Source organism: Palaemon carinicauda, unplaced genomic scaffold (assembly GCF_036898095.1).
Source record: "Palaemon carinicauda isolate YSFRI2023 unplaced genomic scaffold, ASM3689809v2 scaffold33, whole genome shotgun sequence".
Taxonomy (NCBI): Eukaryota; Metazoa; Arthropoda; class Malacostraca; order Decapoda; family Palaemonidae; genus Palaemon; species Palaemon carinicauda.
The window spans coordinates 345,398-489,576 of NW_027170977.1; the positions used below are offsets into that span (position 1 = coordinate 345,398).

At 38.7% G+C, this 144,179-nt stretch overlaps 1 protein-coding gene and 1 long non-coding RNA gene across 5 annotated transcripts; both read left to right on the top strand.

Moving 5' to 3' along the window:
* The first annotated feature begins 3,185 nt into the window (after positions 1-3,185).
* LOC137636566 (uncharacterized) lies at positions 3,186-42,713 on the top strand. Of its 4 annotated transcripts, XM_068368963.1 has the most exons (10): positions 3,186-3,293; positions 7,417-7,832; positions 15,993-16,088; positions 20,238-20,340; positions 24,444-24,550; positions 25,352-25,472; positions 32,646-32,776; positions 34,527-34,634; positions 36,938-37,067; positions 40,942-42,713. In XM_068368963.1, the coding sequence occupies exons 3-7, from the start codon at positions 16,083-16,085 to the stop codon at positions 32,705-32,707; spliced, it is 399 nt and encodes a 132-aa protein (XP_068225064.1). In that variant the 5' UTR covers positions 3,186-3,293; positions 7,417-7,832; positions 15,993-16,082; the 3' UTR covers positions 32,708-32,776; positions 34,527-34,634; positions 36,938-37,067; positions 40,942-42,713. The 4 variants fall into 4 exon arrangements, with proteins under 4 accessions (XP_068225064.1, XP_068225066.1, XP_068225065.1 ...); XM_068368965.1 differs by lacking the exon at positions 32,646-32,776 and having other exon boundaries at positions 40,942-42,712; XM_068368964.1 differs by lacking the exons at positions 34,527-34,634; positions 36,938-37,067.
* Positions 42,714-51,439: 8,726 nt separating this feature from the next.
* On the top strand, positions 51,440-85,907 carry LOC137636568 (uncharacterized). Its single transcript, XR_011043152.1, has 5 exons — positions 51,440-51,519; positions 60,265-60,472; positions 63,115-63,507; positions 81,574-81,842; positions 85,318-85,907. It is a non-coding gene; the product is annotated as an uncharacterized lncRNA (long non-coding RNA).
* The last annotated feature ends 58,272 nt before the right edge of the window (positions 85,908-144,179 follow it).

The following is a 144,179-nucleotide window of genomic DNA, read 5'->3' on the forward strand; positions in this document are numbered from 1 at the left end:
AAATCGGCTTTGACTAGACCAATTCTATATGCTTTCCAAATTGATCTGTCCAACGACATCTTTAACAAACTGCCGAAAGCATGTGCTCGCCTACGCCCAGCACCCCCTCCGAAACCGATCTCCTGGTCACTAGACAAGGTGCTCCATTTCGCCTCCAACTTGGACAACGATTCATGCCCCCTCAAGGATCTGACTCAGAAAGTTATATTTTTATTTGCTCTCGCCTCGGGAGCTCGAGTCAGCGAAATAGTGGCATTATCAAGAGAAGAGGGACACATCCTGTTTGCTGATTCAGGAGAAGTGACCCTCTCCCCTGATCCGACGTTTCTCGCCAAAAATGAATTACCCACCAAAAGATGGGGCCCTTGGAGAATATGCCCCCTGAAGGAGGATGTCTCTCTATGTCCAGTAGAGAGCCTCAAGGTCTATCTTCGCAGAACTTCAAACTTTGGTGGAGGCCAACTCTTCAAAGGAGAAACATCGGGCAGCGACCTGTCACTGAAACAATTAAGAGCGAAAATCACCTACTTCATTCGCAGAGCGGATCCGAACAGTACACCCGCTGGTCATGATCCTAGAAAAGTGGCATCTTCTCTGAACTTCTTTCAGAGCATGGACTTTGAGAGCCTTAAAAACTTTACGGGCTGGAAGTCCTCGCGAGTTTTCTTTAAACATTATGCGAAACAAGTGCACGAAATCAAACATTTTGTGGTAGCCGCAGGTAGTGTTATGAAACCTGCACCTAACTCTGCGTAGAACAGTGAGTTATTTGGGACTCTAACTCTTCGGGTGCCTATGTTGACCCTCGAGTGATTCATAGTGATGTCTAAAAACACTTAGTGCTTTTATAACTGTTCTTATCCCAGGTGAAATGTCATAGTGTTACACAAGTGCCGCATGCCTTGAGCATGATGTGTTATTTAAAGACTTGCGTTCCTCGAGAACGAGTACCTACTAATCCTGAAATTCCCTTTCAGATTCAAGAGCAAGCCTTTATTTCTATGTACATTATTATTACTGTAAATGAACTTTACTTTTGCTGTAAATTATTTAATTTCTGCATTGTGAAATAAAATTTCTATTTTATTACTTATGCGTCTCTTTCAGCTCCTACTTACTATGAAATACATACTGTCATAGTTTTATTTATTCCTCCTTTCTTATGGTCATGAAGAATTTAAGATGTCTATCCTTAAATTATATTCACCTTGTCTCAGTAAGGTTCCTACTCGAATACTTACTTCTGATAATCAGGAGATGAATCCTACACACAGTGCCCAACCACCACTGACCTACTCAGAATGTTCCTATACAAATATCAAACATTCTGCTTCATCTCTAAGCTCTTAAAGAGCTCTTCTGTCAAGATGAATAGTCCTTCAATACCACTTTGACGTCGGCATAGCCCATGGGAACTTCCTACCAATGGGGGGCAGGATACTTCGTTCCTATGGTTCTTATCTAAGATTACTTTGCTATTTTGTCAATGCCTAGGCACTTAACTCTGGGGGGAAAATCTACCACGATACATTGATTCTCTGGTACTCTTCCATCAGGACGCCATGGCTTGAGCCCAAAAAACGGATTTTGAGCGAAGCGAAAAATCTATTTTTGGGTGAGATAGCCATGGCGTCCTGATGGACCCTCCCTACTACTTCGTCAGTTTGTTCCCACCCTACACAATTGTATCATGGTGATGGGCAGCAACTGGCGCCAGGATAAAGACGCTCGTGACGTCATTAGAGCAATGGCGTCCGTTTGTTTACGTCTCGAGTATCAGTAGTAGCCACGAGTGAGATTAGCTGTGGAACGGCTCCCAGCTATTCTCAGCCCTTACACACCGAAGCGTTAACTCTGTTCGGGGTGGAGATAGCTATGTGGCACGACCAGACATGCGTGTCCCCTGTTGTTTTACGATGTCTTAAAGGGAAACCTTTGAGATACTCGCTCCAGAAGTTAGAATTCTGTGATAACCTGTGGTTAAATTCTCTGGGAATATCTTAGTAGTCTTATACCCAAGGAAGCTACCAAACAGGAACCTTCCATCAGGACGCCATGGCTATCTCACCCAAAAATAGATTTTTCGCTTCGCTCAAAATCCGTTAATTTATTTAAGGCATAGATAATATAAACTTAATAACAATAATAAGAAGAAGCTTTGCACCTATCTATAAAGGGAGTGAGCAATAAGGAACTAGGAAGAAGTTTCTATGACGTCATGGGTATAGCTTTAATCCAGGTAAAGTATCTTAATTAAATCTTCAAATTCAACTAATATCCAGAATAAATTCTACTAAAACGTATTTTAGTATAATAAGATTTAAGAATAGGATTTATATTTCATCTATTTATATTATTTAAAGTAATAAAATAAGATAAAACATTTTAAAGATGTATAGTTTATTTGTTTTGGTACGACGTCACCAAGAAGCCATCTTTAATTTATGACGTCATTACCCACAAGCAAATCAAAGAGATTCAAATATGTGACGTCATGAATTGAATATTTTGTAATATCAAATACACGAAAAATAGTAATTTTTAAACTATTTTTGTTTAATAGAAAGACATTTAATTAAACTATTCTTACATTTATGATGTATACACCCTTCTCTTTTCTGTATTTAAGTAAATAAAGTGAATGTTTTGTATAATGACGTCATTATCCAAAAACCAATAACAGTTGCTATAGGTAATGACGTCATTGTTCAAGAACCAATAACGAGCTTGAAAGGTAATGACGTCATTATCAAAGCAACCAATCACAGCACATAAAATAATGCCAGTCAGAAATATAAAAATGGTAGTGTCCTTTATATGTGAATACTATAAAATAGCATAAATTTATTAAAACATTATAATAAAGTAATAATTGTAATAAAATGTTATATTTATTGTATCAAAATGACTAGTTATATTATATTATGATTGATAAAGTAATGATAATATACTGTGGGCTGAAGTACAATACACAAAATGGCCTTTGTTCAATTGGCCCAAATACTACCAGCATATGTATTAATATTTCATATTCCCTATTGTATTTTAATATAACGAAGCATAAAATAAATTAAAATAGATTGAAAATTTAAATATAAATCTTTTAAAAAGTATGGAAACTCTTGTAAAGTATATATAAGTATTTAAAAAACTAAATATAAATTTATAAATTGGAACCATTTTTACTTTTCTTCCCGGTATTGGATCCCAGCCAGGATGAATGTAAACAAAAATACAAAATTTCGTTTTTAGTGTATTTCTATGACTGTGCGCCCAATATATATGGGAATTTGGTAAGTAAGAGTGGTGTAAATATTTGTAAAACTTTATAAATGTAATTAATTTAATATATATTGAGATTATTGACTTAAATTCGTTGAATTATAGATGAAATTTGCTCCTCCAAAATCCCGTCCATCTCTCAAACTTTTGAGCCCAAAAAGGTGTTAATTTATTAATTATTAACATAATTTCTTGTGATTATAACAGTTTAATCTTATTTATATTAATATATAATTAATATTGAATGTTTAATCTTACTGTAGCAAAGCCACTAGTTCAGGCTTGATTGAAAATAGTCATAGGGTGGTGGGCTGGTTCTCAAATGTAGTTTACGCCATTTAATACTTATTTGCAGAAGTTAATAGGTAAATATTCTTTTCATATATCATATTTCGCTTTAATTATAGTTATATGCAAGTAAATGACCAACCTAGTTTAACAAAGGAACAGGCACAAGCATTATTTTCATGTTACTGGCTTATATTTACCCTTGCACCGGTAACCCAATCTAGGAAGGTAGCTATACTTTGGTACCCCCAATGACTTATTATCAGTTTGGTGACTCTGTTTCTACTCACCACACCATGAAGTGTCTTGGAACAATGCACTGATAAGGGGTGTATGTATGAGAACGGCCACCTGTATGTTTGAGGATGGCTTGCTAAGAATACGGCAGTGTAAGGGAGTCGCAGGGGCCGTTAACCCCCCCATTAGTTAAGTAGGTAAGGACACAGCCTGTAGGATAGGTTACGGTGGGGGAGTTTAGGTTAGCTGGCGTCCAATTACTATGTACTCTGGAGGAACTGGCCGCTGATATACAAAGTCCCCTATGGTATAGTTAAGCTGAAGGATTTTCAGGGTAAAGTACTGAGGCACAAATTAATGTGTGGTTTACTATGTAGAATGTTGGGGCAGTCCCTTTAAAATGTTGCATTTTTTCGTGGTTTTTGCAATATTGACATACGTTAATGGCGAACCTGGTTGTTGTTGTTCCGGGTTATTACAACAGGTTTGATGGCCAAATACACAAAATACAATTATTGTGGGGTTTTGTGTGTACAATGATGGGACACCCACATACAAAATGTGCGTTTTCCTGTGTTTTTCCGATATTTTTTGCTGCATTTGCTTGAGTATTGTGTATTTTTAAATGGTTTTGTAGGAAAACATCAGTTTTGGGGGGTTTTCTGTGTACAACGATGGGACAGTCATGTACAAAATGTGCATTTTCCTCTGTTTTTCTGATATTAGATGCTGTTTAAGTTGAATTTTGTGTTTTTGGAGCAGTCTGAGTGGTGACCACCACAACTCATTTCGCCAGCTTTCGTCATTAGAAATGTATGAAGCACCTAAGTTTGAACTTTAAAAGTTCAAACTTGTAGAAAATGTTTTTATGTTGAACAGGCTGACATGAGTCTTTTTATAATTTATGTATATAATATCTGTTTTAATGTTTTTAAGATATTTTATTTTAATTGTTCATTACTTATGTTTATTTATTTCCTTATTTCCTTTCCTCACTGGGCTATTTTTTCCCTGTTGGAGCCCTTGGGCATATAGTATCTTGCTTTTCCAACTAGGGTTGTAGCCTAGCTAGTAATAAGAATAATAGGCCAGTGAGGAAAGGAAATGAGGAAACAAATAAACGATATAAGAAGTAATGAACAATTAAAGTAAAATATTTTAGAAACAATAACAACATTAAAAAAGATATTTCAAATATAAACTATAAAAAGACTCATGTCAGCCTGTTCGACATAAAAACATTTGCTGCAAGTTTTAACTATAATTTTGGCGTATTCATGTCAATTCTGTGAAAGAAGTGTTTTTAAAACATGGGACATTTTTTTCGCTCAAACCCACCAATAATAAATTGACTTTCTCTACGACGGCTCAACAGCTACTCCAACTTAACACGATTTTAAAGGGACAGAAGTCAGCATTGTTCATTCTTCTTTTTTTCTTTAATCACAAAGGGGTTGCTTCTTGTCTTGTTTTGATCTCCATTGTTAATGAAGCTTTCAGGTCAATCTTGTGGAAAATTTTTTGAAAGCTTGAATTCACAGTGGCCGAATGCAAATTTTTTTCCTTACGCTGATACAACCCCTCCTCTCGATACGAAAGAATCGGCTTACGAAATTTTCCCTCTGCGAAACGAGATGCGAAGAATTTTACGACTCGCATCACGAAAAATGTTTCGGACAACGAAAGGAAGTACAGTGCTAGATCCCGACCGTGTCCGAGACGGATTTTAAAATTCGCTCGCTGCCAGCCTGTAAATTCGCTACTATCATCCTTCGTTCCCATTGGTTATCTCCCCACTCTTATGCTAGTTACCACCATGAGATCCTGCTCTCCTATTGGTCAGCATCTACTGTACTGTATCTTATTGTGCATCTACGCAATGGCGTTCCTATGTCTTTTGGTTTCGGCAGCGGTATCGTGCCCATTGACTTAGTGTTTGTGATTTCGCTCTTGATAATTGTACAGTACTGTATCGTGTGTGATATTACATCGCATCATTAGCCATGGGTCCCAAGAAAGTTGCTGATGTCAAAGGAAAGAAGAGGGTGATGCTTTCCATGGAGGTGAAGATGGAAATAATCAAGAAATACTAGGCTGGCATGTCGTTAAGTGTGCTCGCAAAGGAATCCGTTTACGATAAGAACGATCCCTAATTTGTTATTAAATGATCAAAATACAGTACTTTTCATACATTTAGTACTGTTTAGTGGTGTGTATCCTTTTTATAGTCATATGATGTGGTGTTTTTTGTAGGGTCTGGAACAAATTAGGCTATTTACATGTAAAAGGTAACTCGCAACACAATAAAATCACTTTACGAAAGCCCTTACGGAACCAATTATTTTTGTGTTGTGAAGCATTACCGTATCTGTTTTGAACCCAAAGTCATCAACGAGGAGTCTGAAATTGCTGTTGCTTCAACAATATGTTCAATATGGATGGAAATTTCTTCTTTCGAACAGTGGATAAAGGAAAGAACCAAAATAACATGGAACATAGAAAAAATAAATTTGCCGTCTATATAGAATTTTCCTTCCTGAATCATTCCTCTTTACGCAAACAAAGCTTTTACCGGGTTTTGTCTGCCTGGAGAACAGTCCGGGTTTGCAACAAGCTCACATTTCGATAGTTCCGAGTAGTGACCACAACTTTACTTTCTTACAAATCTGAGGAAAAATTTTTTTTGTGGAGAGATAAGGTCATCAGAACAAATTTCGGTGCTATTATAGTATACTATCTACCTTCGAATTTCTACTATAGTATGGTATCTACCACAAAGTATGTTATCTACCGTCAATGTTAATCCTCCTGTTTGATGAGGATTATCAAACTGATTACTTAACACCAGTATGTTATCCTCATTGGACTTTAATGATAGTTTAATAATATTTATTGGAAGGACAACATGGATGCATAATTATAAGCAGTTTGTAGGTTGGGTTAGGTCAGGTTAGATTAGGACATGGGTGCATAATTTTAAGCAGTTTGTAAGTTAGGTTAGGTTGGGTTAGGTTAAGTTGGGTTGAGTTAGGTAATGATAGGTTAGGTTATCAAGTCGGTATTGATCCTCCTTATTAGAGGCGGATTAGCAAGTAGACCGTATCCTTAGGGACTGATGGTGGGTATTATACTATAATCAGAGAGGGGTGGTAGATAGCAAAATCGGCGGTAGATAGCATACTATAATAGCACCCAAATTTCCTTGTCTTCCCTAGTCTTACCATGGGTGAAGTGTCATGGTCTGTGATCAAGGTTGCAGGATATGTATAATTAGGACATTACTATTGCAGTGATATTTCCGTTATCGCTGTTTCCCATGTTCCAATTTTGGCAGCACGGATGTCAAAAGCATTTAAATATGTATTGTAATGCAATTATCTTGACATTTATTTTTTTCCTAATAATAAGTGTTTATGTGTGAACTAGAGCAAAGTATATGGAATAAGATTTCCTTTTATTCTAATGTTTACAATCTTTTTTTTTATTCTAATGTATTTACAAATTACCATCAACATTTAATCAGGAATATGATTTCTTAAGCTGTATGTGTCTGTTTTCTTCTGTGGCAACATTCTTATAACACATTTTAAACCATATTTTTCTTTGCAGGCCAATAAAAGCGAGAAAAATGCAACGCACCACAAAGATGATTTCCCGGGAGGAACCAAAAATGTGGACGTTGTGGTGGCCATCAGTGGAAAGTAACAGGGGTACTGGTGGCCTCCTTGCAGCATTGCAGTGGAAAGTAACAGGGGTACTGGTGGCCTCCTTGCAGCATTGCAGTGGAAAGTAACAGGGGTACTGGTGGCCTCCTTGCAGCATTGCAGTGGAAAGTAACAGGGGTACTGGTGGCCTCCTTGCAGCATTGCAGTGGAAAGTAACAGGGGTACTGGTGGCCTCCTTGCAGCATTGCAGTGGAAAGTAACAGGGGTACTGGTGGCCTCCTTGCAGCATTGCAGTGGAAAGTAACAGGGGTACTGGTGGCCTCCTTGCAGCATTGCATCTCAGCTCTCATTGCTCATTAGGTAAGTATATTATTATTATTATTATTATTATTATTATTATCATTATTACTTGCCAAGCTGCAACCCTAGCTGGAAAAGCAAGATGCTATAAGCCCAAGGGGCCCCAACAGGAAAAATAGCCCTGAGGAAAGGAAACAAGGAAAATTGAATTTTTCAATATTAATCTTACCCGATGATCATGTAGCTGTCAACTCCGTTGCCCGACAGAAATCTACGGACGGGATACGCCAGCGATCGCTATACAAGAGGGGGGTGTACTCACCAGCGCCATCTGTGGTCAGGTACTCCAGTACTTCTTGTCAACACCACCTCAATTTTTCCTCTGTCGTGCCGCCGGCAAGACCTACATGGATACGCTGTTGATTTTGGAGTCTTTGTTCACGGTTTTGGTGAAGTATTTGCTCTAAAATTTAGCCTTCGCTGTACAGGAAGCTTTTCCCTTAGCTTAGATAGCTTTTGGAATTAATTTGATTTATTGGTTAACGATCTTTGCTTTACTTTGGAATTCCCCCTTGACTGTTCTCTAAATTCAAGATGTCCGACCACTCTCAAGCTCCTAAAATTAGGCGATGTAGTGTTAGGACTTGTAATAGGCGTCTTCCGAAGGCCTCTGTTGATCCTCACACCGTTTGTTCCGACTGTAGGGGAAAATCCTGTCAGTTGGAAGATCGATGTGGGGAATGTGCTGGGCTTTCGGAATTCGATTTTAATGAATTCCTCAAGTATACGACTAGGTTAGAGAGGGAGAGAGTTAGGAGGAGTTCTTCTCGCTCTTTGGTTTATTCCTCCCCCCATGACCCTCAACCTTTTCCTTCCCCTGTGGTGGTGACCCCCGAACCTGCTACGAGTGCTCAGCCTGATATGACGGATATGTTGCGTGCCATTCAGGCTCTTGGTGATAAGGTGGAGTCTTTAGTTAGTGACCACAATCTTCTCTTGGCAGATGTCAAGGAACTTAAAGTGAAAAGTGCAGTGGGAAGTGTTAGTGCCAGTGCTGTGCCTAGTGTCAGTGTCAGTGTTGCGCATGAGGATACTTCTGTGCGTGCCAGTCGTCCTCCCAGTCCGGGACCTCTTGCAAGCTCCCAAGCCCAGGGGAGAAGCAAAGTCGAAGGGCAAAAGGGTTCGGCAGGCCTTGATCGGCGCACAGTTGTATCCTCAGTGGTTGCGGGCGTATCTGATAGAGATCGTCACTTCCACTCCCAGACGATTGAGCCCTTAAATTCCTCGTCTGCGGAAGAAGTTTCCAGGAGGAAACGGTGGACCCAGGTCTCTAGGCCTCTCAAACGTAAGGTCCCGTCCGAGCTAGTCCAACGGCCCAGGTGTAGCCACTGGGCCAGTTCGGACTCGCCGCAGTCATCTGATGACTGCACACCTCCTAAGAGAGGTAAAGCGGTGCCTCAACAGGCCTCTGATCCAACTTCTGTGGACCCCAAGTTGTCTGTGCTGCAGACTATGCAGTCTCAGCTTGCGGCTTTGATGCAGGAGTATCAGGCAGAGAAGGTTAGCACACCTCCTCCTGCGAGCGCTCCTCCACCTCTGCGCAGTCCTCCCTGCCAGACGTATGTTCTTGAGGCTCCTCCTGCTTCCATGCGTGAGCTGCCGCATTGGGAGTTGCCAGGTTCCAGCGCTATGCAGCAACCTCCTCTACCCTTGAGGCAGGAACCTCTTGCTATGAGGCAACCTCCTCAACCCTTGAGGCAGGAGCCTCATGCTATGCGGCAACCTCCTCTACCCATGAGGCAGGAGCCTCATGCTATGCGGCAACCTCCTCTACCCATGAGGCAGCAGCCTCATGCTATGCGGCAACCTCCTCAACCCTTGAGGCAGGAGCCTCACTCTGCGCAGCAACCTCCTCAACCCTTGAGGCAGGCGCAACCCTTGAGGCAGGAGCCTCATGCTATGAGGCAGCCTCCTCAACGCATGCAGCACGAGCCTCTTACCATTCAGCAGCCGCATTCTTCGCAGCATGAGCCTCTTCCCATACAGCATGAGCCGCATACCATGCAGCATGAGCCTCATGCCTTACAGCATTCGCTTCTGACCACGCTTGCTCCTCAGACCACCGCAGAACCTCCCTCACACCAGCCTCATGACTTTGTCATTGCCAGCCCTCAGTCTCTTCAGCAGAGGCATGATGATGGATCCGCAAGTGCGCATGCACCCGTTCTGCAGGATTCAGCCATTCAGCATACCGCTCTACCGTTACCTCTTGCTACTCAACTCTCAGGCGATGAGGTTTCTGAGGATGAAGCTGCTCACCTGGATGATCCTACTTCTGATGTGGAGGGACACAAGCCTTCGCCGCCTTCCTTAGACTTTCGTAAGGTCCTGGCTCTGTTCAGAGAGTTATACCCTGAACACTTCGTTTCTGCAACCCCTCGTTCTCCTCCATCCGAGTTTTCTCTAGGCATGCAGCCTATTACGTCTGCCTACACCAAGCTTGTCCTCGCCAGATCATCAAGGAGAGCTTTGAGGATTTTAGGGGATTGGTTGCAGTCCAAGCAGCAACTGGGAAGGACCTCTTTTGTGTTTCCTCCTCCTAAGCTGGCTTCTAAGTCGGGCGTCTGGTATGCCACGGGAGAGGAACCTGGCTTGGGGGTTCCTGCCTCTGCCCAGGCCGACTTCTCAAGTTTGGTTGACTCTCCCCGCAGGTCGGCTATGAGGCGCTCGAAGGTCTGCTGGACTTTTTCTGATCTGGACTACTTGATGAAGGGAGTCTTTCACGCCTTTGAAATTTTTAACTTCCTCGATTGGTGCCTGGGGGCCCTAAGCAGGAAGACTGCCCCTTCTGACAAAGACTCGGCCATGCTGATCATGTCCTGTATGGACAAAGCAATTCGCGATGGTTCTGGCGAACTTGCGTCTGTTTTTGTCTCAGGAGTCCTCAAGAAAAGGGAACTTCTATGCTCCTTCTTATCGACTGGTATCACCCCTTGCCAGAGGTCACAGTTGCTGTTTGCTCCTCTCTCCAAGTTCCTGTTTCCGGAGGAGTTAATCAAGGAGATGGCTGCGGCTCTTATCCAGAAAGATACGCATGACCTCATGGCCTCTTCAGCACGTAAGGCTAAAACCTTACCTTCCGTGCCGAGATCTTACCGCACCCCTGTGGCTGATACACCTGCTACCAGATTCATTCCGCCCTTTCGTGGCAGAGCCCCCAGTAGAGGAAGTACCCGGGGAGACAGTCACCGGGGCAAGTCCAAGAAAGGTGCCAAGTCCACGAAAAGCAAGCTTTGACTTCCTTCCTCTCCAGACAGCTGTAGGAGCCAGACTCAAGACCTTCTGGCAAGCCTGGGAGAGCAGAGGTGCAGACGCTCAGTCTGTCAAGTGGCTAAGGGAGGGTTACAGAATTCCGTTCTGCCGCAATCCCCCTCTGACCACATCTCCCATCAACCTCTCTCCCAACTACAAGGAGAAGGACAAGAGGCTAGCGTTACATCAAGAGGTGTCGCTCCTGTTACAGAAGGAGGCAGTGGTGATAGTCCGGGACCATCAATCCCCGGGCTTTTACAACCGTCTCTTCCTGGTGGCCAAGAAGACAGGAGGTTGGAGACCGGTGCTGGACGTCAGTGCGCTCAATGCTTATGTCACCAAGCAGACGTTCACAATGGAGACGACGAAGTCGGTCCTAGCAGCGGTCAGGCAGGAGGACTGGATGGTCTCGTTAGATCTGAAAGACGCCTACTTTCACGTTCCCATCCATCCAGACTCCCAACCTTTTCTGAGATTCGTCTTTGGAGAGGTTGTGTACCAGTTCCAAGCCCTGTGCTTTGGCCTGACCACGGCACCTCTTGTGTTTACGCGACTGATGAGGAATATTGCGAAATTCCTTCACTTGGCAGACATCAGAGCCTCCCTTTATTTAGACGACTGGCTTTTAAGAGCTCCCACAAGTCGTCGCTGTCTGGAGAGTCTCAGATGGACTTTGGATTTGACCAAGGAACTGGGCCTCTTGGTCAATTTAGAGAAGTCCCAGCTCGTTCCTTCCCAAACCATCGTTTACCTGGGGATGGAGATTCAGAGTCGAGCTTTTCGGGCTTTTCCGTCGGCCCCAAGAATCAACCAAGCCCTGGAGTGCATCCTGAGCATGCTGAGGAGGAACCGATGCTCGGTGAGGCAGTGGATGAGTCTAACAGGGACTCTTTCATCGCTAGCCCTGTTCATCGAGTTAGGGAGACTCCACCTCCGCCCCCTTCAGTACCATCTGGCAGCTCACTGGAACAAGGATATGACGCTCGAGACGGTCTCTATTCCTGTTTCCAAAGAGATGAGGGCTACTCTAACGTGGTGGAAGAACAGCATTCTTCTCAAGGAGGGTCTCTCGTTAGCTGTTCAGACCCCCGACCTTCATCTCTACTCGGACGCATCAGACTCGGGCTGGGGCGCGACATTGGACGGACAGGAATGCTCGGGGACATGGAACAAGGAACAGGAAACGCTTCACATCAATTGCAAGGAGTTGTTGGCAGTTCATCTGGCCTTAATGAACTTCAAGTCCCTCCTGCTAAACAAGGTGGTGGAGGTGAACTCCGACAACACCACAGCCTTGGCGTACATCTCCAAGCAGGGAGGGACTCATTCGAGGAAGCTGTTCGAGATCGCAAGGGACCTCCTCATTTGGTCAAAAAGTCGAAAGCTCACGCTAGTAACGAGGTTCATTCAGGGCGATATGAATGTTACGGCAGATCGCCTCAGCCGGAAGGGTCAAGTCATCCCCACAGAGTGGACCCTTCACAAGAACGTGTGCAACAGACTTTGGACCCTGTGGGGTCAGCCAACTATAGATCTGTTCGCTACCTCGATGACCAAGAGGCTCCCATTGTACTGTTCCCCGATTCCAGACCCGGCAGCAGTTCACGTGGATGCCTTTCTGCTGGACTGGTCCCACCTCGACCTGTATGCATTCCCGCCGTTCAAGATCATCAACAGGGTTCTTCAGAAGTTCGTCTCTCACGAAGGGACACGACTGACGTTGGTTGCTCCCCTTTGGCCTGCAAGAGAATGGTTCACAGAGGTACTGCAATGGCTGGTCGACGTTCCCAGGACTCTCCCTCTAAGAGTGGACCTTCTGCGTCAACCTCACGTAAAGAAGGTACACCCAAGCCTCCACGCTCTTCATCTGACTGCCTTCAGACTATCGAAAGACTCTCAAGAGCTAGAGGCTTTTCGAAGGAGGCAGCCAGAGCGATTGCCAGAGCAAGGAGGATATCCACTCGCAGAGTCTATCAATCTAAGTGGGAAGTCTTCCGAAGCTGGTGCAGAGCCAATGCAGTTTCCTCTACCAGTACCACTGTAACCCAAGTTGCTGACTTCCTGTTGCATCTTAGGAATGTTAGATCTCTATCAGCTCCTACGATCAAGGGGTACAGAAGTATGTTGGCAGCGGTTTTCCGCCACAGAGGCTTGGATCTTTCCACCAACAAAGATCTTCAGGACATCCTTAGGTCTTTTGAGACCTCTAAAGAACGTCGGTTGTCCACTCCAGGCTGGAATCTAGACGTAGTCCTAAGGTTCCTTATGTCATCAAGATTTGAACCTCTCCAGTCAGCCTCTTTCAAGGACCTCACTCTAAAAACTCTTTTCCTCGTCTGCCTTGCAACAGCCAAAAGAGTAAGTGAGATTCACGCCTTCAGCAGGAACATAGGTTTCACATCTGAAACGGCTACATGTTCCTTACAGCTCGGTTTTTTGGCTAAAAACGAGCTTCCTTCACGTCCTTGGCCTAAATCGTTCGAAATACCTAGCCTTTCCAACATGGTGGGTAACGAACAGGAGAGAGTACTTTGCCCTGTCAGAGCTCTTAAGTACTATCTTAAAAGGTCAAAACCCTTGCGAGGACAATCGGAGGCCTTATGGTGTGCTATTAAGAAACCTTCACTGCCTATGTCTAAGAACGCAGTTTCTTACTACATAAGGCTTCTGATTAGAGAAGCTCATTCTCATATGAGGGAAGAAGACCTTGCTTTGCTGAAGGTAAGGACACATGAAGTGAGAGCTGTGGCTACTTCAGTGGCCTTCAAACAGAACCGTTCTCTGCAGAGTGTTATGGATGCAACCTATTGGAGGAGCAAGTCAGTGTTTGCATCATTCTATCTCAAAGATGTCCAGTCTCTTTACGAGAACTGCTACACCCTGGGACCATTCGTAGCAGCGAGTGCAGTAGTAGGTGAGGGCTCAGCCACTACATTCCCATAATCCCATAACCTTTTTAACCTTTCTCTTGAATGCTTTTATTGTTGTTTTGGGTTGTACGGTAGGCTAAGAAGCCTTCCGCATCCTAGTTGATTTGGCGGGTGGTCAATTCTTTCTTGAGAAGCGCCTAGGTTAGAGGTTGTGATGAGGTCCTTTAGTATGGGTTGCAGCCCTTTATACTTCAGCACCTAAGAGTCGTTCAGCCTCCTAAGAGGACCGCTGCGCTCAGTAAGGAAGACGTACTTATTAAAGGCAGAGTAATGGTTCAAGTCGACTTCCTTACCAGGTACTTATCGTTTTATTTGTTATTTTGAATAACTGATAAAAATGAAATACGGGATACTTAGCTTCTTGATTAACATGTATACTGGTTTTCACCCACCTCCCTGGGTGTGAATCAGCTACATGATCATCGGGTAAGATTAATATTGAAAAATGTTATTTTCATTAGTAAAATAAATTTTTGAATATACTTACCCGATGATCATGATTTAATTGACCCACCCTTCCTCCCCATAGAGAACCAGTGGACCGAGGGAAAAATTGAGGTGGTGTTGACAAGAAGTACTGGAGTACCTGACCACAGATGGCGCTGGTGAGTACACCCCCCTCTTGTATAGCGATCGCTGGCGTATCCCGTCCGTAGATTTCTGTCGGGCAACGGAGTTGACAGCTACATGATCATCGGGTAAGTATATTCAAAAATTTATTTTACTAATGAAAATAACATATTTTAAGAACAGTAACATTAAGATAAATATTTTTTATATAAACTTTAAAAACTTAACAAAACAAGGGGAAGAAAAATAAGATAGAATAGTATGCCTGAATGTACCCTGAAGCAAGTGAACTCTACCCCAAGACAGTGGAAGACCATGGCTATGGCACTATCCAAGACTAGAGAACAATGGTTTGATTTTGGAGTGTCCTTCTCCTAGAAGAGCTGCTTACCGTAGCTAAAGAGTCTCTTCTACCCTTACCAAGAGGATAGTAGCCACTGAACAGAGTAGTTCTGGAAATTGGTGGTTCTTTGCTTTATGGTTTAGATGCGTTTGTTTCTTCTGTTCGTTCTTTTCTCTCGGTTAAAATCCTTTGTCTTCCAAGAGATGCGTCTTGATGTTCTTGAGTTATAAGCTTTAGTCTTGTTTTCTGTTGTCTCTATCTCTCTTCCATTTTGGCTCTGTTTGACGAGATCTTTCAGTTGCCTGTTCCGTTTACGCACGCGCACTACTAGGTATGCAGTTAGTTCTAACAGTCATGCCTTTGCCATCATAAGACTCAATACTACACGATACATTATTCTATAAGTTTTATTCCAGCTTTGACCAAATTGTGGAATGATCTTCCTAATCGGTCATTTGAATCGTTGGTACTTGAGAAGTTCAAAGTTGCAGCGAATGTTTTTATATTGAAGAGGCTGACATAAGTTTCTCTTCATAGTTTATATATAGCAGATTTATTATAACGTTCCTGATCTCAAGATGATATATATTCAATATATCTTACTTCTCATGTTTATTTTTTCCATATGTCTCCTCCTCACTGAGCTATTTTTTCCCTGTTGGAGTCCTTGGGTTTATAGCATTCTGCTTTTCCAACTGGGATTGTAGCTTAGATGTTGATGATGATAATAATAATGATAGTAATAATAATAATAATAATACAGTAATAGTAATAATAATAATACAGGTTGATCAAGTGCTGTATTCAAGTTACTGTACTTCAGTTAATTGCCAATTTTAGTCCTTTCTTTCTACAGTATGTCTGTTTTCCTTGATTCAAGGAACAAGGAAGCAGACAAGGAATTTAAAAGCTTTGCCAATTTATTAGAAGGAAGGAGGGTTACTAATTCCCTTAGTAAACAAATGAAGTGGTGGTCTATTTGTGGCATGTTTTCACTATCAAATGTTCTGTGTCTGTTGCCAGTCTGTATTAGGATTCATTTTCTATGGATTGTCTTATTTTCAGGTACTTTTAGAAGACTAAGAAATTCTCAGACAAGATAATAGAAGACTGGAGCAGTAATTGCTCTTCCCCCTTTCTGCTGTATTCTCAACAATGCAGGTAAGTTGATTAAAAAAGTGCATTGGCCAAAAAAAAAGTGAAATAACAGCAACTATGGTTATGGAAATATGTAATAAAAGGTCACTTTATGGTACTATGTATATATACAGTATATACTGTATTGATAATTGATGTTTATTCGTATGTGAGTACAAACCCTCGTCATTTATGTGGTTAGCTCTGTGAAGAATTGTTGTGGGTCTGGTAACAATAAATGGTTGCATCGTGTTCCCACCCGCCCTTGGTGCGTCTGAGCGAGCGGCTTTGTTTGCCTTCTCTTTTCAGTGATTGAATGCTAATCAAGCATTCATGAGAGCCTTACTTGGCCTTAAAGGTCACCTTTGTGGTACCTTTCTGTGACAGGTGGAGGTAAATCCTTATCCTGTGTGTCCTAGATGCAGAGGAAAGAGATGCAAAATGGACTCCACTTGTGATTTTTGCAGGGAGTGGCCGCCCTCCCGGTCGTAGAGGTACAGTGGTCGGGATTTTTGCAGGGAGGGGCCGCCCTCCCGGTCGTAGAGGTACAGTGGTCGGGATTTTTGCAGGGAGGGGCCGCCCTCCCGGTCGTAGAGGTACAGTGGTCGGGATTTTTGCAGGGAGGGGCCGCCCTCCCGTCGTAGAGGTACAGTGGTCGGGATTTTTGCAGGGAGGGGCCGCCCTCCCGGTCGTAGAGGTACAGTGGTCGGGATTTTTGCAGGGAGGGGCCGCCCTCCCGGTCGTAGAGGTACAGTGGTCGGGATTTTTGCAGGGAGGGGCCGCCCTCCCGGTCGTAGAGGTACAGTGGTCGGGATTTTTGCAGGGAGGGGCCGCCCTCCCAGTCGTAGAGGTACAGTGGTCGGGATTTTTGCAGGGAGGGGCCGCCCTCCCAGTCGTAGAGGTACAGTGGTCGGGATTTTTGCAGGGAGGGGCCGCCCTCCCAGTCGTAGAGGTACAGTGGTCGGGATTTTTGCAGGGAGGGGCCGCCCTCCCAGTCGTAGAGGTACAGTGGTCGGGATTTTTGCAGGGAGGGGCCGCCCTCCCAGTCGTAGAGGTACAGTGGTCGGGATTTTTGCAGGGAGGGGCCGCCCTCCCAGTCGTAGAGGTACAGTGGTCGGGATTTTTGCAGGGAGGGGCCGCCCTCCCAGTCGTAGAGGTACAGTGGTCGGGATTTTTGCAGGGAGGGCCCGCCCTCCCAGTCGTAGAGGTACAGTGGTCGGGATTTTTGCAGGGAGGGCCCGCCCTCCCAGTCGTAGAGGTACAGTGGTCGGGATTTTTGCAGGGAGGGCCCGCCCTCCCAGTCGTAGAGGTACAGTGGTCGGGATTTTTGCAGGGAGGGCCCGCCCTCCCAGTCGTAGAGGTACAGTGGTCGGGATTTTTGCAGGGAGGGCCCGCCCTCCCAGTCGTAGAGGTACAGTGGTCGGGATTTTTGCAGGGAGGGCCCGCCCTCCCAGTCGTAGAGGTACAGTGGTCGGGATTTTTGCAGGGAGGGGCCGCCCTCCCAGTCGTAGAGGTACAGTGGTCGGGATTTTTGCAGGGAGGGGCCGCCCTCCCAGTCGTAGAGGTACAGTGGTCGGGATTTTTGCAGGGAGGGGCCGCCCTCCCAGTCGTAGAGGTACAGTGGTCGGGATTTTTGCAGGGAGGGGCCGCCCTCCCAGTCGGGATTTTTGCAGGGAGGGGCCGCCCTCCCAGTCGTAGAGGTACAGTGGTCGGGATTTTTGCAGGGAGGGGCCGCCCTCCCAGTCGTAGAGGTACAGTGGTCGGGATTTTTGCAGGGAGGGGCCGCCCTCCCAGTCGTAGAGGTACAGTGGTCGGGATTTTTGCAGGGAGGGGCCGCCCTCCCAGTCGTAGAGGTACAGTGGTCGGGATTTTTGCAGGGAGGGGCCGCCCTCCCAGTCGTAGAGGTACAGTGGTCGGGATTTTTGCAGGGAGGGGCCGCCCTCCCAGTCGTAGAGGTACAGTGGTCGGGATTTTTGCAGGGAGGGGCCGCCCTCCCAGTCGTAGAGGTACAGTGGTCGGGATTTTTGCAGGGAGGGGCCGCCCTCCCAGTCGTAGAGGTACAGTGGTCGGGATTTTTGCAGGGAGGGGCCGCCCTCCCAGTCGTAGAGGTACAGTGGTCGGGATTTTTGCAGGGAGTGGCCGCCCTCCCAGTCATAGAGGTACAATGGTCGTGATTTTTGCATGGAGTGGTCGCCAGTCCCAATGGAAGAAGTACAAAAGGGATCGCTCCCTGTCTGTTTCTTCCTCAAAGGAGAGCAAGGAGCAGAAACCTTTTTCTAGTCCTAAACTTTCTTTATCTGATCCTTCGTTATTGGAGTTCCCAGAGACAGACACCAGTAACGAAGAATGTCGACCATCTATTCCAACATGAGTTTGTAGTAATATCTCCAATACTTTTCAGTGAAGTTTAAAACATCACTAGTGGTCACGACCCTTTAGAATTGGTACTTAACAGGCAGAGAATAATACTACAATACAGGTCCCACTTATTTCACCAGAGTTTGAGATTCCTAATAGATCTCCGTCTCCCCCAACAAGTGGGTTGAGCTAGTGTGACCAGCTTTTTATTTCAGATTTAGGTAATCAAGGAGATTTATCTGTGGTCTAAGGAGTAACTCCTATTAAATCCTTACAAGTGTCTCTACAGCGTACTACGACTGTATGCCATTCACCTCCTTGTACTCCTCCCAGGATTCAGGAGGAATCATATTATTTGCCATCTAGACCACATAGTGAATCAGGCCTTCCTGTTATTCCATGGGGCTCTACAGGTAAGTTCTCCCCTTAGAGGGAAAGAGTTACGCATTATTCTCCAAGAAAATCTTCTCCTAAGATAGAAGCAGTGTTTTGTAGGTCCCTTAAGAAGACATTTGTTCAAAAGGAGCAAGAAGACTGGTCTTACCAACCAAGTGCTAGTCTTAAATTATCGCTGCGTTTGCAGTTCCACTAACAATCCCCAAGTAAGCTTTCCAACAAAGGAAAGGTGAAGCATTTGCCAGTAGATCCACAGGAACGGGCCACGCACCCCATTGTTTGCTCGCCATGGAACGCACTGCCATCACTAAACGTCCTCCTATTGGTGCACCATTAGAACGTGCCGCCACCAATTAATGTTTTTTGTTGGCGCTCCATCGGAACGGGCCTCCAACAATACGTGTCCTCAAGTTAAACATGTATTTTTCCTAACAGTACTTACCTCGAAATACTTTCGGGTTATTGCCCACCCATCCTGCCCCGAGTGCCTTACAGGAGTTCGAAGTAGTACTTAAACATATGCTTACTGGCGACACAGACCTAATAGCGCACTCTCGCGCGCTGGCCCCGGGTTGCCTCAGGGCACGTATCCATTTGCCACGGAGATAACCGACAAGGGAAAACGGAGATAGGGGGAATTAGGGAGGAGATCCTAGATACTCCTAAGAAAGTAGTTCGAGGTAAGTACTGTTAGGAAAAATACAAATTACTTAAAATTTGTGATTTTCTGCCTCATCCACCCCTTAAGTCCTAGTTGAAGGTAAAAGTGGCTAACATGTGAGCTGACAGCGGGTGGGAAGGGGCACTGACACCTCATTATGAATTTTAGTAGCCGAGTTTTCAGCATCACTGAAATCCTATGCCTATAAAAGGACTTCGGTTTGTACAGTTAGGAAAAATACAAATTAGTGTAGTGTACAGTACCTGCAGTTTAGAACGATCCGTTTTTTTATTCTTCTCTTACAGAAGTACATTAGAAATTCTTATATTGACTTGAAGTGGCCCTTATGTAAGACAGAAAACGAAAAATTGTGTATAGTCCATTCCTTTTAGCGAGTCATATTTGCACCGACTCGCAACGGTGCCCTTTTAGCTCGGAAAAGTTTCCTGGTCGCTGATTGGTTAGAGTTATCTCGTCCAACCAATCAGCGATCAGGAAACTTTTCCGAGCTAAAAGGGCACCGCTGCGAGTCGGTGCAAATATAACTCGCTAAAAGAAATGGCCATTAGTGAATAGTCATTTGTTATAAAAATATTTAGTTACTGTATATTGTGCATGAAAATATTTTGTGTATAAACGTTTAGTAGAAAGGAAATATTTTGTTTTAACTTTTTCTTCTTTAGATTCTGTAAAACTCTTTTTAAAATTTATTTTGTGCCCATCTGTTTAACTTAATATCTTCCATCTTCATTTTACAGACTAGCTGGAATATCAAAGCTTCGGTCACGGGACAAAACAGCAGAAAAGTTGGAGCTCTTGTTGACGCTTACTCAAACCGTCAATATGTCCAAATATTCTCAGGTAATTACCATATGTTATAAAGTATTTGTGTTGAAATATTGCCAAATGCATTCTAAATAAGATAGATTTTTTTTGTGTGTACGTATCCTCAAATTCAAAAGGAAAGGAAATGAGCAAAATTAAATTAGTTCTAATCAAGATAGTACAATGAGAAAGATGCAAGGGAAACAGGTCTTGTTATGAGACTATAGTATAGGGAATTACAGGTATAAGGAATTCCTATACAGTATTTCAAAGTAGCAGTTAAAGAAAGATAAGAAAATATTTATAAAAAAAAAAATGGTTGATTTGGATGGGGGACACTTTTGATCCTTTATTCAGTATACCCTTTCCCCAATCTGGTTTACAGAAAAATCTCTTGTCTTTACAGCTGTATTCAGTTTCCAACCATGCCCTTTTTTTGGTTTTTACCGATCTTAGTTTATTACCTCTGGTTTTAAATTCACAAAATGTCTTGGATAGAAAGTCTCTTTAGATACCCAAATGACAGTAGCCATCCTTTCTAAAATAGAATTCTAATATCCTTACTCTGGGAAAAAGTGTATAAAGACCAAAGACTTGATAAAGAGTTCATGCAGAGAAAGCAATGGACAAAAAGGTATAGAGACCTCATTTCACAAGTAAAACCACTGATAGAAATACTTTATGATAGTTTTTTAATGACATGTTGTACTGTTACCCAGGTCGTGTCATTGGAAGAAGAAATAGGTCATCAAGCTGAGGCAGTTGGTAGAGGTGATGCCCAGAGGGAGCAAGAACTTGAGGCCGAAGTTTCAAGACTTAAAACAATGGTTGCTAATGCAGTCACGAGCTATGACTGAAGACGGAAACATTGCATGCCAATGCACAGTCACGAGCTATGACTGAAGACGGAAACATTGCACATGTAGGAATTACTTTACTTCAGTATTTTTTATGCCAAAGTTTTCAGTAATCTCTAAAACAGATTGAAGTCATTAAATTTTTTATAGTTAATTTCATTGCTTTAATTACTGAAGCTGTGACTTTTCAAAACAACTGAAGGCCTTTATTATATAGTGTTTTCATTGCTTTACAGTAGTTAGTAATTAAGGAAGTGGTGGTAAATATGCACTAAGTATTATGACAGTTGAGTATCAAGTGGGTATCGATATATTCTTCTATTCATATTTTACTGTTATTTTGAAGTTATTTTGTTCCTAAAGCAGCCAATTTTTATGAAAGTATGATATCAGAATACTGCCTAAGAAGAATGGGAGCCTTTGTAGGTTGACGGCCAGATCCGTTTTCATTCATAGAAAATGGGAATATTATAAAGTGGGGTGAACTGTGGCCCTCATTCTAAAATCGAGTTCGTAGAAAACTGGAATATTCTGAACTGTGGCCGTCGTTTTAAAAACGATTTTGGCAGGAGAAGCTAACTTAAAAAACCCACCTAACCTATGCTAAAAGCCGTATCCTTACCAAGGGGGGCTTCGCCCCCCCCCCCCCCCCCCCCCCCCGGACACCCCCCCCTTACCTACTACGGGAGCGAGAAGATTCGTGGCCGGAGTAAGAACTCAAGCCACATAAATTTTCAGGTAATTTAGGGTTTTCCGCAAAAAACATAAAAGTGTGCGTTTAAGCACACATTTAAGATCCGTAGACCATTTCCAAACGTTTTTATTCCATACAAGATAACAGTTGGAGCGATAATAAGCAAATTAGGACGCTTGGCCGTAGCGCTACAAACTACCCGAAGAATGTTTTACGGCATTAACGTAATTATTCTGAAAACAGAATTGTGAGAGCGAACGTTTAGACCTCCGCAGGGGAATTCCAGGAATGGTTGTCAGAAGCATGGCGGGATATCAATAGCATAACTTCTGATTACCTGAGGACTAAGGAATCCCAAGGTTAGTGCTGTAGAATTTGTTTGCAAAATGTTAAAGGAAATGGATAAATATTTTGCTAGTTTTAATATAGATGTAACATGGTTTATGAGTTTAATTTGTTCTAGGAGAGAGCTCATAAATTAATATAAATTTTCCCAATTTATTGGGCCTGTCTGATCAAAGATATTGGAGTAATTTTAGCCCTCTGGAAGCATAGTAAACTTTATAGATGCTGTCTGAGCCAAAGATCTGAAGAAATAAAGGAAATTATCTTAGTGTGTTCCTCATGTCCATAAGTACACATACTGTACAGTGAACATTTCTTTTGTGAACAGCTTCTTAAAGTTTGAGATCAATTCCTGGTCCATGGATTGGATTTTGTAGTGGTGTTGGATGGAAGGAATTTGATGTCCTCCGTTATGTCGTCTTTAATGGAGGAAGGATGGTCAGTAGCATTTTCCATTAGTAACAAGGCTTGGAGTGGGAGGTTCTTCTCCATAAGGTACTTTTTGACCTCATAGACCCATTGCTCTAAGAAAATAAGTCACCCAAGCCTTGTTATTTGACCCCCAAATAACGTTAAATTGCATCTTTGCACCTCGTACTTCTCAGAGGCCAATGGATTCTAGTTATACACTAGGAGAGGGTTGATTTTGCGGTCTCCGTTAGCATTTGCTCAGAACAGAAGGATTAGGGGGTCCTTCGGGAGTTTGTGACAAGGAATTGCCTCTTCTGTTGTAATGTAGATCCTCCTGGTCATCTTCCAAAAAAGATTGGTTTCCTTTTCAGAAGGTCAGCATACATTACTTTTGATTTTTCACAAATAGTGTTTACAGTAATCAAATCTCATCTTAACTGCATTTCATTAATGCTGATAAGCAGCAACTTTTCACTGATATAAAAAATATATGGCTGTTGTTTTGTCAATGACAGCCCCCCTTGCACAACACTTAATTGATTTGATCTCTTCCCTTTTTTTTTTCTTCAGAATTGTACAAATCATGGGTTTTATATGATTGTATATTTTTTGGCTTCTCTGCCCCACACACACTTTACTCAAGTGCCTCTATAAATAGTTTTTCACTTTTATAGTATTCGTCTCCTTACCGTCTAAATTGATCATCTTGGAGACCATTGTCATGAAATTGTACTGTTAACGTGACAATGTGAGCTAATGTCCAAGAAAATAACCTAGAAATTACATGAGCAATGGTTTCTTCTCTTTACATGCTAGTCTCATTAATAATTTTCACAAAGAAGTTTCTGCTTGCAGATTTATATAGTCCTCATAATCTAATTTTAATTTTTGTGCTCAAATCCCCTTTTGCTCGTACAGTGTTCAAAATTACTGCTAAAGCAAGGTACTATACAGTCCTACCGATGATCCAACACAGCTGATTAGATTTCACTAAATCAATATAAGCTTCAAGGTGTAATTCACAAAATAATTTTTTTAATCCATTGGAAGATGCTTTAGGTTTAGAGAACTGCAGCATATCCAAAATCCTTAACCCTTTTACCCCCAACGCTATTTGGAACTTTCCATACCTTAACCCCCAAGCTTTTTTTTTTTTTCAAGCACATTTTGCAATATATTTTTTTTTTAATTGCTCTAACAGCCTTAATTTTTGTCATAGAGAGGTTAGGTTGGTCTCATTCTTTTGGAAAATGCCTGAAGTTTCTCATAAAGTTATCAAAAATATGCAAAATAATGTAAATAGCAGTTTTTTTGCAAGGACGTACCGGTACATCCATGGGGGTAAAGGTATGAGTTTTGTGAAATGTACCAGTACGTCCTTTGGGGGTAAAAGGGTTAATGCCCAGTTTGATTATAGTGCTGTCTTGTTACCTTCTCTAACTTTTTGGGAAGGTTATATTTTGATAGACGTGTATTTGTTTGTATGTCTGTTTGTGTGTTTGTGATTCGCATAACTCAAAAACTATTTTACCGAATCTCATAAAATTTGGTGAGGTGATTGACCTTAATCCAGGGGCAATTTGATTAGAATTTGGAAGAGATTGGACCAAAAGTCAAGGTTAAGATCATGAATTATAAAACAACATCTTTTTGCTATATCGTGGTCAATTTTTATCTGGTTTGCATGAAACTAGTGCCGAAATGTGCATGATTCAGTTGCCTATCTTGTGATATACAATATGAAATAGGCAAAAGTATGCACTCTACTGGGTTTCTATTCTAGTTTATTTTTTATTTTGGTAAGCAAAATAAGCGTTTTATTTTCTTGACAGAAAGCCTTGATGGTTTGAAGACCCATACTGAAGAATTGACAGCTAGTAAATCTCACATACAGAAGAAATATGATGCTGCTGTCGATGCTAAAGTCAATCAGCTAAAAGTAAGTTCTTTTGTACTTGCAAGATTTTATTGTCTAGTTTTGAAAGCACTTCATATTTTAAATGGTACTGTATCTGTATTTTCATATATTTTGTTATATTTTCTTGAGGTTATTGTGGATTTGATCATTATATTTCTGTTATTAAATTTCCAAAATTTTTCAAAGAAAAAACAAACACAATTGTCAGTTTTTACGAGTTATTTTGAAAAATTTTGGGGTTTAGTAAAATAAGGTAGATTACGGCATTTGCATTAACAGAGCTGAAAAAGATTGAAGTAATTTTTTGGGTATTTCCTAGAGATGAAAAATAAAGGCCCATAAGCATTTGATATTCCATGTTTGTGTTTAACCCTTTTACCCCCAGGCTCTTTGGAAATTTCCAACCCTTAACCCCCAGGGGGTTATTTTTTTCCCAGCACATTTTTCAGTATATATTTTTTAAATTGCTCTAAAAGCCTTAATTTTTGTCATAGAGAGGTCAGGTTGGTCTCATTCTCTTGGAAAATGCCTGAAATTTTTCAAATGATTATGAAAAATATGAAAAAAAAAAGAAAATTTATAGCATTTTTTTGCAAGGACGTACCAGTACGTCCATGGGGGTAAAGGGATGGGTTTTGTGAAACGTACCAGTACGTCCTTTGGGGGTAAAAGGGTCAAGGGATTTTTAGAAATAATATGTACTGTTGAATGACATAAGGTATAGTTTCTCTCATATATAGATACCTATTGTTAACCGAGAAAAAGTGAAATAGAGAAGGAAATCATATTTGATTCAGTTTACCATTAATGAGAGCTCTCCAGGTTGCTGTGACCCAGCGAGAAGCAGAGTTGCAGCGGTTAAGACAACAGCTTCATCGGAGGTCTTGCAATGCCAGCAGCTGTACAACCAGTTCAGGGGGATCTCTCTCAGGTTATAGAACAGGTACAATACAATTTTTAATAGGAATGCATTTTTCCAATTAGGTATTGCTAGTTATCCATTTATCCTTCTAATTTCAGTGTGGCTAGATGTAAGGCATTGTATTCGATTATATGTAGACTGCATGAGGTGATAACACAGGTGAAAAATTGAAAGTTGTTTAAATTTATTAATTCATCCGTAAAAGCTCCAGAGGTGAATGAAAAATAAACAATTTAGGGGATAATATTTTACATAACTGAATCTGTCACATTGTTGACAAAGGATTGATCGGGTAAGTGATTGCCAAAGAGGTTAACCCTTTTACCCCCAAAGGACGTACTGGTACGTTTGACAAAACTCGTCTCTTTACCCCCATGGACATACCGGTACGTCCTTGCAAATAACGGCTAATTACTTTTTTTTGCATATTTTTGATAACTTTGTGAGAAACTTCAGGCATTTTCCAAAATAATGAGACCAACCTGACCTCCCTATGACGAAAATTAAGGCTGTCAGCGCAATCTAAAAAAGAAAATATTGCAAAACATGCTTGAAAAAGAAAAACGCCTTGGGGGTTAAGGGTTGGAAAGTTCCAAATAGCTTAGGGGTAAAAGGGTTAATGCAGTTATTAACTAGAGTGACACAGCCTTGTTTATTTTAAGTTGGTAAGCAACGTCTTTCTGGGAAACTTTGGATTGATGGAATCCAATCATCTGTATGGCAATTGTGGTTGGTGCTGAGGTGTTTTCTTGCCTATGTTCCATCATTTGAAAGTTCATACCGATCAGCTGGTAATGTCTCTCAGTCGTCGGTCCTCTTCCTCATTTTATAAGGCCATGTCCATCAGCTTATTTTGAAGGCTGCTTACAATTGTTTGCTGATCTTTTTAGGAGTTTTTAAGCCACTGAACAACAGTTACTTTCAAGGATTATTGTTTATGGTACAGTAAGTGTGCAGAGAGGAGAGGTCCCCTTTTTCGTTTCATTTGTTTGATGTCGGCTACTCCCCAAAATTGAGGAAATGCCTTTGTATATGTATGTATATGTGCAGCTTGGTCCCCCTAACAGATCATATGGGTATAATTGGCTTTATTTTAAATCAATTACCGTCACACAGGCCTTTAGTGAGGTTGCCTAGGCAAGAGCTACGGTAACCGGTAGGTGCCATAACTGTCTAGTCCCTCTGTAGATGGAACCACCTCCCATAGTTGAAAGAAGATTAAGACACACAGTGGAACCACTGTAGCTTTTGTTCAGGCAGATTTAGGTACCGCATGTTGTTAAGACCCAAAATCCATTAATGACAACCAGTTTAACTGCTTTTCTATTTCATCAATCAAGGAAGTAACTGATGATTGAGATGGTTTGTTATTAAGTCCTGTAACGGCAGTCTGTCTTTCCTCAAAGAAGACTGCACCCTTTTGTCCAGGCATCCCTAACTTGTTTTTATGCACAGGTCAAAACAAGAAGGGAATAACTAAGAATACTATCTTATTCTGGCTCTGAGAAACAATAATGATATCCGTGGTATTGCTGCAACCTTGGCATTCTGTAAGAACCACTTGGAAACAGGGACTCAGCTCAGGTATATGAAAAGGTAGGCCACCTTCACTGCGTATCACTTGAAAGATTGTTCGCACAGGTCTCTAGACACCTGCTTAGGTTCTGTTATAGCCACCGAACAGTTTATATAAAGACCCGTGCTCCTGCAGGACAGCTAGCATTTTGTTGCATCATCGATTACTTCATTTTAATTATGGTATGAGAGTAGAATGAATGGTTTCCTCTTTATTCTCCTGGGAATACCTACATTGATGACTACGTATGCAGGTAAGCTACCCACTTTGGGCAGATATATTGTCCAATAAATTTGATGACGCTCTTACTTAAGGCCAAACTTGTTGGGTTGTGACTCCATCACTTACCTCTATTTCAAATGAGGCTGTGTGTCCTGCTCTTCAGTTCTCTCATGAGCCAAGCATGAATGGATACTTTGGGTTAAGGGTCAGACAGACGCTCTAAATTTTATAGCTGAGGACTTTCTAAGGAAGATTCCCATATAAGTGACAAGCTTTTGTATTTGAGTAGGAACAATCTACTGTACTAATTTCAAAAGTACAGTAATTAGTAATTTTCCTAGCTATGCAAACTTGAATCATTACCTCTGCCAACAAATTTGGAAGGAGGTTATGTTTTATCCCGGTTTGTTTGTGAACAGATTTCTGGCCATAATTTTAATCGTAGATTAATGAAACTTACAGGGATTAAACTGCTATGTAAAAAGCTGCAAATGATTAAATTTTGGAAGGTTACGGTCAAGGAAAATGTCCAATTCATGTAATCAGCCACAATTTCGTACATCGTTGTCACAGAGACTTCAAACTTGGTTTATGATTGAGTGTATGAAAATCAACGCACATTAATACATGTCATGGTCAAAGGTCAAGGTTCTCTAAGTGCAAGCAAATAGTCGAGAATAAGCTGTTGTGACGGAGGACTACACTCTACTGAATTCCCCTCTAGTTTATTTATATTTCCCAACTCATTCACGCTACAAGTCCTGACCAAGAACTGAGTGATAACAAAGGAGCTAGCTCCGACACCCTGAGCCAGGTGGGAATAATCTGCAACCATACAATGTTGCTAGCCCCTCGATATTTCATCAATTTTGTTGTAACAAAACAATAACAGAGGTAACCCTTATAAAGATCTCAGGTTTGTGTAGCTAAGAAAAATACAACTTATTTTTAAAATTTGTAGTATTTTAGTCGTAAATATTCTTGGCTTTTGATCATATATGTTCTGACATGAAAACAAATCGTTTGTTCTTAAAACAGGAGAAACTTCATTACAAATGATATTCATTGATTTGTCTATTTCTACGTATATCAATTCTACTGCCATTTCCTCCTCATGCTGCTTATTCTGTCCATATTCTAAATGTTGAAATGCTACCGCTAGAGTTATTGGGTCCTTTAACAATGCAGCTAATGCTACACTGTATGCCTCTGTGGTTACGGCTCATTTTTCCTTTCCCAACACATACACCGAATAGTCTGGCCTTTTCTTTCCCATTCTCCTCCGTCTTCATTCACCTGACAACACTATCACCAAACAATTCTTTTTTGCTTAAGGGGTTAACTACTGCACTGTATTTGTTCCGTATCTACTTTCTACATGGTAACGGTAGAAGAGACTCTTTAGCTATGGTAAGCAACTCTTTTAGGAGAAGGATACTCCAAAATCAAACCATTGTTTTCTAGTCATGGGTAGTGCCATAACTGTCTTGGGTTAGAGTTCCCTTGCTTGAAGGTACACTCAGTCACACATCTTTTTCCTTAATTTCTTTCCTCATCAGACTATTTTCCTTGTTGGAGCCCTTTGGGCTTATAGCATCCTGCATTTTCAGTAAGGGTTGTAGCTTAGCTAGTAATAATAATAATAATAATAATAATAATAATAATATTTATATGTAATTTTAACAGGTATGGAAATTTTCATAACCCTAAAATGACGTTCAGAGATTTTATTCTTGTGCCTCTGATATTTGTTAATACTTCTATTAGTAAAGAGTCTTTTCTTATGTACTTGTTTACACTTGATAACAATGTTCAATCAATCTTGGTAAATCTGAATGATCCATATTCTTTCAGGATGCCCGAGAAACTAAGTGCCTCGACTGAGGTGGATTAGATGCCGTCTTGCACGGTCTGCTCGTTAATCCTGTTGCTAGGACACTTTTCAAACACAGAGCTTTTCCAGGTATGGTAATATACTCTTCCATGTAGTTAATTGGTTTCCAAGAGACCCGATGTAAGTTGATTTTCACTCTATAAAGGGCTCTTAACTTACAAACATCCAGATATACAAACATATTTCCAACTGAAATTTTATATTTCAGATATTGCATAAAAAGTTCATAATGAAATACTGTAATTGGACAAAAGTATTTAATTTAATAAAGTAAGCAAGACGGCAATTACAATATGAAATTGGACTATTTGTTGTCTTTTGCAGCGGAAAATTGTAGGCCTGTGAGTTAGGTTAGGTCTACCCTAGGACAAAATGTAGCAAAATTAGACTTACAGACGGCTTCTTGGAATCTATTAAGTTTTTTTAAGTTAACTTTCATTACTTATCTGCTATCATTTCATATAATCCATATACAGTATTAGGCTTCTGTGTGAAGTACAGTACTGTAAAGTACACTTATAAAACTACTTAACTAAGATTTTATTTTTGTAGACTGACCTAAAGTTGGAACTGACATGCCAAGAGGGAGTATTAACCCTTTTACCCCCAAGCTATTTGGAACTTTCCAACCCTTAACCCCTAGGCATTTTCTTTTTCAAGCACATTTTGCAATATATTTCTTTTAAATTTCACTGACAGCCTTAATTTTCGTCATAGAGAGGTCAGGTTGGTCTCATTCTTTTGGAAAATGCCTGAAGTTTCTCATAAAGTTATCAAAAATATGTAAAATAATGTAGATAGCAGTTTTTTGCAAGGGCTTACCAGTACGTCCATGGGGGTAATGGGATGAGTTTTGTGAAACGTACCAGTACGTCCATTGTTGGTAAAGAGATGAGTTTTGTGAAACGTACCAGTACGTCCATTGTGGATAAAGGGATGAGTTTTGTGAAACGTACCAGTACATCCATTGTGGGTAAAGAGATGAGTTTTGTGAAACGTACCAATACATCCATTGTGGATAAAGGGATGAGTTTTGTGAAACGTACCAGTACGTCCATTGGGGGTAAAGGGATGAGTTTTGTGAAACGTACCACTACGTCCATTGGGGGTAAAAGGGTTACTGTAATGTCAAAAGGGCTTATCAGTATAAAGGTCACTTTCTATCCATTTATTGTTATTTAATAATGATTTTCTTTCAGGAAATGTTTAGAATATACTTTTTTCATACTGTATATTGCTAAAATTTATATTTGACTTCTGGGGTAAAAATCCACATCATTATTTAGTAAAATTTGGGATAATTTTCATGTACTATCACCAGACAGACAAATGCTCTCTAATTTCCTTTGAGTACAGTGTGTCCTTTTGAAAAGGAATGGTGCACTAGTTAAAACTTAGAGGAACTTGTAGTAATAATAGCATTGCTTTTTAGGTATTTTTATACATACCTGGATTTATATATTCTTTTAGATATTAGAAATTAATTTAGGATTGAAGCAAAGTGTCTTTTGAAAGGATTGGTGCACTAGTTAAAATTTGGAGGGATTTGTCGCATTAATAGTTTTGGATTTTAGGCATTTTTATACAACCCTGGAATTATTTCACATTTAAAAGTATATTAGAAATATTTTAAAAAGATGTAAATACCACTATAAGAATTTCATACTCTCGAAAGCCTAAAATTGTCAAGTTATAAGTTCATTTAAAAAAAACATAAGGACAAGGGTAGTTGAAAAGAGGCCAATAATGTAAAAAAAGGAAAAATTTATAATTGCATTTAGCAAAATGGTCAGCTTGGTTGATGCTGAAGATATACACTGGTTTAGAGACTGAAAGATTCATTTCTATTTTCTTAATGCATTTTCTTAGTGCAAGGTTGAATGTCATGTTGAATGGAGAGTTACTTGAGGAGGTGGATCAGTTTAAGTACTTGGGGTCTGTTGTTGCAGCAAATGGTGGAGTGGAAGCAGATGTGCGTCAGAGAGTGAATGAAGGTTGCAAAGTGTTGGGGGCAGTTAAGGGAGTAGTAAAAAATAGAGGGTTGGGCATGAATGTAAAGAGAGTTCTATATGAGAAAGTGATTGTACCAACTGTGATGTATGGATCGGAGTTGTGGGGAATGAAAGTGATGGAGAGACAGAAATTGAATGTGTTTGAGATGAAGTGTCTGAGGAGTATGGCTGGTGTATCTCGAGTAGATAGGGTCAGGAACGAGGTGGTGAGGGTGAGAACGGGTGTAAGAAATGAGTTAGCGGCTAGAGTGGATATGAATGTGTTGAGGTGGTTTGGCCATGTTGAGAGAATGGAGAATGGCTGTCTGCTAAAGAAGGTGATGAATGCAAGAGTTGATGGGAGAAGTACAAGAGGAAGGCCAAGGTTTGGGTGGATGGATGGTGTGAAGAAAGCTCTGGGTGATAGGAGGATAGATGTGAGAGAGGCAAGAGAGCGTGCTAGAAATAGGAATGAATGGCGGGCGATTGTGACGCAGTTCCGGTAGGCCCTGCTGCTTCCTCCGGTGCCTTAGATGACCGCGGAGGTAGCAGCAGTAGGGGACTCAGCAGTATGAAGCTTCATCTGTGGTGGAAATGTGGGAGGTTGGGCTGTGGCACCCTAGCAGTACCAGCTGAACTCGGCTGAGTCCCTGGTTAGGCTGGAGGAACATAGAGAGTAGAGGTCCCCTTTTTTGTTTGTTCTTGTTGATGTCGGCTACCCCCCAAAATTGGGGGAAGTGCCTTTGGTATATGTATGTATGTATGTAATGCATTTTTATCTGTTTCACTAACATATTCAGTATAAATACTCTCTTTATAATTGGATTTTTAGGAATGAACTAAAATTTATTTAGAATGATGTACTGTAGTACATTTTTTGTGTACTTTATTTGACAACTCACCCTGTAACTTTATAACCAAAGTTTGAAACGATAGGTTGGTTTTGTAATATATTCATAAGCCGAAGGAATATTTGAGTTTTCAACACTTCCAGTTTAACCCTTTAACCCCCAGGCTATTTGGAAATTTCCAACCCTTAACCCCCAGGCGGTTATTTTTTTCCCAGCACATTTTGCAGTATATATTTTTTAAATTGCTCTAACAGCCTTAATTTTTGTCATAGAGAGGTCAGGTTGGTCTCATTCTCTTGGAAAAATGCCTGAATTTTCTCAAAAAATTATCAAAAATATGAAGAAAAAAAAATTTATAGCATTTTTTTGAAAGGACGTACCGGTACGTCCATGGGGGTAAAGGGATGGCTTTTGTGAAACGTACCAGTACGTCCTTTGGGGGTAAGAGGGTTAATATATATAGTCATCCCCTGCTTATCGAGGATTCGCATATGAAACCTGACTATTTGTTGACTTTTCTACCTGCAAATCAAAGTTATGGGTTCCAGGTTAGGCTTACCCTAAGTCAAAATCTAACTAAATTGGACTTACAAACAGCTTTTTGTAACCTATTATATATGTTTAAGGACCTTCTGTATTGTTTATTTCTTCGTTTTGCAGATCTTGTGGAAGATGGGCTTCTCACGGCACCCCAGATGTGTGTCCAGCAGTTTCCAGTCTAATTGCAGCCTTGGGGCCACATCTTGGTCCCCTCGTCACCAGAGAAAGATTCTGTCCTTTGTTTTTAGCTGGTAGGTAAAATGGAAATGACCTGGGGAAGTGATCTATTGCCTTGACTTCTCTTTTCAATATGAAGTACTTATTTCTAACATTTAATGTCTGTCGTATAGATTCTGTTAACTTTTTTCTTGCTTACACTCGATACATTTGTCCCTTTCACATATTATTTATGAAAAGGTGAGTGGTATTCATAATGTAGATCAAGTAAGTGGTGTTCTTAATTACCCTGAATTAGTTTAGATGGGTTGTGTCCTTACAGTCGAATATTATGATTATTATTATTACTACCTAAGCTATAACCCTACTAGGGAAAGCAGGATACTATAAGCCCAATAGCTCTAACAGGGAAAATAGCATAATGAAGAAAGGAAATAAGGAAACATAGAATAGTGTGCCCGAGTGTACCCTCAAACAAGAGAACTGTAAACTCTAACCCGAGACAGTGGAAGACCATGATACAGAGGCTGTGGCACTACCCAAAAGAATAATAGTTTGATTTTGGAATGTCTATCTCCTAGAAGACACTGGACACAACAACATCAGCCAAGCTGATCATTCTGGTAGATGCAATTTTCATTTTCTTTCTTCACTTATGGTATTGATCTCTTGTTAACTAAAATCTTTTTTAAATTTAGACTTCATTAGTGAGCATCGAGAATCGCACAGTTTACAAAACTAGATAGTTACGACAAAGAAAAAACTACATTCTACACTTGGATCCTTCTCTTTGGTTACGGTTCTTTCTCTTTGCCTACACATACGCCGAATAGTCTGGCCTATTCTTAACAGATTCTCCTCTGTCCTCACACACCTGACAACACTGAGGTTACTAAACAATTCTTCTTCGCTCAAGGGGTTAACTACTGCACTGTATTTGTTCTGTGGCTACTTTCCTCTTAGTAATGGTAGAAGAGACTCTTTAGCTATGGTAAGCAGCTCTTCTAGGAGAAGGACACTCCAAAATCAAACCATTGTTCTCTAGTCTTGGGTAGTGCCATAGCCTCTGTACCATGGTCTTCCACTGTCTTGGGTTAGAGTTCTCTTGCTTGAGGGTACAATCAGGCACCCTATTCTATTTAATTTCTCTTCCTCTTGTTTTGTTAAAGTTTTCATAGTTTATATAGGAAATATTTATTTTAATGTTACTCTTCTTAAAATATTTTATTTTTCCTTCTTTCCTTTCCTTACTGGGCTATTTTCCCTGTTGGGGCCCCTGGGCTTATAGCATTTTGCTTTTCCAGCTAGGTTTGTAGCTTAGCAAATAATAATAATAATAATAATAATAATTATGAAAAAAATGTAATTTTAATTGGAAATTCTCCATAGAAATATACTGTTCTCAGCCGTATTTCATTAAAATACAGGCAACCGTAATTTCTACCCTACTTTGTTATTATCTTTTACAGGTTGGTAACTTTAATATCACATCTTTTAACTCTATATATATATATATATATATATATATATATATATATATATATATATATATATACACATGTTTTTAAAACGGTAAAAGCCTGGCATTTTCAATAAAGGTTGTAGCTTAGCTAGTAATAATAATAATGATGATATTTATATGTAATTTTAACAGGTATAGACATTTTCATAACCCTAAAATTGATGTTCAGAGATTTCATTCTTGCGCCTCTGATATTTTGTTAGTAATTTTATTAGTAAAGATTCTCTTCTTATGTACTTGTTTACACTTGATAACAATCTTCAATCAATCTTGGTAAATCTGAATGATCCATCTTCTTTCAGGATGCCCGAGAAACTAATCGGCTCAATTGATGGGATTTAGATGACGTCTTGCACGGACTGCTCGTTAATCCCGTTGCTCCGGACACTTCAAACACAGAGCTTTTCCAGGTATGGTAATATACTCTTCCATGTAGTTAATTGGTTTCCAAGAGACCCGATGTAAGTTGATTTTCACTCTATAAAGGGCTCTTGACTTACAAACATCCAGATATACAAACATATTTCCAACTGAAATTCTAAATGTCAGATATTTTATAAAAAGTTCATGATGAAATACTGTAATTGGACAAAATTATTTAATTTAACCCTTTTACCCCCAAAGGACGTACTGGTACGTTTCACAAAACTCATCCCTTTACCCCCATGGATGTACCGGTACGTCCTTGCAAAAAACTGCCATTTAAATTTTTTTTTTCATATTTTTGATAATTTTTTGAGAAACTTCAGGCAGTTTCCAAGAGAATGAGACCAACCTGACCTCTCTATGACAAAGATTAATGCTGTTAGAACAATTTAAAAAAAAATATACTGCAAAATGTGCTTGAAAACAAAATAACCCTTGGGGGTTAAGGGTTGGAAATTTCCAAATAGCCTGGGGGTAAAAGGGTTAATGCAGTAAGCAAGACAGCAATTACAATATGAAATTGGACTATATGTTGAGTTTTGCAGTGGAAAATCGTAGGCCTGTGAGTTAGGTTAGGCCTACCCTAGGACAAAGTGTAGAAAAATTAGACTTACAGACGGCTTCTTGGAATCTATAAAGTTTTTAAGTTAACTTTCATTACTTATCTGCTATCATTTTATATATTCCTTATACAGTATTAAGCTTCTGTGTGAAGTACAGTACTGTAAAGTACACTTATAAAACTACGTAACTAAGATTTATTTTTGTAGACTGACCTAAAGTTGGAACTGACATGCCAAGAGGGAGTATTAACCCTTTTACCCCCAAGCTATTTGGAAATTTCCAACCCTTAACCCCTAGGCATTTTCTTTTTCAAGCACATTTTGCAATATACATTTTTTAAATTGCTCTAACAGCCTTAATTTTCGTCATAGAGAGGTTAGGTTGGTCTCATTCTTTTGGAAAATGCTTGAAGTTTCTCATAAAGTTATCAAAAATATGCAAAAAAAAATGTAAATAGCAGTTTTTTGCAAGGACGTACCACTACGTCCATGGGGGTAAAGGGATGAGTTTTGTGAAACATACCAGTACGTCCATTGGGGGTAAAAGGGTTACTGTAGTCAAAAGGGCTTATCAGTGTAAATGCCATTTTCTATCCATTTATTGTTATTTCATAATGATTTTCTTTCAGGAAATTTTTAGAATATACTTTTTTTTTCATACTGTATATTGCTAGAATTTATTTTTGATATCTGGAGTAAAGAACTACATCATTATTTAGTAAAATTCAAGATGATTTTTATGTGCTTTCATCAGACAGACAAATGCTCTCCAGTTTCCATTTAGTACAGTGTGCCCTTTTGAAAAGGATTGGTGCACTAGTTAAAACTTAGAGGAACTTGTAGTAATAATAGCTTTGCTTTTTAGGTATTTTTATACATACCTGGATTTATATATTCTTTTAGATATTAGAAATTACTCTAGGATTGGAGTAAAGTGTCTTTTTAAAAGGATTGGTGCACTGGTTAAAATTTAGAGGGATTTTTAGCATTAATAGTTTTGGTTTTTAGGCATTTTTATACAGCCCTGGAATTATTTCATGTTTAAAAGTATATTAGAAATATTTTACGTAAATGACACTATAAGAATTTCATACTCTCAAAAGCCTAGAATTGTCGAGAAAATAAAGTCATTTAAAAAAAAACATAAGGTAAAGGGTAGTTGGAAAGAGGCCAATACCATAAGAAAAAAAATAAATCAAAATAGCATTTAGCAGAATGATCAGCTTGGTTGATGCTGAAGATATGCACTGGTTTAGAGACTGAAAGATTTATTTTTTTATTTTCTTAATGCATTTTTTCTGTTTCACGAACATCTTCAGTATAAGTACTCTCTTTATAATTGGATTTTTAGTAATGAAGCAAAATTAATTGTGAATGATGTACTGTAGTGCATTTTTTATACACTTTATTTCACAACTCACTCTGTAACTTTATAACCAAAGTTTGAAACGATAGGTTGGTTTTGTAATATATTCATAAGCCGAAAGAATGTTTGAGTTTTCAACACTTCCAGTTTAATGTATATAGTCATCGCCTGTTTATCGAGGATTCGCATATGAAACCTGACTATTTGTTGACTTTTCTAATTGGAAATCAAAGTCATGGGTTCCAGGCTAGGCTTACCCTAAGTCAAAATCTAACTAAATTTGACTTACAAACAGCTTCTTGTAACCTATTATATATGTTTAAGGACCTTCTGTACTGTTTATTTCTTCGTTTTGCAGATCTTGCGGAAGAAGGGCTTCTCACGGCACCCCAGATGTTTGTCCAGCAGTTTCCAGTCTAATCGGAGCCTTGGGGCCACTTCTTGGTCCCCTCGGGACTAGAGAAAGATGCTGCTTAGTTTGAGAGCTGGTAAGTAAAATGGAAATGACCTGGGGTTTTTCTAGAGATTTTACCCAAAAATCTATTGCCTTGACTTCTCTACTCAATATAAAGTACTTATTTCTAACATTTAATGTCTGTCGTATAGATTCTGTTAACTTTTTTCTTGCTTACACTCTATACATATGTCCCTTTCACATATTATTTATGAAAAGGTGAGTGGTATCCATATTTTAGATCAAGTAAGTGGTGTTCTTAATTACCCTGAATTAGTTTAGATGGGTTGTGTCCTTACAGCCGAATATTATGATTATTATTATTACTAGCTAAATATAACCCTACTAGGGAAAGTAGGATACTATAAGCCTAATAGCTCTAACAGGGAAAATAGCATAATGAGGAAATGAAACAAGGAAACATAGAATAGTGTGCCTGAGTGTACCCTCAAGCAATAAAACTCTAAACTCTAACCCAAGACAGTGGAAGACCATGATACAGAGGCTGTGGCACTACCCAAAAGAATAATAGTTTGATTTTGGAGTGTCTATCTCCTAGAAGACACTGGACACAACATCAGCTAAGCTGATCATTCTGGTAGATGCAATTTTCATTTTCTTCACTTATGGTATTGATCTCTTGTTTACTAAAATCTTTTTTAAATTTAGACTTCATTAGTGAGCATCGACAATCGCACAGTTTACAAAACTAGAAAGTTACGACAAAGAAAAAACTACATTCTGCACTTATGAAAGAAATTTAATTTTAATCGGAAATTCTCCGTAGAAATATACTATTCTCAGCCGTATGTCATTAAAATACAAGCGACTGTAATTTCTACCCTACTTTTTTATTATCTTTTACAGGTTAGTGACTGTATTATCACTCCTTTACATCTATATATATGTTTTTAAAACGGTAAATGCCTGGCAACATTTATTCCAAGTTTTTTTTTTACTGTATTTTTACAGCAAATTTTTAACAGTAGTATATAAATAATTGAATCATTAGAACTTCAAAAGTTCAAAGTTGGAGCAAATGTTTTTATGTTGACCAGGCTGACATGAGTCTTTTTATAGTTTATATATAACATATCTGTTTTGGACGTTGTTAATAGTTTATATAGGACATATCTATTTTGACGTTGTTACTGTTTTTAGAATGATTTATTGTTAATTTGTTCAAATCATTTATTTATTTCCTTATTTCCTTTCCTCATTGGGGTATTTTTCCCTAGCATCTTGCTTTTCCAACCAGGGTTGTAGCTTGGCTAGTAAAAATAATATTAGTGTCTGTAACTGATAAAACACTCTTGCCACTTTTATTTCTCCTCAATGAGTGGCAATACCACCAACTTGTGAGAAGATCTATTAATAACTGTCACTATGTCTCTTAATATTTTTCTGGTCTTTGTATTTTGTATCCAATTCTCACATCTCTCACCTTACTATTTCTGCCTGTTTCTGTATCTACAACCTATCTCATTTGCCATTACCCTCGTGCAATATTTTTTATTAGAACAATACCACTGAGTTGTATGTTTCTCTTTTCCAAGTGCCACCATTGCCTTGCAATATGTATAAGGAAATAATCACTTTGGCACTTGCACCAAAAAGTGTTTACATTTTGTATAAAGTTTAAGCAGTAGGGGATTCAGCATTATGAAGCTTCATCTGTGATGGATAATGTGGGAGGGTGGGCTGTACCACCCTAGCATTACCAGCTGAACTCGGTTGAGTCCCTTGTCAGGCTGGGAGGAACATAGAGAAGAGACGTCCCCTTTTTTGTTTCATTTGTTTGATGTTGGCTACCCCCCAAAATTGGGTTAAGTGCCTTGGTATATATATGTATGTATGTATGTTAAACACTTCTTGGTTTTACCTGAAGTAAGTCATGAACAAGATGGTACTCTTATTGCTGTACCCAAAAGTAAATAGTTTGGACATACAATGTTCCTAATTCCACATCCATACCAGGTTTCAATCCCATAGGCCTTCCATCCACCAAGTCTGGTATTTCAAAAGAAGTTCTGTAAATCACTAAATATTAAATTAGTAGCTCCTATAAGCCTTAACCCTTTTTTACCCCCAGGCTCTTTGGAAATTTCCAACCCTTAACCCCCAAGGGGTTATTTTTTCCCCAGCACATTTTGCAGTATATTTTTTTTAAATTGCTCTAACAGCCTTAATTTTTGTCATAAAGAGGTCAGGTTGGTCTCATTCTCTTGGAAAATGCCTGAATTTTTTCAAAAAATTATCAAAAATATGAAAAAAAAAATTTTATAGCATTTTTTTGCAAGGACGTACCGGTACGTCCATGGGGGTAAAGGGATGAGTTTTGTGAAACGTACCAGTACATCCTTTGGGGGTAAAAGGGTTAATAAAAACCTTTATTAGTTAACTAATGCCTCACACCGTTTGGCCATACAGCATTTGCAGAATGAATAAATTTTCATTTCAAGCCTTCTTTTGCTTCAAATTCAGTGACCTCATGCATTTCCCATTGTTGTTAATGGCTTTCTTCAGGTCTTTATTTGCCAATACTATTTGTGAGCTTCAATCAGTGCACAGTAGCAGGATAGCTGTGAACAGTTGGGATCCCTGGGCTTATAGCATCCTGCTTTTCTAACTAGGGTTGTAGCTTAGCATTTAATAATAATAATAATAATAAGAGAAGGCAAGTGTGCACTGGAAGTTGCATATTTAGGAAAAGGTAATTAGAAAATGATAATTTTTGTAGATTCAAAGCTCTGAGACTGAAATAGCAATCTGGGGGGAGCAAGATATATCTAGGCCACTATGGAATCCTAACCTAAGAGCCCAGCTTCACTCTGAGATCCTCGTAATTGTGTCACGAACGGGGAATTTGCCACAGTATTCGTTGCGAGATTGATAAAACACAAGATAACCAGTTGTAAAAAATACATGGTTCATATATTGTTAACCCTTTTACCCCCAACGCTATTTGGAACTTTCCAACCCTTAACCCCCAGGCATTTTTTTTTTTCAAGCACATTTTGCAATATATATTTTTTAAATTGCTCGAACAGCCTTAATTTTTGTCATAGAGAGGTCAGGTTGGTCTCATTTTGGAAAATGCCTGAAGTTTCTCATAAAGTTACCAAAAATATGCACAAAAATGTAAAGAACAGTTTTTTGCGAGGACGTACCGGTACGTCCTTGGGGGTAAACGGATGAGTTTTGTGAAACGTACCAGTACGTTCATTGGGGGTAAAAGGGTTAATGATGGTGATAGTAATAATGTTATTTTGGACCAAACAAATATGACCAGCACATTGTAAAGCCCCTCTTTGTAGTATAAAGTACTTGCATTTGAAGAGGGTGATTCAAGAGAAAAGAAATCAGTAAAGTACAGTACTGTGCGGTAAAAATTAAAGGCTCATACGAACAGCAGCTTGGAAATAAGTCCTCTGAATTATGGTGTAGAAACCTCACTCTACGAGTTAGCATAGTAATATGTTGTAGATGTAAGAATGAAATTGTCTATTTCTTTAGGAAGATCATTCCACAATCAGGTTTTACAGTAACTGTATTTCAGATAATCTTTATTTTTCCATTTTGTTTTACAATAGATTTCAATCAATCATGACTTCTACTGGATGAAACCAACTCATGTTTAATTTGTCTTGAAGGCACATCTTAAATCTCCTCACTTATTAAAACTACTATACAGTGTTTGGCTTAATTTCTCGTATTGTACAAATGAATTTAAAACAACCTTTTCTTGTGTTTCTTAAACAGCCCTCTTTCTCCGGCTAGCCTTGCAGCTGCTAAGCAATCTTCTATTATAGTCATCCAATATATTCTTTGTGTTATTAGGACCTGTTCAACAGTTTTTGAAATGTCTATGTCTTGACGAATTATAAGTGCTCTAAATTTTCTTTCAGGTGCTGCTGACGTCAATAGAAGAACGTGACGAGGCCGTACGGTTGAAAGCAACGCAAGAAGGCGATACTAAACATGACTTGCCGTCACCACCCAAGAAATGCAACTGACATGAGAGAGGAAGAGAACGGATGGATCGTCACGGATTTTATTTCTTACAACGTTTCTCCAAAACTAAACTATTCTTGATAGTCCCTTAATTATGTAAAGGGTTGCTGAAACTTGCAACTGTTGCAGGCCTCAGCAGCTCAGAATGAGAGTGAGAGACGGGTCCTCTCTTAGTTTGTAAATCATCAAGATTATATAAAGTACTGATTTTCATTCATGGTCCTCTTAACCCTTTGACCCCCAGGCTATTTGGAAATTTCCAACCCTTAACCCCCAGGGGGTTATTTTCTTTCCAGCACATTTTGCAGTATATTTTCTTTTTTAATTGCTCTAACATGTTTAATTTTTGTCATAGAGAGGTCAGGTTGGTCTCATTCTCTTGGAAAATGCCTGAATTTTCTCAAAAAATTATCAAAAATATAAAAAATAAAAAATGTATAGCATTTTTTTGTAAGGACATACCGGTACGTCCATGAGGGTAAAGGGATGGCTTTTGTGAAACGTACCAGTACGTCCTTTGAGGGTAAAAGGGTTAAATTGCTTTAAAATGTAAAATGTTTTGGGAACTTTTATGTGAGTCATATGCATATGCCAGGTAGCTAATTGATAGGTTTCTAAACTGTGCTCCAAGTTGTCTTTCATTTAGTGTTGGAATGCTTAGGGCAGTGGCGGCTCATTACTTAACCTAAATTGTTACTGTTTAAGCTTGATCCATTTATTTGAAAATTAAATTCATTTTTTTTATTTTAATTTGAATGAAAAGATCAATTATTTTCTTGATCTCTGGATGACAACAGGAATTTTTTCTCCATGGAAAATGTTGCAAGTGCATTTATTCTATCCGAATTTATAGTACTTAGAAAAGTTTTTATGGTTTCCTTGTTGAAAAACAGCATTCTGCCTCTGTTGTAGTCATGTGAATTGTCAAGTATTGAAAGAAAAAATGAATCAAATAGACTATCTGGAAGTAGGATAATAATTTAAGAATATGGTAAACAATTGTCTAAACATTTGGTGTTTGTGTTCTATTATCTAATGATCTTGTGTATCTCTGTACATTGGAAGATAGTTCCTCCTATGATAATTCAATTCAAACCATTATTTAAAATGCAATGGTCCATAGATATACATGTATTTGCAGTTAAAAGAGTATACAGTTATAGAATGAAGAAATATTACTGAAAAATATATCTGTAGTTGTTGGTAAATTACCCATTGTCATATACAGTATATAAACTGTTATGCCAGTGTCTCCACAGTGTTATAAGGAGTTACAAGGATTTTGGATGTCTCAGACTTTTTAGTCCATCCGCGTAGACTTCATTTGCTCTTTGGTCGAGCGATTTAGTTTAAGCATTTAGAGTTCTTATGATCTTGTATAACTTTATCCTGAACTTGTTTATTGTGTTACTGTTCACTACATCCACTGGAAGTCTATTCCAAGTATTTGCTATTTTTTACATTAGGCTACCCCCCAAAATTGGGGGAAGTGCCTGGGTATATGTATGTATGTATAAAGAAATTGCCACATTGAGGGGTGTTGCATTTTTTCAAACAATTCAGTTTGGGGATGTGAATCGTGTATTGCTAATGGTAGGATTAACCAATATTTTATGATATGATTTTCTGACCTTTGGTAAGTGCAAATGAGGCTAATCTATTCTCTCTACCAATTGCTGTAGCAAATGCTTGAATTTCTGAACCCACTTTGGCACTTAGATCACCTGTAACTATGATGTCGTGTTTTTTGCATTTGATAAATGATACCTTACAGTTCATCATAAAATGTAACCTTTTCATTATCAGGGGAATCTTATGTCGGTGCATGTAGACCAATTGTTAAATTAACGGATTTTGAAGCAAAGCGAAAAATCTATTTTTGGGTGAGATGGCCATGTCGTCCTGATAGAAGCTTCCTATAGACAGCTTTCTAAGGGATATTTGGCTACAGTGATACTCCCAGAGAATTGACCATAGGTCTCCAGAATTCTAACTCCTGGCGCAAGTATCCTTAAAATTTTTCTTAAGCATATCGCATAATATCAGGGGATGTATATCTTTATACGACACACGGCAATCTTCACCCCGAATAGAGTTTTCGCTCTGAGGGGGAAGAGTGGCCAAATTGAAGAGGAGCCGTTATCAAGGTTACCCTTCCTCCCCTACTATTACAGGGCTCCAAGATGGCGCTCATTTCTATTTCAGTAGGGCTTTCGCACGGTCCTTCTCCCTGCTTATCTAGTGCTCTAGATTGCTATTTTTGAGGATTTATTATGCATTCTCCAGCATCTTCTGCCTCTGGAAAGGAGGAGCAGAAAATGAAGTGCGGTGTGATGTACTGTAACTGCAAGAGTTAGCTTAGCTTAGCTTATTGCTGCCCTTCGAATCGAAGACGACTTCTGCTTCGGTGTGATGGGGATGAAGTTAGATCTGTTGTCGTTGGTGCCATCTTGCATGGCTGTGAAGACTAATTCTGGATCCACACACTCTGCCACACAACTGACAAGTCAGGTCTGGGTTGACCGGGGGTATCCGATCTCGACGGTTTTGTCTTCTCTCCCTGCGCTGTTGTCTTGCCTGGTTCCGGGTGTCTTCAAGTTGATTGACTCCAGCTTTACAGAGTGAGCGCCATAGTGGCCTGTCAGTGGCGTTCATTTCTAGTTGCTCAGGTTGTATGTTGCACTTCTTGAGCGTAGCTTTGATGTTGTCCTTTTACCTCTTTCTGACCCCTGGATTACGCCGAGCTTCAGGGAGCTGACTGTAGAGGACCTGGCGATGTTCTGGCATACGGATGACGTGGCCGATCCACCTGAGTTGCTTTTCTGCCAATGTGGATTCTATACTCAGCAGGTTTGAACGGTTGAGAATTTCAGAATGAGGTACTTTGTCTTGCCATGTGAGGCCTAATATACGCTGAAGACATCGAATATGGAATGCCTCAAGTTGTTAACCGCAAGAGTAGGAACTTTTGCGGTCACGCCATGTGCAGGTCTCGTGCCGCCTGCGTTGTTACCACAGAAACCTTGCGGTGTTTGGACCCCAAGGACTGCAACGTCAGCTCTGCCTTGGTGGCCGAGGGTTTCGGTGACTTCATCGAATGCCTTGAAATCTATCATAGATATTCTCACTTTTGCTGATATACATATTGCCACTCCTTGTTGATGGAGATTGTCTGTCCTTCCAATATACAATATATAATGGAATATCAATAATGGATTCTCCATATTCTGTCCTTCTTGTTTCTTGCAGGATACCAAAATCAATTTTGTTAATATCGAAATATTTATCAATAATGAATTGTCAATATCCTGCCCATCTTGTCTCTTGCAGGATACCTAAATCCATTTTGTGATTTTTTTAATTCCTGAAAAATAGTTTTACCGTACAAGTTTTTGACATTCCACCCTGCAAGTTTTATAGGAATTTTTTAGGGTGTTTGTCCAATTCCTTACGGGTTGTCATCAGATCCATCCAGTATACGTCTTTCTTGAGTTTCAGTAGCAATAGATTTTTTCCCAGAAAGGGGTATTAACCCTTCACTTGACCCTCCCTATTTATCCAGGCTTAGGACCGGCTTGTATCATGAAACCATTGGTGTCATGACAAGAATTATTGCAATGGGGAACCAACTGATTGACCAGCCCAAACTGTCTGATCAGGCATCGGGTACTTCTTTATAGTAAGCGGCTTATCCTTTGAAGGCAGATATGTATTGCATCAAGCACAATAACCCAGAAAATTCTCATCCCTTTGACAAAACTGAAATTCATTTGGGTTTTAGAGTTACAATATCGAAACCTCCCCAAGGGGTTAAGAAAGTCTGAAGCTTTCGACTTTCTTTTTCCAACTAATGGATGGAATCCTTGATAGTAGAGGGTCTTCAACTTACAAACACGAATCCAACGGAAATCTTAACTGTGGCATAGCCGATTCCTCATCCCCCTTGATGCTTGCCTCGTTCAACTGTCTTTGCTTCCCTTTTTTGTATGGGATATCTACATTCCTGTGCTGCCTCCTTGAATCTCTCATTTTGTCAAGATTGCATTAACTCAGTTGTATTTCTTAGAGGTTTCTGAAGTATTCGCTTGTAGCTTTTGATTCAGTATGCCAATGCGTATTCACATAAATTCTCTCTAGGCTGAAGGAACATAGAGAGTAGAGGTCCCCTTTTTGTTTTGTTTCATTGTTGGTGTCGGCTACCCCCCAAAATTGGGGGAAGTGCCTTGGTATATAGATAGATAGACATTTCTAGTCATGCAAAAGCACACTTGAGAGCTTCCCGCTGTCACCTGTAGATTTATTTCTTGGCTATTTCTCCTGTCTGACATCCTGTGAAGAAAATATACCATACAACCACTATGTTTGCTGTCTTTGGAGAAATGTTCATCGGGCATCAAAGCCATCCTCTACCCTCAAACCATTCCAAGTGGCTGAAGAGAATTTAGTGTCTATGCTCTTTGTCATTTGTCTTTCCAGAGTAGGCTGATATTCATTACTGCCTCGTCACAGAGGAACTTGCTGATTTTTATCCAATGCATAGATTGCTTACAGCATCTGAAATTACATTCGACTGTGAATGTGATGCATAGTTTTCCTAAAGTTTGATAACTATAATGAAAGTAAAACTTGTATATAGTAAGTGAATGTATCTTTATGTGTGTAAAAGGGATTTTGACGTAGGAAAATCTATTTTTGGGCTCGAGCCATGTCGTCCAGATGGAAGTTCCTTCTGGAAACTTCTACAGTATAGTATTTCTGCGATTGATACTACAAGAGAATTACCGTCAGGTATCACGGGGTTCCAACCCCCGGAAACGACTATCCGAAGGTATCGTGTATAATCAGGGATGTATCCTAAGAAAACCATAGATATCTGCACCCCAAACAAACCTTACCCAGTCTAATCCACTAAAGGGAAGGATAAGTAAGGAGCCGCTACACCTATCACCTTCGAGTGCCCTTATACCTTCCTGCTCCCCATTCCTTCAAACGCAGCTGATGGCTACACTAAAGTTGATTTTTGGGAGTGCTTTTTTCGCAAACTTTGATGATTAGTTTTGTGAATTGGCTTCCTCTTTTTCGCAAACGTTGAGTATCCTTCATATAACTACTTTGCAAGAGTTTCGCTTGGCTTTGTAGGTCCTATTGCCTGGCTATTTAGCCCTAATTTCTTGAATCCATCTTTAGCATCAACAATTTTAGTCTTCTGTTATACCCTTTTTTTGCACATTATTCCTTCCCTGTTGTTCAAATCTCAAGTTTTATTATCATTATTAGCATCGTTACTAGCTAAGCTATAACCCTAGTTGGAAAAGCAGGATGCTTTATGCCCAAGGGCTCCAAAAACAAAAAATAGCTCAATGAGGAAATGAAGTAAATAAACTACAAGAGAAGTACGGAACTATTAAAATACCATTTTAAGAACAGTAGCAGCATTAAAAAAGATCTTTCGTAAATAAACTATAAAAAGACACTTGTGTCAGCCTGTTCTACGTAAAACATTTGCTGCAAGTTTGAACTTTTGAAGTTGCACCTGATTAGGAAGATCATTCCACAACTTTGTCACAGCTGGAATGAAAACCTCCAGATTACTGTGTAGTATTGAGACCTGATGGAGAAGGTCTGACTGAGAAATTCAATGAAATCAAAATGATTAGAGGTACAATCCTTATCTGCAGAACACAAGTACTCTGGACTGATCAGGATAATTGTATTGTAGATTGTATTTTATGGTTAAGAGTTAACGCTTGGATAGTCTAGACTAATACCATCACAAACCGAAGAAAGGTCAATGTTGCAGTGCTTTTGTTACCAAATTATAATCGTTTCAATATTATTATTACTTGCTAAGCTACAACCCTAGTTGGAAAAGCAGGTTACTATGAGCCCAAGGGCTCCAACAGAGAAAATATCTCAGTGAGGAAAGTAAAAAAGGAAAATTTAATATTTTAAGAGTAACAACATTAAAATAAATAAATATCTCCTATATATACTATAAACGCTTCAACCAAACGAGAAAGAGAAGATAAAATGGTGTGCCTGAGTCTACCCTCAAGCAAGAGAACTGTAACTCGAGACAGTGTAAGACCATAGTACGCAGGCTATGGCACTACCCAAGACTAGAGAACAATGGTTTGATTTTGGAGTGTCCTTCTATAAGAGCTGCTCATCATAGCTAAAGAGTCTCTTCTACCCTTACCCAGAGGAAAGTCACCACTGAACAATTACAGTGCAGGAACCCCTTGAGTGAAGAAGAATTGTTTGGTAATCTGTGTTGTCAGGTGTATGAGGAAAGAGAAGAATGTGTAAAGAATAGGCAAGAATGTTCAGTGTGTGTGTATGTAGGCAAAGGGTAAGTGAACCGTTAACAGAGAAGGATCCAATGTAGGACTGTGGCCAGTCAAAGGACCCCGTAACTCTCTAGCAGTAGTATCTCAACTGGCTTTAATCTACAATGTGGATACCATCACTACTGCTACTGACAGTATTGAAGACCTATTTTAAAATCATTACTAGTATGGAGGTAAGTACTCTTCATGTTGTGTACTATATGCATGACTTTTAAGTTTCTTTTCTTCCTTTTTGTTGTCCAACATTTTTACTTCATAAGTAAAAATGTTCTTTGAGCCCATAGGGAGGCCAAGTGTCCCAAAATCCATACATCCTTGCCAATCAAATTTCACAAAAACTTGGAAAACCAAGATGCTGTAAGCCCAAGGGCTCCAACAGGGAAAAATAGCCTAGTGAGGAAAGGAAGGAAACAAACTACAATAAAAGTAATGAACAATTGAAATAAAATATTTTAATAATAGTAAAAACATAAAATAAAACGTATGAATTGAAATAAGATAAAGTATGGCGTCCAATTGTACCTTCAAGCAAGAGCACTCTAACCCAAGACAGTGGAAAACCAAGGTAGGTTACATTGTATAATTATCATGAACTTAATCAAATCTTGAATTGCTGGACTTTTCAGCAACAAATCAAAAGATATTTGCAGATGAAACTTATGTTCATAGGATTTTTGTGTTTATAACTTGATATTTAGATAGTGACAGAGGCAAGGGAAAGGGACAATGCCCTAGAGACTGATTATATATACATATGATCAGCACTCAAGCCCCTCCACCCATGCTAGGACCAGAGAGGGCCAGACAATGGCTGCTAATGAGACGGCAGGTAGACCCATAGATTACCCCAAAGTACCCCATCCATAGCTTGCAACTTAAACAGCTCGTTGGGCCAGATGTTTTAGTATATATGAGACATTAATCTCTACAAGGTTTAGAGTTCCTGATAAAGAAATCCAGCTACCTTGAACTCCTAAATTTCAGAGTTTCTGGTAGTTATTAGAAAATACTATCACTATTAATTCACTTTAATTTAATGGTAGGCCTATAGTTTATTTAATTATCAAATTATACTAATTTACTTAGAATATCACTACATCAGCTGAGGCAAATTTCAGATCATAAGATTCAACAACGTTTTTCATCATCTGTTCAATGTTTGCTTAAACTGTATGCTACAGCTTCACACACACACACACACACACACACACACACACACACACACACACACACACACACACACACACACACACATCGTAACCAAAACAGTCATTTATTCCTTTAAATAATCAAATTATACTTGAAATTCTACAAAATAAGAATTAAATTTAGATAGTTCCTTCACTATCTAATCTCTTTATGATAATAGCATCTATTGAATATTCAATATTGGCGTTTTTCAACACCTCAAACCAGAAAACAGAATTATTCAGTTATTTAAGCAATCTTTAAAATGCGTTCTACTATTGATGACGTCATTAAAACATATTATGGCCTTTAATAAGAGCCTTTATTTGTTTAATTAAAGAAGTATTCACTTTTATAACGTTAATTTTGTAAAATATAATTGTCCAAGTCCTAATTCATCTGATATACGTATATGTATTCCCCTCCACCTATGTAGTAATTTCATTCATAAAAATACAATTGTATGACGTCACAGGCAACCACCAATCACAGCAGAGGACGAATCCGTCAATGAGACAACAGATATTTCCCGATGAATATACATAAGGCGAGACTGTTCCTCTGGTTAATGGGCTGTTGTTGGAAAGCAAATGAATACTGGTAAAGCTTTTGAGCTTTTAAATGTGATAAGTAACTGGTTTCTACAACAACAGCTCATAGATCGCGGGAACTCCCTCATGGAGGGATATTCCAGCCCTCTGATTGGCTGTTTATTCTCAGCTGTGATTGGTTGTCACCTTTGTTTACAAACTCACACCTCATGTCTAACATAGTAGCCAAATCCTAGTTAATTATTTCTTTGAAAAAGACTTATTTATTCAGTTTAAGTATTAAAACAAGATTTATTATCTATTTAATTACAAAATCAATTCTATCATAAGTTTGTTTTTATGACAAATATAATTTATAAAACCTAATTCATCTGTAATATGTATAGTTATTTCACTCTTATCGAGTCGAATTCATTCATAAAATACTATTGCATGACGTCACATACTACAACCAATCACAGCAGAGGACGTCTCAGCCAATGAGAGGACAGATTTTTCATCCTACTCATTTTTATATACAACAATAATGATATTTACAGATATATTTCATTACGAAATTATTGTTTTCGAGTTTGTTTAATAAAAGATGTAATTTTAAACCATAATTTATCTGAAATAAGTATATTGCTGGCATTTAATCCTTACAGACGTATTTTCCAATCAAGGTTATGATATGGTAATTGATCGGTTTAATTTAATTATATAATATGTTTAAATGTATTTAACTCAATATATAATACCCCATGTGTTAAGCACTTTAAAAATTTGGAAATTTGGGCATGATTCTTAAGTGGTAGACTCCTGGCTACTTATTGCCTTCGTGTACTACGGTTTCACACACAAACGAACACACATAACATCGTAGCCAAAAGCACAGTCAATTATTCCTTTAAATATTTGCATATGACTTATTTATTTAACTTACGGCCTTTAATAAGATTTCTTATTTATTTCGCTTGGATATTAATAGTATTACTAAGATAATTTTCTTTAAAAAATTAATTTTCAAGCCCTAAATAATCTAAAATACGTATAGGTTTTTCCACACCCATTTATAAACCCGGATCTCTGACGTCACATCACACATCTTAAGAAAATAAAAATTGGGTTTTAAACTATATGCTAATAATACTCTGTTCTCCCTTTCACCCCCAAAGGACTGTTAATTACATATTTTTACATTTTTTTTGATAAATTTACGAGAAACTTCAGGCATTTTCCAAAAGAATGAGACCAACCTGACCTTTCTAGGACAAAAATTAAGCTTGTTAGAGCAATTTTAAAAATTTATTTAGCAAAATGTGCTCGAAATTTAACCTTATGGTGGGGGTAAAAGGGTTCTACCTTTCATTTTCAACAATACAAGATACAAAGAAGGAAATTGATGAGATAATGACTGAAATAAAAACGTAGATGCAGAGGATAAAAGCTTAAATTAAATGATGATTAAATAGAATGTATACAGAGCAAAATATAAACTGGAAAGAAATTATTTTCATACATCAAGGTTTGCCTGAACAGACTCTGAGTGACTGAGGGCGAGAAATAAAGTTATAATCTCCTAATTTGCCCTAAAAGTATGTCTGAACAGACTCTTAGTGTCTGACAGTCTGATTGAGGCCGAGAAATAAAGTTAAAAAGCGAGAAATAAAGTTATAATCTCCTAATTTGCCCTAAAAGTAAAAGAAATTGCCGAGAAATAAAGTTAAAAAGCGAGAAATAAAGTTATAATCTCCTAATTTGCCCTAAAAGTAAAAGAAATTGCCGAGAAATAAAGTTAAAAAGCGAGAAATAAAGTTATAATCTCCTAATTTGCCCTAAAAGTAAAAGAAATTGCCGAGAAATAAAGTTAAAAAGCGAGAAATAAAGTTATAATCTCCTAATTTGCCCTAAAAGTAAAAGAAATTGCCGAGAAATAAAGTTAAAAAGCGAGAAATAAAGTTATAATCTCCTAATTTGCCCTAAAAGTAAAAGAAATTGCCGAGAAATAAAAGAAATTGCCGAGAAATAAAAGAAATTGCCGAGAAATAAAGTTATAAATCCCTAAAAAGTAAAAGTAAATACCACATGAAATGAGAACAAATTATTGTAGTGTCTCTTATATCTACTTAATATAAAACATACATTTGATAATATATACGTATAAGGTGTTAATTTTCGTTATAAAACTAATTAAATATAATAATAATACATAGTTTTATCATATTAAAGTTGTTATAAATGAGAAAAATTACTTTAAACTGAGATGCAATATACAAAAAATGAGGCCCTGGATGCCAGGATCGGTGGAACGGAATATATGTAAACAAACTTGTGGCTTCAATGGCGTGTTAAATTAGTGCACCAAAAAACGTGAAAAAACCTATTTCAACTGTATTTAACGGTAAGATTAAAGTAAATTATTACATTTATTTATGAATTTTATTCATATTATTCATATTTTAATATATAGATATAGATATCATAGCCTAAATCATTAGTATATACAATTAAATAGCCCAAAATGATGTCTTGCTTAGGAGCTATTCATTCGGCCCAAGAACGTGTTAATTTGGTGTTAATTTTACCATTTAAAATAATACCCAAAGGAGTCATTGCTATTTTGGTGTAAGTTTAACCCCATAGGTGACCTGGTAAAATTATATTTCACTTAGTTATTTATTTGCCGTGAAAAGAAGTGTAATTTGTGAAGAAAACAGACGTTTTTCTCTGAGAAATATGTGTTTTAGTAGATAAGTTTGTCCCGTCTGTAACTATAATATAACCAAGACCCTAGAGGAACGGACTTTGTCAGTAATGAAAATGTAGGTAAGTATTTACTGTAGCACAATGTTCCTAACTGGTTATGCAACCTGTCAAAAATGACTGCTTAATATTTAAGGGGGTGTATGTATGATAGCGGCCACCTGTGTGCATTATTATGTCTAACTTAGAATACGGTAGTGTAAGGAGGGTTGCAGGGGGCATTAGGCCCCCGTTAGGTAAGAACAGGGCTTTTAGGTTAGGTTAGGGGAAAGTTTAGGTTAGTTGATGTCCATTTTTAATGAAAATGTGAGGAACTGGCCACTGATGTACAAAGGCTCCCAGAGAGAGATTAGCGCCACTGGTATATATATATATATATATATATATATATATATATATATATATATATATATATATATATATATATATAAGAGAGGCACCCATCTTTTTTCTTGTCAGGAACTGGTCTTGGGGTGTATGTACGATAGTGGCCACCTGTATGTATTATTATGTCTAACTTAGAATACAGCAGTGTGAGGGGGGTTGCAGAGGGGGCGTTAACCCCCCCGTTAGGTAAGTAAATAAGGACACAGCTTGTGGGTTAGGTTAGGGGGGAAAGTTGTGGAATGATCTTCCTAATCGGGTAGTTGAATCAGTAGAACTTCAAAAGTTCAAAGTTGGAGCAAATGTTTTTATGTTGACCAGGCTGACATGAGTCTTTTTATTGTTTATATATGATATATCTGTTCTTGACATTGTTAATAGTTTATGTATAACATATCTGTTTTGACGTTGTTACTGTTTTTAGAATGATTTATTGTTAAATTGTTCTCATTATTTATTTATTTCCATATTTCCTTTCCTCGCTGGTCTATTTTTTCCAATTGGAGCCCTTGGGCTTATAGCATCTTGCTTTTCCAAGTAGGGTTGTAGCTTGGCTAGTAATAATAATAATAATAATGTCCGTTTTTAATCCACACGGGAGGAACTGGCTGCTGATATACAAAGGCTCCCTTGTCTCCTGACTTGGGGAGTACATATAAAAAAAATTAACTGTGTGAATCAATATATAGTTTAGGGAATGAAATTTACATATAGCAACGGAATACTGTATTTTCCATAATGAATTACAGATATAAAACTTTTTGGTGTTGACAAGATGTTTACGAGTGTTTGGTACTTGAATTGAGGTCCCTAAAATGATGAGGAATTGCCAGAAATAGGCATAATTGAGTCTTTTTTAGTAAACCAGGCATTGATCCAAGTTATCTGTGTTTGTTCCTTAACATAATGCAAACTTTTTACTGTTGATGATAGTATGAGCAAAGCTTCAATGTCTGCTTAAGCTTTAAGTGAGGTAGTTGTAGAACCCTCCCACCCACCAAGTAGCGTAACTTTCACTTTGTTTCTGTCCGTTGTATCAAAAATCCACAATGAAATATTATAATTAAGAAATATATAATTTGTTCTCCGGTCTTGGGTAGTGCCATGGCCTCTGTACCATGGTCTTCCACTGTCTTGGATTAAAGGTCTCTTGCTTGAGGGTACACTCATGCACACTATTCTATCGTATTTCTCTTCCTCTTGTTTTGTTAAAGTTTTTTTAGTTTATATAGGAAATTTTTATGGTGGTACTTTTCTTTAAATATTCTACTTTTCCTTGTATCCTTTCCTCACTGGGTTACTTTCCCTGTTGGAGCCCCTGGGCTTATAGCATATCCTGCTTTTCCAACTAGGGTTGTAGCTTAGCAAGTAATAATGATAATAATGATTTAATGCAGTAAGTAATACGACGTCTGTAATATGAAGAGGGACTATTTGTCGAATTTTCCAACTGAAAATTGTTGGCATATGAGTTAGGTTAGGTCCACCCTAGGCCAAAATTGAACAGAATTTGACGTGCAAACCATTGAGCTTCGAATAGCTTCTTGGAACCTATTAAGTGTATAAGTTGAGGACTTTTCTTATCTCGCTATTTTGATCTTGCAGTGACTAAAACACAGGACTTGATGGCCTGGGTACTGGGTAGAGATTGTCCTTTATTCATACCCTACATGGGACTACATGATACCACATCCCCCTTATCACATATAAAGAGTTAATTATACATAATAACTAATCTGGCATATAAGTACAAAGAGATAAACGATGAAAGTTCCATATTCAAACATTTTTTGCATTGTTTTCATCCCTTCACAATAAACATGCATACTACAATTTGTGATTGTGGATAGTAATTCAGTGATACCTCTGGATACGAAAGTTTCTGCTTACGAAAAATTCAGGATACGAAAAGCGATACAAAGTTTTTTATGCCCCAGTATACGAAAAAATTTTCATGATACAAAAAGCTTACGAGATCCCAACTCGACGCCGAGACTACAGTACCTTTTTTTTCAGGGTATCAACCCTTAATTTAGGTGTACAGGTAACAATACACCTTCACTGATCCAAATGCTTTTACATACAGTACCGTAACTTTTATACAGTAGTAAAGAAAATGGACCGTTTTCTTAGGGCTTGGAGGGGATAACTAGGCTATAACTACATTACTGAATAATCTCATAGTGGTTTCTGGAATCGATTAGGCTTTTTTTAACAGTTGGGTTAATTATTGAATGATAGAAATGGCTGCATTGCATGTTTATTACTACAGTTTAGCGTGTTTATGAAAGAAAAGGTGACTTTTTGTAAGGCTTGGAACGGATTAGGCTATTTACATGTAAAACGCGACTCAGGATCCGAAAAAATCAGGATACGAAACCGTATCCTGAACGGATTACTTTCGTATCCTGAGGCATCACTGTATAAGCATAATAGCTATAAGCTTTGCAGACTTTGGTCTGAATAGTGTTGGTTACAGCAGGGCAGTCATAAATATGAAAATAAATGGCAATTTTTTAATTTTTTTTTTTTTTGGATGCAAAAAACAACAACACTAAAATATAGTAAAATAAAATGAAAACCTGATACACATGTAACGACAGTGTTCGAAATGGAGCCTGTTCTCCAGTCCGAGACTCGTAACTTTTTAAATAAAATTCATTATTCTGAATCACATCAGTTCTGAGACTGATAACTTTTCTTGTTGAGTTTCAAACTCTGGTAACGACCTCTCAGCATTTTCGGTCGTGAAACGAGGGGGGCCGTTTATTATTATTCAACTTAACACTTTATGGGAACTTACGGTATGTGACCACGTTACTTTCAATATATCTGGATGGGGTTTTCCCCAGCTGGCCTGACTTGGTATACACCGCTGTCGGATCTGCAGTGCTATCACTAGTTGCGGGTCTTTGGTGGGTTCTTTCGGTCTCACTAGGTGGCGGCAGTGATATATCGGTGAGTCGTGGTGGAGGCTGTGGTGATGATGTTGGAGCCTGCTGCCGGGTGTTGGACGGTTCTGTGTTTGTCACGAGCGGTGTCGGACGGATGTGGGACCGGTTCCTCCTGAGGCACGCTCCGTTTTGGGCTTCCACAATGTATGATTGGGGTTCTTCTGACTGGTTGTTCGGGTCGGAGGTCTGTGAAGTGCCGTTGTGTCCGATTTGGTCCTAGGCGGTCCTGGAATTGGTTGCGGGTCGTATTGTGTGCGAGATGTGGTTCATATCGGCCTGGTAGGTCAGTGGTCACATTGCGACCAAACATGAGTTCTGCGGGGCTGGTTGTCTCATTGTCGATCGGGGTGGCCCGTAAGTGCAGTAATGCAGTATGCATAGACTGCCTGTCTCAAGTCATTTTTGGATGATCGCCTTGCATGTTCCGACTGCGCGCTCTGCGAGGCTATTGGACTGAGGGTAATGTGGGCTTGATGTGATGTGCTCAATACCCCGGGCTTTTGTGAATTCCCTCATTGCTGCTCCCGTGTATTGAGGTCCGTTGTCTGAGACCAGGGTTTTGGGGCATCTGAACAGCGAACACAGGAATTTGAGGTAGGTTGGCCACACTTTCAGATAACAGGTTTCTTAGTTCGGTGACTCGGGAATTTTGTGAAATAATCAGTCGTGATCAGATATGTCTTTTGGCCAATTTGGAAGATGTCCGAGGTGACTTTGAACCTGGGCATTGGGGGAATGTCATGATGCGTGGTTACACTAGAACTTTGCTGGGGCTGGTACTTCTGGCATATGTCACATGCCCTGACCTTGTCCTCTATATTCTTTGCGATGTTGGGCCAGAATACACACTCCCGTGCCAGGGCTTGTGTTTTTGTGATCCCTTGTGGGACCGGTGGAGCTGGTCCAGTATCCGGCCTCTGACCTCTTTTGGGATGATAACTTGTCGCCCTTTGAATATGACTCCGTCTTCCACGGCAAGGCTTTCTCTGTATGAGAAAAACTGGCGGATATTGGAGTGAAAGCCTTTTACTGAAGTAGGCCAACCCTCGATGATAGTATGCTTGAGAGTGCGCAGCACTGGGTCGGTGTCCGACCTATGGCGGACCTCTTCCAAAATCTTGGGACCAAATTTTATGAGTGCGACTGATATCACATCGATGTTATCTAGTTCTAGTCCGTCCACTCGTGTGTCGAAGGGGATTTCCTTGTCATTTTGTGGGTTAGGAAGGCATGATAGGGCGTCGGAGAGTACAATGGTTCGTCCTTCCTTGTACTTGACCCTCATGTTATACCCCTGTAGTTTCAAGAAAAGACGTTGTAGTCTAGGTGGGGCACTGGCCAGATGTTAACGAGGGGTTTGTGGTCAGTGACGGCTTTGAAGTCTCTTCCGTATAGGTAGGTATGGAATCGTTGTACGCCCTGTACTAGTCCAAGGGCCTCTCGCTCGATATTGCTGTAATTTGCCTGCGTTGATGTTAGGGCTTTACTGGCAAAGGCTATTACCTTCCCGTCTTGAATGAGGGCCGCTCCGAGGCATTTTTGCGATGCATCGACTTCAAGAGCCACGGGTCGAGTTGGGTAATAGTAAGATAGCGTGCTTGATGGCGCTATTTGGCGTTTCAGGTGTTGATAGGTGGATTCATGGTCTTTTTCCCATTGGAAGGGCACATCTTCCTTGACCAGGTCTCGAAGTCTTTGTGACTGAGCTGAGTAATGTGGTACATAGGGGCTGAGGTAAGTCATTACTCCCAGGAATCTCTGTAGTTCCTCTTTGTTGGAGGGCGACGACATGTTATGCAGGTCATGTACCTTTGACGGGTCTAGCATCATGCCCTTGCTGGTATAGCGTGTTCTGAAAAACTCGAATTCTGGTTTCGAAATGGATTTTTCTTCGAGTTTAGGCTGAACCCTCGTTGGGCTGCACGCTGCATGAACCCCATCAGGGTTTTGTCGTGTTCCGAGTGGTCTTTCCCACATATTGCCACGTCATCGGCAATGCCAACAACACCTGGGATATTCTCGATGTTAGAGTCCATCCTGGCTTGAAGTATGTCCTGGCTTACATTTAGCCCGAATGGTAGTCTTGTCCAACAATACCAGCCGTGTGGTGTTCGGAACGTTGTCAGTAGTTGCGAGTCCTTGTGTAGCGGTACAGTATACTCCAGTAGCCTGCTTTGGCGTCTAGCTTGGAGAACACCTTCGCTTTGGAGAATACCGGGTTGATCTCTTCTAGAGTGGGAATCTTGTGGGGACATCTTTTGAGGTTTTGGTTGAGCCGCTTGGGGTCAAGGCAGATCCGTAGGCTTCCATCGGGTTTTATGACATACACGAGGCTGCGGCACCAGTCTGTGCGTTCCGTTACGCGTCTGATAACCCCCTCTTTCTTCATAGTGTCAAGCTCAGACTTGATGCGGGGCTTCAGATGGACACTCGCCTTACGGGGCGGATCACAGAAAGGTATCGCGTCATCCTTGAGGAGGAGCATCGCGGGCTCTTTCAATTTGGCGATACAGTCAAACTGTGCTGGGAATTGCGCTTTTAGTTGCTCGACTGATCTAATAGGGCCTTGTTGGCTTGGTTGCTCAGGTACTCCAAGTTTTTGGCACGAGGGAAGGTCAAGTATGGCTGGGCCAGACACATCGACCATGAAGAACTTTTCTTCCGAGAATGCTGGGTTGCTGAGTTTGGGGACGCGGAGCATTAGTGACCCCAGGCAGGGAATATTGTTGCCACTGTATGATGTTAGTCTTACTGATGGTTCTGGGGGTAGTACGAGGTTGGTGGGTGCATCACCAAACATTTGCTTGTATGTCCTCAAGGGGAGCGTATTGCCTCTGGAACCCTTGTCGATTTTGAGTTTCAAGGGCCCATAGGCTGGGGTGGTTTTCATGCTTGACCATGACCTTTGAGAATGCTTCTCGTTTCGTTGCCACTCCTATGTCGGATATCGTTATTATGTTGAAGTTTGGCATATAATCTGTTTGCTCATCAAGATTGGGGTTTTCGTTAACCATAACTTCGTGTTGCCTGTGGCTAGGAGCCCAATTTGGACGTCGGTAGGAGCGCCCTCTTGTCTTGCTCTGGCGTTGTGTCTGCTGTGTGTTGTCTCCTGGCACTATTCTGCGTCCGACAGTTTTGCGGCACATCTTTTTCCAGTGCCCCTTGATGCCACAACCACTGCATCTATCATTGTAAGCGGGGCATGATCTTATGGGATGGCTAAGCCCGCACTTCCCGCAGGGGTTGTCCGGGGTTTGTGGTTTGTTCCGTTGCTCGATGCTTTCCCTTCGGATTCCATCCACGTTGGTATGGCCTGTACTTGCGTTCTCAGAGCTCATATGTATGGAGCGTAATGATGCCGTGGAGGCCGCAATGGCCTCGTATTCCCGACCTTTTGATTTAGTTAAGAGTTCTTTTCAAAATTCCTCGAATTGTGTTCGTAGTATGGTCATTTCGATAAGTCGTTCGTTGAGTTCTCTGTCTTCAAACTCGCACTTTGTCGCTTTTTCACGGAGTCTGGCCAGGAATTGACTGATTGTTTCGGCAGGTTTCTGTTTGGTATTTGCGAATTCGAGGCGGTGAACTCGGAAATTTATTTTGACCGTTGCATCGACCTCACTTTCAATAAGCCTCCATATGTTCTGCGGCACGTGTTGCTCCTGTTCAGTGAGGCCGCTCGCCAACATACGCCTCATGCCCTCATCGCCGAGTGCGACTTTAATTTTAGTTGCTTGCTTGCTTGGGTCTGTGACTTCCTGGTCTTTGAGGTACAAGTTCATGCGCGCTTTGAATGCACGAAACGACTTAGCCAGGGGCTGGTGAGCCCAGTCCATACTTGGGCATTTAGGCTGGGCCATTATTGGATTTGGTTTCGAGAGGGTGTTACACAATGGATGGATAGTGGTTGAATCAATAACACGGTTTACGGTTCACAAAGAGACACATGTAATAAGGGTATGGAAATCACTACATCATTTGACTGGCAAGCTTAGGGCATCGGGATTCAACTGGTCTACTGTTACGTGTGTGAGTGCAACATCTTGGAAGTCTTAGTAACTTAGATTATAGTACAATCTACTGAATTTACAATGGGCAAAACAACGTGGATTGTCAGGTGTGCCTTGTTACATGATTATAACAGTACATGGCCCTTTTTCCTCTTTTCTTTCCCTTCACTTGGAGTGTGGCGGTCTTGCTGTTACTTGCCGGATAGGACTTTGATGGAGGTAAACCTCTCAATGGAGCAACGTACGTGTGGGAGAGTATGGATAGAGATATATGCAAATCCATTTCCTACTGTATCCATGCATTAACAGACACCATATTTGTATCAATAGAAGTTTTTTCATAACCTTTTGTCAAGTTTTGGCAGGAACCTGGCTTATCACCCGGGACATCTTTTTCTCAGGTTGTTATAAGGGCGGCAGAGGTCAAACTTTGGCTCCTTTTACCTGTGTGAACACTTTGACATCCCAGGAATTGAACCAACCAGTTTGGTTATAGGGACTTCCTGTCTCCTCGTTATAAGTCTCCGGTTAAAGGACAAATATTTGTATTTGTGAAGGAATGAATCACTCTTCCCAAATAGACAAACCTGAGTCCTTTTAACTTTCTTCCTCAACTGCCCTTCAAGTCCTAGGTTAAGGTCAAAGTGGCTTCTCTGTAGCCTGTCTGGTGGACAGAGCTTACTCGCCTCCTTGCAGTGACTACCCACGACATTTTATAAATATTGAGAGTCAAGTTCCAGCTCATATTAAAGGACTCAAGTTTGTATAGTTAGGAAAAATACAAATTACTAAAAGAATATCTTGATTTTGAATTTGTTTCTGATGTTATAATGGCAAACATTGATCAATTAATATTAACTGAAAGTTGAGTCTTGAATAATGAATAATTACTCAGAATATTAATCTTTGATAAAAATTAGGTACAGTATTTGCCTCAGAGCACTGCTTAGTATGCATGCAAGATACTTTTAATGCTAATATCTCAGCATTATTAGTAGTACTAAATTACGTGTTATATTTTTTTTTGTCTCATTTCAGGTCTCGACAGAAATGATGCTTTGCGTATGCAGTATGCCGCGGAAGTGTCAAAAAAGAAAGAGGAAAGGACATGTACAGGAGAGAAGAGTACCCGAGTCTTGATTTTTATTTTTGATGAAGATAAGGAAAAGGTAGAGATGGCAAGAATATTGGTTGCCACTAATGCAGTTGTCTCATGAAAACACCACTCTACATCTCTGTAGTAAAGGTAAGAAGGATTTGAATTCTTACTTTTACATAAAGGATTTATTTCTAAACCGCCAAGTTTCTTAAAAGTGATTGTAATGATAAATTCTGTTAGGTCTATTAGAGTATTTTGTAGAGTAGTTTATGCAGGAAAGCTGCATTTACAAACATAGTAGGCCAGCATATCTGTTAAACTGCGGCACAGCAGTATCTAGAATGGTAAACGTGTTGCCTTAGTTCAACGAACAGTTATTTGCTGGCTGGATTTGCTCTCCTCAGATGTTGTTAGTGATATTAAGTAATGTGAAAACCTTTTTGGGAATGAATTGAATCTTGTTAAATAATATTTAAAACTATTTGTTCTTACATGAATACAAAGCATTGTCCCTTAATAGAAAGAATGATTTCAGCTGGAAAACATCTGGTAAAACTTTTGATAAGGTGATAGTTGTCTCTGGCAGGCGGAAGGTGAGCCCCTCCCTTATTAAAGGCAACTGAGCTTTGGTATCGGTTTGTACCGCACGTGTATTACACACGCTCGTACACTGGAAAGGTATTTTCTGTTTTTTGTATATTGTCGTTATCGCTTTCCCCTTGCACTGATAACCTGTTCATGCCTGTGTTTTTTAATCATTGTGTTTGAATTTTTATGTCATTCTTGACTGGAACTGGTTGTATGTATACTCTTGATTTGTACAAAAAAGTTACTGTAGTTGCATTTGACTCATCTCTTAGTCACCTCCTAATGGCTTGCTTACACATTGGTGACCAGCGGAGTGACCTGTCCCTCCTGCCTGCCCTTCCCCCCCCCCTACTGCTATGCCTTACTGTTTTAAGATGCTGCCCACCTAACCTGCCTTTTTGGCACATGCTGCCCCAATGAAACTACCGCCCTTCACTAGCAGAAAAGTGTTCGCCTGGTTCCAGCATGCCGAAGTCCAGTTTTGTATCAAGGGCGTCATGCACCAAAGCTTATTACATTGTCGCGGCGATCCCCAGGATAATTTAATCTTGGCACTTATATAAGCACTGAGAGGCCAAGTTTGCTTGCACAGTTGTCGGCTAGGATTCTCTTAGTTTGCGGACCATCTGGCGAGTGTCATAAAGGAAATAGATTCTTTGATGGAACTTTGAAATAATAATATCCAAGAAGACCCATCGATAAGAGTCGCTGAACTGTGACTCCTACAATTTCTCTCCCAGTGGGAGAAACAGTGTAGTATTTAGAACCTTACCCTAGGATAAGAGATACTTTAGTAGTATGTTCTTGCTTCTTTCGTCAGGTAATACAGTAGGATACGTAGGTGGAATGTAGCCATCCCAAAGTAGAAGGATCAACACACACTACATAGCTCACGGAGCTGCTACCTACTCTCGGTTCCGACGAGAACAAGTACGCACTACCAGTAGGAATAAAGGCTGCCGGCTTTCTTGCCTTCAGCACCGGCAGGGTGAAGAAAAAGATTTCCAGGAGCACCTTTTTCTCTCTTCGGAAAGCCATCAGACGGGCGCATCGTGCATCTACTTAGGGAGCAGGGGTGACTTCCAAAAAAGCGCACAAAGTCAGAAGTCTAGGTTTGACATGAGCCTTCAGGAAGAGTCTCTCAGCGGCTGGAGTCTGGAAATGTCAGACAATCTTCACCACTCACTATCATGAGGGATATACACACAGGTCCCTGAATACTTTTACCCTCGGTCCGTTGGTATCTGCTTAGCAGGTTTGTAGCGAACATAACTCCCTCACAAGACAAGAAGAATCCCGTTCAAGGTAGCGGTCTCACGTAATTCTAAGAGGGACGTTTTCTTTTCCTTCGCTTGGGGTGCAACGGACATGGTGTTACTTGCCGGATCAGACTTTGATGAAGATAAGTCTCCCAACGGATCAACTTATGAGTACAGTAGTATGGATCTAGATATATGCAAATCCATGTCATACAATGACTGTACATTATCAGACACCATATCCTTATGGATATAGGTTTTTCCATAACCATCTGTCAAGCTTTGGTAGAAACCAAGCCTATCATCTGGGACATCTTTTTCTCAGGCTGTTAAAAGGTCGGGACCGGTCATACTCCGTCATCACGTGAATGAAGCCAGCCAGTTTGATTATAGGGATTTTCTCCCTTCTTATTATAAGTCTCCAGTTTAAGGACAAAGATTTGTGTTAGTGAAGGAAAGAATCACAATTCCTAACTACACAAACCGGAATCCTTTAACTATCTTCCTCAAGGGCCCTACGAGTCCCAGGTTAACATCAAAGTGGCTTCTCAGTAGCCTATTTGGTGGGCGGAGCTTAACCGTCACCGTGTAGTGACTACCTCCACCTTTTTAGGAATCATGAGAGCCAAGTTTCAGCTGCTATTAAAGGACTCAGTTTTTATAGTATAATTAGGAAAATTACAAATTATTAAGAAAATAATTATCTGGTTTTTTGATTTTCAAGGATTCTGTGCTTGAGGTTATAAAGGCAAATACTAATTAATTGATGCTAACTGAAAATTGAATAATGAATAATTGCTCACAGAATGTTAATCTTTAATAACAATTGGATATTTGCCTCAGAGCAATGCTTAGTATGCATGCATGATACTTTTAATGCTAAGATCTCAACATTATTAGTAATGCTGATTTACGTGTGACTAATTTTTTGTCTTATTTCAGATCTCAACGAAAAAAGGTCTAAAAAGATAAAGAACATGGGTATGAAATCAAGATATACCAAAGTGAAGATGGAGTACCCTAGGCAAGCAAGTTGACGTAAATGAACATTATGAAGCCAACGTAAGCAGGAAGAATTTCTCAAGCTTAAGATACTACAGTGACAATCTGACATCTGCACGCCATGAAATAGGTATCAGCCAGATGCGGTGAATGTCAGCCTCGTCAAAAATGTACGGAGTAAGAAATTCTTCGCTTCTTCACTCGACTCCACAGCCTGAAACGTGAATGGCAAGAACATGGCTGTCAAATGCAGATTTGCCGCCGGCGATACAAATCTTTCGTTCAGTCTGTGAGTAAATGTCATCAAAACATCACTGCATCTCTCTAATATAGGTAAGGAGGATTTGAATACTGTTCTTATGAACAGTAAATTTATCATATTTCTTTATATAAAGGATTCATTTTTAGGCTTTTCATTTTCATAAGAGTGATTATAATGATAAATTCTATTAGGGCTGGTATTGTGTAGGTTAGCTTACGTAGGAAATCTGCTGTTATGAACAGCCATAAGCCAGCATGTCCATTAAACTGAGGTACAGTTGTATGTAATGGTAAACACGTTGCATTAGTTTAATGAACAGTTATTTGCTGGTTATTACTTCATTTATGAAATGAATAATGAAAAGATCAATTAGGCCAAATCATCTTTAAAGCTATTTGTTCTTACATGAATAAAAACCATTGTCCCTTAATTGGAAGTATGATTTCAGCTGAGTTGGAAAACATCATGTTAAACTTTTAACAAGGTAGTAGTTGTTTCTGTCGTGTGGGTAAACCCCACCCACACTAAAGGCAACTGAGTACTCACGGTACAGATGTACTTCTCTGTTGCTCCATAAACAGTTTTCTGATTTTTTTATTTTGGTTTTATGCGTCTGATTGTAGAAAGTCTGCAAGGTGAGATGTGGGTTTGTCCTGGTAAAACTGGTTGTGACTGGGGTAGTTTTCTACACAAGTCCTCATCATCCTTGCATGTTTTGCAGATAGCGAGTACAGTTACTTTCGTGTTTGGTTTGTGCGTCCGATTGTAGGGAGACTCCACAAGGTGACATGCTGGTTTGTCCTAGTAAACCTGGTTGTAACTGGGGCAGTATTCTGTACGAGTAATCATCATCATTGTATGTTTTGCCGACAGCGAGTACAGTGACCTTCGGAAGGAACTGTGGCTCTCATCAAGGGAGGAATGATATCCATCAAGTGACAATGGTCGGAACTTGGACGGGCTGCTAGGAAGTACGGGACGATGTAGCCTGGTGGCTGAAGGACGAGAAACTCATTAGGAAAACTCCACTAGATTCCTCACCTTTGGAAACACTGATGTTCACAGATGCATCCAAGGATGGAGGGGCTGTACACACCTCAGGATCTACACTACCTTGGAGATATGAAAATGGAAGCAGCACTGCTACTATTGCAAGCTTAATAGAAATTGATTGGGTATTCACTGGCGCTGATGGACGACAACACTACTGTAGTGGCCTGCTTAAACAAACAAGGGGATCCTATTTTAAACCCTTTGTGAGATAGGAAAGCAGATGTACGTTTGGGCAACTGACGACACAGTAGAATTGTCAGCTAGGTCAATTCTTGTACTTGAGGACACGCTCATTTGCCAGGGACCAATGGTAGTATCGGAATAGTTTTCACATTTCTGCTCGGTGGTAAGGCTTCTTGAACTTTGGGGCTTGCTACACAGATGAGCAAGAAGCTACGAGTGTTTTTCTTTCGAGTTCTAGACCTGTCGGCATCATTAGAGAATACTTTCGGATATCCCTTGAATAACAGGAACGCGTGTCTTCCCACCTTTCTGTCGGATTTGCCGACCAATTAAGAGACTATTGATGACATTGTATGTCAGGATAATCCCGATGGACACCAGCTGAATGCTTTCCAGACTTTCTGATGCTCCGCTTCTTGGTATGGCGAGAACTACCCCTATGGTCCACCCTCCTCTGTCAGCCCAACCTGCATTGTTACCACATCTCAGTAGCTTTCCTCGTTCTTCACGGTTGTTGATTACCCAGCATGTCCTCCGAGTGAAAGGGTTTTTGTGAGGCACAGCACAGAGGTCTGGATACTTGTGAAGATCATCAGTAGCAGTCTATCAGGGGTAGTGGACCTTCTTCTGTGATTGATTTCCTGCTTTACCTTTGTCGGGAAAGGCTCATCCTAGTCTCCAGTGTGGAAGTCGTTCACTTCAGATGGAAGGGCTTAAACCTTTCTTCTTCATAGGAGTTGTCTGTGATCTTGGATAGCTTCGAATAATCTTGTCCACCTAGCGTGGGACGTCACTCGAGTTCTCGTGTCTCTTAAGAGACCTTTTGAGATGGGAGTCATATAGGAATCTAAATTGAGTATAGTGTATCTGTGGATGAGATCATGATGAGGGGTAGATGGAAATGGTTTGGTCATGCTCCTCGCACTCATCAAGAGAGATTAGTTCACCAAACGTTCAGCTGAGCTCCACAAGACACTAGAAGAGTTGGAAACCCAGGCCTACATTGCTGAGGACTATGAAGCGTGAAGTAGGAGATGATGAATGGAGAAGTATTGAATTCAAAGATCAAGATAGAGACAACTGGCGAAATCTAGCCGAGGCCTTTTGCATCAATAGGCTTAAGAGGAGATGATAATGATATGATATCTGAATATTGGTCCAGGTCTCATTGATATGTCTGTATTTGATTGTGTGTGAGTAATTCAGTAATAAACCTATGTACTCTTCATGCCTTAGCTTATTCAAGTCAGGTAGTTTAAAGTACATACTCTGCACCTTTGTTTCACCTGTATACAATGGCGTGCCGAGTAATTCTGCGTATTTCCGTTGTATTACGGTAGTACTGTAATAGTTGGTTAATGTCATATGGCATTTCATTTCTGGAGTAGAGAAGGATCAGTTTCACCGCTAGAGGTTCTCAGGGTATTGAGTACATACTTAGATCTTTGAAAACTGGACTTCTGTGCATTTCTAGCGTGTGGATATTTCCGCTACCCCAAATTGGGTTAATGTAAAGCAATTGGTCTGTAGTGAAATAATTATATATTAAGAATGATTTTGTGATTTTAAGAAGAAAATCTTTAGACTATTAATGTGATGAAAAACATGTGAACAATAACAGTTAACCCTTTTACCCCCAAAGGACGTACTGGTACGTTTCACAAAACCCATCCCTTTACCCCCATGGAGGTACCGGTACATCCTTGCAAAAAAATGCTATGAAATTTTTTTTTTTCATATTTTTGATAATTTTTTGAAAAAATTCAGGCATTTTCCAAGAGAATGAGACAAACCTGACCTCTCTATGACAAAAATTAAGGCTGTTAGAGCAATTTTAAAAAAATATACTGCAAAATGTGCTGGGAAAAAAATAACCCCCTGGGGGATAAGGGTTGGAAAATTCCAAATAGCCTTGGGGTTAAAGGGTTAAGCTGGATATATGTGAGCTTATCTTTTTCTGAATCCTTAATTTTAATTTTCACGTTATTGAGTTGTAATTTATCAACGTAGAGCTTTTATTAGTACTTTGAAGCGATGGGTATTTGAGTGTGAGAATCTCCACTTAAAAACTTCATGAGTCTTCATGTTAAGTAGAAGAATCTAAGGAATAAGTAGTATTATGAAATTATTATTTGAATGACTTCAAAGTAGTTAATAGTAGTACTATTTTGGCCATAGCTCATCACCCCCCAGAAAGGGGTGGCCACAGACGATCACCCGGAAATGAGGGTATGGCCATAGACGATCACCCAAGGTCACAGAGGGTATGGCCGTAGACGATCACCCAAGGTCACAGAGGCTTACTGTTGACGGAAGTGTAGTATTTTTAAAGAGTTTTGTTTACAAACATTGCTTTGAAGGACGTTCGTAGCCCTCACCCGGAAAAGATGGTATGGCCGTAGACGATCACCCAAGGTCACAGAGGCTTACTGTTGACGGAAGTGTAGTATTTTTAAAGAGTTTTGTTTACAAACATTGCTTTGAAGGACGTTCGTAGCCCTCACCCGGAAAAGATGGTATGGCCGTAGACGATCACCCAAGGTCACAGAGGCTTACTGTTGACGGAAGTGTAGTATTTTTAAAGAGTTTTGTTTACAAACATTGCTTTGAAGGACGTTCGTTTCGACAGTAGGTCGGTGTTGATGGAAGTGGAGTATTATTTTTGTTTACAAACATAGAGTTGAAGGTCGTAGGGTTCGTAATGGCGTACGTACGGGAACTATTAAAGGGAAATTGTTTACGGAAGTAGAGTATTATTTTAACTTTTTTGTTTACAAACATTGAGTTGAAGACCGTACGGTAGTGTGTCACTATTAAAGGGAATTTGTTTACAAAACATTCAGGACGTAACCATTTGTTATTATCAAGCAACTCTTCGTAATGACGTACGTACGTGTTTATACGTGTCCAGGAACTGTGGCACTGTTTAGAAAACCTTGAGAACGTAATCATAGTGTGCTACTATTAAAGGGAATTTGTTTACAAATATTGAGGGTGAAATCGTAGTATAGTGGTATTAAAGATAGTGTGACACTATTTAAGGGTTTTTGTTTACAAAACATTGTTGGTGTTTAAAAACGGGTTTACGGTGTTTTAAAAAAAAACGGGTTTAACTTTTGTCATTAACGTAGTGAGAGCGCGTCTACAGTAATACTGAGTCATCTTACCACCCGTTATGTTGTCCCACCTGGGCTATTTGTAATGATTAATTATTTGTAATGATAAGGGTAAAACATGCCCAGACAGTCTCTACAGCCGAGTCAAAGGGCCATCCCGCGGACCCCGTTCGCTACCTGTTGATAGGCCTAAGCACCTGTCCCTTCTCTCTCTCTCTCTCTCTCTCTCTCTCTCTCTCTCTCTCTCTCTCTCTCTCTCTCTCTCTCTCTCTCTCTCTCTCTCAGAGAAGGTGTTTGACCTTCCAACTGTTACCCTGGCATATTTGAGGATAACGCTAAGATGGCTTCACACACACACACACACACACACACACACACACACACACACACCAAAATACGTGGGTAGATGATATAAGAAACATAGTACTTAATATTTGTTTATTTAAAGGAAACATCAAAATTACTGTAAAATAATCAAAGCAAGAAAAGCAAGAAATTATAGTTATCAGGAAGGAGATATTATTCTCTCTCACAAAAAAAAGAAAAAAAAAGAAAAAACATCCTGTGATGAATACAGACAACCTAACTTCCAATGAAAGCTAAAAATATCAAAAGAACACAAAAAATATCCTGTGACGAATACAGACAACCTAACTTCCAATGTAGGAAAACTTTTATTGATTACGTTTCTTTAGCACTTACCAAATCTTCATTGAAAATTCAGGTTTTTTATATTTCCAGATGTACATACACGGTCTTGAATTTAAATGGAGAAGATAGTATAATAACACTATTACGTCATTTTCCTTTAAGTCGGTGGTGGATAAATGCTCTCTGATTTTTCCTAAGGGCGGCGCAAACTCCATTTAGACTTATGCTATGCGTAAAATATAGGCAGAAGAATGCGCACAAAGCCGAATTGTAATTTTGCACTCTCATATTATTTATGAAACACTTCATGGAAGAATACCTTCGTAGAAAATCAGTAAAGTATACCGAATGATCTTTTGGCGGCATCCCCAATGGGTCAAAAAAATATAATGTTTTCTATCGGACTTTTCTGTATTATAAATACAACCCAGTGCCCAATTTCGCGATACTGATGTGATGGCAGAGTATTCACAATAAGTAAGATGGGTTTTGTCCTTATCAAGTGTATCTTGAAGCCGATCAACTAGGCCCTCCTCCCCCCTGACCACATTCCTTTCAATTTAAGCCTAAGGAAAAGTACCCATCTCTCTGTCCATTTTTTTTTTTTTTTAAATAAGTAGCGAAATGTACGTCAAGATTTCAAGACTGCAACACTATTGCGTTGCTTATATTGATAATAACAACAACTAGAGCATCAGTAACAATATTAAAATTTACGGTATAAATGATAACAATAACAATATATTTCATTTTATTCGATTGTAGTGCACGGTTTACTTTATTGATGAGAGGAAAAACAATTAACAATATACATTTACTTTATCCCTTTAAGAAATTGAAGAGTTTAATCTTCATTCCTGGGCAATACAGCTAACCATATTATTTATAATGTTCCGTTGCCGTATAATTTTACGAACTTTCGAATATGAAATGAATAATGTGTGGATGTTTTATGCTATCCCTATTACTAAAGACGTTTGTTAAGGGATATATGAAAATTAGTTCCACACATGTCAACTCTTTGCCAACTAATATCCTTCACAAACATACACAAGCGCGCGCGCACACACACACACACACACACACACACACACACACACACTCGCACACACACACATACACACACACACACACACACACACACTTATCTATTCCTAACTTGTTACAAATCCAGTATTGCAATCGTGTATGTTATTCCAAAATCAGAGTTTAAGCGAAGGGGAAGTTTCTCCAAAATCAGAGTGGATCTGACTTCTTTTTATATTAATGAAAATCGTTTAATCAAAGAGGAATTATTTGGTAATCTCAGTCTTGTCAGGGGTATGAGGAGAGAGTCGAATATGGAAAGAATTGGTCATTCTTTTCTATACCTATTCTCGTCTTCCGTTACTGAATTGGGTTGTAAGGTTCTCTGAAATACTGATTATGACTAGGATACTTCAGTTCGGTATTATGCCTAATTCAAATGGAATGGTAGATTGTCTCTTCGAAGAAGAAACCCGATATTACTTTTTGAAGATTCAAGTAAGCAATGTGTGAAAAAAATGGAACATCAAACAGCCCGCTATGTTAGATTAGATAGAAATTTAGCGGCCACCCCCTCTCTATCCATCATTACACATTACTCTAGTAATGTTTCGGGATTAGTACTGGTTAAAACTGGGAATTAGGACGGAATACAGTTAATGAATGTTTAGTTCAGTCGTGATATGGCATTTTTTTTTCCCTCTGTCCTTTTGTATCTGCTACCTCCTTGATATTTCCCAATATTTGAGTACAAGAGATAGTGACCGAACGAGTCACTTATGTTTGATTTGATGATGACAAAGTGATTGTCGACTCGATAATGTGACATTATTCTTGCTTTAATACCATTTTTCATGACAGAAACTGCAGCATCCAATCATTTTCTTAGCTCGAAGTAACTACTACTCTTTTGATTTTTTTTCTTTACGATCTATAATGGAAGGTTACTTCCTTAGCCATAAGACTCCAGTATTAGGGTAATGAAAATGAAATAGTAAGATTTGGGATAAATTTCACGAATACACTTCTTTGTAACTTGTTATGATAAATCCTCAAGCACAAACATGCCACGTCTCTTTAATGATCGGCTACTAATTTACAGATATACGTGGTACTTACACCCATGGGAAACATTTTGAGAAAACCTTCACTATGACTTTATATATATTTTGCTTATGCTTTTTATGCAACTTTTGACATCATATACTCTCTAATATCACATACAATGTAATACCCATCATTTTTCTAATATTGCTTGGGTAAGTAATGAATAACGTTTTGCAGAATATTGTAACCTAAGAATCAAACTATCCATTAGTGGATATATTTTGGTCACATTTGCGGTTCCTTCACCTTTCAAGATTCTGACCCATGTCCGTGACAAAATTACGACTCACAGAAACTTTCTCCCCTCTATTTTCATCCCCCCTACCACTTTTCACCCCCCCCCCCCCACACACACCTAATAAGCAAACAAAGCTTTAATCACATGAGCTAAGCGATTATTTTTCTCAAAATAAACTGTATATTTTAAGTGAAACTATATACTAAAAATTGCATCCCATCTAAATTTAAGTTGTTTTCTTATCGTTGTCTTAGAAAGTTCATTTATTTATTTATTTATTTATTTTGCAACCATGTCCCTCTCGTACATTTCTTTCTTGAAAGGAAACCGAAGTGACAAAGGAAATTACATAAACAAGAAGCATAAAGACACTGTGTTAAAACAAGAACCCATCGACGTTGTGAAAAATTCTACAATGGTTGTCGTCTCCGTTTTCACAATGACTATAATTCAAGTAAGCCGGTTATACTTGCTACCGTTAGTAGTCCTTCACTTGCTTTACCTAATGAGGAATGGAGAGCCAAAGGGGTATTAAATGCCATGAGAGGCAATGTGGAGAACTCCGGATGCTATTCAGTCTTCTATTACTCCGATTCACACTAATTTATGGAAATTGTGTGGGACCTGCCCAAGAATGAAACTATAACACAAGCAAAAGTTACGTATATTAGGCGCAGATACTCGGCAAAGAAAAGAAAAAACTACGCTGCTATCGAAAAAAAGCAGTGTGACATTATAGAATGGAAGAATTGTAAATTTTTATTTTTGTACTTTGATAACATTCTTAAATCATTATCTTTAATTGCAGAGATAGGTAACAACTCACAATGAAATAAACAGGGCAAAAAAAAAAAAAAAAGATTAACATTGAAATGTATTGGTTGGGTGAATGGTGTAATTTTGGTGTGGTGAAATTTTAGAGAGAGAAAATTTGGTGGGGTGGAAATTTAGTTAAGCGGAAATTTTGTAGGGAGAAATTTCGAGGTGGATTTTTCGGAGGGTGTGAGTTAGATTTTACGGGTCACCGCTCCCGTGATACTGGTAGATGGCCGGTGCACTTTTCATCGTGTGTAAATTATTCACAGTAAAAACATCTGTGTAACGGAAATGTGAGATTAGTTCAATGAAACAAGCGCAATTACAGACTGCATTTCACTATAAATCTCTCGGCATGCGTTGCATATTTCCATTGCATGCGTTACATATATTCATTGAATTCCATTTTTGAAATAAATTAAGGATATCTCTTAACATTAGTTCTATGCAACTCACCACTACTGATATACTTCCCAAGTGTACAGTACATGAAACAAAGCGGTGATACAGAATATTTTCGCCACGTACTATATTTGTTACTCACTGCTCACAATTCAGTGCATTTAGCGACCAACTTCACTCCAGAAATAAAATGACTGAGTCCCCTACCATATGATAACAGTGAAAGCTGATCTTAATCATAATTATGATTCTGAGTTATGCGTGCTATTATGCTTTAGTTTACCGTATAGTAGAATGAAGACTGAATTATATGATATAAGTCCTGACATCACAGCCCGGATAATGTTTAGGGAGACATTTGCGGTAATGAGCGAAATTCTAAGCAACGAGGGAGGGCGCATGCGCGACCTTTGAACAGTTTCATACCAGCACCACCGCATCATCACATGGTACGTACCGGTATTTTCTTTCAGGTCCGTGTTTATTTTACACCATGGAAGTTGCCAACGTGTTATACTTTTAGTTTTCGTTTTTTTACTACTACAGGTATTTCATTGTATACATTTACTTATTTGTAAATGTTATATCCTTATTGTTTGCCTGATGCGTTTATGGGGGAGGCATTTCCATACTCCGATAATTTTTTTACAAGCAATTTTACAATTATAGCGTCAATCCAACTCTTTTTACTCACATTTCTCGATTCTGAAATAGTTTGGAGTGAGAAAATTCTGAAATTTCTACTCAAATACTTCCTTCAATTTATATCATGGTCTTTTTTTTTTTACTCCACCTTTTTACTGAAGAGACCATTCCATTTAGAGGATATTGACTAAGTTCCAGATTTTACATTCACGCTGAAGTATCAATGGCACATTTCTATTCTTTTTAATAAGCTTGGAAACCCACTTTCAAATGCCATACAGCTTTAAAAATGGTGCCCAATGAAAACTTAGTTTTGATACTACAGAAACATGGATAGTTTGTCTGCTTACAACAATACTGAAGGAAGCATGTGAAAGGGTTAGTCAGCACGAAGGAATGATTACATATGGGTGAAAAAATCTTCTTTACACGCAGTCATTTCAAAGTAAACACCTTATACTTTTTTTTCCTTTGGTGGGGCTCGTGTAAGCATTTTATGGACCGGGGGGTTTGGGGGGTGGGTTTGCTAATGTGCCTATGAAGGGTTCGCTCTTTTATCTCAGTGTAACAGGTGTACATATTCCATACTCATTATTAATTACGTACGTGGCCTAAATGAAAAAAGGATATTGGCAAACACGCGAAATCTATTACAATTGCGTACGCATGAACATTGCAGGAATACATGTTAGCATTATGGGGCATACATAAGGTAAATTCATAATCGATAACATAAAAAAGAAAGACACGAGAAACATAGAGAAAAACATACCAAGGAAATGGCTAATATTCATCCTTTACCGAAACTCCGCATATACTATACAACGGAACAAGTAAATATTCAGCACATATTCAAAGTTGCCTACAGTATACACACACACGCAGGCACCTCAGTAGTAGGTGTTAAACAACTTTTCCATACTCCTGGTGTTAACACCATGATAACCATGCTTTATGACTTGTATCTTTTTTTTCTTTCTTTCCTTTTTTTCAAGACACTGAATTTCTCGTGAGGTTTTGATACGTAGTTTGAGCTAGCAAGTACCCACCTCTTCTTCAAAAGTTGACTCAATGAAGTATGCACCAGCGTAACATTTGATAGCTTTTTATCAGGAAACTCGCATTAAGAATATCATACAATGAAAGTACATGAAATTACAACATATCATATATTGTTATCACTTCATCAATATCCATTACCGAAATGAAATTTAAGGTATTGTCAGTGGTGAAGATGATTCTGGGATATAAATGATTATACGAAGGACCCGTTACACATTCTGAAGTAGTGTATACAAAAAATGTGAATATCGTCTTATGGGTATACATTATACAGTAGACATTTCCATACCAAGTTTCAGGTCATATGGTTTAAATACCAAGGCATAGGAGAAAAAAATTAAATATTTTGTCAAAATGAATAGCCGAAAATCACTTAAATTAAACATTTTGAAGGGATGTATAAGAAAAACGTGATTTACATCCTTAGTGCATATATCCAAGGTATACACATATGAAATTTCAGGTCATTTAGTGAAATTATGAGGGTACAGAATGTAAATCACGTTTTTCTTATACATCCCTTCAAAATGTTTAATTTAAGTGATTTTCGGCTATTCATTTTGACAAAATATTTAATTTTTTTCTCCTATGCCTTGGTATTTAAACCATATGACCTGAAACTTGGTATGGAAATGTCTACTGTATAATGTATACCCATAAGACGATATTCACATTTTTTGTATACACTACTTCAGAATGTGTAACGGGTCCTTCGTATAATCATTTATATCCCAGAATCATCTTCACCACTGACAATACCTTAAATTTCATTTCGGTAATGGATATTGATGAAGTGATAACAATATATGATATGTTGTAATTTCATGTACTTTCATTGTATGATATTCTTAATGCGAGTTTCCTGATAAAAAGCTATCAAATGTTACGCTGGTGCATACTTCATTGAGTCAACTTTTGAAGAAGAGGTGGGTACTTGCTAGCTCAAACTACGTATCAAAACCTCACGAGAAATTCAGTGTCTTGAAAAAAAGGAAAGAAAGAAAAAAAAGATACAAGTCATAAAGCATGGTTATCATGGTGTTAACACCAGGAGTATGGAAAAGTTGTTTAACACCTACTACTGAGGTGCCTGCGTGTGTGTGTATACTGTAGGCAACTTTGAATATGTGCTGAATATTTACTTGTTCCGTTGTATAGTATATGCGGAGTTTCGGTAAAGGATGAATATTAGCCATTTCCTTGGTATGTTTTTCTCTATGTTTCTCGTGTCTTTCTTTTTTATGTTATCGATTATGAATTTACCTTATGTATGCCCCATAATGCTAACATGTATTCCTGCAATGTTCATGCGTACGCAATTGTAATAGATTTCGCGTGTTTGCCAATATCCTTTTTTCATTTAGGCCACGTACGTAATTAATAATGAGTATGGAATATGTACACCTGTTACACTGAGATAAAAGAGCGAACCCTTCATAGGCACATTAGCAAACCCACCCCCCAAACCCCCCGGTCCATAAAATGCTTACACGAGCCCCACCAAAGGAAAAAAAAGTATAAGGTGTTTACTTTGAAATGACTGCGTGTAAAGAAGATTTTTTCACCCATATGTAATCATTCCTTCGTGCTGACTAACCCTTTCACATGCTTCCTTCAGTATTGTTGTAAGCAGACAAACTATCCATGTTTCTGTAGTATCAAAACTAAGTTTTCATTGGGCACCATTTTTAAAGCTGTATGGCATTTGAAAGTGGGTTTCCAAGCTTATTAAAAAGAATAGAAATGTGCCATTGATACTTCAGCGTGAATGTAAAATCTGGAACTTAGTCAATATCCTCTAAATGGAATGGTCTCTTCAGTAAAAAGGTAGAGTAAAAAAAAAAAGACCATGATATAAATTGAAGGAAGTATTTGAGTAGAAATTTCAGAATTTTCTCACTCCAAACTATTTCAGAATCGAGAAATGTGAGTAAAAAGAGTTGGATTGACGCTATAATTGTAAAATTGCTTGTAAAAAAATTATCGGAGTATGGAAATGCCTCCCCCATAAACGCATCAGGCAAACAATAAGGATATAACATTTACAAATAAGTAAATGTATACAATGAAATACCTGTAGTAGTAAAAAAACGAAAACTAAAAGTATAACACGTTGGCAACTTCCATGGTGTAAAATAAACACGGACCTGAAAGAAAATACCGGTACGTACCATGTGATGATGCGGTGGTGCTGGTATGAAACTGTTCAAAGGTCGCGCATGCGCCCTCCCTCGTTGCTTAGAATTTCGCTCATTACCGCAAATGTCTCCCTAAACATTATCCGGGCTGTGATGTCAGGACTTATATCATATAATTCAGTCTTCATTCTACTATACGGTAAACTAAAGCATAATAGCACGCATAACTCAGAATCATAATTATGATTAAGATCAGCTTTCACTGTTATCATATGGTAGGGGACTCAGTCATTTTATTTCTGGAGTGAAGTTGGTCGCTAAATGCACTGAATTGTGAGCAGTGAGTAACAAATATAGTACGTGGCGAAAATATTCTGTATCACCGCTTTGTTTCATGTACTGTACACTTGGGAAGTATATCAGTAGTGGTGAGTTGCATAGAACTAATGTTAAGAGATATCCTTAATTTATTTCAAAAATGGAATTCAATGAATATATGTAACGCATGCAATGGAAATATGCAACGCATGCCGAGAGATTTATAGTGAAATGCAGTCTGTAATTGCGCTTGTTTCATTGAACTAATCTCACATTTCCGTTACACAGATGTTTTTACTGTGAATAATTTACACACGATGAAAAGTGCACCGGCCATCTACCAGTATCACGGGAGCGGTGACCCGTAAAATCTAACTCACACCCTCCGAAAAATCCACCTCGAAATTTCTCCCTACAAAATTTCCGCTTAACTAAATTTCCACCCCACCAAATTTTCTCTCTCTAAAATTTCACCACACCAAAATTACACCATTCACCCAACCAATACATTTCAATGTTAATCTTTTTTTTTTTTTTTTGCCCTGTTTATTTCATTGTGAGTTGTTACCTATCTCTGCAATTAAAGATAATGATTTAAGAATGTTATCAAAGTACAAAAATAAAAATTTACAATTCTTCCATTCTATAATGTCACACTGCTTTTTTTCGATAGCAGCGTAGTTTTTTCTTTTCTTTGCCGAGTATCTGCGCCTAATATACGTAACTTTTGCTTGTGTTATAGTTTCATTCTTGGGCAGGTCCCACACAATTTCCATAAATTAGTGTGAATCGGAGTAATAGAAGACTGAATAGCATCCGGAGTCCTCCACATTGCCTCTCATGGCATTTAATACCCCTTTGGCTCTCCATTCCTCATTAGGTAAAGCAAGTGAAGGACTACTAACGGTAGCAAGTATAACCGGCTTACTTGAATTATAGTCATTGTGAAAACGGAGACGACAACCATTGTAGAATTTTTCACAACGTCGATGGGTTCTTGTTTTAACACAGTGTCTTTATGCTTCTTGTTTATGTAATTTCCTTTGTCACTTCGGTTTCCTTTCAAGAAAGAAATGTACGAGAGGGACATGGTTGCAAAATAAATAAATAAATAAATAAATGAACTTTCTAAGACAACGATAAGAAAACAACTTAAATTTAGATGGGATGCAATTTTTAGTATATAGTTTCACTTAAAATATACAGTTTATTTTGAGAAAAATAATCGCTTAGCTCATGTGATTAAAGCTTTGTTTGCTTATTAGGTGTGTGTGGGGGGGGGGGGGTGAAAAGTGGTAGGGGGGATGAAAATAGAGGGGAGAAAGTTTCTGTGAGTCGTAATTTTGTCACGGACATGGGTCAGAATCTTGAAAGGTGAAGGAACCGCAAATGTGACCAAAATATATCCACTAATGGATAGTTTGATTCTTAGGTTACAATATTCTGCAAAACGTTATTCATTACTTACCCAAGCAATATTAGAAAAATGATGGGTATTACATTGTATGTGATATTAGAGAGTATATGATGTCAAAAGTTGCATAAAAAGCATAAGCAAAATATATATAAAGTCATAGTGAAGGTTTTCTCAAAATGTTTCCCATGGGTGTAAGTACCACGTATATCTGTAAATTAGTAGCCGATCATTAAAGAGACGTGGCATGTTTGTGCTTGAGGATTTATCATAACAAGTTACAAAGAAGTGTATTCGTGAAATTTATCCCAAATCTTACTATTTCATTTTCATTACCCTAATACTGGAGTCTTATGGCTAAGGAAGTAACCTTCCATTATAGATCGTAAAGAAAAAAAATCAAAAGAGTAGTAGTTACTTCGAGCTAAGAAAATGATTGGATGCTGCAGTTTCTGTCATGAAAAATGGTATTAAAGCAAGAATAATGTCACATTATCGAGTCGACAATCACTTTGTCATCATCAAATCAAACATAAGTGACTCGTTCGGTCACTATCTCTTGTACTCAAATATTGGGAAATATCAAGGAGGTAGCAGATACAAAAGGACAGAGGGAAAAAAAAATGCCATATCACGACTGAACTAAACATTCATTAACTGTATTCCGTCCTAATTCCCAGTTTTAACCAGTACTAATCCCGAAACATTACTAGAGTAATGTGTAATGATGGATAGAGAGGGGGTGGCCGCTAAATTTCTATCTAATCTAACATAGCGGGCTGTTTGATGTTCCATTTTTTTCACACATTGCTTACTTGAATCTTCAAAAAGTAATATCGGGTTTCTTCTTCGAAGAGACAATCTACCATTCCATTTGAATTAGGCATAATACCGAACTGAAGTATCCTAGTCATAATCAGTATTTCAGAGAACCTTACAACCCAATTCAGTAACGGAAGACGAGAATAGGTATAGAAAAGAATGACCAATTCTTTCCATATTCGACTCTCTCCTCATACCCCTGACAAGACTGAGATTACCAAATAATTCCTCTTTGATTAAACGATTTTCATTAATATAAAAAGAAGTCAGATCCACTCTGATTTTGGAGAAACTTCCCCTTCGCTTAAACTCTGATTTTGGAATAACATACACGATTGCAATACTGGATTTGTAACAAGTTAGGAATAGATAAGTGTGTGTGTGTGTGTGTGTGTGTGTGTGTATGTGTGTGTGTGCGAGTGTGTGTGTGTGTGTGTGTGTGTGTGTGTGTGTGTGTGCGCGCGCGCTTGTGTATGTTTGTGAAGGATATTAGTTGGCAAAGAGTTGACATGTGTGGAACTAATTTTCATATATCCCTTAACAAACGTCTTTAGTAATAGGGATAGCATAAAACATCCACACATTATTCATTTCATATTCGAAAGTTCGTAAAATTATACGGCAACGGAACATTATAAATAATATGGTTAGCTGTATTGCCCAGGAATGAAGATTAAACTCTTCAATTTCTTAAAGGGATAAAGTAAATGTATATTGTTAATTGTTTTTCCTCTCATCAATAAAGTAAACCGTGCACTACAATCGAATAAAATGAAATATATTGTTATTGTTATCATTTATACCGTAAATTTTAATATTGTTACTGATGCTCTAGTTGTTGTTATTATCAATATAAGCAACGCAATAGTGTTGCAGTCTTGAAATCTTGACGTACATTTCGCTACTTATTTAAAAAAAAAAAAAAATGGACAGAGAGATGGGTACTTTTCCTTAGGCTTAAATTGAAAGGAATGTGGTCAGGGGGGAGGAGGGCCTAGTTGATCGGCTTCAAGATACACTTGATAAGGACAAAACCCATCTTACTTATTGTGAATACTCTGCCATCACATCAGTATCGCGAAATTGGGCACTGGGTTGTATTTATAATACAGAAAAGTCCGATAGAAAACATTATATTTTTTTGACCCATTGGGGATGCCGCCAAAAGATCATTCGGTATACTTTACTGATTTTCTACGAAGGTATTCTTCCATGAAGTGTTTCATAAATAATATGAGAGTGCAAAATTACAATTCGGCTTTGTGCGCATTCTTCTGCCTATATTTTACGCATAGCATAAGTCTAAATGGAGTTTGCGCCGCCCTTAGGAAAAATCAGAGAGCATTTATCCACCACCGACTTAAAGGAAAATGACGTAATAGTGTTATTATACTATCTTCTCCATTTAAATTCAAGACCGTGTATGTACATCTGGAAATATAAAAAACCTGAATTTTCAATGAAGATTTGGTAAGTGCTAAAGAAACGTAATCAATAAAAGTTTTCCTACATTGGAAGTTAGGTTGTCTGTATTCGTCACAGGATATTTTTTGTGTTCTTTTGATATTTTTAGCTTTCATTGGAAGTTAGGTTGTCTGTATTCATCACAGGATGTTTTTTCTTTTTTTTTCTTTTTTTTGTGAGAGAGAATAATATCTCCTTCCTGATAACTATAATTTCTTGCTTTTCTTGCTTTGATTATTTTACAGTAATTTTGATGTTTCCTTTAAATAAACAAATATTAAGTACTATGTTTCTTATATCATCTACCCACGTATTTTGGTGTGTGTGTGTGTGTGTGTGTGTGTGTGTGTGTGTGTGTGTGAAGCCATCTTAGCGTTATCCTCAAATATGCCAGGGTAACAGTTGGAAGGTCAAACACCTTCTCTGAAGAGAGAGAGAGAGAGAGAGAGAGAGAGAGAGAGAGAGAGAGAGAGAGAGAGAACAGGTGCTTAGGCCTATCAACAGGTAGCGAACGGGGTCCGCGGGATGGCCCTTTGACTCGGCTGTAGAGACTGTCTGGGCATGTTTTACCCTTATCATTACAAATAATTAATCATTACAAATAGCCCAGGTGGGACAACATAACGGGTGGTAAGATGACTCAGTATTACTGTAGACGCGCTCTCACTACGTTAATGACAAAAGTTAAACCCGTTTTTTTTTAAAACACCGTAAACCCGTTTTTAAACACCAACAATGTTTTGTAAACAAAAACCCTTAAATAGTGTCACACTATCTTTAATACCACTATACTACGATTTCACCCTCAATATTTGTAAACAAATTCCCTTTAATAGTAGCACACTATGATTACGTTCTCAAGGTTTTCTAAACAGTGCCACAGTTCCTGGACACGTATAAACACGTACGTACGTCATTACGAAGAGTTGCTTGATAATAACAAATGGTTACGTCCTGAATGTTTTGTAAACAAATTCCCTTTAATAGTGACACACTACCGTACGGTCTTCAACTCAATGTTTGTAAACAAAAAAGTTAAAATAATACTCTACTTCCGTAAACAATTTCCCTTTAATAGTTCCCGTACGTACGCCATTACGAACCCTACGACCTTCAACTCTATGTTTGTAAACAAAAATAATACTCCACTTCCATCAACACCGACCTACTGTCGAAACGAACGTCCTTCAAAGCAATGTTTGTAAACAAAACTCTTTAAAAATACTACACTTCCGTCAACAGTAAGCCTCTGTGACCTTGGGTGATCGTCTACGGCCATACCATCTTTTCCGGGTGAGGGCTACGAACGTCCTTCAAAGCAATGTTTGTAAACAAAACTCTTTAAAAATACTACACTTCCGTCAACAGTAAGCCTCTGTGACCTTGGGTGATCGTCTACGGCCATACCATCTTTTCCGGGTGAGGGCTACGAACGTCCTTCAAAGCAATGTTTGTAAACAAAACTCTTTAAAAATACTACACTTCCGTCAACAGTAAGCCTCTGTGACCTTGGGTGATCGTCTACGGCCATACCCTCTGTGACCTTGGGTGATCGTCTATGGCCATACCCTCATTTCCGGGTGATCGTCTGTGGCCACCCCTTTCTGGGGGGTGATGAGCTATGGCCAAAATAGTACTACTGTTAATGCAAGAAATGCTAAAATTCATACTTTTCTTCACAGATTTTGAACTCTACGATGACTGTCTGCAGAGATACAATATTCAGCTATTGCAAAGGAAGGAAGCTGAAAGCATGTTTGTATGCTTTTGTACACATCTCGGGGGCACTGTGGCTCATCACTTCCCCACTCAACTCCACAGTGTGATGGCCTTTCTGACACGTGTAAGACTTGATGTAACATGACTTCTACAATTGGCCAATGCCGAGACCATTGTGTTGTTCAGTCTTTGGATAAATATCAAGACACCACTCTACATCGCTCTAATAAAGGTAAGAAGGATCTGAATACTAATGAACAGTAGACTAATGATAATTCTTTATGTCTGTTTACCAAGTCCCCTCCCCCCAATTTTGGGGGGTAGTGGATATCGAAAAAGGAACAAAAGGGAACGTTTCCTCTCTTTGCTCCTCCCAGCTTGACGTGGGATTCAGCCGGGTTATGTCCCCTGCGGCCCCAGGGGCATAACATAAATTAGAATAACGTCGACGTATCCCTGCGTTTCGTAAGAGGCGACTAAAAGGGACAGGACGAGGGAACTGGGAACCCCCCGCTCCTGTAATTTTGTTCCTAAGAGATATCATTCTTTTCGTAAAGGATTAATTTCTAGACTGCTAAGTTTCATAAATGTGATTATAAAAATGAATTCTATTAAGTCTGGTATTTTTAAAGGTACTGTATTGTGTAGGTTTGCATTTTTCTCACGCGTCTTGCATTCACGAACGTGTCAGACCCCAGCCGGCATACCCGTTAACTCTTTTACCCCTAAAGGACGTACTGGTACGTTTCACAAAACCCATCCCTTTACCCCTATGGACGTACCGGTACGTCCTTGCAAAAAAATGCTATAAAAATTATTTTTTTTCATATTTTTGATAATTTTTTGAGAAAATTCGGGCATTTTCCAAGAGAATGAGACCAACCTGACCTCTCTATGACAAAAATTAAGGCTGTTAGAGCAATTTAAAAAAATAAAATTACTGCAAAATGTGCTGGGAAAAAAATAACCCCCTGGGGGTTAAGAATTGGAAATTTCCAAAGAGCCTGGGGGTAAAAGGGTTAAACTGAGGCACATCTATATTTTGAATGTTGCAGTGTTAGTTAAGTTAGTTTAATGAACAGCTATTTGTTAGATGAATTTGGTGTCCTCAGATAATGTTCATGCCATTGAGAAATATGAAAATCTGTTAGGTAAGGAATAAAAAAATTGATTAAATCACCAGAGTATTTGTTTTTACACAGAAATCATTATCCCTTACTAGCCAAGCTATGACCCTGGATGGAAAAGCAAAATGCTACAAGCCTATGGGCTCCATCAGGGTAGGTAGTCTAGTGATGAAAGGAAGTAAGGGAATAGCAAGTAAACTATACAGTATATAAGTAATTAATAAAGATACATGAAATATTTTAGGATGAGTAATAGAAGAGTTGGAAGACCCAGGCCTACATGGCTGAGGACTATGTATTGTTAAGTAGGAGCTCATGAATGGAGAAGTGTTGATTTAAAAGCCTGAGATAAAAACGACTGGTGAAATCTTAGAAAATTGGGTTAATGTAAAGCAATTGGTTTGTTGTGAAATAATTATATTTTGAAGAATAATAATGAAATTGTAAGAAGAAGTTTTTTAGCTCATGACTATAAAAAGACCTTTCTGAGTGGGAATAGCTTGATGTCGTGAAAGGGTTTGCATATCGCCATGATCAGCAAAGCTGTACTAGTCTGGCCCGCCCATACTAGGTTGGTTTACAGTGAACAATCAGATGAAAATCTCCCACCGTCACCAATCCGCACTGGTCAATGCAGTGATAAGAACATGCCAAATCCCAGATATAAATTAACATGACTGATGCCTTTGTTTTGAAGTGGACTAGAAATGGCTGCATTTGTTGTATAAAAAGCAAGTGAACAGTAACAGTTGAGTAGAGTAAATGTAGGTGCTATTATAGTATGCTATCTACCGTCGATTTTGCTATCTACCACCCTTCTCTGACTATAGTATGTGATACCCACCATCAGTCACTAAGGGTACGGTCTACTTGCTAATCCGCCTCTAATAAGGAGGATCACTACTGACTTGATAACCCAACCTAACCTAACTTACAAACTGCTTATAATTATGCACCCATGTCCTAACATAGTCTAACCCAACCTAACCTAACTTACAAACTGCTTATAATTATGCACCCATGTCCTAACATAGTCTAACCCAACCTAACCTAACTTACAAACTGCTTATAATTATGCACCCATGTCCTAACATAGTCTAACCCAACCTAACCTAACTTACAAACTGTTTATAATTATGCACCCATGTCCTAACATAGTCTAACCCAACCTAACCTAACTTACAAACTGCTTATAATTATGCACCCATGTCCTAACATAGTCTAACCCAACCTAACCTAACCTACAAACTGCTTATAATTATGCACCCATGTCCTAACATAGTCTAACCCAACCTAACCTAACCTACAAACTGTTTATAATTAAGCATCCATGTTGTCCTTCCAATAAATATTATTAAACTATCATTAAAGTCCAATGAGGATAACATACTGGTGGTAAGTAATCTGTTTGATAATCCTCATCAAACAGGAGGATTAACATTGACGGCAGATAACATACTTTGTGGTAGATACCATACTATAATAGAAATTCGACGGTAGATAGCATACTATAATGGCACCTAAATGTAACTGTTAATGTTGCCAAGAGTCCTTCATTCTGTTTTTCATATTATTGAGTAATTTATCAACACAGTTTTTATTACAATTTTTTGAAATGACGAGCTATTTTAGCGTGATGTTTTTCACCTCATTAGTCTTCATACTTTAACCTATTCAAGTACACAAACTTAACCTATTCAAGTACCCAAACTTAACCCTTTTACCCCCAGGCTCTTTGGAAATTTCCAACCCTTAACCCCCAAGGGGTAATTTTTTTCCAGCACATTTTGCAGTATATTTTTTTTAAATTGCTCTAAAAGCCTTAATTTCTGTCATAGAGAGGTCATGTTGGTCTCATTCTCTTGGAAAATGCCTGAATTTGCTCAAAAAATTATCAAAAATATGAAAAAAATAATTTTTATAGCATTTTTTTTGCAAGGACGTACCGGTACGTCCATGGGGGTAAAGGGATGGCTTTTGTGAAACGTACCAGTACGTCCTTTGAGGGTGAAAGGGTTAACCTATTCAAGTACACAAACTTAAATGATGCCAAGAAATTGTTTGTAAAAGTCAAATTGCTGTATGTTGAATTTTTGAGAAATTTAGACCTAACCTGAACATCATGCCTATGAGTTCCAGCTACAAAATTCAACAAATAATCAAGTTTCTTATAAAATAGATATTAGGTTATCACAAATGTCGTTTTGCCTGCTGTATTAAATGATATAATATTATTTTATTACTGTATTTCTTTAGCTTTGTTATTTTCCGTTGTATTTTTCTCTGTATCTCCGAATTTTTGAAAGTCAAGGACCTTTAGTAGTATGAAAATTCAAGGAATACATTATTATAGTTTTTAAAGTGTTGTATTTTGGTTGTTCATTGCTTCTTATATTGTTTATTTATCTCCTTATTTCCTTTCCTCATTGGGCTATTATTCCCTGTTGGAGGCCTGGAGCTTATAGTATCTTGCTTTTCCAACAGAGGTTGTAGCTTAGTTAGTAATAATAATAATAATAATAATAATCACTTTAAATTAGTCAATGAATAACATGTCAAAATCGCAATTTTCTCTTACAGATGTTGGTGCGTTACGGCCGCACGAAGAGAATCCACCGAAGAGATTCCCACCAATTCAAGCATCCCCAAGGACGAGAATTTCATCAAGAACTCGCATATGATCCATCTCCTTGGAAAGAGATACCTTATGGATGCTTGTGGCTCATCTCTACTACAATTTTTCATTCCTTGACGGATATGTCTGTATTTAGAAATAATTTAAAGAGAAATTTATATATAAACTTATTAGCTAAAGTACTATTATTAGGTGAACTGCTGGGTAATTTATTGAAAGATGAAAATAAGTGATCCTATGTCAGACTAGAAAAGAATAGCGTAATACTTGGAAAGTCGTAAAGGTGTATTGTATGTATCATTCTCTGTATGAGAAATATTAGGTATTGAGGAACAGGTGTCTGTAGCTTTAGTCTGTACATATCAACTGAAGAGTAAACCATTTTTTAATATGTTATACTGTACAGTATAGTTATATCAAACTATTCATATATAGGTCCTCAACTTACAATAAAACAATATTTCATCATTTAATACAGTAAGCAAGATAACATTTGTAATATCCTGATATTTATTTCATATGAAACCTGACTATTTGTTAACTTTTGTAGCTGGAAATCATAGGTATGGCATTCAGGTTAGGTCTAAACTAATCCAAAATGTAAAAGAATTGGACTTACAAACAATTTGTCTTTCAAACAACTTCTTGGGATCAATTAAGTTTGTAAGTTGAGGACCTGTAAGGGAATGTTTGGAAAAGCCTTTGTTTTATCCGCTGAAGATAGGAGATACAGAAAGATATGTACTGTATGAATTAACGTATATTAGATACAGTATGTGAACTTGTAGGTATTCGATCTCATTCTAATTTTGTTTGATGAATTTAGACTTAGATGTCCATAATTGTAGGGATTAACAAAAGGTTATTACTTTTTCATAAAAATTTTTAGCTTTTTGAGGTTATCAGTTTTTTCATCAGAAGGGTAAAGTCAAATCTGATCGTTTACGTAATTGTATAAAAGCCTTCAATGCTTGTAGTCTGAGCTCTGTAAGAAACACTTAAAACTAAAAGAGCTTTATGTTATGATATATCACAGTTAACTTTATAGGCGTCTTAAAATACAAGGATTGGTGAAATCATTATTTGTTTGTAACTGGAATACACACCTTTAGCTATAAATAGCTAAAGGTTGTATCGTTAGGAAAAATACAAATTATTTCCAAATTGTCATTTTTAGAAGGAAGACTTTCGATTAAGTTTCTGTAGTACTGTACTTGCTCAGGTTTCATTAGGGTCGTAGTTGAATTTCTCCATGATTTAACGCATTCAGTAACAAGAAACACGCTGAAGGGAAGGGATAGCAAAAGTCATTATTTTCAGAAGGGAGAATTCTAATTGAGTTTCCGTAGTACCTGCTCAGGTTTCGTTGCCGTCGCGGTTGAATTTTTCTATAGTTTAATGTGTTCAGTATTGTTGAAAGGAACTTAGGAGCAAGTAGTAACCTTAAAATAGTATTTTGAACTTACAGAATTCATCTGCTAGGAGCAAGAAGTACCTGTAGAACAGTATATTGAACTTAATAGAATTTATCTGCAAAGGTTACTTTACTTACGAATGTAGGCTTAGTCACAGATGAAGAATTATTCTCATCAAGCACCTATAGTTCCATGCATTTATGTACTCCATGTTAAGCAGACATCCTGGCATTCTGTTCCTCAAGTGTATTCGAATTGTATCTGATTTTTAGGGCTTACTAGGTATGTTTATAACATTATTAATAGGCAGAATACATTTAGGTTTTTATGAAATTTCCCTTTTAAAAATACTGCTGTTTTAATTTTGGAATGAATTCAATCTTAGAAGGAATACTTTTTATGTGAAAGGAGATTTTGTAGAAAATAGATAATGGTTTTTAGTCTCTTCAGCTATGATAAATGACTTTTGTAAAAATATTTTCACCTGTATAAATAGATAATGTTTTTTCTCTTTTGCTAAAATACTTTTAAATGTATTTTGCCTGTTAATGATTCTAATAGGGTCTGATATTGTACATATACTGCAGAAGTGGTAACACCTCGCTCAATTGAAAAGGTCCCTAAACTTATTTTATAGTCATGGCCTCTGTATCACAGTTATTAGCAATATTGATTTATTAATTTTCTCACTGTTTTCCGTACTGTATTTGCTTGTAAGAGGATGATGTCACCTGTGAAGTGTATAGACCAATTGGTAAGGGACCTCTTATAGTGGTTTTAACTCGCCCCAGTTACTATACCGACACCCTATAAGGGTGAGCGAGCTGGGTATATTCCTGCCATTCCATGCAACTTTTTTCTCTGGTATATTTAGCAGTATTTATACCTTAGAAATGGTGCTATAAGGAGCATTTCACGGAGCGACACAGGTTGAGCCCAGAAATAGATTTATCCTTCGTCAAAATCCCTTCCATAAGAACATTGACTATCCATCATAGGTTTATATAAAAAAGTCAAAGTATTTTCCTCAAATGATATTTTATACATCTATTTGTTCCGTAACCGAAATACAAACCACGCTATTTACAAAGGGTATTACTTTTAGCGTAGCTGAAATGGCGAGCCATTAGAATTTAACGAGGGTGTATTACCCCCGCGCTAGTTAGCGGGGGGGTAGGGGAGTGGTAGCTAGCTACCCCTCCTCCCCCTCACACACAGGTGAATACTCACTTTCACTTTTGGCTCGGACTGTGACAGACGTCTCTGTCTTGGTCCTCGCTTGGCAGCCATTGTCTGTTTTGTCTTTACTTAATCGCTTACTTTTCTTTTACTCAATACATATGTAAACATGTTTTCATGTTTGTATATATATTTGAGTATAGAAATAAGTAAGTTTCCTTTTCAGATGTGTGTGTGTAGTGTACGATATCTACGTGGAGGCCTCGGCAGTTAGGCCACCACGGCCTAATTTTATGGGTTGCGATCGAGTTTGACTTCGGTCTTTCTCTCTCTCTCTCTCTTGAGGTCGTTCACCCTTTTACTATGTTTTACTACGCCCTTGTAGCTTCCTTCCCGTGTGGGTGGGGTTGCTACGCCGTACATTTTGTCTCAATTAGTTTATGAATCTAATTGTAGTTGTTAATTTTTCAGCTTGTAGAACGATTCCTTTCGGGGTTTTCGTTTTTTCTTTAGTGTTCATTCATTTTTAAATTACTTAATTACATAGTTACATAATTATAATTGTTATAATTCTGTTTTGGTTACAGCTCTCCTTCCGCGAGTGTAAGTGGTTGTGAGGGCACGTGCCTGTTGTGTAATTCTTGTTCCTTTTCCTCGGGATTCCTCTTCGGAGCCTTCCCGGGGGAATGAATGTGTACTAATATTATTTGTTTTATTTTTTTACAGTTACCGATCTAGTTCGTTTCTGTAATATAGCAACGGTGTGAGCTGTCTGGTTGAGTCCTGGGGATTCGGCTGTTGCTGCCTCCCCCCTTGTATTGTCGTCAGGGGCGTGTCTCCTTCTACTGGTAGTACTCCCGTGTCGACGGACAGCTCTCCAGTTCATTTTAGAACAGTCAGGAGGCTTGCCTCCTTGGGCGGATAACTTTCCTTCCGAGGGAAGTTTTTTCCTGTCCAGGCTTGAGCTTTTCCTCTTTTGGGGGGTTCTTCTCTTGCCTTTTTTTCGTGCGACTATGCTCTTGGTGCTGAGCGGTCGCACCTGCAGTTTCGCTCAAGGGGCTGGGCAACTGCAGGAGCTCCTCTTCGGAGGATTGCCCCTCTTAGGTCACTGGCTGACCAGTCTCTTCCACGAAGTGTTTCTCTTTCGTTCGCGAGAGAGTACACTCATAGAGACTCCTCTTCGGAGGTTTCTTCTGTTGCTGTTGCTGTTGGCCTCCCTCGCCGTAAGGCCCTCCGTCCGCCTCGTCGTAAGGGCCTCTCATCTCCCTATAAGGGTGCTTGAGGCGCCTTTTTGAATCTCCGTTTGCAGCCTACAACTTCTTTTTCTCGATCTTCCGTCTTGGTGCAGATGGACAGCAGTCTAATCTCGTCTTCCCGACGGACAACGGTCTTCCCGACGGACAGCGGTCTTCCGACGGACATCAGTCTCCCGGCGGACAACGATCCCTTCGGGGCAAAGGGTTGCCCCCACGGGGGTTCTTCCCTTGCGTGTCAGGGTTTCCCTGCGCGCCCTTCTGTTCGTCAGCGCTCTCCTGTTCGTCAGCGCTTTCAAGATGATCTTCCCTGTGGTTCCTGTTTCGTGCCCTGTGCGCCCACGTTCGCCCTCGCGATCTAGAACTTCGGTTCAGGTCGGGGTCAAGGACTCTTCTTCTTTGCGCAGGCTTCCACGCGTAGCCTTCTGCTCGTCAGCGATCATCAGCTCGTCAGCGATCATCAGCTCGTCAGCGATCATCAGCTCGCCAGCGATCGTCAGCTCGTCAGCGATCATCAGCTCGCCAGCGATCGTCAGCTCGTCAGCGATCATCAGCTCGCCAGCGATCGTCAGCTCGTCAGCGATCATCAGCTCGCCAGCGATCTCCAGATCGCCCACGTGTGTTACAGCTGGCACGCCAACGTTCTCCAACACTTCTGAAGGAACATGGTTCGCCAGCTACTAGCTCCATCGCGCGACCCTCAACTGCAGATGCTGACCGCCATCGCGCGACCCTCAACTGCAGATGCTGACCGCCATCGCGCGACCCTCAACTGCAGATGCTGACCGCCATCGCGCGACCCTCAACTGCAGATGCTGACCGCCATCGCGCGACCCTCAACTGCAGATGCTGACCGCCATCGCGCGACCCTCAACTGCAGATGCTGACCGCCATCGCGCGACCCTCAACTGCAGATGCTGACCGCCATCGCGCGACCCTCAACTGCAGATGCTGCTCGCCATCGCACAACCCTGAACGATTGCCCGCTTACGCATGCTGCTCCTCATCGCACCACCCTGAACGATCGCCCTCCTGCAGATGCTGATCACCATCGCACCCTTTCACGCGATCATTCACCTGCGCATGCTGCTCGCCATCGCACAACCCTGAACGATTGCCCGCTTACGCATGCTGCTCCTCATCGCACAACCCTGAATGATCGCCCTCCTGCAGATGCTGATCACCATCGCACCCTTTCACGCGATCATTCACCTGCGCATGCTGCTCGCCATCGCACAACCCTGAACGATTGGCCGCTTACGCATGCTGCTCCTCATCGCACCACCCTGAACGATCGCCCTCCTGCAGATGCTGATCACCATCGCACCCTTTCACGCGATCATTCACCTGCGCATGCTGCTCGCCATCGCACAACCCTGAACGATTGCCCGCTTACGCATGCTGCTCCTCATCGCACAACCCTGAATGATCGCCCTCCTGCAGATGCTGATCACCATCGCACCCTTTCACGCGATCATTCACCTGCGCATGCTGCTCGCCATCGCACAACCCTGAACGATTGGCCGCTTACGCATGCTGCTCCTCATCGCACCACCCTGAACGATCGCCCTCCTGCAGATGCTGATCACCATCGCACCCTTTCACGCGATCATTCACCTGCGCATGCTGCTCGCCATCGCACAACCCTGAACGATAGCCCGCTTACGCATGCTGCTCCTCATCGCACAACCCTGAACGCTCGCCCTCTTGCGGATGCTGATCACCATCGCACCCTATCACGCGATCATTCACCTACACATGCTGCTCGCCATCGCTTACCTCCAGCGATCTTCTTCACCTACGCGGCAGCACGATCCCTCGCCGTCACGCCCATTCCCCTGCGCGCCCGCGCGATCGCTCGCCTGCGCGCCCGCGCGATCGCTCGCCTGCGCGCCCGCGCGCGATCGCTCGCCGGCGCGCCCGCGCGATCGCTCGCCTGCGCGCCCGCGCGATCGCTCGCCTGCGCGCCCGCGCGACCACTCGCCTGTGCGCCCGCGCGACCATTCGCCTTTGCGCGACCGTTCGCCCTCGCGCGACCATAGTTCGCGGCGAATTCCACAGCCGGTGGTAGCAGCAGGGACGCGTGCTCCTAGGCGGCACTCGGGATCACCTCCATCCAAGCACAGGTTGGTAGTGCAGGACGAAGACAGGTCAGTACAGCATTCTTCCCACCTTCTTTTCAGGCAGGAACCGTCGTGTCCTCTCCAAAGGATCGCCCGATCCCTTTCACCTTAGCGAGGATTTCGGACTCTGTGTCCTTGGAGCAGCAGACATGGTTTGATCCGCTGGCACGGGCATTAATGAGGGTTATGAAACCAGCACTCACCGGCCAGGGTAACAAACCAGCGGCTGTCTCTCCTACGCTGAAGAGAAAGAGAGGAGTGGACTTCGTGGTGACTTCCCCCAGGGCGAAGTTGGTTCCCAAGAGGTCGGTCTCGAGGGTCCCCTCTCCTGCACGAGTACTCTCTCCTTCTCCCGCCCTGGAAGGATTTTTGGCGGGGGGGCTTTCCGTTGAAGATTTCTCCATCGGACAAGGGGTGACTGCTTACCTCTTCCTCTGGGAGCTTACCAGGTTCTTTCCCTCCTCGGTTACGGCCCGAGGTTTGGTTCAAGGAAGCTACAGGAAGATCAAGGGTACTTTCCTCCTCTCGAGCTCAGGCACCTTGGCCTTTCGTCGTTAAGTATCTACTTGCGGACAAGCTCGATGTTTTACCATCTGGACGCACTGACTGAAGGCTTCCTTCGGGTGTCTCATCTGTGGAGGTCAACGACCTCAGACACCCTTCCATCCTTGAGAAGAGTTTTGTCTTTGCCCAAGGACAGAGACTTAAACATCTGCTGTGCGGAGTAAATCGACTTCCGGTTTCACTCCTCCAAGGCGCTTTCTTCCAGACTCTGCAGGGCTCCAGCTCCCTTTTCTTTCAACCACGTCGGCCTAAGTTATCGGCTACGACAACTGGGACAAGGTGTCCAATTGCAGTTTCCTCCTGTCAGGAACAGATGGCACGGGAGACTCCCCCGGGGGGGCATAGTCCTAAAAGGAGTTCACGAACTCTAGGATTGCAGGTTTTTTCGCTGGGAGGATGCTTAAGGTTACTCATCCGAATGACAGCTTCCCGATGCCCATTCCCGCACAATCTCTGTGAGTAGCCAAGGATATCGCGCCTGCCGTCTCTGTCAGCGAATTCAGTGTCTCTGAACCTCTATGCCATAGCATCAGCAGAGTTGCCCGGTTGGGCAGAATGATCCATACCTTAGGCGAAGGTCTTCCTTAGGATCATCGATGGCTTCACCCCCGGCCCCCTCAGTCGATCCTTTCTTGTAAGGAAGGATCTGAGAGGGGATGTCCATAGTCGACCTCTCAGCCCTGATCAAGTTTGTCGAACAAACTTCGGCCAGCGTAGACCAGCAGAATCGATCAGACTGGTAACGAGGCGACAGGACTCCTTTAACCCTGGATCGGAAGGACGGGTACTTTCAGTTTCCATTCCATCCATCTTCCAGGGTGCTCGTCGAATTCAGCCTAAACTGCAAGTATTCCTGCTTATGATGCAGTGTGGCTATCCCGCCGTGGCATAGCAGGTTTGTTTCCCCAGAGAACTCTCCCTGCCTTCCTCTTGGCCGCTCAGGTGCAGACTTCCGCCTCCTCTGCTGTTTGGAGGGCTGGTCAACTCCGGTAGGCTCGGGTTTCGACCTTCTTCAGCGCCGGGAAAAGCTTCCGAATGCTGACCATGAGTGTGGGCTCATGGTATTTTGCTTGGAGCCTTCTCTTCCTCTGCCTCAACATCTGGAGTATCTGGCCATGATATTGAGTCAACCGCCTTACCACGTTGGAAACCCCGCTTCTCGTCCGTCCAGCGAGGTTAAGCAACGTCGGCACTTGGATGGGTGACCACCTGGGGACGCCAGATTCTGTTACCACATCCTCCGAGCCTTCCTTTCGGTTGACTGTGGCAAGACTGAGGAGAGTCGCAGTACCTGTTCTCAGTCAAGCAGAGTTTTCAGCCCTACCTTGGAACGTTTCCTAGTTCTTCTTTCCTCATTGACCCGTTTATAGTCCGAACGGTCGCCTCAGGATAAGTTCCATGTGGGGCGATCCAAGTTCCGGTGGCTTCAGGCAATGTTTAACCGGACTCCCTGGCCCTATGGGACCAGCGGAACTATTAAACCTGCAATGGGTGTTGACCTATGGAGCCTCTTGATGGTAGTGGATATTCTCGTCCTTTCCCCACATTCTTGATGCGGTTCTCGGACTCGTCAAAGGAAAGGGGGGGGGGCATGTTCCGGTCCAGGCCTATGGTCAAGACCTGAAGGATACCTCTCCATCATTCAGGCAGGCTTAAGGGCCTTAGTCTGGCCCCTCTTCAGTCCTACCGCTCCTGCCAAGTCGCCCCGTTGCGTGTCGACTTCATGCTAACCAGCAGGGGACGCATTTTCACACCTTCACATCTTGCAGTAGAGATACCGGGATGATTGAGATTCTCTCAATTCCACCATCGGCTCTCTCATTCCAGGCAGGGGAATGTTTCTCTCAGACTATCCAAGCAGAGCCTCATAGAGAGAGTGTACCTAGGGGTCTTTGACCTTGGGTAACCAGCAAGTGCTGATCTGGGGGACCTGATCGCGACAGCTTGGAACCTCAAGCTTCCGCTAGTTTTCCCCCCAGTCTCAGACCCCGAGACTCTGGCAAGATGCATTCCGGTGATGGTGGGACAACTTCGACGCCTGCGTCTTCCCTCCTTTTTGTCTGCGGACAATGGGTCTCAACAAAACCAGGTTGTCTGTCAACCTTTCAATGGGAGAGCTCCACTGGGACTATGCGCAGAACGGTTTCTGGACCCTCTGCTTCCCCTGACGGAACTCCCGGGAGAGCTTCTCCCACGGCGCAGGCTACTCAAGCAACCACACTGCGACATCTCTCCCGAACCGGGGCGTCGCTTCGGCTTCATGCCTGGAGACACTACGCTTCCTCCTCTAGAAGAGACAACCCGCTACAGTCGCGGTACGGAGGTCGCGTCATCTGCGATAGTCATCCACAGGGGTCTCCCAGGCAAAGTGAAGAGTCTAAGGTGGTTGGTGCCGTGGGAGATATACCTCTTCCCGTGAGGCCTCTTCTCCAGCAATAACGGTCTTATTGCCTTTCGGCGGGAGGAAACTCCTTTCCGCTCTTGGCAATGAAGCCTGTCGCTCAGCCTTTCCCTGACCTTCAGGCTTAAAGGAATAACTTTTTCCTGCCCGCTGGATCTATTCTCGCTCATGCGAAGCTACGATCGTCCCTGCCCTAGTCGGAGGAAGACCTCCAACTTGGAGCATGGCTCGGACTTTTAGTCCTTTAAGAGATCTTCTCAAGACCCTTTTACGACAGGCCTCGGATTGTATTCCGCCTTGGGTCTTCTGCTCACTCTGGCCACGGCCAGTGTGTAAGCAATCTTCTTGGTCTCTTACTACTCCCCCCCTTTCTAAGGAAGAGGGGAAGGCAACATTCAGGCTCGCTCCTGAGTTGTTGGCTAGACTCAGAATCTGAGGGTCCCGACCCTTCGGTCCGATTCATTCAAGATTTTGAGTCTCCATTCTGTGTCTGATGTCCCAAGACCTTCTCTTTCTTGCCAGTACAGGAATCGAGAGGTTAGCGCTGGGAACAGCTGCAGTTTGGCCTCAGTTGCAGCCGATTTGGGAACACAAGGAGGACATGGGGGGAGAGTCACCAGTATACCTCTTCAGCCCGGACTCAAGGACATTCATCTCGACCTGTCTTCAGACCCTCCCCCGTCACGTCGCCCTACAGCACGATGTTGGATACATCGCAACGTCCCTCGCCTTCGAGTAATACTACTCTGTGACGCAGGTGCTACAAGCTGGAGTCTGGAAGCGTCTGATGACCTTCGCAGCCCGCTTCCTGCAGGGCGTGACCCACAGGAGTCTCGATACGTTTTCTATCGCTCTGTGGTGGCTACACAACAGCTGGTCTAACCTCAGGCTCCTTTTTGGACAGGTAGCAGAAGGTTGAGGGCATTGTTATCAGGTTTTAGTCTGCATGAACGAAAGAAGTATGTCTGGCCCTTACTTCTTTCTTCATCATCCCCTCTACGGGGAAGCAGCATCCTGGTCTCTGCATAGCTGACCTCGAACCTCTGCAGGTAAACCATGCTTCCTTGTGTTCCGAGTATTGAGTCAATACTGTCGCGTCCCCCATACCCTGACGAGGTGGTATTGGGAACGTCCTAACCCAGAGTTCCTTCTGGAACTCCAGGTCAACTGCCTAAGACGGGTCACACTTCTTCCTTCACACACAAGCTTACGTAGGCCACATGGTTCCTTGCGGTGCAAGGAACTTGTGAGGTGCAGGGACTCCTTTTCTCGAGTGCGACTCACTCGGATTCTGAGTCCCCGGGTAAAGCCAAAGCCAGTATGGCTGGGGACTTTCCACCCTTCCTAAGGGATAAGTCACCCTTTGTAAATAGCGTGGTTTGTATTTCGGTTACGGAACAAATGACAAATTCGAAGATAATTTGTATTTTTCCTAACCATACAAACCTTAGCTATTTACACATATTTGCCCGCCAGCCCTGTCCCCCAAGACAAGTCCTACCTCTAAGTGAAAGTGAGTATTCACCTGTGTGTGAGGGGGAGGAGGGGTAGCTAGCTACCACTCCCCTACCCCCCCGCTAACTAGCGCGGGGGTAATACACCCTCGTTAAATTCTAATGGCTCGCCATTTCAGCTACGCTAAAAGTAATACCCTTTGTAAATAGCTAAGGTTTGTATGGTTAGGAAAAATACAAATTATCTTCGAATTTGTCATTTTTGGGTGTCTTTTAGCCCATCATTAATGTCTGCTAAGGTTTTAATTTTTCCCTGTATTAATGATTTGTCAGAGAGGATAAAGGTACCACTCAGTCTCTAAGCAGCTTGCGATTGTAAATTCGGTTCTAAACACGTTTAAACTAACTGATCGGCACAAAATATGTCGGTATAGTTTTTCTCGGAGTATATGCTGATACAGTAGTTTGTTATCATATACCAGACTTTCTTTTTGTATAAATCTTGTTATACAAGTTTTATATATTCCACAACTGAAATTTCATTTGATAATAGCTTGGAAGTCATTCTGATATATATGTTGTGACAGTTTGTAAGTAGAGTTATTACATAGCGGTGATAAGTGTTTCTTCCTATGGTTTTTAATCTGGCTTCACAGATTGCCATTACAGGTCCTTAACTTACAAACTTAATTGGTTCCAAAAGGGCTGTTTATAAGTCAAATTATGTTAAATTCTGTCCTAGGGTATGCTTAACCTGAAACCCGTGCCTATGATTTCCCGGTAACATAAATCATCAAATAGTCGTGTTCTTAGGAAATAGATGTCGGGTTACTACAAATGTCTTTTTACTTACTGTATTAACCCTTTTACCCCCAAAGGACGTACTGGTACGTTTCACAAAACTCATCCCTTTACCCGCATGGACGTACCGGTACGTCCTTGCAAAATAATTCTATAAATTTTTTTTTTTTTCATATTTTTCATAATTTTTTGAAAAAATTCAGGCATTTTCCAAGAGAATGAGACCAACCTGACCTCTCTATGACAAAAATTAAGGCTGTTAGAACAATTTAAAAAAAAATATACTGCAAAATGTGCTGGGGAAAAAATAACCCCTTGGGGGTTAATGGTTGGAAATTTCCAAAGAGCCTGGGGGTAAAAGGGTTAAAGGATATATTGTTTTATTACAGTCATTTCTGTATCTTATTTGTATTAGTTTCAATTAGATTTGTTTGTATCTCTAAATGTTTTTAAATTGAGTGTTTTCAAGTCGACTGTGAGTTGGGGGGCCTTCTGTATCAGGACAAGTCAGAGACTTTAAAATCCCCACTGGAATAGAGACCTAGTCAGATTCCTCCAAAGAGTTCAATCAGTTGAGAAGTGTGCATAGAAGAAGAGGCTTGTAATCAAGATTTCTTTGAAGGTCTTTCATGATTAGTTCATAGGGAGAGAGGTTTGAACACTGTTGGATGAATTTCTAAGTTTCTCGTAAGGTTGTATGTATTCCTGGAATGAGAACACATTCGTGCTTATTTCCTTAAGTAGAAAGGAGAGGATTCTTTATTACAGATTGCAGTAGTACCCCAGTGTACGAGTTTTAATTTTTATTCCAAGAGCAAGCTCGTAATATTAAGTAATCATGTTTTAGAAATTTTTTCCCATAAGAAATAAAGGAAATTCACTCATGTATTCCATAAATACACATAAAAACTCATTTTTAAAGGTTTGTAATGGAATTGAGTGAACAAATTATAACCCCTAACATTATAAAGGTGAATATTAAGTAAAATCTTTGCTTTTTAGACTAATACAATGCTCATAAACTAATTTAAATCTTTGTGCTTGTATACCAATTTGCTTTTACTGTATGCTAAATGACTCGTAAACCGAGGTACTACTGTAGTTTCTTTATCTGTATGATTGTAGGGAGGCATAGAATCTAAGAAGACCTTCATTATTAGATTTTTACGCTCAATATATATTTCCCATATCTAAAGTACTCTGATGAACAACAAACATGTTTGTGAAGTAAATGTTTATTTCAGTCAGACATGAAATATTGATATACAGTACACATTTAATAGAGTTATAGAATTTGCATATCTTTAAACCGAGTGCTTCCTTGTCGAATGAGATACTTTCCATGAGAACGTAGCCTCATCTTTAGAAGTTTTGAAGGGGACTTACTAAACTTTTAAAAACTGCATCGTAGAGGGATCTCATGCTTGAAATGTTTATCTTTTTATAGTATTTTATACCCAGAGGATAAATGATCTTCAAAGGGGATTCATTGAACAGAGTTGTGGGATCCGACAGATTACTAGTACCACCAAACCAAAAGTTATTTCCAACAATTTTTTTTTTCCGCTTGTAAACCTCTAGCTATTAGGTCAGCTGGATTCTTTGATCAACTACAGTGATGCCAGTGTAATTGAATCAGTGTAACATACAAACCCAGGTTTATTATTAAGATCAAAAACCTTTTCAACAAATCTCACCAATCAAGCACTTAGTAATAACTTGGGATGTTTTCGGTTAGGATTGTCCCACCGTGTGTGGGGGCTCTTTGGCTGGCAGCCCATAAAACGTGGGATTCATTTAAGGAATTGTGTGGCATTGGCAATTTGTGAGTACAGTTTTCCAGAGTTTTTTTAATTGATGTTGCAATTTTTTTTTCTCTGGTTTTTAATCTGACCTCACAAATTGCCAATGCCACACAATTCCTTACATTCAGAGTACTGTAAACTTGTCCAGTACAGTACCTTTCTTGCCGAAGTACAGTCTAAGGGGTAGGATAAGTAAGGAGCCGTTACACATCCTATCACCTTCAGGTGGCCCTATACGATCCCGCCTCGCTATTCCTTTTTACGCAGCTGGTTGCTACTGTGCGGTTGATTTTTGCGGGCGCTCTTTTCACCTTTTTAGATTTGATTTGTGTTTTGGCTTCAAGCGTGTTTATTGTTGAATGTCAAAGAGATATAGGGAGATGTCGGTGGCCACTCATCACATACTGTCTTGGCTGTAGGATACTTATGCAATGTATTATGATAACTTTTGATTGGTCCTACAATAGTGGGAAGGTTAACGGGTCAACAAATGTGAACATGATATTTAGGGCTTCTTTCTGTCATGTCGAGGTCTAATCTATAGCTTGACCTCATGGGTTAAGCCCATCCATAAGTCGTTTATTTATGGACTAACCTAATCGGTGATCCAAGACGACAAAAGATCTAAACCATCTTAGAAGTGGTTCCTCTTTTGGATGAGCCAGGCAAAATTGTTTCTTACGAGCCAGTTCCACATGTCGGTTTAAATCCTGCCGTACAATATGGAAGTTCCTCTTTCATTTCCCTCGGATTATTATTATTATTATTACTTGCTAAACTATAACCCTAGTTGAAAAAGCAGTATGCTATAAGCCTAAGGGCTCCATCAGGGAAAATAGCCCAGTGAGGAAAGAAAACAAGGAAAAATGAAATATTTTAAGAACTGTAACAACATTATTATAAATATTTCCTATATAACTATAAAAACTTTAACAAAACAAGAGGAAGAGAAATAAGATAGAATAGTGTGCCCGAATGTATTCTCAAGCAAGAGAACCCTTAGAAAGAATGATACTCAGAGTAGTGCAAAGAAGTATAGGGGTCATTAAGCCTATTAGAAACATAAAAAGAAACAGGTTTGTTTAAAAAAAGATGTACAGTAATCTTAATTGAATGTCACATGTTACTCTCGCTCAGAGTTCTCTGTTTTTCTATAGTGTGAAATGGCCTTTATTCAAAATGCAAAATGTTGAAGCATAGGCCTTTATTATTTGAGATGGCACAATTTCCATCACATGTTAGATAAGGTTTGTGTTCATGAAACATAACAGAATTTTTCATTTAAGATAGTTACTTTGATCTTGGTTTTATGATTGATTATATAATGTTCCTTTGTATGTGCCTATGATAAGAACAGGTTCAATCAATTTATCGAATTGAAGGTTTATTATTAATGTTCACATGCACTTTAATTCAAAATTGTAGATTTTGATTTAATGTAGAGATGATTATCAGACATTTTGATAAATTTATGACCTCGGCCACTCCTGCAGTATATTACAATTTAGTTTATTTAGTATATATTTTGTGTAGGTTGAAAAGGTTGTATAATTTCATACTGAATATGATGTAATTATTGTTAAAGAGAACTTCTTAATATTTAAATAACTTTGTAAAAGTTCTTTTGACATAAGTCTGGTATTTTGGTATTTTATTGTTTCAAAGGGAGACCCCTTAAGGGTGTCATTGCTTATGGGATAAGTTTTTTATCTTGAATTTAAAGATTTTGTAATGCATCGTTAGGCCAATTATTTGATGTCTTTACAAGTATTTTGTTTTGATATTTGACATTCCTGAGCGAATATTTGCAGGTGATTTGTTCCTACAAAACTAGCTGACATACAGCTATAAAAACTCTTAACAAGGGGTAAGCGACCGCCCGTTTGTTAACCAATGGTAGCGGGGAGAAGCACCGTCTCCTTGCTCATTCATACATTTCTTACTTTGATCCCAGCCGTGGTCGAAGATAGATTCCTTCTTCCACGTAAACTGACTTTAGCTAAACGTTAAAATCTTTCCAGTTTGTCTTTTCAGGTGCAGCTTTCACATTTGCCCAGGCACATTGATGTCCTAGGAGGACACTCCTACATGCCCCCATTGCTCAGAATGTTGGGAAAGACTCAAGGAAGGGGCACGCAAGTTTCTGGCTTGTCCTTCACCATAAACTCACCTGTGGCAACAGCGGCTGGAACACTGGCTTTGTTAGAACACTTGGTCCGCGACAGTTGTCTTTATATGTGGTCACTTCAGTGGCAACTGAAGACGTTATGGTTTCAAAACAGGGATCCCAGAGCAAAAGGAAGAATCGAGTTGGTGGGTCTCAGACACGAAGCTTTTCAGTGATGTAGATCTTCTTCCTCTTCCGCCCGAATTGATGCTCCTCATGGGAGAATCAAGTGAGGGGTGTGATACACTCTTATTGCACCATGTGGTCTCTGAACTATAGTCCGAGTTAGCCCACATAAATGCGACATAAACCTCATGGAGTTGAGGACAACCTTCCTTGTCCTTCAAAATTTATAACAGCTCTTTTCAAGCCACTCGGTAGTGTTGATGAGTGACAACACTGCCATAGTGGCATATCTAGAAAAAACAAGGAGGTTCTATTTCATGTTAACTTTGCCAGACTTTAGAAATATTGCGATGAATAGAAGACAGCTCAATATCCCTGTCAGCCAAGTTTAACGCGGTGGCAGACAAGCTGAGCGGACAGGCTCAGATTGTAGCTTCCGTCGGATAGTGAAAAAAGTTATGACCTTGTGGGGTTTGCTGACATTAGACCTGTTAGTAGAGTCCCTGATCCTGAAGCTCACGGTTTACTGCTCTCCAGTACCGGATCCGCAGGCGGTCTTTCAAGATGCCTTTCAACATCTGTGGGATCCCCTAGATGATTATGCGTTCCCCCATGCTTCATCTTTAGGAGAATCCTCAACAGGATGAGATTTTCAAGTAACCTATCTGTGACATTAACCCTTTTACCCCCGGGCTATTTGGAAATTTCCAACCCTTAACCCCCAAGGGGTTATTTTTATCCCATCACATTTTGCAGTATACTTTTTTTAAATTGCTCTAACAGGCTTAATTTTTGTCATAGAGAGGTCAGGTTGGTCTCATTCTCTTGGAAAATGCCTGAATTTTCTCAAAAAAATTATAGAAAATATGAAAAAAAAAAATTTTATAGCATATTTTTGCAAGGACGTACCGGTACGTCCATGGGGGTAAAGGGATGGCTTTTGTGAAACGTACCAGTACGTCCTTTGGGGGTAAAAGGGTTAATAGCGCCGATGTGGCTCCATGCAGAATGGTTTCTGGACCTCCTTCTGCTTCTGACAGAAGTGCCAGGGGAGCTCTCTCTTATACCCGACTGTGATAGGTTGGAGATTAAACCTTCTTCATAATAATCCAAGACTTTGTTAGTATAAGTCAAATAGACAGTAGAGCCTTGAACGTAAGCTAATGCTACAATCTCCAAAGGAATACTGCCCTTAGGTTTAACAGTAAGGTTTAACTTTATGTAAGATAATTATCATAACAGCCATTTACATAAATGAATAGTTAGGTAGTAAAGGATACTAAACTGCTTAACGAGCAACAACTCGTTACATCTCCCCTTCTACCAAATGAAGTTTGTATGTGGTAAATTAGTTTAATAATCAATAAAATAACTATATATAAATACTAATGCTGAAAACAGTCATTAATATACAAATCAACTATAACCCTTTTACCCCCAAAGGACGTACTGGTACGTTTCACAAAACCCACCCCTTTACCCCCATGGACGTACCGGTACGTCCTTGCAAAAAAATACTATAAGAAATTTTTTTTTCATATTTTTGATAATTTTTTGGAAAAATTCAGGCATTTTCCAAGAGAATGACACCAACCTGACCTCTCTATGACAAAAATTAAGACTGTTAGAGCAATTTGAAAAAAATATACTGCAAAATGTGCTAGGAAAAAAATAACCCCTGGGGGTTAAGGGTTGGAAATTTCCAAAGAGCCCGGGGGTAAAAGGGTTAATATACATGTACTATCAACAATCATCTATGCCATAACGTTTAGGTTTACTCTTGATGTTGAATGTCTATTTTGGATTTCAGGCTCGGATGTCTTAAGAACATCGTCCTCCAAATAGGCTTCTTTAACGACAAGCGGCTCACAGGCATCCTCGCTTCTCAGTTCAGGTTTACTCTTTTCTTTCTGTCGTGGACTGCAGCTCCGTATCAAACTCTGCTCTTGTAAGATCTGTTCCAGATCATTATCGTCCAATTGCTCGTCAGTATCAACCTCGGTGTTCTCCAAGTCATCCGAACATCTCTCTCCTGTAGCCAATAACTGCCGTCGATTTCTTCTATACTCTCTATTTCCCACCTTGACTTTGTAAGATCTAGGAGCAACGTCTCCCATGCAAATCGCAGGAGTCCATATCTTACTACCTGGCAGTCTGAGGCGTACCACCTCTCCTGCGGGTATAGGCTTCAATGCGCGTGTCCTTCTGTTATAGTAATGGGCCTGCTTGTCCTTTTTTTCCAAGCTAACTAAAGAATCTTACTGTGTAGGATATCTAGGCTTTAGTAATGATGACATGCAGGGCATGATAGTTTTATAACGTCTACCCATAAGTCTTTGGGCTGGGCTAGTCAACATGTCTTCTGTTGCTGTGTTATTCCAATTAAGTAAAGCCAAAAACTGTGGTTCTCCAGTCAGTTTACACTTTGTGAACATTTTCTTTACTATTTTCACGGCATTCTCAGCCTTTCCATTTGATTGTGCAAACCTTGGACTAGAAGTAATGTGTTCAAAAGACCATGTCTTTGCAAAAGAACAGAATTCTGGTGTGATAAACTGGCCCATTATTTGTTACTAACTGGTCCGGTATTCCATGACGAGAAAATATAATTTGTAGTTTTCTAACGATGGCAGTCGATGTCGTATTATTTACTCGTGATACTTCAAGAAAACTGCTAAAATAATCAGCTACTATAAGGAGTATCTGATTATCAAGATGACAGATCAGCTCCTACTTTTGACCATGGACGAAGGGCAAACTCATGACTTTTCATCGGTTCTTTAGGAGGAAGGTCTAATTGACAAACAAGCATCACACTGTTGAACCAGTGCTTTCAGATCCGAGGACATTCCTGGCCAGAACAGCGCTTCTCTCATCTAGACAACCCTCCACTCCAATGTGTCCTTGATGTGCAATGTCCAACATCTGTTTCCTGAGACTCTTAGGAACAATTAAATTATTTCCTCTGAACACTAAACCATCTTCAGTATGCAGTTCATCTCTATAATTATAAAAAGCTCTAGCACACTCAGGAGCTTTATTTCTAGCATCTGGCCATCCTTCTCTGATCATTTTTGCAACTGCTTGAAGATTACTGTCACTTCCACTGTGAGCTTTTATCTCTTGCAATCTGTCATCTGTGATCATCAAGGTATCTCCGATGAGTGTTGTAGCCTCATTTTTCACAGTTTCAAGGTAATTTACCAATATAGAATTTTCAGAGCAATTAGGCAGGAACGCACGGTTTAATGTGTCAGCAATGTACATGTGTTTTCCGTTGACATACTTAACCTCCAAAGCATAATACTGCAGGTGTAGCAACATCCTCTGAAATCTAGCTGGGGCTGCTGCTAACAGTTTCTTGAAAAATAACTCCAGTGGTTGGTGGTCAGAATGCACCGTGGCCTTGTCCCGTCCATATAAATAATGGTGAAACCTCTCACATGCAAAAACAATAGCTAGACATTCCTTTTCAATTTGTGCATAACGCTGCTCTGCCTCCAACAAACTTCTGGATGCAAAAGTCACGGGCTGGCCTTTCTGCAAAAGGGCTTTTTCAATTCCATACTGGGATGTATCACACTGAATAGTAACCTCTGAAATTAAACTATAATAACGTAGAACAGGTGTTTTACTGGCTGCCTCTTTAACCGCTTTGAAAGCTTGTTCTTGAACATCCTGCCACACAAATTCAGAGTTCTTGTGTAGAAGATCCCTCAGAGGAGCAGTCAGTTCAGCTAATTTTGGCAGAAATTTAGCTAGGTACTGCACCATTCCAAGAAATCTTCGTACCCCTGCAACATCTTTAGGTGCTGGCATCTCCACTAAAGCTTTCACTTTCTTAGGTCCTGGTTTTAATCCTTTGTCTGTTGCTACATGACCCATAAATGAAACTCCCGTTTGTCTCGATTGGAGTTTATCAGTTCCCAGTACCACGTTTTGCTCTTCACAGCGCCTGATAAAGGACTGAAGATTTCTATCATGATCATTTGTAGCCTCTATGTCAGTAGCTCCTTTTCCATACACCAAAAAGTCGTCTGCAATTACCTCAATTTCCTCAAGTCCCTCAATCAGCTGATGTATACAACGCTGAAAAACTTCCGGTGCCGAGAATATTCCAAATGGCATTCTCAGCCAGCGGTAACGTCCAAATGGAGTATTAAAAGCTGTTAAGTACGAGCTCTCCTCCTCCAAAGGCACATGCCAAAACCCGTGTGTCACATCCAAGACTGTGAACACACGAGTTCCTGCAAGACGAGAGGCAATGTCTTCCAGTGTTGGTAATTGATAGTGCTCACGAAGCACTGCCTTATTTAGATCCCTTGGATCAATGCTAATTTGTATTTCTTTATATTTTTTACCTATTATTAATAAAGAAGAGACCCACTCTGTTGGTTGCTGTACCTCAGCAATTATGTTTTCATTTTCAAGCTTATCTAGTTCCTTTTGCAGGACGGAACATACTGCCGCAGGTACCCTTCTAGGAGCATGCTGTACTGAGTTAACAAACTGATTAACCCCGATTTTATTACTGTAATCAAGCTTACCGGCAACACCTCTGAAAACTTGTGGATGCCGTTCAATCAGAGGTTCCTTTGTAATGGCAGAAGAGCTGGCTGAACTGACGTGCAAGGCGTTGTCACATATGGGATTATTCTTGTCATTATCCTTTATTTCCAGAATATTAAGCGCCACACATGCTTGATAACCCAAAATTGATTAAAATTGCTGACCCTGCGATAATTCACACCTCAAATTAATGGTACGAACTCCCCGCCAAACATGAATACACATACTGCCAAAGGTTCGAATGCCTTTTTGCCCATAAACATACAATGTGGTTGATGATGGCCCTACCCTCTTCAACTCTGAGTCACCAGTTGCAGCTTGGTACACATGGAGTGGCAGCACATTACAATCTGCTCCGCAGTCTATCTGGAATCTCATATAGCGCAGTGGACTAACTTTCAGTGTAAAAGTTTGTTCCTTAGTCATCTTGATACTACATACCATTTTCACTGTGAATATACATGACGAGTCGTTTTCTTCCAAATCAGCCTCCCTCATGCTATTAAGCAATTTCAAATTCTTTTGTTGCACCACTAATGCTGGATATTTAAACTTGAAGTGGTTAAGTTTTTTTGCATTTTATGCACCGCTTACCCCAAGCTGGACAAACTTCCTTTACTTTCCTGTGACTTTTACCACAGAACCTGCAATCAGTAATCCAGTCCGTTTCTTCCAATTTGCGATGAACATCCGTCACTGGCTTCATTCTTCCAACTGGATCCTTCAGCTTTCTAATACTCTGTTGATCTCCTCTTGCTGTGCTTTGTATACCTCGCTAACTCGACAAATCTTTAAGGTTCTCTCCAAAGTTAGATTCCCGAAGAAGACGATCTCTGACCTTATCATCCGAAATGCCAAACATAATCCTGTCTCTCAATATTTCTTCTTGTGTTATATTCGCAAAATCACAATCCAACGCTATATGACGCAGAGCTGTTACATACTGATCAAAAGATTCTCCTTCCATATGTGCCCAAATATAGAAACAGTAACGTTCAAATGCAGTGTTTTTGCTTGGGTGAAAATATCTTTCAAATGCTGCCAGCACTGCATTCTGATCTTTCCGATCTTCATCAGGAAGTTGAAATGTGCTGAAAACTTTATGAGCCTCAGGCCCAATAACTATTAACACAGAGACTTGCACTTCGGGAGTCTTTTTACTTAACTCTGTTGCGACAGCATAGCACTTCCACCTTTCTCGCCATTCCCTCCACCTTTCGGCTGCATTCCTATCATCCACATTGAAACTGGCGGGTAGAGGATGGCTGTGAAACGAAGACATCCTGGTATTTCTGTACATATGGGTCCATTAACCCTTTTACCCCCAAAGGACGTACTGGTACGTTTCGCAAAACTCATTCCTTTTCCCACTTGGACGTACCGGTACGTCCTTGCTAAAAATGCTATAAAAATTTTTTTTTCATATTTTTGATAATTTTTTGAAAAAATTCACACATTTTCCAAGAGAATGAGACCAACCCGACCTCTCTATGACAAAAATTAAGGCTGTTAGAGCAATTTTAAAAAAATATACTGCAAAATGTGCTGGGAAAAAAATAACCCCTTGGGGGTTAAGGGTTGGAAATTTCCAAAGAGCCTGGGGGTAAAAGGGTTAATAGCGCCGATGTGGCTCCATGCAGAATGGTTTCAGGACCTTCTGCTTCTGACAGAAGTGCTGGGAGATCTCCTTCTTATACCCGACCTCCTACACCAACCTCATGCACAGATTTAAAATCAGATTCCGAGATCCCTATGTCTTCATGCCTGAAGGTTATCCAGCATATCCTCTCGGAGAGAGGCTTTTCGACACCAGTGGCGAAACGGATTTATGGATATCTCAGTAAGTTCTCGATCTCGGTCTACCAGGCTAAGTGGGCGATCTTCTATGGTTGGTGCTGTAGATGGGGTATGTCTCCACTCAGTGCCACTCTACTCCTAATAGTTGAGTATTTACTGTACCTTCAGGAGAAAAAACTCTGCTCTGTGTCAGCAGGGAAAGGCTACCACTCAACCTTGAGCCAGGTCTTTAGACTGAATGGTCTAGATTTCGTTTTAGCTGGAGTTTCGAACAAGCTTGACCTCAGTTGGAAGTAAGACCTCCTTGGAACGGGGTGAAATTCCTTCATCCCCTGAAAGGCGTACCAAATGAGTCTTTACGTCAGGCTTCAGACCGTGACTTCACCTCGAAAATGGTCTTCCTTCTCGCCTTAGCCTAAGCCAAGAGGATAAACAAGTTGCTTGGTTTCTCATAAGACGTCGCCCGTTTAAGGGAATGGGGACAGGAGACGTTCAGTTTCGTCCGTGAGTTCGTGGCGAGTACTCAAAATCCGTTGATTTCAAACCTAGGTTAAATTCTTTCTAGATTGCAAGTCTTCAAGAAGTAACTAATGACCTGTCGCAATTGATGTTGTGTCCTGTAAAGGCTCTAAGCTTAACATTACCTCAAACGAACTCGAGGAGCTTGTCCGCAGGTCAGACACCTGTTTGATAGCTCGGCCAAGATCAAGAGAATGGTGACAATGAACACCGTTTCCTCTTCAATTAGGCAAGTCATTAACCAAGCCAATAATCCTTCTCCTTCGCTGCAAGGACCTCTATCTAAAGCTCACGATATCAGGGGCATCAGCATGTCCCTGGTGTTTGAAAAGAACCCTTCTATGATGCAGGTTCTACAAACATGGGTGTGGAATAGACAAACTACTTTCACTGCCCAGAGCCCTTCTGTGATGCAGATTCTACAAGCATGAATGTGGAATAGATGAACTACTTTCACTGCCCATTATCTGCAAGATGTGACCCACAGGTCCCTAGACACATTCTCAATAGGCTCTGTGGTAGCTGCCGTAGCTCCTTTATAGGACCATCAGCATTAATTTGAGTACAGTAGTTGCAGTGTTAGTCAAAGATAAAGGTAAAAGGAATGACTGGCCTTTCCTTTCTTCATCTTCCTCTCTCTTGGGGCATAGCATCCCGAGACTCTCGGCTAGAATGCCTACCACTGCTGGTAAGCCCCTCTTTGACTTGAAGCTAGAATATATTGCGTATATTCAAGTCATGTCCCCAATCTCTTGGAGAAGGGGGAGTTGGAAAGTTAGCTCTCAGTATGTGCAAACACAAATCTGTTGTTATACATGGACTTGACAGTTACAATTGTGTGAACCCATTGGTTTCAGGCCACTAGTTAACGAGATGTGGATGTACTGTACATCCCTTACATTATCATGCATGGATGTTGCAATACTGGGAATGTTTTTAGACTTGCACTCACTGTAGTGTGAGTCTCCTTTTGTAAAGAATGTAAGGGTTAATATGCAGTGTAGGAACAAATCACAAATTTGGAAGTAATTTGTATTTTTCCTAACTGTACAAACCTGTCCATCACCTAACCCCAGAGGAAAGTCTCGACTGCAATCAAAGCGTAAAAGGTATGAGTGAGTGGGGGCTGGTGCTTCTCCCCGCTACCACTGGTTAACAACCTGGCGGTTGTTTCCACCTCGTTAAAAGTTTTTATAACCGTACATCAGCTAACGCTGATTGCTTCTCCTATTGTAAAGAACCACATGTATGTATAGTTAGGAAAAATACAAATTACTTATAAATTTGTGATATTTAGGTGATTAGAAATGAGTTAGTTTTATAGGTAATTAAAAGTTAATTTGATTTTGTAAATTACAGTACAGTTCAAGCAATGAAGTTGAAAAAAACTCAGTTAACTGTTTGCTAAGACTGAGTGAGTAGAAGTTTAGATAAAGTGACAGTATTTAGTCAAAAGGGTTAAGAAATAATCATTGACATCTGTAGAATATCTAGAAGGTGAACTGTAGGCAAAGTTACATTTTGCTTGTTTTTTCCTGTTTTTGTGCTGGGTTAAGAGCATATTTCTTGTACCATTAAAAAATCCTCAGTTCCAGACTTATGTCTTAAAAGAATTTAATTTTGTATTCATGCAACATAAATGTATTCTGTAACCTTGTGACATTATTGTATTCTTGAATCTAAAGTTGAAGTTCTCTTGCAGATGTAGTTTGTTTTTTGGAAAGAAATAAAGGCCATGTGCCATCACCCAATGGGGCTGAGCTCACGGAATGTCCTAGCTCTGGGAGTCTCCCCTGCAGCCTCGCCACCAGAAGCCACACGTGTAGAAGACCTGGACGGTCCCTGGGTACCTCCTGTGATGACATTGTCTTTAGAATGTTGTATTGAAATGTATGTTTACTGGAAGCAGTTTCTCACTAGGTCATCTTCCAGTTGGTTAGACCCAAATATGTATTTTTAAAAGCTTGATACTTAAGACGAGAAATATTTGTAACTTAAACCTCTGCTGTTGTCATTTTTTTCTTATTGATAGATTTGAAATATTAGCTTTTCTTAAATTCTCAAAGGTGTTTAAAAGTATCACAAACCAAAGATATTCTTTGTTGGCATCAAAGGTATTGAGAGAAATCTTGTTGAGGTTATATCTTAACTAAGAGTTGTATTTTTGAAGTTCCACTTTGCTAGTACCAGAGCCAAGTTTCCTTCTTGAGAATTATGACTGACAAGGTAGCAAATGGATTTAAAGTTTTTAAATTCCTGAAATGACCTAAGTTTAATATTCCATTTGAAGAAAAGTTACCAATTAGAATGGTTCCTTCCTGATTTCATTGTAACTGATGTAAAATAGTACCTTAGTTGGGTAATTTTACCATGGAAGTGAAAAAGTTTCCTTTTCATCATATGTGTTTTAGGATATTCACTTTTATTTGTGTAGTCTGACTCTTAAAGTGATTGCATAAACTTGAGGATAAGTTCAGTTATTTTGAATAGAATGTCCAGAAGGCGAAATAATTGGCTGTAGATCTAACACTGACTTTGAAACTTGAATGCTTTAATAGACAAAATACATTCTGTTGTATGATGCATAATTTCTGAAGATATGAATGTAATTTTATAATAACTTTTTTTCTGGTAACTGTCTATCCCTGTATTTATGATTTATTGATTACCAAGAAAAATATCTCTATATAAAAATGTATATATCTATTAGTTTGGTGTGAAGAGGAACAATTTAATGTAAGCTTAATTAGGCTTATGAAGTTGGTGTAATCTTATTGATTTTAATGATATTAGTAGTAGTAACTTGTCTGTATTTTATTGCTTAAGAGACATTTCAAGCCACAGAATGTGAATGACCAAAAATCTTTAATTGTAGGGTCTTTTTAGTTTATGTCTGTAAAGTAACTTGTCCCACGAAGGACACGGAAGAGTTTCAGAACATTTTTTATATTGTGGATGATAGAAACTGTTTAGAAAGGAGTCCAGTATCACCCCATACATGTCCAAGTCCAGTTTTGACTTATGTTTCTCGGAAACGTTGATCGATGGAAGAAAAGTGCAACATGCACACGGCTGCGTCATTTCACCCCCGATTTGACGCAGCAATCTTTCATTTCATTAATTTTATTTGTATGGGTAAATTGATTCCCGGCTGAACTGTACCAAAAGGGCAAATATGTTTGGCCGTACCAGGTTAAATTCTAGTGAAAAAAGGTACTATTGAATATGAAACTGAACCTGTATTGTCCTAATACATTGCCAAATGTGTCACGCGTATTTATTACGATGTGGTCGTTAATATTTATTGAGGTTTTTTGTGAACAGGACATGATTCAAATGTCTCTGATTTGCATGGAGGGACTTTTCAAAAGCTAAAGCTAAGGTGTAATTCTTAAAGTTATTCATGATAACATTTCATGAATGCTCTGGTTTCAACCAAGTTTGGTCAAGGAAGAAGATATAGCTTCTTTTTTACTTTATTCTTCCAGATTTCTTGGTTTTAGTTGGTCTGATTTTGTCAAGTTCTGTTTCAGTTTGGCTAAGTTTTGAACCACACTTTTATATTTGGAGTATAGATTTGTGTATCTATAATTTTTATGTAGATTTGTTTACACCCAGTCTATTTGGATTGACATGTGTATAACACTTGTGCTTTGGCAGATTCTACTGTTGCTTGGTTATGTAAAAGAAGTTGCAGGTTTTTGAAATCCTGAAATAGTAAGATTTTAGAATGAAAATGTGTTCGATAATCTTACTGTTCCTTACACTGTTTTAGTGTCAGTCTTTTAAATCTCTTGACTCATTTCAGTTTTTTTGAAGCCTAGAAGGTAGATGGTTAAACAGATTTCAGAACTGCCAAATGTGCCAAACATCGCAGATTGAAGTCACTGGAATATATTTGTTCTGTTGAAGTATTATCAAGATTATAAGGATTTATAATCATCTAATGTACAGTAATCTGGTACTGTACCACAAATATTCATGTCTTCTGTCATCTGGTTTAAAGGTTGGTCATGAATGGCGGAGGCAAGGGACAGTGACAGTGCTCTAGAGACCGACCATACATGCATATGATCAATGCCCAAGCCTCCTCTCCATCATGCTTGGACCAGGGAGAGCCATCCAATGAGACACTAGAAGAAACTATCGAGCTCTTGAGCGGGACTCAAATCCCTATCCATCGGTTCGCCTGGCAGGGACGGTTCCAATAGGCAGTTATAGTGACCTGTAAGGAAACGGCAACTATAAATACAGAGTAGATTTTCATATTGCATCCAAGTTCTCTGATGAAAATCTCTGTTAGCAATTTTGGTTTTCGCTTCAGAAGTGTACTTTGATTCAGAAATACTTTCTGTTTACTTGAAGGTTACAAGTTGTTTTTAATACTTTTCCAGTCGTATTTAATCCTTTTCCACTGTTACACTTAAACAGTTAGATTCATTCTGGATTTATTTCCAGTTTGATGATGTTTCAAGCTTGCATTTTCTGAGCCAGTCAGGATTACTCTTCTCCTCTTGAAGGATTTAATTTGTTAACTTCATCCTTATACTGTATTTGTCCAGGATCTACTTAACGGAAGTCTTGATGTCTCTCGTGTGATATGTGGATATTGTGATCAAGACCCAAAAGAGTCTTGATTTCTCCTGTCTGTTCTAAGGAATTTTTTGTGCATTTTATTTCCTTTTGTCCATTTAAAGGATATTTTTTTGTGCATTTTATTTCCTTTTGTCCATTTAAAGGATATTTTTTTGTGCATTTTATTTCCTTTTGTCTTCACGAAGGATATTGTTTGTGCATTTGATTTCCTTTTGTCCGTTCCAAGGATATCTTTTGTGCATTTTATTTCCTTTTGTCTTCATGAAGGATATCTTTGTGCATTTTATTTCCTTTTGTCTGTTCCAAGAATATTTTTTTGTACATTTAATTTCCTTTTGCCTGTTCCAAGGATATTTTTTGTGCATTTTATTTCCTTTTGTCCATTTAAAGGATATTTTTTTGTGCATTTTATTTCCTTTTGTCTTCATGAAGGATATTGTTTGTGCATTTGATTTCCTTTTGTCCGTTCCAAGAATATTTTTGTGCATTTTATTTCCTTTTGTCTGTTCCAAGAATATTTTTTTGTACATTTAATTTCCTTTTGCCTGTTCCAAGGATATTTTTTGTGCATTTTATTTCCTTTTGTCCATTTAAAGGATATTTTTTTGTGCATTTTATTTCCTTTTGTCTTCATGAAGGATATTTTTTGTGCATTTTATTTCCTTCTGTCCATTTAAAGGATATTATTTTGTGCATTTTATTTCCTTTTGTCTGTTTGAAGGATATTTTTTTGTGCATTTGATTTCCTTTTGTCCGTTCCAAGGATATTTTTGTGCATTTTATATCCTTTTGTCTGTTCCAAGAATATTTTTTTGTACATTTCATTTCCTTTTGTCTGTTCCAAGGATATTTTTTTGTGCATTTGATTTCCTTTTGTCCGTTCCAAGGATATTTTTTGTGCATTTTATTTCCTTTTGTCGTTGTCAAGGATACTTTTTGTGCATTTGATTTCCTTTTGTCCATTTAAAGAATATTATTTTGTGCATTTGATTTCCTTTTGTCTGTTCCAAGGATATTTTTTGTGCATTTTATTTCCTTTTGTCGTTGTCAAGGATACTTTTTGTGCATTTGATTTCCTTTTGTCCATTTAAAGGATATTATTTTGTGCATTTTATTTCCTTTTGTCTGTTTGAAGGATATTTTTTTGTGCATTTGATTTCCTTTTGTCCATTTAAAGGATATTATTTTGTGCATTTTATTTCCTTTTGTCTGTTTGAAGGATATTTTTTTGTGCATTTGATTTCCTTTTGTCCGTTCCAGGGATATCTTTTGTGCATTTTATTTCCTTTTGTCCATTTAAAGGATATTATTTTTTGCATTTGATTTCCTTTTGTCTGTTTGAAGGATATTTTTTTGTGCATTTGATTTCTTTTTGTTCGTTCCAGGGATATCTTTTGTGCATTTTATTTCCTTTTGTCTGTTTAAAGGATATTATTTTTTGCATTTGATTTCCTTTTGTCCATTCCAAGGATATTTTTTGTGCATTTTATTTCCTTTTGTCCATTTAAAGGATATTATTTTGTGCATTTTATTTCCTTTTGTCTGTTTGAAGGAAATTGTTTCGTGCATTTTATTTCCTTTTGTCTGTTTGAAGGATATTTTTTTGTGCATTTGATTTCCTTTTGTCTGTTTGAAGGAAATTTATTTTGCATTTTATTTCCTTTTGTCTCTTCCAAGGATTCTTTTGTGGCTTTTGGTAAATCTTAGGTAGATTTAATTCCATGTTATCTAAGGAATATGTATATTCCTTGTATTGTTAAATCTGACTCTTAGTGTTTCTCCTGAGGATCTAAAGGAGTAATAAACTTTTGCTTTAGTATGAGTAACAAAAGCCTACCTCGGAGAAGACGAAGCTACCGGGATATGCATCCTGTTTGCCCTTTCTATGCACATCCTTTGAAGATGCCGGAAATGTGTGCGTCCTCATATTTGAAAGCTGCTCTTTAAACCTTGATTTCAGAAGGATTGCGTCAAATGCTCTCCGCAGATTTTTCTCTTGACGTTGCTGTAAACGGCTGATTTTTATAGGAATATTTGTTTAGGTGTTCCTCTCAACAGCTGATTTTTCTTGCGTCAAATGCTTGCCGCAGATTTTTCTCTTGACGTTGCTGTAAAGAGCCGATTTTTATAGGAATATTTGTTTGGGTGTTCCTCTCAACAGCTGATTTTTCTAGCGTCAAATGCTTGCCGCAGGTTTTTCTTTTAACCTTGCTGTAAAGAGCTGATTTTTATAGGAATATTTGTTTAGGTGTTCCTCTCAACAGCTGATTTTTCTTGCGTCAAATGCTTGCCGCAGGTTTTTCTTTTAACCTTGCTGTAAAGAGCTGATTTTTATAGGAATATTTGCTTAGGTGTTCCTCTCAACAGCTGATTTTTTTAGCGTCCTATACTCTCCGTAGATTTTTGTTTTGATGTTGCTGTAAACAGCTGATCTTTATAGGAACAGCTTATTTTTCTAAATGATTGTTTTGAGTGCAACCTTCATTAGTTGCATACCTGAGTGCCATGCCACATCAGTTGTAGGCATTATAGGATGCTTTTAGAAGCTTATTGAAAAACAGTCGAAGAGACTACTGCTTTGATCTGTCTTTTATTATAGTCTCTTTTACCCTTTATCAAAGTGCTTTCATCTTTCTGAGTTTAGGACACAGTTTTTGAAATTGAAGGAAGAAAAGTCAATATCTGTTTTGTTTGATTTACTGATATAAGAGCATTACTTTAGTTTCTGTGCAATACAAATGTAACTATATATCAAATGCATTTGATTACTGTATTTTCAGTATATTTTTTACAAGAGGATTTATTTCCAATAATCTTCCTTTCATATGATTTGTGGTTTCATAAATCAAATTCCTATTAGCTTGACCTTGAGTCATGTGGACTTCCATCTTTGGCTATTGAGTAAGAGGCCTTAGTCATTTTCATTCTCTGCCTTGCAAATTTGTGCTGATGTGATCCTCATATGGAATTTCCCTTACTCATACAAGGAGAACTTAATTCCATTGTGCTTTTGCAAAATTAATACATATGTTTATGAACAGCTGTTGACCCAAATTTCTTTGGAGTTTTATAGCTTTGGTCATAGGTGATTTGTATACACAAGGCAGCTGTTGATATTTTGTCGCACTGTCATGTTTTCTTTACTTATTCATGTTTCCTAATGTGGCTATCATTAGGTTTAGCCTCTTGTCTAATGGAATTGCTGTAACGCCGTCAGCTTTTCTTGTGTTTGTTGATAACGTTAGCCATTTTCAGAATCAAAAATACTTGTGCTTTGACCAGTACAGTATTTGTTCAAGGAATTGTCATCTCATTTCTACTGTACTTATTTTACGAATGTCTTTTGCCTCTGTTTTGGATTTTCAATTATGAATTTGCTTTGAAAAAAAGTGTAGTTTTGCTAGTATTTTCTTTCTATAGCTGGCATTTTTTTCATGGAAGATAATTTCACTTTGAGCTGTTTGTACTTGCTAATTTTTGTCCTTGTGGAGGGAAATTCATTGAAATCCCCAACTCTTGTAAAACCCAATGCATATTTCTCTGGAATTCTCTAGCTATGGTCTTTGCTTAATCATGTGCACAGGCAGGCTTAGGTTTTTTTTGCCTCGCTATCTCATATCTGCTGTACTTCATGTTGCTTACTGAGGATATCATTAGATTTTCCCTCCTTTTGTCTAAGGAAATTGCTGTAACGCCATCATATTTTCCTGTTTTTGTTGGTGCTGTTAGCCGCAAGATAACCTGTGTTTTGACTTGTACAGTATTTGACCAAGGAATTTACATCGACATTTCTACTGCACTCTGTACAAATGTTGTTTGCTATTGTTTTGGATTTTGAAGTCTACATTTACTTTGTAAGTGTATTCTGCTAGAACTTTAGATGGTTTTCAATATCTTTTAACAGCTGGTATTTTATCTGCTGAGGCAGTTTCTCCTTGAGCAGTTTATACCTGTTAACTTTTGTCATTATTGGGCAAAATTCATTGAAATCGTTATCTCTGTCATACAATCTAATGACCAGAGTTTATAACAAGTTCCAGTTCAAGTTTCGTATTTTACAAAGATCAAGTGAAAATGAATTTGTCTTCTGGCTAATCATCGAAGAGGTAAAGCAAATATTTATCTACAATCCTGTTTAGGTGTTGAGGAGTGTAAGATAGTGTAGGACACTTTTCCTGTTACAGTGTTGTGTGTTTTGGATCACAGCAGTGTCAATAGGCCTCCTTAAGAAGCAATGAGTAGCACACTATAAGCTGTTCATTGTTTCCAAGTTCCAAAAACTGATGTTGAAGGGTTTTGCCTTCTGTATATGATTACAATTTCTGTCTTCTTATTACAATTGTTAGATTAGAGCTTGGATGGTGAAATCTCCAGTGTGGGTTGACTTTAATGCCAGTCGCTCTCGGAATTCATTTAGTGTTGAAAGTCCACCGTACAGTACTTTAATTTTTCCTCTTTGGTGTCGACTGTCTAAATTCAGAATATGTTGTTATTTTTTGTCTTCAGCTGAGTTTCTGAGACATTTGCAATTGCTCCATTTGGCTCAATTTGAACTGTTTTTTTTTTTATTCTGGTGGTAGACAAATGGTTAACCATTATCCTGGCTGTGGCTTTTATCTCTTTTCATTTGAGAAACTTAACGTCTGTTGTCTGTAAAGAAGAATGAAAAGCAAACCGAAGGCAGAGGATAGTGCAGAAATTTGTAGGGAGTGTTTATTGCTAATTTCCTATAGATAAAAGTCTTGCATGGTCTTTACTTCTTTGAAGGGAAAACTCTTCTTGTTTCTTGGGAGTAAAGTATAGTTTATGGCCATTTGGAGCTATTCTTGTGGACACAGATTTTCTTATAGTGCGTGAGTTTTCAGTTGGGAAACTTTAGCATATTTAAGTGCAATCTTTCTATGTTAGACAACTTTTTGCACAAGTTTTGAAAATGTTTCGGTCTTCAAGTTGATTGTCATGTGTCTCAAGCTTATTAGCAAGTGGTAAACTCGGGTTTAAGTTGATTGCCACTGGTCTCAAGCTTATTAGCAAGTGGTAAACTCATGTTGGAGTTGATTGCCACTGGTCTCAAGCATATTAGCGAGTGGTAAACTCGGGTTTAAGTTGATTGCCACAGGTCTCAAGCTTATTAGCAAGTGGTAAACTCGGGTTGAAGTTGATTGCCACAGGTCTCAAGCTTATTAGTAAATGGTAAACTCAATGTGTGTTTTATCAGTGATTTGCATGAGGTTCTCCTCATAGCTTTGATCTGTTTGATGTGTTCCTTTATGGTGTCACAATAATTCCAAGGTAGTTGAACTTTCATGTGTGTTAAGCGAGGAATCACACAAGTACAATATTCCTTTAGGAATATGAGTTTTATTATCATTGCCTAAGGTTTGTTGGCATGGAATGAGACTGGATTATCCAGGTACATTTAACCTCATTTTAAGAAAGGTTTTTGTATTATACTCTCAGCTTTGTATGAGTATAACGGCAGCCTCTTAAGGGAATTGAGAGTAGCCATATTTTCTCTTAAGTTTACTGGAAAAAGGAAGTTGCTGTGAACACTTCCTTTGGTTGTACAGGTTAAGAAGGAATCCATCTTTGGTTATTTTGGCTGAACCAGTTTCTTGGTGTTTTCCCTTTGTTGGGAATATTTTGTCCATAAGTTTATTGCAGTATAATGGTTCATAAGAAATGCTTGGCTTAAGCATAGTCATTTTTGGAATCTGTTGGTGGATCAGGAGTCGGTTGAGACAGAATTTAGTTTGGCAAGATACAGTACCTTAGAATGAAAATGGCAATCATTTTATACAATGTACAGTACCATATTGTAAATTAAGGACAAACTGGCAATTGAAACGGCCTCTTGCTCAAAAGACAGCAATATGAAAGGGCACATTTCAACCGTCTTTTTATCTTTTGGTATACAGAATATGCAGGAAATGAATTTACCTTGTACATAAATTTTAATCTAATGTAAAGGTCAGGTAGTTATCCTCCAAGGGAGTTACTGACAGCTGCGTTTTGGTATTCAAGATTACCTTGCTACCAATACCACGTCTTTCAGTTTCCCTCTTGGAGGGTGCGCTGCCTGTGCTAACTCGTCAGTGCAGGGGAATGCGACGTCAGTCCGATCTGGCACATAACCGGCTGGGGTGAAGCAGGGGTGTCAGGGCAGTACCCTGCATTCGATGTCATCCCCTTTTCCGAAATCTTTTGCGCATTTGAGAACCATAACTCGAATTTACCTTGGTCGTGTATTTGGTCTTACTGCTTTCTAGGGAGCTTCTATCATCCAGGTATAACTGACTGTACTTGAAATGAGGACTCCAGTTCTCAGTGGTGACTTGTTACATTAAAGTAAACTATCAATGTCCGAATATTAATGATAATTCATTCACATTTAGAGTTTTATAAGGGTAATTTTCATACTTTTATTGCTCATCATTTCTGATTTTTGCACTTAGTAAGGGATGGCATTGATAAGTCTCGACTTTAATGCCAGTTGTAACTAAGTTAACGTAAGATGTTAATCTAAATATTTCAGTTAAGTTAGTTTTTTAGCTTAAATAAAGTGGCTTTATGATGTTCTTAACATAAGCAATGATATATTCTTCAGGTTATCTACTGAAATAATTTTAATCAATACTGTTTAACCAACTTCATAAGTTTAATTGAGCTTAAACTGTTCCCATTCAGATCAAATTAAAGATATATCTATTTGAAAATAGAGAAATATTTGCCTTGTAATCAAAATAATCTTGAATCCAGGGAAACATTTGCTTGAAATTAAAAGTTTTATTAAGGTACATTAATACTTTGACAGTCATGCATTTATGTGGTTAAATGTATTTTGTTTATTGACGTGTTTTTGCCTTCAAAGAAGTGTTGAAGAGTTACGGCCAATTCTTACATACTCTGTACATTCTATTTTCCAAAACTGGACTTAGAATCTTGGCTATGCACGGTATCATTGGGTTAGGCTACTCAACAAAACTGAATTTCCATTTTAAAATGTCTAATGAAAAGGATGTATATTTCAACTCCATGGTAACATTACCCAAGTACCTTCCAGGTATTGCTATTCATATCAGTTATGATGTTAAGCAGGATTCAATCTGATTGGTAACATTCTTTAAAATGGTTTATGAAACTATATTCAAGTTTGTTCTTAGGTCATTGAAAGAATTTAAAAAATCTCATTTCCATTTGTTGCTTCAATTAAAGTCATGATTTTACAAAGGAAATTTGCTTTGTGAAATGGAACTTTAAAAACCCAACTCTTGGTTCAGTTACAACTCAGGAATTTTCTCAAGTCTGATGTCCAAAGGCATCTCTGGTTCTGTGATATATCTCAACACCTTTTAGAATTATAGCTAAATATTTTGCTCTATCAATAAGTTTCAAAATGTCAGTAGCAGAGTTTAAAGTTATGATATTTCTAGACTTATTATCAGGCTTAATATACATATTTCAGCTGTTAACCAACTGGGAGGTGTCCCTGTGACAGGCTGCCTACAGTAAGCAAACGGTTGTCACTTAGCATTTCAACTCAACATTCAGAGGGACAATGTCACCTCACAGGAGAGACTCAGGGACCGTTCAACTTCTACATAGGCTTACTACTGGTGATCGGGGTAGCAGGCAGAGCTCCCTAGAGCTAGAAAAATGCATTCCGTGAGGTCAGCCCCTTATTTGGGGGGGTACACTTATGTGTCCGAAAAAAAAATGAAAAATTTTTTTTTTTTTTTTTTTATTTATTTTTTTACTTAATTTTTACCTTTTATATATTTTTTTTACCTTTGTAATTTTATGGAAAATAAAAGTTTGTTGTAATCAAAGTTCTGTTTTTTATTTTCTTCTAAAATATATTTTTTTTATACATAATTTATACAAGTTTTTTGCATGGTATATTGCCGTAAAATAATTTAATGTGCATAGTTCATTAAGCACAATATTAGAAAAGCACAATATTAGAACAATATGAAATATCAATAGTTAAATATTTTTTTAAAAATATACAATTTATTTATAAAGTTATAATGGAAATACAAAATTATTTAACTACTTTGTTACTTAGTACATTATAAAGTCTTAAAACTAATGTTTTTTGAGAGCCAAGTGTTTGAAGCATAGAAAATCTTAGTTTTGAAAACTTAGTGCCTTATTGTGGAGTAGTGATTAACTTTTGGTGTTCTAGATTTAAGTTTGAAGAATACAGTACTGTATAATCAATCAAACTTGGTGAATAAGTAGTTTAGACACTGGAGTTAATCTCTCCAGTGTCTAAACTACTCATTCACCAAGTTTGATTGATTCAACAGTACTGTATTCTTCAAACTTAAATCTAGAACACCAAAAGTTAATCACTACTCCACAATAAGGCACTAGTTTTCAAAACTAAGATTTTCTATGCTTCAAACACTCTGCTCTCAAAAAACATTTAAGTGAAAGACTTTACAAAATACTAAGTAACAAAATAGTTTAAACATTTTTACAAATAATTTTCAACAGAAAACCATGGTAATTTAATTAAATTTCAAACATTTTTAATCAAATCATTTTGAAAAGAAAAAATTATTTCCTCAATTTTTATCAATGAAAATATTCTATCTTTGCTCAAAGTAAAGAGACTGCAGTCTATCATTTTTTTATATACTTAATGATTCATGACTTTCAATGACAATATTTTAAACCGATCAACAAAATAGTTTAAAATTTTTTACAAATAACCTTGAACAGGAAAACATGGTAATTTAATTAAATCTTAAACATTTTTAATCAAATAACTTTTTAAGAAAAGGAAAAATTATTTCATCAATTTTTATCTATAAAAAATTTTCAATCTTTGCTTAAAGTAAAGAGACTGCAGTCTATCATTATATCCTTAATGATACATGACCTACAATGACAATATTTTAAACTGCTCATTCAAAATGGTACCTAATTGTAAGGTAAAATTCACACCACCACATACATTTCACCTTTTAAATTCATGTTTGGTTTAGATTGATGGTAAATTTCTCTTAAAAAAGAATTAAAATAAAAATTATTTCTAAATTCACCTGATGTTCAAATTGCTTCTCCATTTTAGCTCAATTTCATCGACAATTCTCTAGAACTAAAACAAATCCTGATTTCTTTCCTTTCAATTGGGCTCCGCAAGGCACTAGAAGAGTTGGAAAGGCCTGGCCTACAAGGCTGAGGACTAAAAAGCATGAAGTAGATGATGATGTATGTAGAAGTATTGATTTAAAAGCTCAAAATCGAGACGACTGGCAAAATCTAACCGAGGCCCTTAGCGTCAATAGGAGTAGGAGGGGATGATGATGATGATGATTTCCTTTACTTATGCCATTAGTAAAATAATGAGACATCTAGCAGTTAATAATAATAACCAATGGCTTGTGCAAGCCGCTGTGTCTGTCTTTCAGTCAGGACGTCACAACTGTGCCACACCTTGACCGAAGTCAGTAGGGAGGGTAGTGGAAATATACGATGGTCGACCTGTATATGAACATCTGGCCAAAAAAACTCTGTACTGCTGACTTCCGCAAAAGAAAACAAGAGGTAATTTATAGCTCTAAATAATAGAAACAATTACCTAATTTTATATCTATATACCTCAACACCAAATAACCGAATCCAGAATTCTGAAGAAAAATACAAATCAACCAGACCAAAAAATATTACTACTAGCTAAGCTGAAAAGGCAGGATGATATAAAAGGGCTCCAACAAGGGAAAATAGCCCAGCGAGGAATGGAAATAATGAAATTAACTACAGTATATGAAAAGAAATGGATAAAGATAAAATATCTTAAAAGATCAGTAACAATGTTGAAATAAATGCATCATATATAAACTATGGAGATACTTGTGTCAGCCTGTTCAACATAGCCTTATGATGTCAGTATGAGTGTTAGAACTAACTGCATACATAGTATTGCATACAAGATTGTAGTCTGGGAAGACATGAATGCAAAGGATGATCAAAATTATGAAAAGTCTTATGCGACATGCATAAACTATGGTAACTGAATGACAATGTCAGAGATTAACATAGAGAGGAATAAGAAATTCAATAGACAGCAAGTCTATGTCCAACAAATCAAGATGAACTTCCGCAGCTGAAGACCAGACAGGAGAATAATACTCGAAACAAGGCAGAATGAGAATTAAAACACTTCCTCAGAATAGATTGATCACCAAAAATCTGAGAGACTTTCTCAATAAGACTAGTTTTTGTGCAATTGACGAAGAAACTGACTAAATGGGTTTCTTAAAAGTTGTAATTAAGGAAAAAACTTTAAAACAAAAAGCAAAGAGAGGTAGGTACTCAACTTTGACGAAGAGGAGGAAGCCATCATACGAAGAAAATCTTCGAAAAAAGGTGAAAAGAGCGCACACACTAAAATATAGGACAGTAGCGTGAAACTGCGATCAGAAGAATGCAGCAGCAGGATCGTATGGGAGCACCGAAAGGTGATAGGATATGTAATGGGTCCTCACTTGTCCTTTCCCTTAGAGGATTAGACTGGGAAAGGTCTATTCAGGGTGCAGATATCTATGGTTATCTTAGGATACGTCCCTGATTTACACACGATATCTTCGGATAGTCATTCCGGGGGTTAGAACCCTGTGATACCCGACGGTAATTCTCTTATAATATCAATTGCAGAAATATTATACAGTAGGAAGCAGCCAGAGGGAACTTCCATCAGGACGACAGGGCTATCTCACCCAATAGATTTTTCCTAAGTCAAAATCCTTTTTATAGAGTTAAAGAAACATGATTAATACAGAGATCTGGAGGTTGATGAGCTACTGTCCTCAACCTACTTACACTCATCCTTTAGAGTTTTGATAGGGTTTAACTTCATGCCCAATAATTTGCACCATGCACTAATTTTAGCATCGTATGCAATAAGTTTATTTTCTAGGCAAAACCACATTGTGAGCACAGAAGGAAAAGTAATTGGCCAAGAACAATACCCTGAAGAACAAAATGTTACATTCCTATATTCAAAATAGGGCCCATCAACAATTAAACTTTACAATATGTTTTTTAAGAATTCAACAAAGATGTTAAGATGACACCTGGCTGTTCTAGTTTGAGAACAAGGGTCTCATGATCAATATGGCCAAAAGCTGAACTAAAATTAAGGCAAATCATACAAATTTCCTGAACATAAAAGGGATTTCTGTATAGCATTAGAAATTATAAGGACATCACATGCTCCAAGGCCTTTGCAAAAGCCAAACCGTAATCTAGGGAACAGATAATTACCTTCAGCAAACCTATTTGGAAGTTTTTCCAAAAGTGCAAAAAGAACCACCTCTTGCTATCTTGCAGAAAATAATTTTGGAGCTACGAAATCAGCGGACTTGAAAAAAAGCAAAGGAAAAACAACATTTAGGTCTACGTCTACATAAGAATCAAAGTCCACGAGGGCTTTAATTTCACGAGACCGAAAACTAATTTGTTGTTAGCCTCAGGAAAACAGTAATGAGGAAGACAGTTTCTCATTACTCAGATTACTGTCAAACACATCAGACAAAAGTGTTTCATTTTCATTTGGGCAGTTTGTGACACAGCCATCTGGTTCAAGTAAAGGAGGAACTGTTACGTCGACACCAGAGTGTAGATTTAAGGGTAGCCATCCACTTTGTTATTGGAATGTACCAGGGTTTCTTTTATGATTAAATTTTCACTCGGTACTTCAGCACACAAGAAAGGATGTGCCTATCAATTACGTTGATTACATTCTCATTCAAAAGACTAAAAGGCTCAAGACTTCTATAGAAATGTGATCAATTCAAATGCAATCACACAAAGTACCATTTCAGCCTGCTTAAGATTTTAAATACATCTTACATGACACACCAGGGACTGGCTGCTCAGTCTTTATCAAAATCAAGGCATGATCAGACTTTCCAACCGGAGAACCAACCTTACTTGCCACAACACCAGGTAAGTTTGTGTACACCAAGTCCAAGCAGTTATCAGATCAATAATTACCTTCACTTATGATCTACTCACAGACTGATTCAGAAGCAAAGTCCAAACATCTTAAGCCCTGATCAACAGGAGAAACAAAATCCTTATGGCGAGCGTTGAAATATCGGACCTAAAGCCCCACAATTATAATAAGAACACCAGGATTCTTCAAGGTAAGGCATACGAAAAAAAAAAAACTTTGTATGAAATTGAGCTGTTACCAAAAACCTCTCCAAAGTGAAATTGCTGCAAAAATTAAGAGTTGTTGCTGCCTTGCAATATTAGGAGCACTAACATTCAGGACTTACATTAAACTTTGATCCAATTCTCTGCGAGCTTCGATGCAGAAACTCTTGACAAGAAATGACACTGCATTTTTGGAGAGGACAATTTGGAACTCTAATACCAGAAAAATAAATTAGGGACACTACTTCTAATGTTCAAAGATTTATCAAAATAATCTGGGACTAATAAACCTGTTTTCTAATAATCTCACATTCTTTTCTAAGAGAGAACTTGAAAGAATTGTGGCAAACTCGAAGTCCCAAAATAATATTTAGCTCTGAAATAGAGCAAATGAGTTATCACCATCTTATGTCCCTCAAACCCTATGTAGAAGGCATCGCTTGGAATTCATTTAAGCAATAACAGGAAGTGTTTTACCAATGAGAACTTTAATCAAAAGTTTTTTCAAAGGTTAAAAGTTGAACCTTTAAATACTGTGAAACTCCAGACACATCCAAATTCCAAAAAATTGACATGACTACTGGATATCTTGCAAGACTAAAAAGCACTAAATATATACACCATAATATCTGAAAAGATGAGATCTAATATCAGATACTCAAGTACAGAATTATGCATTGATCTGTATCCCAAAATATCAATGTTTTCTCAAAAAAGAAAACGTAAAAATTTAACGATCATTCAAACTAGTTCTAGTCACTAATACTTATCTAGATTTGCTCCAATCAAAGTAAACATTAATTTTTTGATAAAATATTGGTAGACAGTTTTTTGGAAGGTTTCATAGACATTCCTGAGGGGCACAAAAACCCTTTGTCTCTGAGAATACGGTGTTTAGTCTCATTGAGGTTAGAGGCAACACTGTTGGATTCAGATGAATAGCCTTTGAAATTGGTTGTCCGAGAAGAGTGGTTTCGTATCAACTTTCTCGGACACTACGAAAACAATAAGAGGTCCCAAATCTATGAAAACAATTCCTTCGGGGCCAGAACAGGGCAACCAGTTCTGATTGTAGAAATTCCGAACTTTATCGTTCGACAAATTATGGCGCATGGTACAAATACGTATCATTCCATATTTGACCAGTCTTTTAACAGGGTACCTAACTTTCATACAAAGGGATCTGGAAGTAGAGAACAAAAAACTCCATTCCTTTTAGTGATTTTGCAAAGGGGTCTACAGTCAGTCGACCCCATTTCCAAATTTATAGACATACAGTTGGACAAGTAATTGAACCATTTGTTGGTAGGAATCTGACTTTTCAACTTTAACTAACCTGCTACCAATTTTCCCTCGTCCCCCTTTGGTTCCGAATGTAGCACAATGCACACGTATTGTCTGAAAACATAGCCACGGGGTTCCCTTCCACCAGTGGCTCCTGCTCCCGAAGAGCCTCAAACACTGTTGATAGCTCTCGGTAATTGTTATGAAGTAGAGTCCTGTGACAACTAGTTCCCTGAAGGATTGAAAAGATCTAGAGTTGCTCTCTATCCTTCAAGTGAAGCATCTGCAAATAGGGGAAGATCTAGGATTTCTACTTCCGAGGAAACTACTGGGTTGAGTGCCTGCGATCGTCCCATCGACTAACTTGCAGTTGGTTCTTATTCACAGGAGTTGTAACTGCGTCTAATTTGACTATTCTGTTCCAAAGTAGATTGAGATGAAAGAAAATTCTCATCAAAACAAATTTTCCTAAGAATATTATGGTTTCTAGAAGTGTCAGTCCCATCTGAATTGACAAACTTCAACCTTCTGAATTTTTTCCACGAGAGATTAAAAGACAGAATCCTTTTATCCGACAGAAAAACAGGAAAAGAAACAAACTTTTAATCCCAAATATAGAATCTTCAGAGTAGGAAGAAGATACTTCAAATCGACCAGGATCAATAAAAGTTACAGTAAACTCGGCAACCACAGAGCTGAACCTGACTCCTTTTCAACAAATCTGTCAAAAAATGGCCAATCATCAAAAGGCAAATTGTCCAAAAAATCTGTTGAAATATGGCCAATCATCCAAGAAATGTAAAAAAAAAAATAGCAAATTTGTCCAAGAAATCTGTCAAAAAATAGCCAATTATCCAAGAATGTAAAAAAAAAATAGAAAATTGTCCAAAACATGTGAAAATATGGCCAATCATCCAAAAAATTGTAAAAAAAAAATTGCCAATCATACCAAAAATGCAAAGAAAATGGCCTATACTCTAAAAAATCCGTAAAAAAAAAAATGGCCAATCATCCAACTCCTGTCAAAACTAGCCAATCATCTAGGTATAAAAGAACTCTCGGGCAATGATTCTTCAACCATTCTGAAAGAGAAGCCATCATCCTGGTGAACACAAAGGTCTACCCGAGAATGAAACATTGCACTTAAATTGGCAAATCTTTGGCTCATTGATAAAACAAAGGTATTTCCATGAATTGCGAGGAATTTTAATGTGAAAATCTGCATCTATGAGTACTGAAAACACCCAATCTTTTCTCTTTATCGCCCCCAGAAGAGGGAATTTCAAAAGCAAACTTTGTGAGAACTATAAACAGTTTGACGGCTGAGACATCTACAATTTGTTTTAACCCCCTCAATCTTTGGAGGTCTTGGTATAACCTGTTGCAGAATCCCAGATAAATTACATAATTTTCTATCAGAATCTGTGCCAATGCTGTATTGCTAGATAATTCTGAAATAGGGCTGGTTCCTTGGACAAAGGAGAATTGGAGCCTGGAGGGATCAGGTAGACACTTTTGACTACAGCTAGCAATCCAGGATTGGGAAAAAGGCCATCCCAAACATTGAGAGAAACTATTCCTCCTGCGGGGATTTGCAAGGATGGACAACAATACTGTTCTCTCATAAGATCTGGATTCTGGTTGGAAACTCTTCTGGAATGGCTACCCTGATGATATACCTCGGATACAAGAGGATTTCCTCCGGGTATAATTCCAAGACCGTCAAAGCTGACTTTGAAAGTCGGAGACTTGGATATCATAAGAAAGTGACTCGTAGTATCACCAAGTATTGGTACCCACTCGAGCAACTACTATATCTTACTTACATACAAAATAAGACTCAAAATAAGGGAAAAATAGAAATATCAACAAATATTTCTGCGCCTTACTGTCTCAAGCATAAAGAAAATTATTTTTATCTCTTAATCACCAAGCACAGAAAGGTTGTTGGTACAGCCTCAATAGTGCCATCTTGAAACAATTTTATATAATCAGGTCATTAATCCAAAACCAAATTGAACATTTTCTCGTCTATAATACTAGAAATAACTTGTCAATAATCTGCAGAATAGATTATTTAAAGAATACTTCCTACTTTATCAACAAAACAATGCATTTCTTTAGTAAACCAACTTGCAAAATGCAAATTTAAAGACTTGTCTATTGATAGACATTTCTGAGGGGCACAAAAACCCTTTGTCTCTGAGAATACGGTGTTTAATCTCCTCGAGGTTAGAGGCAACACAGATGAGTAGCCTTTGAAATTGGTTGTCCGAGAAGAGCAGTTTTGTGTCGCAACTTTCTCGGACAAGAGGTCCCAAATCTACGAAAATATTTCCTTCGTGGCCAAAACTGGGCAACCAGTCATCTTGCCAATTGTAGAAATTCCGAACTTTATCAATAATCAAATTATGGCGAATGGTCCAAATACGTATCGTTCCATATTTGACCAGTCTTTCAACAGGGTACCTAACTTCCATACGAAGGGATCTGGAAGTAGAAAACAAAAAACTCCATTCCTTTCTTTAGTGATTTTGCAAATGCGTATACAGTCGGTCGACCGAAAAATTTCCAAATTTAGACATACAGCTTGGACAAGTAATAGAACCATTTGTTGGTAGGAATCTTGACTTTTCCACCTGAACTAACTGCTACAAATTTTCCCTCGTCCCCCTTTGGTTCCGAATGTAGCAAAATGCACACATATTGTCTGAAAATATAGTCTCGGGGTTCCCTTCCACCAGTGGCTCCTGCTCCCGAAGAGCCTCGAACACTGCTGATAGCTCTCGGTAATTGTTATGAAGTAGAGTCCTGTGACAACTAGTTCCCTGAAGGATCGAAAAGATCTAGAGTTGCTCTCTATCCTCCAAGTGAAGCATCTGCAAATAGGGAAAGGTCTAGGATTTCTACTTCCGAGGAAACTACCGAGTCGACTACCTGCCTGCGATCGTCCCATCATCTAAGTTGCAGTCGGTTCTCAATCACAGGACATGCAACAGTGTCTAGATCGACTAATCCGTTCCTAAGTAGATCAAGATGAAATTAGAAAATTCTCATCCTAAGTTTTTCTAAGGAAATCATGGTTCCTGGAAGTGTCACCCACACTTGAGTTGACAAACTTCAACCTTCAGAAATTTTTCACCGAGAAACTAAAAGGCCGAATCCTCTTATCCAACAGAAAAACAGGAAAAGAAACAAACTTTTAATCCCAAATATAGAATCTTCAGAGTTGGAACCAGAAGATACTCCTTCAAATCGACCAGGATCCAAAAACGTTACAGTAAACTTAGCAATACAAAACTGAACCTAAATACTTTTTAACATATGTCAAAAAATCCAATCATCGAAATGTAAAAAAAATGGTAAATTTGTCCAAGAAATCTGTCAAAAAATAGCAAATCATCCAAGAATGTAAAACAATTGGAAAATTGTCCAAAAAAATTGATCAAAGGACAGCCAATCATCCAAGAAATCTTTCAAAAAAATTGCCAATCATACCAAAAATGTAAAAAATAAAATGGCCAATATGCCAAAAAATATGTATAAAAGGGCAAATCATCTATCTCCTCGGTCAAAAATTAGACAGTCACCTACGTATGAAAGAACTCTTAGCCAACGATTCCTCAACCATTTTGAAAGAGGCCATCAACCTGGTGAACACAAAGGTCTACCCGAGAATGAAACATTGCACTTAAATTGGCAAATCTTTGGCTCATTGATAAAACGAAGATATTTCCATGAATTGAAATGTGAAAATCTGCATCTATGAGTACTGAAAACACCCAATCTTTTCTCTTTATCACCCCCAGAAGAGGGAATTCCAATAGCAAATTTTGTGAGAACTATAAACATTTTGAGGGCTGAGACATCTACAATTTGTTTAAACCCCCTCAATCTTTGGAGGTCTTGGGTATAACCTGTTGTAAAATCCCAGATAAATTACATAATTTTGTTTCAAAATCTGTGCCAATGCTGTCTTGCTAGATAATTCTGAAATAGGGCTGGTTCCTTGGACAAAGGAGAATTGGAACCTGGAGGGATCAGGTAGACTCTTTTGACTACAGCTAGCAACCCAGGATTGGGATGAAGACCATCCCAAACATTGAGAGAAACTATTCCTCCTGCGGGGATTTGCAAGGATGGACAATACTGTTCTCTATTAAGATCTGGAGTCTAGTTAGAAACTCTTCTGGAATACCTATGAGTGGAATCATGATGACATACCTCGGATACGAGAGGATTTACTCCGGGTACAATTCCAAGACCGTCAAAGCTGACTTGAAGAGTTGGAGACTTGGATATCATAAGAAAGTGACTCGTAGTATCACCAAGTATTGGTACCCACTCGAGCAACTACTTTACCTTATTTGCAAACAAATTAAGACTCAAAATAAGGGAAAAATAGAAATATCAACAAATATTTCTGTGCCTTACTGTCCCAAGCATAAAGACAATTATTTTTATCTCTTAATCACCAAGCACAGAAAGGTTGTTGGTACAGCCTCAATAGTGCCATCTTAAAACAATTTTATATAATCAGGTCATTAATCCAAAACCAAATTAAACATTTTCTCGTCTATAATACTAGAAAAAACTTCTCAATAATCTGCAGAGTAGATTATTTAAAGAATACTTCCTACTTTATCAACAAAAAAAATGCATTTCTTTAGTAAACCAACTTGCAAAATGCAAATTCAAAGACTTGTCTATTGATAGACATTTCTGAGGGGCACAAAAACCCTTTGTCTCTGAGAATACGGTGTTTAATCTCCTCGAGGTTAGAGGCAACACAGTTGGGTTCAGATGAATCGCCTTTGAAATAGGTTGTCTGAGAAGAGCGGTTTTGTGTCGCAACTTTCTCGGACACTATAACAACAATAAGAGGTCCCAAATCTATGAAAACATTTCCTTCGTGGCCAAAACTGGGCAACCAGTCATCTTGCCGATTGTAGAAATTCCGAACTTTATCGTTCGTCAAATTATGGCGAATGGTGCAGATACGTATTGTTCCATATTTGACCAGTCTTTCAACAGGGTACCTAACTTTCATACAAAGGGATCTGGAAGTAGAGAACAAAAAACTCCATTCCTTTTAGTGATTTTGCAAATGCGTCTACAGTCGGTCGACCCAAAAATTTCCAAATTTATAGACATACAGGTTGGACAAGTAATAGAACCATTTGTTGGTAGGAATCTAACCTGCTACAACTTTTCCATTGTCCCCCTTTGGTTCCGAATGTAGCAAAATGCACACGTATTATCGGAAAACATAGCCATGGGCTTCCCTTCCACCAGTGGCTCCTGTTCCTGAAGAGCCTCGAACACTGCTAGCAGCTCTCGGTAATAGATACGAAGTCAAGTCCTGTGACAACTAGTTCGCTCAAGGATGTAAAAGATCTCGAGTTGCTCTCTATCCTTCAAGTGAAGCCTCTGCAAACAGGGGAAGGTCTAGGATTTCTACTTCCGAGGAAACTACTGGGTTGAGTGCCTGCGATCGTCCCATTAACTAACTTGCAGTTGGTTCTTATTCAGAGGAATTGCGTCTAAATCAACTACACCGCTTCTAGGTAGATCGAGATGAAATCAGAAAATTCTCATCAAAACAAATTTTTCTAAGAATATTATGGTTTCTAGAAGTGTCAGTCCCATCTGAATTGAAAAATTTCAACCTTCTGATTTTTTCCATGAGAGATTAAAAGACAGAATCCTTTTATCCGACAGAAAAACCGGAAAAAAAAACAAACTTTTAATCCCAAATGTAGAATCTTCAGAGTTGGAACCAGAAGATACTCCTTCAAATAGACCAGGATCCATAAACGTTACAGTAAACTTGGCAATCACAAAGCTGAACCTAAATACTTTTCAACATGTCAAAAAATCCAATCATCGAAATGTAAAATAAAATGGTAAATTTGTGCAAGAAATCTATCAAAAAATAGCCAATTATCCAAGAACGTAAAACAATTGGAAAATTGTCTAAAAAATTGATCAAAAGATAGCCAATCATCTAAGAAAACTGTCAAATAAATTGCCAATCATACCAAAAATAAGAAAAATCTTAAAACAATTTTATATAATCAGGTCAATAATCCAAAACCAAATTAAACATTTTCTCGTCTATAATACTAGAAATAACTTCTCAATAATCTGCAGAGTAGATTATTTAAAGAATACTTCCTACTTTATCAACAAAAAAATGCATTTCTTTAGTAAACCAACTTGCAAAATGCAAATTTAAAGACTTGTCTATTGATAGACATTTCTGAGGGGCACAAAAACCCTTTGTCTCTGAGAATACGGTGTTTAATCTCCTCGAGGTTAGAGGCAACACAGTTGGATTCAGATAAGTAGCCTTTGAAATTGGTTGTCTGAGAAGAGCGGTTTTGTGTCGCAACTTTCTCGGACACTATAACAACAATAAGAGGTCCCAAATCTATGAAAACATTTCCTTCGTGGCCAAAACTGGGCAACCAGTCATCTTGCCAATTGTAGAAATTCCGAACTTTATCATTAGTCAAATTATGGCCAATGGTTCAATATGTACCGTTCCATATTTGACCAGTCTTGTAAAAGGGTACCTAACTTCCATACAAAGGGATCTGGAACTAGAGAACAAAAAACTCCATTCCTTTTAGTGATTTCGCAAATGCGTTTAAAGTCGATCAACCGAAAAATTTCCAAATTTATAGACATACAGCTTGGACAAGTATTAGAACCATTTGTTGGTAGGAATCTGACTTTTCCACCTTAATTAACGGCTACAAATTTTCCCTTGTCCACCTTTGGTTCCGAATGTAGCAAAAAGCACACGTATTGTCTGAAAATATAGCCACGGGGTTCCCTTCCACCAGTGGCTCCTGCTCCCGAAGAGCCTCGAACACTGCTGATAGCTCTCGGTAATTGTTATGAAGTAGTCCTGTGACAACTACTTCCCTGAAGGATCGAAAAGATCTAGAGTTGCTCTCTATCCTTCAAGTGAAGCATCTGCAAGGAGGGAAAGGTCTAGGATTTCTACTTCCGAGGAAACTACCGAGTCGACTGCCTGCCTGCGACAGTCCCATCATCTAAGTTGCAGTTGGTTCTTATTCCGAGGAATTGCAAGTGCGTCTAAATCAACTACACCGTTTCTAGGTAGATCAAGATGAAATTAGAAAATTCTCATCCTAAGTTTTTCTAAGGAAATCATGGTTCCTGGAAGTGTCACCCACACTTGAGTTGACAAACTTCAACGTTCAATTTTTCACAGAGAAACTAAAAGACCAAATCCTCTTATCCAACAGAAAAACAGGAAAAGAAACAAACTTTTAATCCCAAATATAGAATCTTCAGAGTAGGAAGAAGATACTTCAAATCGACCAGGATCCATAAACGTTACAGTAAACTTAGCAATCACAAAGCTGAACCTAAATCCTTTTCAACATGTCAAAAAATCCAATCATCGAAATGTAAAAAAAAATGGTAAATTTGTCCAAGAAATCTGTCAAAAAATAGCCAATTATCCAAGAATGTAAAATAATTGGAAAATTGTCCTAAGAATTGATCAAAGGACAGCCAATCATCCAAGAAATCTTGCAAAAAAATTGCCAATCATACCAAAAATGTAAAAAAAAAAATGGCCAATATGCCAAAAAATATGTAAAAAAGGTCCAATCATCTATCTCCTCGGTCAAAAATTAGCCAGTCACCTAGGTATGAAAGAAATCTTAGCCAACGATTCCTCAACCATTTTGAAAGAGAGGCCATCATCCTGGCGAACACAAAGGTCTACCCGAGAATGAAACATTGGCAAATCTTTGGCTCATTGATAAAACGAAGATATTTCCACGAATTGCGAGGAATTGAAATGTGAAAATCTGCATCTATGAGTACTGAAAACACCCAATCTTTTCTCTTTACCATCCCCAGAAGAGGGAATTTCAACCGAAAACTTTGTGAGAACTGTAAACATTTTGAGGGCTGAGACATCTACAATTAGTTTAAACCCCCTCAATCTTTGGAGGTCTTGGTATAACCTATTGCAAAATCCCAGATAAATTACAGAATTTTGTTTCAAAACCTGTGCCTTTGCTGTGTTAGATAATTCTGAAATAGGGCTGGTTCCTTGGACAAAGGAGAATTGGAGCCTGGAGGGATCAGGTAGACTTTTCTGACAATAGCCAGCAATCCAGGATTGGGATGAAGGCCATCCCAAACATTGAGAGAAACTATTCCTCCTGCGGGGATTTGCAAGGATGGACAACAATACTGTTCTCTAATAAGATCTGGAGTCTGATTGGAAACTCTTCTGGAATGCCTACCCTGATGATATACCTCGGATACAAGAGGATTTCCTCCGGGTACAATTCCAAGACCGTCAAAGCTGACTCCTAAAAGTCGGAGACTTGGATATCATAAGAAAGTGACTCGTAGTATCACCAAGTATTGGTACCCACTCGAGCAACTACTATATCTTACTTACATACAAAATAAGACTCAAAATAAGGGAAAAATAGAAATATCAACAAATATTTCTGCGCCTTACTGTCCCAAGCATAAAGACAATAATTTTTATCTCTTAATCACCAAGCACAGAAAGGTTGTTGGTACAGCCTCAATAGTGCCATCTTAAAACAATTTTATATAATCAGGTCAATAATCCAAAACCAAATTAAACATTTTCTCGTCTATAATACTAGAAATAACTTCTCAATAATCTGCAGAGTAGATTATTTAAAGAATACTTCCTACTTTATCAACAAAAAAATGCATTTCTTTAGTAAACCAACTTGCAAAATGCAAATTTAAAGACTTGTCTATTGATAGACATTTCTGAGGGGCACAAAAACCCTTTGTCTCTGAGAATACGGTGTTTAATCTCCTCGAGGTTAGAGGCAACACAGTTGGGTTCACATGAGTAGCCTTTGAAATTGGTTGTCTAAGAAGAGCGGTTTTGTGTCGCAACTTTCTCGGACACTATAACAACAATAAGAGGTCCCAAATCTATGAAAACAATTCCTTCGTGGCCAGAACTGGGCAACCAGTTCTGGTTGTAGAAATTCCGAACTTTATCGTTCGTAAAATTATGGCGAATGGTACAAATACGTATCATTCTATATTTGACCAGTCTTTTAACAGGGTACCTAACTTTCATACAAAGGGATCTGGAAGTAGAGAAAAAAAAACTCCATTCCTTTAAGTGATTTTGCAAATGCGTCTACAGTCGGTCGACCGAAAAATTTCCAAATTTAGACATACAGCTTGGACAAGTAATAGAACCATTTGTTGGTAGAAATCTGACTTTTACACCTTAACTAACCTGCTACCAATTTTCCCTCGTCCCCCTTTGGTTCCGAATGTAGCAAAATGCACACGTATTGTCTGAAAATATAGCCACGGGGTTCCCTTCCACCAGTAGCTCCTGCTCCCAAAGAGCCTCGAACACTGCTGATAGCTCTCGGTAATGGATACGAAGTCTAGTCCTGTGACAACTAGTTCCCTGAAGGATGTAAAAGATCTAGAGTTGCTCTCTATCCTTCAAATGAAGCATCTGCAAACAGGGAAAGGTCTAGGATTTTACTTCCGAGGAAACTACAGAGTCGACTGCCTGCCTGCGACAGTCCCATCATCTAAGTCGCAGTTGGTTCTCAATCACAGGACATGCAACAGTGTCTAGATCGACTAATCCGTTCCTAAGTAGATCAAGATGAAATTAGAAAATTCTCATCCTAAGTTTTTCTAAGGAAATCATGGTTCCTGGAAGTGTCACCCACACTTGAGTTGACAAACTTCAACCTTCAGAAATTTTTCAGAGAAACTAAAGGATTGAATCCTCTTATCCAACAGAAAAACAGTTAAAGAAACAAACTTTTAATCCCAAATATAGAATCTTCAGAGTTGGAACCAGAAGACACTCCTTCAAATAGACCAGGATCCATAAACGTTACAGTAAACTTAGCAATCACAAAGCTGAACCTGAATCCTCTTCAACATATGTCAAAAAATCCAATCATCCAAGAAATGTAAAAAAAATGGTAAATTTGTCCAAGAAATCTGTCAAAAAATAGCTAATTATCCAAGAATGTAAAACAATTGGAAAATTGTCCAAAAAATTGATCAAAGGACAGCCAATCATCCAAGAAATCTCTCAAAAAAATTGCTAATCATACCAAAAATGTAAAAAAAAAAAAAAAATGGCCAATATGTCAAAAATTATGTAAAAAAAGGCCAATCATCTATCTCCTCGGTCAAAAATTAGCCAGTCACCTAGGTATGAAAGAACTCTTAGCTAACGATTCCTCAACTATTTTGAAAGAGAGGCCATCATCCTGGTAAACACAAAGGTCTACCCGAGAATGAAAAATTGCAATTAAATTGGCAAATCTTTGGCTCATTGATAAAACGAATATATTTCCATGAATTGCGAGGAATTGAAATGTGAAAATCTGCATCCATGAGTACTGAAAACACCCAATTTTTTCTCTTTATCACCCCCAGAAGAGGGAATTTCAAAAGCAAAATTTGTGAGAACTGTAAACATTTTGAGGGCTGAGACATCTACAATTCGTTTTTAACCCCCTCAATCTTTGGAGGTCTTGGTATAACCTGTTGCAAAATCCCAGATAAATTACAGAATTTTGTTTCAAAATCTGTGCCACTGCTGTATTGGTAGATAATTCTGAAATGGGGCTGGTTCCTTGGACAAAGGAGAATTGGAGCCTGGAGGGATCAGGTAGACTTTTCTGACTATAGCTAGCAATCCAGGATTGGGATGAAGGCCATCCCAAACATTGAGAGAAACTATTCCTCCTGCTGGGATTTGCAAGGATGGACAACAATACTGTTCTCTAATAAGATCTGGAGTCTGGTTGGAAACTCTTCTGGAATGCCTACCCTGATGATATACCTCGGATACAAGAGGATTTCCTCTGGGTACAATTCCAAGACCGAGCTGACTCCTAAAAGTCGGAAACTTGGATATCATAAGAAAGTGACTCGTAGTATCACCAAGTATTGGTACCCACTCGAGCAACTACTATATCTTACTTGCATACAAAATAAGACTTAAAATAAGGGAAAAATAGAAATAAATATTTCTGCGCCTCACTGTCCCAAGCATACATACATACATATATATACCAAGGCACTTCCCACAATTTTGGGGAGTAGCCGACATCAACAAATGAAACAAAAACAAAAAGGGGACCTCTACAATTAATTTAATCTCTTAATAACCAATCATACAAAGGGTGTTGGTACAGTCTCGGAAATCCTATCTTGAAACAATTCTATATAAACAGGTCAGATAATCCAAAACCAAATTAAAATTTTCTCCTCTACAATACTAAATAGAATTCCTACTTCATAATCAGAGTAGTATAGTATTTCATTTCATGAAAACTTAGAAGTAAATACTACTTAAGCATCTGTACAGTAGAGTATTTCCAGAAAACTTAGAAGTAACTACTACTTAAGCATCTGCAAAGTAGAGTATTTCAAGGCAATTTAGAAGTAACCCATACTTAAGCATCTGCAAAGTAGAGTATTTCAAGAAAACTTAGAAGTAACTCTTACTTGAGCATCTGCAAAGTAGAGTATTTCAAGAAAACTTAAAAGTAACCACTACTTAAGCATCTGCAAAGTACAGTATTTCAAGAAAACTTAGAAGTAACCACTACGTAAGCATCTGCAAAGTAGAGTATTTCAAGAAAACTTAGAAGTAACCACTACTTAAGCATCTGCAAAGTAGAGTATTTCAAGAAAACTTAGAAGTAACCACTACTTAAGCATCTGCAAAGTAGAGTATTTCAAGAAAACTTAGAAGTAACCACTACGTAAGCATCTGCAAAGTAGAGTATTTCAAGAAAACTTAGAAGTAACCACTACGTAAGCATCTGCAAAGTAGAGTATTTCATGAAAACTTAGAAGTAACCACTACTTAAGCATCTGCAAAGTAGAGTATTTCATGAAAACTTAGAAGTAACTACTACTTAAGCATCTGCAAAGTAGAGTATTTCAAGAAAATTTATTAGTAACTACTACTTAAGCATCTGCAAAGTAGAGTATTTCAAGAAAACTTAATAACTACTACTTAAGCATCTGCAAAGTAGAGTATTTCAAGAAAACTTAGAAGCAACTACTACCTAAGCATCTGCAAAGTAGAGTATTTCAAGAAAACTTAGAAGTAACTACTACCTAAGCATCTGCAAAGTAGAGTATTTCAAGAAAACTTAGAAGTAACTCCTACTTAAGCATCTGCAAAGTAGAGTATTTCAAGAACACTTAGAAGTAACACTACTTAAGCATCTGCAAAGTAGAGTATTTCAAGAAAACTTAGAAGTAACTACTACTTAAGCATCTGCAAAGTAGAGTATTTCAAGAACACTTAGAAGTAACTACTACTTAAGCATCTGCAAAGTAGAGTATTTCAAGAAAACTTAGAAGTAACTCCTACTTAAGCATCTGCAAAGTAGAGTATTTCAAGAAAACTTAGAAGCAACTACTACCTAAGCATCTGCAAAGTAGAGTATTTCAAGAACACTTAGAAGTAACTACTACTTAAGCATCTGCAAAGTAGAGTATTTCAAGAAAACTTAGAAGTAACTCCTACTTAAGCATCTGCAAAGTAGAGTATTTCAAGAACACTTAGAAGTAACACTACTTAAGCATCTGCAAAGTAGAGTATTTCAAGAAAACTTAGAAGTAACTACTACTTAAGCATCTGCAAAGTAGAGTATTTCAAGAACACTTAGAAGTAACCACTACTTAAGCATCTGCAAAGTAGAGTATTTCAAGAAAACTTAGAAGTAACCACTACTTAAGCATCTGCAAAGTAGAGTATTTCAAGGCAATTTAGAAGTAACCCATACTCAAGCATCTGCAAAGTAGAGTATTTCAAGAACACTTAGAAGTAACTACTACTTAAGCATCTGCAAAGTAGAGTATTTCAAGAAAACTTAGAAGTAACTACTACTTAAGCATCTGCAAAGTAGAGTATTTCAAGAAAACTTAGAAGTAACTACTACTTAAGCATCTGCAAAGTAGAGTATTTCAAGGCAATTTAGAAGTAACTACTACTTAAGCATCTGCAAAGTAGAGTATTTCAAGAACACTTAGAAGTAACTACTACTTAAGCATCTGCAAAGTAGAGTATTTCAAGAAAACTTAGAAGTAACTACTACTTAAGCATCTGCAAAGTAGAGTATTTCAAGAAAACTTAGAAGTAACTACTACTTAAGCATCTGCAAAGTAGAGTATTTCAAGAAAACTTAGAAGTAACTACTACTTAAGCATCTGCAAAGTAGAGTATTTCAAGAAAACTTAGAAGTAACCACTACTTAAGCATCTGCAAAGTAGAGTATTTCAAGAAAACTTAGAAGTAAATACTACTTAAGCATCTGCAAAGTAGAGTATTTCAAGAAAACTTAGAAGCAACTACTACCTAAGCATCTGCAAAGTAGAGTATTTCAAGAAAACTTAGAAGCAACTACTACTTAAGCATCTGCAAAGTAGAGTATTTCAAGAAAACTTAGAAGTAACTACTACTTAAGCATCTGCAAAGTAGAGTATTTCAAGAAAACTTAGAAGTAAATACTACTTAAGCATCTGCAAAGTAGAGTATTTCAAGAAAACTTAGAAGTAAATACTACTTAAGCATCTGCAAAGTAGAGTATTTCAAGAAAACTTAGAAGTAACCACTACTTAAGCATCTGCAAAGTAGAGTATTTCAAGAAAACTTAGAAGTAACTACTACTTAAGCATCTGCAAAGGAGTATTACGAGAAAACTTAGAAGTAACTCTTCCTTGAGCATCTGCAAAGTAGAGTATTTCAAGAAAACTTAGAAGTAAATACTACTTAAGCATCTGCAAAGTAGAGTATTTCAAGAAAACTTAGAAGTAAATACTACTTAAGCATCTGCAAAGTAGAGTATTTCAAGAAAACTTAGAAGTAACCACTACTTAAGCATCTGCAAAGTAGAGTATTTCAAGAAAACTTAGAAGTAACTACTACTTAAGCATCTGCAAAGGAGTATTACGAGAAAACTTAGAAGTAACTCTTCCTTGAGCATCTGCAAAGTAGAGTATTTCAAGAAAACTTAGAAGTAACTACTACTTAAGCATCTGCAAAGTAGAGTATTTCAAGAAAACTTAGAAGTAAATACTACTTAAGCATCTGCAAAGTAGAGTATTTCAAGAAAACTTAGAAGTAACTACTACTTAAGCATCTGCAAAGTAGAGTATTTCAAGAAAACTTAGAAGTAAATACTACTTAAGCATCTGCAAAGTAGAGTATTTCAAGAAAACTTAGAAGTAACTACTACTTAAGCATCTGCAAAGGAGTATTACGAGAAAACTTAGAAGTAACTCTTCCTTGAGCATCTGCAAAGTAGAGTATTTCAAGAAAACTTAGAAGTAACTACTACTTAAGCATCTGCAAAGTAGAGTATTTCAAGAAAACTTAGAAGTAAATACTACTTAAGCATCTGCAAAGTAGAGTATTTCAAGAAAACTTAGAAGTAACTACTACTTAAGCATCTGCAAAGGAGTATTACGAGAAAACTTAGAAGTAACTCTTCCTTGAGCATCTGCAAAGTAGAGTATTTCAAGAAAACTTAGAAGTAACTACTACTTAAGCATCTGCAAAGTAGAGTATTTCAAGAACACTTAGAAGTAACTACTACTTAAGCATCTGCAAAGTAGAGTATTTCAAGAACACTTAGAAGTAACTACTACTTAAGCATCTGCAAAGTAGAGTATTTCAAGAAAACTTAGAAGTAACTACTACTTAAGCATCTGCAAAGTAGAGTATTTCAAGAAAACTTAGAAGTAACTACTACTTAAGCATCTGCAAAGTAGAGTATTTCAAGAAAACTTAGAAGTAACTACTACTTAAGCATCTGCAAAGTAGAGTATTTCAAGAAAACTTAGAAGTAAATACTACTTAAGCATCTGCAAAGTAGAGTATTTCAAGAAAACTTAGAAGTAACTACTACTTAAGCATCTGCAAAGTAGAGTATTTCAAGAAAACTTAGAAGTAAATACTACTTAAGCATCTGCAAAGTAGAGTATTTCAAGAAAACTTAGAAGTAACTACTACTTAAGCATCTGCAAAGTAGAGTATTTCAAGAAAACTTAGAAGTAAATACTACTTAAGCATCTGCAAAGTAGAGTATTTCAAGAAAACTTAGAAGTAACTACTACTTAAGCATCTGCAAAGTAGAGTATTTCAAGAAAACTTAGAAGTAAATACTACTTAAGCATCTGCAAAGTAGAGTATTTCAAGAAAACTTAGAAGTAAATACTACTTAAGCATCTGCAAAGTAGAGTATTTCAAGAAAACTTAGAAGTAAATACTACTTAAGCATCTGCAAAGTAGAGTATTTCAAGAAAACTTAGAAGTAAATACTACTTAAGCATCTGCAAAGTAGAGTATTTCAAGAAAACTTAGAAGTAACTACTACTTAAGCATCTGCAAAGTAGAGTATTTCAAGAAAACTTAGAAGTAAATACTACTTAAGCATCTGCAAAGTAGAGTATTTCAAGAACACTTAGAAGTAACTACTACTTAAGCATCTGCAAAGTAGAGTATTTCAAGAAAACTTAGAAGTAACTACTACGTAAGCATCTGCAAAGTAGAGTATTTCATGAAAACTTAGAAGCAACTACTACCTAAGCATCTGCAAAGTAGAGTATTTCAAGAAAACTTAGAAGCAACTACTACTTAAGCATCTGCAAAGTAGAGTATTTCAAGAAAACTTAGAAGTAACTACTACTTAAGCATCTGCAAAGTAGAGTATTTCAAGAACACTTAGAAGTAACTACTACTTAAGCATCTGCAAAGTAGAGTATTTCAAGAACACTTAGAAGTAAATACTACTTAAGCATCTGCAAAGTAGAGTATTTCAAGAAAACTTAGAAGCAACTACTACCTAAGCATCTGCAAAGTAGAGTATTTCAAGGCAATTTAGAAGTAACCCATACTCAAGCATCTGCAAAGTAGAGTATTTCAAGAAAACTTAGAAGTAAATACTACTTAAGCATCTGCAAAGTAGAGTATTTCAAGAACACTTAGAAGTAACCACTACTTAAGCATCTGCAAAGTAGAGTATTTCAAGGCAATTTAGAAGTAACCCATACTCAAGCATCTGCAAAGTAGAGTATTTCAAGAACACTTAGAAGTAACTACTACGTAGGCATCTGCAAAGTAGAGTATTTCAAGAAAACTTAGAAGTAACTACTACTTAAGCATCTGCAAAGTAGAGTATTTCAAGAAAACTTAGAAGTAACTACTACGTAAGCATCTGTAAAGCAGAGTATTTCAAGAAAACTTAGAAGTAACTACTACTTAAGCATCTGCAAAGTAGAGTATTTCAAGAAAACTTAGAAGTAACTCCTACGTAAGCATCTGCAAAGTAGAGTATTTCAAGAAAACTTAGAAGTAACTACTACTAAAGCATCTGCAAAGGAGTATTACGAGAAAACTTAGAAGTAACTCTTCCTTGAGCATCTGCAAAGTAGAGTATTTCAAGGCAATTTAGAAGTAACCCATACTTGGGCATCTGCAAAGTAGAGTATTTCAAGGCAATTTAGAAGTAACCCATAATTAAGCATCTGCAAAGAGTATTTCAAGAAAACTTTCTATTTCATCAACCAAAAACAGCATTTGTTTAGTAAGTCAACTTCCAAAATGAAAATTTAGAGACTCCTATTGGCATAAACAATTGGCTCAAGGACGGGGATTAAATCAATCTAGAACAAGCTTTGGTATATGATTGTCTTAAATAAGTCGGAAGTTCTTTATGGTATAGAAATCCTTAACGCTAATGAGAATTAGAAGTATCAATATACCTTTGCACTTGAGATAGCAAGTTATTTTTTTTATATTCTATGGTAGGGGTGTAAGAATACTACCACCATACATCCTGTGTCTCGTAGAAAGCGACTGAAAGAACAGTTGCTACCCTGCAGTCTTGCTTTGTAGCAAAAGGTTTGGCCCATTGCCAATGAATGTGGGAACTGCTGCCTTTCAGTTGGACTATTTAGTTATAGGTTAGACTGCCAATAACTGTGTTTGATGACTGCAAGGACGTGCGATCGTAAAAACCTCTGCCAAATTATAAAGTGCATCTGACCACCAATGCCTTCACGTTGGAATAACGGTAAGATAGAAGATAGTTAATTTATCGATTCTATCCAAAACAAAAAGGCAGAATCAAGAGTATAAATCTTAGAAATAGTCTCCGAAGACTTGGAAGGAGAAGCAGCATCAGAATTCATGTTACTTTTTTTAATATTTTTTTCTAAAAACTTGTAAGAAACATACCACCTCATATTCTGTTCCGGACTATTTTCTTCTTTTTTTATTTACCTGTTCAGAAAGATGACCAGAAACAGTACTTTAAACTGGTCTTCTTGTTTGTTTACAGCATTGCATGGGAGCTGCTGTGAATTTATTTTAAAGACTCATTTCATCTATTAAGATACTAGACATATAATTACCCAATTGGAATTAACACTGATGAACTAGTGGCTGAGCTTGCAAGCAACTGATGTGTACAAAATCAAGATACATTTGGTGCTAAAGGAATCGTACGATAAGCCAACACAGCTAGACAGGAAATATGAGGTTGCTTAAAACCATTTACTTATGCAAGTGGAGGGATATTAGGATCTCTGTCCTCTGCTTCACAATTCAATTGTTTAAAGCACCTAGTATAGCATTAGACGAGAATTTTGCATTAGAAAGGTCAAAACTAACTAATAAATCAGAGACTCTGCGAGAGGATCTCAAATCTGCAATGTGCTATACACCATCAGAACCCTTACTATATAGAACACTAGGACATCCACATCTGACTTAAGAAGTCAGGTTAGGATCTGAAACAGAACAGGTTACTTCAGAATGATTCCCTTTAATTCTAGACTTTGCTGGACTTAGGAGCTTTCATGAAAGAAGAAAATAAAATTAAGAGCTGTGAAGTTCATCACTAACAAGATTATTATTATTATTATTATTACTATCCAAGCTACAACCCTAGTTGGAAAAGCAAGATGCTATAAGCCCAGGGGCTCCAACAGGGAAAAATAGCCCAGTGAGGAAAGGAAATAAGGAAATAAATGAAGAGAACAAATTAACAATAAATCATTCTAAAAAAAGTAACATCAAAACAAACATGTCACATATAAACTATTAACAACATCAAAAACAAATATGTCATAAATAAACTATAAAGTGTCTCATGTCCGACTGGTCAACAAAAAAGCATTTGCTCCAACTTTGAACTTTTGAAGTTCTACTGATTCAACTACTAGATTAGGAAGATCATTCCACAACTTGGTAACAGCTGGAATAAAACTTCTACAGTACTACGTAGTATTGAGCCTCATGATGGAGAAGGCCTGGCTATTAGAATTAACTGCCTGCCTAGTATTAGGAACAGGATAGAATTGTCCAGGGAGATCTGAATGTAAAGGATGGTCAGAGTTATGAAAAATCTTATGCAACATACATAATGAACTAATTGAACGACGGTGGCAGAGATTAATATCTAGATCAGGAATAAGAAATTTAATAGACCGTAAGTTTCTGTCCAACAAATAAAGA

Excerpts from the sequence above, each read along its gene's own strand:
- LOC137636566 (XM_068368963.1), top strand. Across the intron at positions 20,341-24,443 it reads ATATGTCCAAATATTCTCAG|AAAGCCTTGATGGTTTGAAG; the intron begins GTAATTACCATA and ends TTTTCTTGACAG. Across the intron at positions 24,551-25,351 it reads CTAAAGTCAATCAGCTAAAA|GTTGCTGTGACCCAGCGAGA; the intron begins GTAAGTTCTTTT and ends AGAGCTCTCCAG.